The sequence below is a fragment of the Leiobunum rupestre genome, chromosome 7, assembly GCF_980474605.1.
Source record: "Leiobunum rupestre chromosome 7, qqLeiRupe1.1.hap1, whole genome shotgun sequence".
NCBI classification, from domain to species: domain Eukaryota; kingdom Metazoa; phylum Arthropoda; class Arachnida; order Opiliones; family Sclerosomatidae; genus Leiobunum; species Leiobunum rupestre.
In genome coordinates this window covers 36,253,849-36,398,027 of record NC_143390.1, presented here as the reverse complement: position 1 = coordinate 36,398,027, position 144,179 = coordinate 36,253,849, and the positions used below count along the sequence as shown (strand labels likewise).

At 37.4% G+C, this 144,179-nt stretch overlaps 4 protein-coding genes and 1 non-coding gene across 9 annotated transcripts; 2 read left to right on the top strand and 3 right to left on the bottom strand.

Moving 5' to 3' along the window:
* Positions 1 to 16,095: 16,095 nt before the first annotated feature.
* LOC149936129 (uncharacterized) lies at positions 16,096 to 23,019 on the bottom strand. The gene is made up of 3 exons (XM_090153632.1): positions 22,713 to 23,019; positions 21,841 to 22,289; positions 16,096 to 16,403 (listed from the first exon to the last, which is right to left on the bottom strand). The coding sequence occupies exons 1-3, from the start codon at positions 23,017 to 23,019 to the stop codon at positions 16,173 to 16,175; spliced, it is 987 nt and encodes a 328-aa protein (XP_090009758.1). The 3' UTR covers positions 16,096 to 16,172.
* A 1,134-nt stretch (positions 23,020 to 24,153) lies between these two features.
* On the top strand, positions 24,154 to 24,227 carry TRNAI-AAU (transfer RNA isoleucine (anticodon AAU)). Its single transcript has one exon. It is a non-coding gene; the product is annotated as a tRNA-Ile (tRNA).
* A 5,619-nt stretch (positions 24,228 to 29,846) lies between these two features.
* LOC149936127 (uncharacterized) lies at positions 29,847 to 39,865 on the top strand. 5 transcript variants are annotated; one of them, XM_090181561.1, is made up of 8 exons: positions 29,847 to 30,029; positions 33,328 to 33,524; positions 33,612 to 33,929; positions 35,483 to 35,715; positions 35,782 to 36,131; positions 36,242 to 36,487; positions 37,088 to 37,408; positions 39,341 to 39,865. In XM_090181561.1, exons 1-8 carry the CDS (start codon positions 29,960 to 29,962, stop codon positions 39,481 to 39,483), a joined length of 1,878 nt encoding a protein of 625 aa, XP_090037687.1. In that variant the 5' UTR covers positions 29,847 to 29,959; the 3' UTR covers positions 39,484 to 39,865. The 5 variants fall into 5 exon arrangements, with proteins under 5 accessions (XP_090037687.1, XP_090037691.1, XP_090037690.1 ...); XM_090181565.1 differs by lacking the exon at positions 29,847 to 30,029 and adding an exon at positions 32,454 to 32,474; XM_090181564.1 differs by lacking the exon at positions 29,847 to 30,029 and adding an exon at positions 32,671 to 32,747.
* A 6,358-nt stretch (positions 39,866 to 46,223) lies between these two features.
* LOC149936126 (uncharacterized) lies at positions 46,224 to 50,068 on the bottom strand. The gene is made up of 4 exons (XM_090153103.1): positions 49,831 to 50,068; positions 49,536 to 49,714; positions 47,274 to 47,499; positions 46,224 to 47,195 (listed from the first exon to the last, which is right to left on the bottom strand). The coding sequence occupies exons 1-4, from the start codon at positions 49,930 to 49,932 to the stop codon at positions 47,004 to 47,006; spliced, it is 699 nt and encodes a 232-aa protein (XP_090009229.1). The 5' UTR covers positions 49,933 to 50,068; the 3' UTR covers positions 46,224 to 47,003.
* A 1,188-nt stretch (positions 50,069 to 51,256) lies between these two features.
* LOC149936125 (neuroglobin-like) lies at positions 51,257 to 108,006 on the bottom strand. The gene is made up of 5 exons (XM_090153967.1): positions 107,755 to 108,006; positions 66,943 to 67,137; positions 62,371 to 62,586; positions 61,602 to 61,833; positions 51,257 to 52,609 (listed from the first exon to the last, which is right to left on the bottom strand). The coding sequence occupies exons 3-5, from the start codon at positions 62,559 to 62,561 to the stop codon at positions 52,430 to 52,432; spliced, it is 603 nt and encodes a 200-aa protein (XP_090010093.1). The 5' UTR covers positions 62,562 to 62,586; positions 66,943 to 67,137; positions 107,755 to 108,006; the 3' UTR covers positions 51,257 to 52,429.
* Positions 108,007 to 144,179: the final 36,173 nt, after the last annotated feature.

Below are 144,179 nucleotides of genomic sequence, written 5' to 3'. Positions count from 1 at the left end.
GCAGCAGCGACCGTTTAAACCATGCCTCTATCGTTTAAACCTACGCAGCTTATTCGACTATTGAAAATTTTCACCAGTAATAAATTTGAGAAAAACACTTGAGCGAAGCGACTGTATGAAAGATCATAAATAAAGTGTTTACAAAATTTGAGACGAAAGAGTGGAAGTTAGTCATTTAATGAAATTGCCCATCTCGGCAAATGTTTTTGAAAGGATTAAATAGTAATAAATGATCTAGCAGGTTAAATTTAATTAAAATATTAAAACTTATTAATTATTAAAAACAATTTTCAGATCAATGTTCGGTTCCTTATTTAAAAGGTATTAAAATGCTAATTTAAATTTCGGAAACAAAATGGACTATTTGTAATTACATTTTGTGCCATTTTTCGAGGGGGTGATCGATCGCTATCCGTAATCGGTGTACAACCCGGTAGCTTTCAGTGTACTAAAGTGATTACGTAATCAATTACAGAATTAGCACTACCAAAGGCTGTACTCGCTGTAATCGGTGTACAGAATTTGGGGAAGTGGTTAGCCCCTCGCCATTTTTAACGTTTTCTGGATTCAAGGTGATATATCTCGAAAACGCTTAACTTTAGAACCATAGTTCTTAGGACACTTTTTCTTCATCCCACCCAAAGAACACGACCTTTAATTATTAAATCTGTAAACTTGGCTAGGTATTTTGCAGATTATTCATGACTTTGTGTAAGCTGTTGCGTATCCAAATATTACTGCGGCTCTAGGCATATTTCTCATTGTTTCAAGCGAGATAACGGTTAGTAAGCTAAAAATAATCGAGCATTGTTCAAAATCAACTATAGGACAAGAATGAATTTATTCAAAGAATATAAAGCCCCAGCAATGGAAGGATTGATATTATTGGCCGCGTGTTTTGGCTGCGCTAGAAACTTCCGGCAAAGCAAATCAGAGTAGCCGGAAACGGTTATCGCAACCCGGTCTCTCTTTAAAAACGAGAGGCGCAAAAGTTCCACTAGACGGAGCTACACCTTCCATTCCTGGGGCTTTATATTCTTTGATTTATTAGGATGATATAGTCCAATTAATTTCTCGATATAAAAGAAAAAGAAATGCAATTAATATAAAAAATGCAAATCTACTTCTATAAAAATGGTCTATTAAATAATTATTATGTTGCATTTTTGAAATTATTTGATCCACAGGGAAGACCCTAATAAAGGGGGGGGGGAGTATGAAATGCTCGCACAGAGCCCAAGAAAACCTGGTTACGGCACTGAACCCGAGGAGCTCATAAGTTGTGAAACGAGTCTAGGTGACGTAATGGCGCTAGCTTCTCCGAGGTGGTACCTATAGTGTCTTGGTTAGCTATTAGAATATTATTTGGGTTTAAGCTTAGCTACAATAAAAGTAATTCTGATTATAAACTTTAGTCAATTTTAATAACGTCTTCTTAGTCCCGTGTTTTGATATCTCTTCCTCACCGTTCGTTCTTTATTCCCCGCGCGCGCTTATTCTCCCGCGCTCACGTGTCAATCTACATATTATTCTTCTATAATTTTATATGTGTTATAATAGGCTAGACCGAAATATAAGCTTTTAAATAAACAGAGAATGTTACATTCCTCCCTTTGCGAAACGAAATAGAAAAACAAAACAAATGATTAAAAAAAAGATTTAAAATTTTGCGAAACTGTTTAGTTCATGGTTGTAATCGTTCTGGCCTTCTTATGGTTTTACGTGGACGAAGATTATGTGGTCGAACATTTGAAGGGAGGCTTTGAGCCCGTAACTGGTTGTGAAATTCTCCCAAATTGGCTGGTTGTGCTGCTGGGGCTTTGACTATCTTCTCATGGTCATAGGGGTTGTTATAAATATCTCGAGGAATTTCTATTTCTGAACCTTTTTCTTGACCCTTAGGAAATGGTTTTAACAGAGAGCAATTTCTCTTTAAACGCTTTCCCTCCTTGTTTTGAATGGAAATACTGGATCCGTTGACCTCGATTACTGTCCAGGGCTTAGGGTCGTACAGCGGATCAAATTTATTGCGTTGAATTAACTTCGGTAGTACATTATCACCAATTTTTATTGCGTGGGTAGATGAGTGGTGGTGTTCATCGGAATAGCTTTTCATTTGTTCCTTCTTGGCGATATCTCTTTCACGCGCTTCTTTGTCGTGAGGTGAGGAGTGTACAATAGTTGGAAGTTTTGTCTGAATAGATCGATTAAGGAAAAGAAGTGCTGGAGATTTTCCTGTTGTAGGGTGAGTTGTGGCTCTAAAATTCATTAAGTAGTTTGGAAGAACGTCGTGCCAGTTCATACGTTCTAGAAGGGCGGCACGAATGGTTTTCGCGAGCATTGGCATTTGTCGTTCTACCAGGCCATTCGCCTGTGGCCATCGTGGGGTAATTTTATGATGATTGAATCCATATTCAGTCGCGAATTGTTTGAATTCACCGCCATTAAAGGGTGGTCCATTGTCAGTTTTGACATTCGTTGGGACGCCAAACATCGCGAAAATGTTGCGTAGCGCTTTAATATTAGGAGCAGACGAAGTAGTCGGAATTACCGCAATTATTGGATAGCGACTGTATTCGTCGGCCACGACTAATATGTATTCTCCAGTGGGTGTTGGGCCAAAATGGTCGATGGCAATGGAAATCCACGGGCCTTCTGGAAGAATAGTCATCTGTATCGGCTGGTGTTGAAAATGCGGAACTGTGGCTTGGCAAGCAATGCATGATCCTATGCGAGATTGTACTTTTTCGTTAATGCCTGGGAACCAGAGTTTGTCACGAATTGTTTGTTTTGTTCTCACTATGCCAGGGTGACCTTCGTGAGCGATCGTAATCACTTTTTCAATTAGAGATGTGGGTAGTATTATTCTGTCGCCCCGAAGGATTAGCCCGTTGTTTTCTGAAATTTCTCGGCGGATGTTCTTGTACGCATTCCAAGTTGATAAATCAGTTCCAGTGGCTTGATGAGTTTCCCAAATGCTTGAGTTTGAAATGGCGTCTTTGACTTTGATTAATAGCGAATCCCTATTAGTTTCAGTTACGACATCAGGAATTGATATTGCTCCAAATGGTGGAAAATTTAGCGCGTCCACGCTAGTCGTTGAAGATGTATTCACTGGATGCCTGGACAAATAGTCAGCGGGGTTACTCTTTCCTGGTTGGTAAGCAACGCGAAATTGGTAGTGTTGGAGTCTTAGTATCCAGCGTTGAATTCGATGTGAAGTAAGAGTGCGAGGGTTGTTGAATATAGCGACCAATGGATTGTGATCAGTTAGGATTGTAAATGATGAACCGTTAAGGTATAAGTCAAAATGTTCACAACCAAAAACAATACCCAACGCCTCGCGTTCTATTTGGGAGTAACGCTGCTCAGTTGTAGATAGAGCTTTACTGGCAAAAGCAATTACGTATTCTTGGCCATTACTATCATGTTGGGTGAGAATGGCTCCGACGCCAACCGGACTAGCATCGACTATCACCGTGGTGTGTTTTGATGGATCGTAAAATTTTAGAGACGAGCACCGCTTCATTGTTGCTTTTATGTCATCGAGAGCATGTTGGTGCGCGTATGTCCAAATAAATTCCGCGTCTTTTTTAAGCAGGCTACGTAAAGGATCGGTTAGGGTTGCAAAATTCGGTACAAACCGTGAACAGTAATTGGCCAGTCCTAGGAAACTGCGCATTTCCGATACGTTGCGAGGTGAGGGTAAAGATTGGATGGCTTCGATTTTCCTTGGATCAGGCTTTATGCCTTCGGCTCCAAAAATGTGACCAAAGAAAATTATTTCTAATTTTGCGAAGTCGCATTTGTCCCTGTTCAGAGTCAATCCAGAGTCCGACAAACTTGCCAATACTCGCTTCAGTTTGCGGTCATGATCCTCAGTATTAATTTCTCCAATGATTATATCGTCACTAGTGTTTATTGTGTTTGGAATTCCTCGAACTATTCCTTCGATTGCCTTTTGAAAAATTTCCGCGGCTGAATTTATGCCGAACGCCAATCTTGTGTAGCGATATGGACCCATATGCGTGGAAAATGTAGTTATTTCACGCGACTCTTCGTCCAATTCAAGTTGGTGATAGCCTTTTTTGAGGTCTAGTCTAGAAAAGACGGTCATGCCATTCATGGTGTATATGAGGTCGTCCATTTTTGGAGAAGTATGTTGCTCTCGCTTGATCGCGGTGTTTGGAATGCGCATGTCGACGCACGCTCTAATCTCAGGAATTGGGTTTGTTTCATCTTTACTGGACTCGTTGTCTCTTGGTGTGGTATAAAAATTCAATTTCTTGGGTACGATGACCAATGGAGACAGCCATGTTGTTGGTCCAAACGCTTTTTCAACTACGCCTAAGCGTACAAGTTCGTCAATCTCACGTTTGACTTGGTCACGAAGGTGAAATGGTATACGCTGGTGATAGATGGCGACTGGTGGTATAGTTAAATCAATATGGAGGTGAGCCTTAAAATTTTTCATTTTTCCAATTCCACTGAATAAGTGACTATATTCATTGATGATGGATTTCCAGTTGCTTTCTTTTGGGTTTGTTAGTGATGGCGATAGTTGCGAAATGTTTGGTAGTAAGTTTAAACTTTCAAGAGTTGAGACACCAACAATGTTGTAAGCTGATTTATCAGGGTGTAACACGTGAAAAGTTGCTAAGGACGACTTTATTTTGTACTTAATTTCTGATGAAAATTTCCCAAGAAGGGGAAGTGGATCCTTTGATGCAAAAGGGTATACTTTAAGGTCGGATGGTACGAGCGAGGGTTGAGGGTTCAGTGTTTGGTAAGTGGAGTAATCCATTATATTCACGCAGGCTCCAGTGTCGATGAGCGCTTCCATGGTTGTTCCTCCCACATCGAAAATTTGGATTAGTTTGTTTCTGTTAACAGACGGTAACGGAGGTATGAGAGGACTGCAGTGGTTATCGGAATTCGAACACTGTGTAAGTGTACAAAATTGAGTTGGAGGTGATGAATGTTCCAAGTTATCGTCAATGTGGTTGAAATCGTCTTCAACTATAGCGGCGGTAGTTTGTTGAACCATTTCAGTACGTTTCGTCTTGCAAAACGTTTCAAAATGACCATACCTTCCACACCAACTGCATTGTGCTTCCCTGGCTGGGCATCCAAATGGACCCCGTTGATGCGGAAAATGACCCCCGCAGTTGTAGCAATGTTTGTTAAATCGAGGCTGGCGAAACCGGTTAAATGGACCAGTCTGGGAGAGGATGTCCTGTCGGTGGTAATGTCTTTGAATTTGAGGAGCATCGATTGTCTGTCGTTGGTTGTGGTTAAATTGACTTCGGCTTTGTTGGTTTTGATTGGGCTGTTGTTGGTTTTGTTGCGGCTGATGTTGGCTTTGTTGGTTTTGTTGCGGCTGATGTTGGCTTTGTTGGTTTTGTTGGCTAGTGGTTGGCTGATAGTGGCTGTGGTGAGTCGTAGCACCAGTATTTCGAATTGCAACAACGGATGTGTGGGATTTGCCAGAGGAAACGTCGTTTTCGATTTTGGACGCTTGGTTTTCGGCTTGCTCATATGATCGGGCTGTCGCTAAAAGTTCATCCAAAGTCATTGCTGGGTCACGAAGGGCGATTCTTCGAAGATGGCGTGATGTACATGTTTGAATAATATGGCGTAATATTTCCGTATCAGGGTCGGTGAACCCGCAAGTCTTAGATAATGAACGCAAACGGGTCTGGTATTCATCAATAGATTCAAACTCACGTGGATTAGTGCCTCGAAATTTGAAAACCTCGTAGGTAGTGTTACGACGTGGCAAGAAATGGTCATTAAGTGATTGAACAGCAAGGTCATATTCATCAAGCGCCGCTGCGTTTGGGTTCTGTTGTTGTGGGGGTTGCGGCGGAACTGGTAAAGTGTCATATATGTCTTGCACTTCTTCACCGGCGTGCAGAAGGAGAAGAGATTTTTTTCTGGCAGGGGCGTTGATGTCGTACGCTACAAGGAAAGTGTTGAATCGCTTTAACCACTTTTCCCATCTGGAGGCAATATCGTCTCTATTTTCCTGGACAGAGAACGGCGGTAGCGTAATCGGTTGAAAAGCCATAGTCGACAAAGGCGGAGATCCTTTTTTAAAAACAGATTTGAAAATGGCAGCGGTGAATGCACGAGAAGCGGCTTGATACACACGTGATGGAAAAAGAAAATCTTGACCAAGGCGTTAGGCTTTCGATGATGGAATTGTGACCGAAAAATATATTTACGTATCCAAATGCGAAAACCGCGGTGGGTTGCGAAGTATCTCCGTCGCCAATATAGTGTCTTGGTTAGCTATTAGAATATTATTTGGGTTTAAGCTTAGCTACAATAAAAGTAATTCTGATTATAAACTTTAGTCAATTTTAATAACGTCTTCTTAGTCCCGTGTTTTGATATCTCCTCTTGACCGTTTGTTCTTCATTTTCCGCGCGCGCTTATTCTCCCGCGCTCACGTGTCAATCTACATATTATTCTTCTATAATTTTATATGTGTTATAATAGGCTAGACCGAAATATAAGCTTTTAAATAAACAGAGAATGTTACAGTACCTATGATCTAGCGTCTGCTATAGTTAAATTAAAAAGTCGTAAGAACGTTTTTTCTTAAATAAAAATCAAAATATAAGCAAATGATGCAAGAATTATATTAAAATGCAAGTATCATTATTTATAAAGTCGCTACCTATCTACTTTTCAATGGCGAACCAACCGGACGTAGTCAGGGCTGGACATAAGGCACTAGTCACGGCATTTGACTAATAAAATAAATGCACTAGTCAATTTGACAAGTGAAAAATTAACCTAAATATTCAAAAGTAAGGGCGAATATGGAGTTATCATAAATTCATCATTCATCAATCCCATTTTATTTAAAAAAAAATGTGATCGTCCAAAGTTATGTAACTAGAGTGATAATAAATTCCTATTTGAATTCTGACGGGTAAAGCAAAATGATGGCTGTCCTTCTGGTTTTTATACCCCCATTTTACCCCCATTAGTCATTGACTACTAAAATAAATTAAGATAGGAAGCTCACTAGTCAGGCTGACTATTAAAAACGTATCCTTAGGTCCAACCGTGGGCGTAATGATAGTTTTCGGTCGCGAATAACCTCGTTTTCGTCATTGTCCGCAAATATTATAATCTGGTCAAATATTATCTGGAATTTGAGGTATTTTTATCAATTTGTACGAGGCGGTTCGTATCTTTACGGGGGTTACTATTCTGGCTGGTTCGGAGGATTATCGGGGTGCTAGTTTTCGAGCGGGGTGGTCGCCTTTCATCTGGCCACGGCGTCAACTCTTGGGTGGGCAATCCATCCCCTCCCCGAGCCGCTCTCCTTTGATCTTCTTTGTCGGCGAAATCTATATTTCTCGGCCTCGTCGGCGGCGGCACCCTTTGGAAGCGGCATATCGGTGCTTGACCATGATCCCTTTTTGACCTTTGTCCACTCGAATTCGCCCCAATCTCGGACCTCCCTGCTCTCTGTCAAAACAATCCGCCCTCCGGAGTAGACGACGGCCGTTTAAAAGGGGTTGTCAAACCCTTCCTCGACCAATATACGTATTTCGATGCATGGCACCAGAAGTTCATCAAGATAGGAAAAGGGTCTAACGGTCTGTTGCTTGTTTTGTGTAAATAATGGGCTGTGAATAAAATTAAGTGTCAATTTGACATAATTGTGATTTGGACCGGCTGAAAATTAGAAATATGATAAATATGGCATGTCTGATTCCCTGTACGATACTGATGAGCCCGAAATTGAGAGAAACCGATCTACCGTTGGAAATTCTGGCTATTTTATATACCATTCAATTCGTTTTATCATTCTTTACATTGCAGAAGGAATCCATACTTCTACTTGGAATAGCTTATCCGGGCGTATCGCGTATGGTAAGATCACTCTGACGGCTTTGGCCCCGCCTACGAGAGAAAAATCCCCTCTGCGCGCGCTCCCCGCCTCTCACGTTGTTGTTTGTTAAGTTAACATAGTGACGTCCAAAAAACCGTCTGCCACATTGAGACGAAAATCTGCCACGATAAGCATTCCGAGTAGAGGTACGGATTCCTGTTTGCAGTCTATTAGTGCTAACTTAACTTATGATTGACACCGAATTGTTTAGTTTCTGTCCCGTTGGATTGTGGGTAGTCTACTGATAGAATGATTATCTAGGGCGTAATTGTCATGTTAACCTGTTTATTATATTAATATTTAGCTTAATTATCGTTTGCCCCTCCCATTTATTGTCGCCATTGAACGATAGCAGAAGTAAATGAACGAAAGTTATCGAAATAACGCTCAGAATCCTCATGAAAATGAAAAGCTAATTTCCATCTCCGTCTTTTGATGCGATAAATTGCAATAAGGAATTGTGGATATAGAAATTTCTATGTATAAAAAATGGTTTCCTAAAAACTAAAACCCTTTTTTTTTCGGTCTAGGAGCGTTCAAAATTTCAAATTCGAGGTCAAAATGTAACTTCACAAGGAAAACGCCTCAAACATGGGGAGTATAGCAGTCTGATAACTTCGGTTCATTTACTTTTAACGATAGTTAAAGGTTAAGGGTAGATTTCTGATTAAATTTAAGCTCCACAGTACTTGCAACAGATTTCGCTTCCAACTCAACAATCGAAAATTATGATTAGAAGTATACATACTCTCAAAAATGGAACTTGTATAGATATAGCGCGTAAAATCGAGTTGTCGAACTTGTCGTACATACGGAGTCTGGTTGGTTTTGGACTTTCGAATTCATTTTATTTTTTATTGATTTGAAAGACGAAATTTGTAAACGTCGTCGTCAAAGTTCGGTTGTTTAATCCGTCGCGGCCTCCTTTTGTGGCACCCCTGCGACATAATCTAAATCCCCGCCAACAAAAATAAGGTGCAAAAAATCACTATAGCCCGCGGTTAATCTTCGGGGTTGCGCTTTTCGCGGGGTTTATCTCAATCTCCGATGATCGAGGTTTGGCCAATGTTGAAATCCTTTAATAGGAAAATATATAGCGCGTGGAATATAAAATCGAGTAAGGGATCGAAGATTGAGTCCCGAGCAGATGTCCTCATTAACATTTCAATGGGAATTCCTTTAATATTAAACTCTACTGGGCGATGTAAAAAATATTGAATGGTGGTTGGTGGCCGGTCGCTCTCTTTTTTGGCTCTTTTGGCTGCCCCCTTCTATTTGACGCCGCTGTTGGCCCACCAAGAAGATGCTAATCCTACAGCCGGAAGCTTTAGTTTCCGAGACCACGAACGAACGGGAGAGACTTCTAACAGGATCATTCCGATTCACTAAATAGAATTAGGCTTAGAACATTTTTTCCTCTTCATCTTCCAAACCGCGAGGGTCCGCGCCACGATGGACCTTTTTGTCATCGCTTCTCCCACAGAGTCCCACTTCGGTTCGCTCTTCTATAGTCATAGCCCATATAAACTGCACCCCATTCCTACCCTTTAACGCACGCTGTCTACTCACGTTTAATTGGAATTTCGTACGAAAACCTTACCACCCAAACTATTTTTAAGGAGTTACCCAAATTTCTGTTAGTTATTTTCTTCGAAATTAAATATTTAAAAGTATTGTAGTATTTTTGTAGTACAACAGAACGAACCGAAAGCTTAGAAAATATTTGGAAATAGGACTAAGGACTGACCATGATGCAGTGCTTCCACTTGGACAATCTCATTATCCCTCTGTCGGTTCTAATAAATCCCTTTTTATCCCTTTCACAATTTTTTTAACGAAAACAATAATATTTATAATTTTTAGGCCTTATATAAAGAAAAAAACTCTTAAAAATATTTTAAAATCTATGACACACTTCCGAATCCCAGTTTATTTCATTATTGGATTCCAATAAAGGGTCGATGCGCGGTATTTGAAGTACTAAACCAAAATATTTCTAGCGAAAATTAGGAAAATTCCCAAAATCCTTAATATTCTAAAAATCCCTCAATTTTCTCTTTTTCCCTCTCTTTCAAAAATGAAATCTCTTTTAGGTCGGAAAATCCCTAAAAGGGATAAAATCCCTCAAAGTGGAAGCAATGCCATGATGACGCAACGCTCGTTCGCGTACACCCAATTCTTGGTAATGACATTGTCCACAAATTACGTATAGACGCTAACAATATTAGCAACTAGAACCGTGTCCCGAAGGATCTAAACCCACTGTTACCCCAGCATCTCCCGCTGACACGAAGCAGATTGAGTAGAGTGCATTGCTTGCTTTGGCCAACGTGTAGTTACGTGTAAGTTCCGCGGAATTGGGCAAATAAGCTTAGCTTAACCAATCGGAAAAGTGTCTTTGAGGGAGAACGTATTCGCGGGGAGCTCCGTGTTTGTCCCCTGGCGGGAAATGGCTAAATCTAAGCCGCAGAGATTATCCGGGCGTAAAACGGAAAGCTCCTCGCAAAATGAAAATGCTTCCCTTTCCTATCCCTTTTAAACGGAATTAATTCGCCGCAGCTGCGGACGTCTTTAGCGCCATATTCCTCAACGAGGCGGAAGGCGGGGAGTTTCGCCGAACGCCGCCGCAACGTGGTCCGACCACCATTATGCGTCCCGGTTTCCTCCGCGGGAAGTATTTAAGAATACCGATTGTGCTTTTAAACGTTCCTCGTTCAATGTCTTATTCGGGTTTGGACTGAATATCCGACCTCCGATAATCGGATAGTTCGTCGCGAGGCGGCGGGAGGGTCTGGTTTAGGGTTCCGCCCTTACGTTAACTAACGGGTAACGTCGGTGTTCGTATAGTTAAGCAGATCAATGTCACGAACAAGCCGTTGCAATGGTGCCCCGCTATAAATTCGAGCTTAAGAACGCCAATCTACGTTGAAAGTATCGGGCATTTTCTGGACATTTGCTAAGCCTAACTACTTTGAGCTCTTCACGTTTCTGAACCTCGCTATTGTATCGCGACGAAATATGTCTTTTGTGGTCAGATTATCATGTTGATGAGCCCGCCGTTTTCGCCCTTTTTACCACAAAAGACAGATTAGAACTGGCCCGTCTTCCCTTTCAGTCGGGATATGAATGTTTTGTAGTTCGCCAAATCATAATTCCCCCCATACTACTCGCTTCCCAGAATGTCCCTAGTCTTGACTCAATTCTCAAATTTTAAACTGGAACATCAGAGGATAACTTGGTAGGAATCACCCTATTCAGATCTAAAATATTAAGTTCAGATGTGTTTATGTGTTAGTTAGGTATAACCATGCCATATAAAAATAAATGTATTAGTTAGGTATAACCATGTCATATAAAAATAAATGTATTAGTTAGGTATAACCATGTCATATAAAAATAAATGTATTAGTTAGGTATAACCATGTCATATAAAAATAAATGTATTAGTTAGGTATAACCATGTAAAAATAAATGTATTAGTTAGGTATAACCATGCCATATAAAAATAAATGTATTAGTTAGGTATAACCATGCCATATAAAAATAAATGTATTAGTTAGGTATAACCATGCCATATAAAAATAAATGTATTAGTTAGGCATAACCATGCCATATAAAAAATAAATGTATTAGTTAGGTATAACCATGCCATATAAAAATAAATGTATTAGTTAGGTATAACCATGTAAAAATAAATGTATTAGTTAGGTATAACCATGTAAAAATAAATGTATTAGTTATGTATAACCATGTAAAAATAAATGTATTAGTTATGTATAACCATGTAAAAATAAATGTATTAGTTAGGTATAACCATGTAAAAATAAATGTATTAGTTATGTATATAACCATGTAAAAATAAATGTATTAGCTATTTATAACCATGTACAAATAAATGTACGAGTTATGTATAACCATGTAAATTTAAATGTATTAGTTTGGTGTAACCATGTGAAGATTAGTCAGGTGTAAACACGTGAAGTTATATGTATTAGTTAGGTTAGGCTGTTTTAAACTAGGACCAATACACCACGACGGTGAGCACCGACACCAAAACATGGTATTCGCCTATTACGTGGATTTTTTGCGACATTGTCTTGGCATTTTGGCCCAAATTAGGGTTGCCATTTAGAACCAAAGGAACCGGAACCCAACCCAAGAAATTGGAACCGAAGTCACTTCGGTTCTGATTCCATGTAGAACTGAACCGTAACCTAAGGAGAACCGAACCGAATACTTTTCAAAAATATTTGTATCACATTCGTTATTAATAAACCGTTTAATGGAGAAATTACTCAATTTAATTTTGTCTAAACTACTGGTTTTAATTTCGTTGCGTGTTCTACGTTACTTCCATATATGTTGAAATGGAGAAATAAGCAAAAATAGCTGCGCGAGGTAGTTTAACTTTTAGTTTGATGTAGTTTATAGTTTGGTCTCCAATTTTTAATTCTGTTCGCGGTTTGGTTCAGTTCGGTCCCTACTACTTTATAGTTCAGTTCCGGTTCCCATTGGTCTTGATCGGTTCGGTTCCGGTTCCGCTTAGCCGGTTCCCGGCAACCCTAGCCCCCAAAAAACCAGAATTTAGGCCTAATATGCCTACTTTATTTTTGCGTCACGGCGTTATAGGCCTTACGCTTTTTCCATTGGCTGCTATATGTTTTCCATATTTGCATCCATGTAGTTTCGTCTCTTCGCGGTAGGTAGCGCGATAATAAAGAGATGATTATTAATTAAATTTTGGGTACGTTCAGTAACTTGCAACAAATTCAACGGTTTAAGATTTAGAAACCGGTTTTTTACTGTACGATTTTTTAAACTTCCGGTATGACGTTACGCTGCTCAACCGATTGAAACCATTTCAATCGTCTGGGCGAGCCGGTTTATTTGCAGCGTGACGTCACAACGTTAAGGAAAGTAATGGCGTTTAACCGATTGCGTGAATACAGAAAAGCGTTCAGTAGCTCTTGACGTAACGCTGCAAACGATATGCAACGTTTCAGAACCGCTGCAGGTTCGATTACTCTTACTGAAAGCAGCCAAAATCTTAACAGAACACTGCATGGGTTCGTCTACGACTAAATGTCATTTGAATACTCTTTATCTTGATATTCCTGATACCTCTAAATGGAGTAAATAAATAAATTCATTGTAACTATCAATAACTAAAGAAATTATACCTAACATATCATGTGCTAGTTATTATTAGATAACGTATATTCCGTCTGATAATTTTATACTTTTTTTTAAACTACTCCGAGGTATTAAAACTAAAACTATTCGCCAGTTTCTGCACTCTTCTTTCGTGATTTTAACGAGATTTCAACGAGATTTCATCATTATATCCGTTTTTCATTTAACAATACCCGAAAAATAAGAACGTGAAATATCAGCTTTGAAATAAATAATAATGATATAATCACTGTTAAAACAGTTAAATCATAATTTATCATTTCTTCAACTAAAATTTCAATCGGAAGATTTTAATCGGGATTTAATGTATTTATTAATCGGGAATTAAAATTTTATTAGATATTATAAATTTTAACAGATATTTTAGATTTTATTAGACATTATAAATTTTATTAGATATTTTAAATTTTATTTGATATTTTAAATTTTATTTGATATTTTAAATTTTATTTAATATTTTAAATTTTATTTGATATTTTAAATTTTATTTGATATTTTAAATTTTATTTGATATTTTAAATTTTATTTGATATTTTAAATTTTATTAAATAATAGCTGGGGGAAAAGCGGCAGTGACGAAACTTCAAACTCCAGTATTTCCCTGGGAAAAAAAGGATATTTGTATAACCAAGGAAAACGCGGCAGTGACGAAACTTCAAACTCCAGTATTTCCCTGGGAAAAAAAAAGATTTTTGTATAACCAAGGAAATAGCGCCAGTGACGAAACTTCAAACTCCGGTATTTCCCAGGGAAATATGGATATTTGTGTAACCAAGGAAAAAGCGCCAGTGACGAAACTTCAAACTCCGGTATTTCCCTGGGAAATATGCCTATTTGTATAACCAAGGAAAAAGCACCTGTGACGAAACTCAGACACATTCAACACGAAAATAGAACCCTGCAATAGCTGTCTCCACGCATGGCACCGTATCCAATATAACCAACTGGTTAATGACCATATAAACCAATTATACGGTCTAGTGTCTATAGAAGAAGGCTTTTAAAACAAATTGCAATAATTTAATCTTTTTTCGTGTGTATGCCAAAATAATTAAGAAACCCGGTCTAAGACCAAAGTGAAGTATCTTGTACATAGCAGATATACCTAATTATTAAATTAATTCAATTATTTAAAGTTGTTTTGCCGACCGTAACCGTCGAAAACCACAGTCAGGGTAACATGAGATATGGTCGACCTAAGTTGAAAACTGTAGATTCCTATAGCTGACAAACATATACATGTATTCAAACAAACACTCATATTTATATATTAGATTTTAAAATTTATGCATTTTTTAATATTATATAATTTTTCTTAATATTTTATGAAATTTTTTAATATTTCATGAATTTTTTTTAATATTTTATGAATTTTTTTAATATTTTATGAATTTTTTTAATATTTTATGAAATTTTTTAATATTTTATGAACTTTTTTAATATTTTATGAATATTTTAAATTTTATGAAGTTTTATTAAATTTTTAAATTTTATTAAATGTTTTAAATATATTAGATGTTTTAAATTTTATGAATTTTTTAAATTTATTAGGTATTTTAAATTTTATAAACTTTTTAATTTATTAGATATTTTAAATTTTATGAATTCTTTTAAATTTATTAGATATTTTAAATTTTATGAATTTTTTAAAATTTATTAGGTATTTTAAATTTCATGAATTTTTTAAATTTATTTGATATTTTAAATTTTATGATTTTTTTTAATTTATTAGATATTTTAAAATTTATGAATTCTTTTAAATTTATTAGATATTTTAAATTTTATGAATTTTTTAAAATTTATTAGGTATTTTAAATTTCATGAATTTTTTAAAATTTATTAGGTATTTTAAATTTCATGAATTTTTTAAATTTATTAGATATTTTAAATTTCATGAATTTTTTAAATTTATTAGATATTTTAAATTTTAATCAGTTATTTCGGCGTTTAAACAGTAGACCTTATTTGCCCGAACTGAGATAATACGAGATAAACAGAAACTCGAACCAATAAAATTGAAAATTCCATAAACAAGTATTGATATCTTTGCGCAATTAGAGTAAAGGGCTTATGGCTAAGAGCAAGTAAAGGGCACCCGAGTAGCTATCGATATCGCGTCATTTCCTATCGATGGATATGATATTTTCACTGCGATGAAAAACGTGACCTTGAGGATCCCACTAGTTGTCCCAAAAAACTTAATTATACTTAATATAATTGGTTTAACTGAAATCGTAGATATATGGTCAAGCGCTAACCAAAAATAAAACGTTCAATGAAGTATGTATATTTCAAGTCGTATAAATGGATAAATCGTCGAAAATATTCAAATGTTCAACTTTTAGGATACCGATGTTAAATATTTCCTATCAGATGACGTTTATTTACCCTTCTGGTCAGAGTTCAAGAGATGTTTATAATGAGATAAGTATCAATTTAAAGGGAGTTTGAACTTCTTTATGGTTAATCAATGAATTTCACATTTTATCCAGCAGGTTTAACAAAAGCTAGGTATGGTTGACATTATAGTTACTTTAAAAACAAGTCGCATTGCGTGTTAGCAGTCGATTTTTCGAATTATTTTCTACTCCATTTATTCTTTATAAATGAAATAATATCGTTATAATATCTATTATTTTAAAAGCTTGAAAACTGGTATTTATAATCTCGATTTAATCCGTGTAATTGTGATACCACCTTTTTCATAATTTGGTAGTGTCCCAGTTGTCATGAAATATGCCTAGTATAATAGTATTACAATGTGGTCTTTAGGTTGCGTAATTTAAATATTAAAATAAAACAAATTAATGAAATTCGGATTCCCAAGTCTCCTTTGAAAAGAATCGGGATGAATGCGTGTATATTACGAGAAATTAGAGCTAAAGTAATTATATTTGACTGTACAAATAATTTAATTACAAATATTACATAAAAAACGACAACATTCCATCAATTTTAAATATACAATAATATCGATGATACCGTAGTTTTGTGCAACGTTCGATTTACGGCGTAAAATTGTGACGATATAAGGTTCATTTCGACCCCAATTACTCGGGTTAATTTAAACGTTTAGCGGGGAAGTGGATCCCCGTCTATTGTCTATGGGCGCGCAGGACGGGTGACCTCCGATTGTCCTTGAAGAGAGCGGACTCGGCTTGTGATTGGTCGTTTTATCTCGAGCGGAAGATGATTGGACGCGTTGTTGCGTTTGGGCCAGTCTTTGGAGTCTTTGTCGCTCGTGGAACTCTCGCTGTTGCTTCCTCCACTTGGCGCGTCTGTTCTTGAACCAAACCTGCCAGAAATAAGATTACATTTAATGATACTGAGGCGAGGGACACGTGCTGCTGAAGTTTAATTAAAATTAAAATGAGATTTGGGAACGAAGAGCGTTCGTCTCTTCTTTCAGGCGGCGGAAAAATCGGCGCTCCGTGTCAAGTTGACAACGTCACGCGCGGCTTCGAGTGGCCCGCGCCGAAATTCGGATCCTTTGTTAACGAGTGATGGAGATCCACTCGACAGTCAGGTGGTCCCGAAGTCAACACCGACACCGTTTTATATATCAACCGCATACCCAAAATGGTTTTTATAAAATCTCATAGGTCTAAAGTTCCTTTCAGTCCCGAAGCCAAGGAGTAGGAACACAACGTCTATTCTTTGGGCAGTAAAAGGTATTAACGCTTTGTAAAGGTCGTCTTCAGTGTTTGCATTAGTATAACCAGAAGTTTATACGACAGAAGTATCCCTATACGGCAGGATAACGGTGCTTTTTCAAAATTATTTTTGATAGAAATACAGCGTTACAAGCTATCCTGTGGCGGTCTCAGGCACTTTTGGTTAGGCTTTTGGACATCTTAGAAAGGTTTTGAAGTGCCATTTATTTCTTGAAACTAGCAAAATTAGGCAATTCATCCTAGAACTTTTAATTTCTGTGCTTCCATTATTTAATTTCGGTAGACTTTTAAGGAATTTGAATGTGAACTCTCAAAGAACTTCTCTAAATTTACTTTTTTTGCATTATTGGTACGATTTAGGGGTACCTTTTAAATTTTCAAGGTATAGGCCCTGGGGGGAACTGGCCTATACTTTACATAAGCCAGGGTCACACTTAAGCAGTTTATGTCGGTTTGAATGCGAGTTTTGACCACCTTCGATAATTCTTCGTTCACAAACTTGTGCGAAATCGCTTCACCCCGATTCGCTTATAGCCAAGGCTTAACGTCATTTCGAATTATGACCATAATTTTTAAAATACTAAAATATATCCTAAAACAATTAGTTAATCACGTTTACTATACATACAGTAATATTATTTGACATTATTTAGAATTTTATCCCCATTATTTTTGAAAATACGAGCAATTTTACTTCCCCACCTTGTCGTTTTGAAAGCGATTCTAAGCGAACCGACTTGGACGAGTTGCTTCCCGAACCTCGAACCAACACGAAGCGATTTCTCGCGCTGGTTTTGAAAACTAGTTATCTAAAACGAAGCGATTTTAGGGGTAAGTGTGAACCTGGCTATAGTTAAGTGGATTCTTTACGAGGTAAATTTTGGGTCGTGTTGAGGTGGATTTTTAGTAAATTTAATTCCATTGAAAAGTGTTTTGAGCTGTGCGAAGATATTTCTATGGCCTAGGCAAATAGTTTGGATGTCGTTATGACCTAGACCATTGACGATAAATTAGTTTGGATGTCGTTATGACCTAGACCATTGACGAGAGATTAGTTTGGATGTCGCACGTACTTGAAGCCATTTTAATATTTAACTCTTACAGTTTTTAACTAGTCAAAAAATCGCACAGTCTTACAACACTTCCCTATTGACAATTACAACTAAACAGAAAAGACATTAGCGATTACAAAAATAACTTTTAAGCTAACGTACGTCTCGCTATAAAGGAAATGCAATTGTAGACTATAATAATGATTGTAAAATAAAAATAAATATATATTTTAGCTTAAATAACCGGGGGAATCAGAAATAACGGCAGTGGGCCATTACTAACGTCAAAAGTAACATAATACCCCTAAGTATGACACTTGTAGCTTTTCTCATTCATTTTTTCTCACTACATCCTTTCTTCACCAAAAATAAATTAGTAAAACGACTATCAATTCTGTAGTCCGGAAGTTTAACACTCTTTGTGATTATAATTTTTCGATTATTCATAAAAAAGGAGTCAGAGTTCAAATTCAGCCAATCATCAACAAATTTTGTCTGCGGCGTAATAATCAACAAATTTTGTCTGCGGCGTAATAATAATGTTGCCTACGAGAACGCGGCGTAAGTCAGTATCGATGGTTTATCAGATAATTTTATCCAGTAATTAGAACTTTATTACTTTTAATATGATGAGTTAGTTTAAACCAAAATAAATCAAAGCAATATAATTTAACTTCGGTATATAAAAAACTGTTAAATGGGGAACTGGTTTTTCCATGTATTCTAAATGTCAAAGCCTTAATATAAACGAGGCGGTAGTTTCAACACCAAGTTCAAACGATAAAATTGGCCTTAAAACAAGCTAACAGTGTAAAACAGCTATTTAGCTTAATTTTTTATCTTTTTAACATCTTTTGTATTTAGTTTTTAAGATTGATAAACATCATAAACAACATAATGAGATTGGCTTATAGCTTCTCAATGTACTGCACTAGTAATCCACAATATTCGAGTTGTTTGTGAATTTCTAATTTAACACCGATCGCCTAATAAAAAAGATTTAATATTGGTGGATAAATTACACACAATTTCTTGAATTGCTTCAGCTAGGTTAGGCTAATACCCAAGGCACCACCTTAGGCCTAAGTCATCAAGCGACTTTTAAAGCCATTAATCCAGGTGGCCGGGTTAAAGTTTCAATTACGAAAACGAAATTAGTGCGGCTAAATAAGGTGGCCTTCAAAACCGCGGGTCAAATTCCCTGAATATCGCGTTACAGGATTTGGGTTAGATTTGTTATAGCCCTCCTACCGAGTGATGCTATTTCAAAAAATTTTGGCGTGACTGTGAAGAAAAGATGTAGTATTTTTTTTCCAAAGTCATACTTAGAGGTATTATGCGACATTTATGCTAACGTTAATTATATCACACTACGTGGACCAAATAAAATTAGCAGAGGGCCCGTGTTTACCCATCACAGGCTTAGATGAATACTTATCACTTATTACAGGTGTCAAATATAGTGATAATATGGCAAAAAGTGGCAAATAATGTTTTTTTAAATCCCAAAAAAAGTCTATAAAAAAATTCAAGTAGTCAAATATATTGCCCGAGTTGTCAGATTGTGGATTAAAAAAATAGATTATTCGCGACCGAAAACTATCGCTACGCCCCCGTTGGTTCGCCATTGAAACCTAAGTAGGTAGCGGCTAAAGCAGACGCTATTAGTTTTTCCTCATCTTTATTCCTAAATTTGACTTTATGAATAATGATACTTGCATTTTAATATAATTTTTGCATCGTTCGCTTATATTTTGATAAGTTTATTTAAGAAAATATGTTCTTATGACTTTTTAAATTGTCCGTAGCAGACGCTAGATCTTAGGCGCAACCACGGAGAAGATATCGCCACTACGCCACCTACACTCGTTTCGGTCGCGAATAGACTTATTTAGGATACATTTTGTTAACGGTTTACCTTATTGACTCTTGGTGGTATCAAAGAAGGTCAACTATAGCTTTCGGCACTCAGTTTCAACGTATTGAAATCCCTCTAAGGAGCAAAAAATCGCTTCTTGCAACGGTGACAAAGTTGTAATTAAACCCAAGCCGTTACGCCACCTATACTCTTTTCGGTCGCAAATAGCCTAATCTAGATATTTATTTCTGGTTATATTTTAACGAAATAACGATTTTTCTGCAACCGTCTTGGTCGAGGAGTCGGACACTTGCTATTATTTTGTACGGGATTTCGGAATTTCGTAGAGATTTTGGCGATTTTATCATTACTTTTTGAAGTGATTTTGGGATTTCAATGTTAATTTACCATAGAGAGAGTTAATAGATTTTACGATTCTAGACAAAGTGTACGGGATTTTGGTAAATGTTCGACCCCTCGGTCTTGGTAGTCTGCGACATTGTGTTTGACTTCCTCACCCGCTATTTCTTTAGGGGAAATTACTGGTTATGTATTATTTACATCATTTTAATTCAATAATTTATTATTAGCCACTATTTGCCATATTTATAATTTATAATTATAATTCTTCTTCCCACTAAAAAAAGTGCCAAGCTGGTTTCTTCCATGACGTAAAACTATTTGCATAGCTCGCCAAGTCTTTCTTAGGAGATGACGAAATCGGGGTCTGTTTTGGTCAGGGTGACGTCATCCGAAATAGGAAAAAGGCGTATGGCTTCGCCCTATAAAAGCTTAATTCTCAATTCAAAGCTTCGGTGGTAGTCGCGATTTCGGGAAAAAATCTGGAAGCCAAATAAACGCATTTAGTATTTGCGGATAAAAAGAGCCCGATGCAGTATTGAACTAACTAATAACCCCCGTACGCTCGGACAAATCCCCCATTTTTACGGCCGTTAGAAAGCTTTCTTTATTATTTCCAATATACGAGGGCGAGCCGAGTGAAGACCTAAAAGTAGCCCAAGTATTAAACCGATTAATATTTTTCTCTCAAACCCGCCGCTAAACTATATACGGTTGAGTTTGAGATTAGTTTCTAGCGCCACGTAAGGTAAAACGGAGGGTGAAGTTTGGCTTTTACTTACGTACGTAGGGAATTTGCCGATGTAACCCGAAACCGACGGAACCGTAGGATTTACGCCCGTAATAAACCCAAGCACGACGAAATTTTAGCGAGAGGAATTAGCCGGATTTGGGGATATTAACTTCAATCGCGTTTTAATCAGCGTCAAACGCCTCGAACTGGCTAATCTCTCTGGCTCTGTCTTTGGCAGGATGGAAAAGAGAGGATTGCGCTATTTGGGCGGCTTCTCTCGCGGCTTTGGCCGCAAGAATCGGATTTTGTTCACCCTCCCGTAATAGGATTGGGCCCAACGACACCAAATCCCTTTTTGTTTTGCAACGTAAAACAACACCAATCTCTCCCAGTATGAGAAGTACGGTGGTGATATTACGAAATGGCGCCTTATCCTTCTTAGTTTTTAAGATTTATTTTTAAAATAGCTACTTGGAGCTTTTTTTGGGATGCTACTTAAAGCTTGGACGAATAATTACTGGACTCGAAACCTAAGCAAAATCCCCGGTTGCACAATTTGCATCGCCCGTCAGCGCTCCTACCGAGAGAATCGCGAAATATTTATATCCAAATACAAGACACGCGCGTAAAAATATCAGATAACCCGCATTCCGTCGTCTGCTCTGCTGTTTTTAATAGAAGTGAGTCTGTTGGAATTTTAATGGGCTTTAGATTACTCAGTAATAATTGTATTGGAATAAAAATGAACAGGTTTTTGCATATATAGTTTGTGTGAAGGTTTAAATAGATTATAAATTTAAAAATGCCTATTCAAAATGGAAATAAAGGTGTAAGCTTTGACGACAGTGACGAGCTAAGAACGCTAGGTCTAACGTCGTCCGCTAATATTGGATAGAAATCTTTAGAATACTTAACACTACGGTGCTACAAGCGGCGCTGCCGTAAAAGCACCAAGCGCGCCATTTGGTTTCGAGTCCAGTAATTATTCGTCCAAGCTTAAAGTATATAATGGCAACCAAACCTTGGTAAACATTCAACGAAATTTGTTTACGTACCTCGACTCTTTCCTCCTTGAGGTCAACCTTGAGGGCCAAATCCTCCCTCAATTGAATGTCCGGATAATGCGTGCGCTCGAAGGCGTCTTCTAATTGCTCCAACTGTTCCTCGCTGAAGATGGTCCGATGTCGTCTCTTGCGGCGCCCGTGCAGAGCCAAAATGTGATGATGACTCGGGAAAGGATGTCCCATCGGATAACCCAAGTGTGCCGCGTGAACCCCGTAATGGTGGCTGCCCGGGAAGGGAGTGCCTTGCAAGTCCGGGTGGTGATGGTAGAAATGCGGTGGCGGCGTGCCGTGCTGAGCCAACAAGGACTGATGGCTGTAATGGTGATGAGGTCCTCCCAAGAACCTGGCGCCGTGACTAGACGTGACAAAAGCGTGCGCTTGCGGAGGAACGTTGTGACTTAAAACTGTGACTGGATGGGACATCGCTCCTCGAAGTCCTCCTGCAATAATTCAACAACGTTTCATTCATGTATACAACGTTTTAACGAGACACTCACGCGCTGTTTTGGGTTTTTCTTAATGAAAATTACTATCGTTATTAATCTCCGATTCATTATCAAGACGCCTTCCCATTAAATTGGAATTTCCATTCTGTCAAAACTGACATTTTATCTATAGTTATCGAATGACGAATGTTTCGTAAAAGACACGTTCATTTTTGGACTGTGAAGCCATGTATCAAATTACAGAACATCCCATCCGTATCTTTCCCAAGAAACGCGCGTATTATCTTGGATCTTTGAGACTGCCTGTCGCCTTCGAGGTTTTGGAAATCATTATAGGTTCTTGGTAACATATAAAACTGTCGCAACTGAGATATGTTTACCACAAAAAATGACAGATACAAAAGCAGCGTCTCTTACCGAAAAGTCCCGCGATAGTGTGCTGTTGAGCGCTTCTTTGCAGCGACGGTGCGTTCGTTGGTGTCCATGTGGTGCAAACGGGCACCATCGTGTGGTTTTGGGACTGCAGTATGGGCTCCACGCTGTCTTTAATCGAACGTAAGGATCCCTGAGTCCCTGAGAGGATACTTTCGATGGAGAAACTTCGATGAGTCTGCCTGACTGGTCCCGCGGTCGTATCCGCGTCTTGGGTGCTGTTGGTGTTGTTGGCGTTGGAACGGGTCATTGAGGAGTCCCTCTCCACGAACATTTTGGCCACGACTGCCATCGTTGACGATTTGACAACTCCCAAATATTGAAAATTAGGACCTTACCCTCCGAAATTGAAAAAAAATAAAAAAACAGGTCCGAGAAATCGGCAATTCTTGGAAAAGATCTGATCCGATCCTAATTAAAACAAATTTGAAACTCGCTTGGGAATAACTATCTACTGATCTCTCTTCGTAAGAACGCCGATAACGGGCGAACGGTTTTGCCAACTTCCATCACGATCCAGTAACGTGCAAAAACCACACTCGTAAACAGCTTCGCGTCAGATCCTGCTCGAAGTCTTTCTGGTCCCATTTTCGCGTGTCCCTCTCCGGGTCCACTCCCCCCTTTTCGCGAGCAAACCCCTGCAACGTACTATTTTCATTATGCCTTGAAGGCTTATTTAAGCCTTAAACTTTCTTAGCCGATTTAGTGGGCCAGCAAACCGATTACAGGGCCTGCGATTGAGTTGTCGGGGTGGAGCTTTCGCGTAGGGGCGAGTATGATCCCTATTCTTCTCCAGGATGACGCGAAACTACTGTCGTAGCTCTGACTACCTTCTTCCTCCCTTCGGCGTTGGTGGCGGGTGACCCTTTCTGGTATTCTAGCACCTTTATCCATTCTTTAGGATTTCGCTGCCCCGTTTTATCCGATGTTATAGGCCGGCACTAGTAGTGTTTGATCCTTCTGTCGCTCCGATCCGCGGTGAAAGCCATCCGATTAGAAGCCCCTCCCCCTTTATTTTGTCAATCGGCCAATTGGAGTCGGCCGTTCGACGACAATAGATTGGGCGGGATTATTATTTTGTCCCCTGCTTGTATTGTTGTGGCTTCCTTCGCGGACTTTCAATTTTTCTCTGTTCCCCTCTTCCAATTCTCGCTGTTTTTTTTGCGTTTCGCAAAAATGCTTCAAAATTGAGATAAAATTAATTTTGTCAAAATACATTAACAATCTTCTTGTTTTAAAATTTACTTTTTTAGGGCGATTGAATCGCTGTTTATTTATATATTTATAGCGTTGGTTTTTGGAATACCGCTTTTAAAATTTTCGCGGTAGTACGTCATTGACGCTCAACACCAATCGCCTTTAAACCTATACTTCCAAACATGACGGCCGTGCCTATTTAATAAGAATTTGAGTCTCTGAAAATCGTGGCCCATTAGCTCAGTTGGTTAGAGCGTCGTGCTAATAACGCGAAGGTCGTGGGTTCGATCCCCCCATGGGCCAGAAGCATTTTTTTTATTAATTTTTTTAAAAACTTTTTATTTAAACGATAGATGAAATAATTTAGGGCAATTTTCCGTATATTTCTCATTATTTTTTATTTATAAAACTGCTTATAAATTTGTTAAAAATATTATGTAGTTTATGAGACTATAATACGCCATCTGTCGTTTAAATTGGGTTACAGTTTATAAGTTCGTTTAAATTATATAAATTAATTTAAGGAACGTTATTTATTATAAACTATGATTTGTTTTAGTAAATAACAATATTTTATTACAATTGCACACTAAATAGCATTCATTTAGTTCTTTGGTTGTGCTCCAGATGGCAGTAGCTTTGTTAAAAAAAACATTGATTTTCCTTTCTATTCGTTTTAAATTATTACACGTTTTATTTTTTAAAACACAACGTTAGAAATTGGTGTTCCTTTTTATTCTTGCTCTATGATCACAAAATTATACTGCAAACGCGTATAAATCGAGATCTCAAAACCTAAGGTTTAAATAATTCCAAAACAATAGTTGATATTTATACATTTCATTGTTCCGAGTTATCTTTATCCATTAAAAAAATATTTATTCGTGCACGACGTCCTGAATTATATATAATCTTTCTGGTTCAACCCACAAAAAAAAAACATTTACTGAAAATTATAGAGTTGAGATTAAAATAGTCAAAATCTTTTTTTGGACCTTTTATTTTAATTTTGGAAGCGTATAAAATTCCAGGTTCTAGTGCATTGTCTACTAATATCATAAGTAACATAATATATAAGTAACACTTAGGTAAATGTTTTTTTTCCTGGTAGCTTTTTGGTGAACTGGTATTGTCTTCGCCTGTCTATTTTGCGATTTAACGTCAAAGGTCTTTCATGAAAAAGCAGGTAGTAAGAAAGAAAAAATAAGTGTAATAAAATGTTATGTTACTTATGCTGTGATTCAATATTCGATTATTTGAACTCATTGTCTGAATCAAGGTGGAAAATATATATATTTATTAATTTAATTTATTTATTAACCTAAATAATAGTCTTTAAAATTTTCCTATAGCTAAATTTCGGCATTATTACTCATTTTAATAAGCGCTAAATCTCTTTTAAGGAAATTAATTTTTGGAAATAATAGTTCTATTGATTCGAGATGATAGTGGAAATATTCCTCAGAGATAATATCATGGCTATTGCACTTTGCAATGATAATATTACGCGCTGGTGACTTTCGCGTTGACGCTTGATACGTACGTGTCAGGATTAAGGTCAGTTCAAAAGTAACATAATAGCATGAAGTATGACAAATAAACAAAAATTATCACCGAACTGATTTTCAGTGAAGGTTTAATTCAGTACAGCCTAGTGTCTGAATAGTAGATGTTAGAGAGACCGACCGACATTTTTAGTATACATTTAATAAATTCCGTAGCCCATATGAATGTTTTACTATTTAAAGAGTTGGAAAATCAAAGTCGTTCAAAAATATCTCTAAAAACCCTGAAAATACCAATCTTAGTTAAAATAGATAAATATTAATCAGCTAGGCTAATACCCAAGGCACCACCTTAGGCCTAAGTCATCAAGCGACTTTTAAAGCCATTAATTCAGGTGGCGGGGTTACAAAGCGTAGGAGGGTGGTGGCAAGCCCTTCATGCCAGGCGAGCCAACAGCTCCCAACTCTAAAACTATTACCGTTAACCTTAACCTCAACAAATTGTAAATTGTAACTAGAATCTGACCATCAAGGACGATAATATACAACTCAGTTCGGTTGCGAGTTCACGTCGGAGTCGAGCTATAGAATGTCAGTGTAAGTAAATAAGAATTAAAACAATGTTAAGTGTCATACTTATGGTCATTATGTTACTTCTCATAATTTTGTTACTTATGGTAGCCTTGAGAAAATCATCTGTAATGTAATGTTCGTAAATTGTTATGTAATTCATAATGTCTTTACGATCATGATTGTGGTCGATGTTAAACCAACTTGCAGAAACGAACGCGGACTTTCTCGTCACTTAAAGGCCGACTACATAAATATTCGGTTTACTCTGTCTTTCACTGAAAGTCGGCGGACTGCAATACACGTGTGCCATGCAGTCAGCCGACTTCCAGTGAAATTCAGAGTAAACCGAATATTTATGTAGTCGGCCTTTAAAGGGTCACAGAATCATTTGAAAAATTTGGGACGAATTTCAGGTATCTCCTCCTATTCCGTCACTTGACTCGGGCATATCGTCCAGCTTCCGAAAACACGTAATTTTGTGGCCCTTTAAGCTTAGTCGGATTTTCAATTTTGCGTCTAAAAGGTTTATTTGTATGCGAATGAGCCACTTTTGGATATCACCCCCTTTTTCTGCCCCCTTCTACAACAGACTAATGCAAGGCATCAAAGAGACTACGTTCGCATAACAAAAATGAGAGTTTAAGACGAGTTTCACTTACAAATTTTTAAACTTTATTACTTAATTTCCTTTCTTAGTTTTGTGTAAAAAGTATCACTGTACATTTATAGCTTACGCAACTTTTATATTCGTTTAAATTTGAAAGCGTAACTGCCCTTTCGTCTTTAATATAACTAATTGTATTTTTAGCATTGAATCAAATTACACAACACAAGGAGGTATCATTATATATATAATTAAAATTTCCCTGATTTAAAACCTACATTATATCATAATTCTTACTGTTTGGACTGTTAATTTTTGTGCTTTGCGTAAGAATTAAATCAATAAATTATGAAGAGGAAACGCTATTATTCGTAAATTGTAGTTTAATACGTTTTCGAGTGGTTATATTAAAGGCTGCTGACACAGAAGCGCGTCTATACCCGAGAGTAATACAGTAACAGAAACGGCTTATTGAAACAAATGGTATTTAAAGTGCATTTAAATATTAATAGTATTTCTATTCATTTAATATTAATTACTATATTAGTATAATTAATCTTTCAACGTGCCAAAGTTCGCGCGACGCTCCCTGGTGGCGGTGACGTTTCTTTATTGTGCCAAACCTCTTGTATTTAAAATATGGACGTAGCAGAAGCTCGTAGAAGGACTGTAGGAGGAATTCTCCTAAATCACCTTCTAAAATTACTATTAGGTGAGCGACAATGGTCGCGTAACAAAGTCTATATCTTTGACTTTATCGCGGTCTTATGTAATTGTAAAATCTGGACTATATAACGCAGAGTTGATCGCCAACATGAAATTTCATCAGTACAATTAAAAAATATTTAAATAAGGGAATCAGACTTACGGTTGAGCCCGTTTTGTTTCATTTGCTTGTAACATCAGAAGTTAATAATCAATGGCATCTCTAGCAACAGGCGGAGGAAGGCTGCTGCCTACTTGAGTATTAGCAGGGGCTTCCAAACGTTTAAAATAAGGGGCTTCCAAAAGTTTAAAATAAGGGACCTCCAAAAGTTTAAAATAAGGGACCTCCAAAAGTTTAAAATAAGGGACCTCCAAAAGTTTCAAATAAGGGACCTCTAAAACTTTCAAATAAGGGGCCTTTGAAACTTTCAAAAGTTCCAAATAAGGGGCCTCTAAAACTTTCAAATCAGGGGCCTCTAAAACTTTCAAATAAGGGGCCTCTAAAACTTTCAAATAAGGGGCCTCCAACTGGAAAATGAAGGCTCTTCAAACTACATAAACTAGTCAAGCAAATAATAAAACTTGTTACGGTTAAGTGATTGAAACCTAGATAGGTATCGGCTAAAGCAGACGTTATTAGTTTTTCCTCATCGTTATTCGTAAATTTGACTTTAAAAATAATGATACTTGCATTTTAATATAATTTTGCATCGTTCGCTTACATTTTGATAAGTTTATTTAAGAAAATACGTTCTTATGACTTTTTAATTTGTCGGTAGCAGACGCTAGATCGTAGGTGCTACCTCCTAGAAGCTAGCGCCGTTACGCCACCTAGACTCGTTTCGGTTGCGAATAATATATCTATTACGACAGAGAACAATCCATCTAGTCTTAGAAATGATAAGTGTAACTTCGCAAGCTCGAAGGGAGTATGAACTATGAACTAAATGAAAACATCGTCTGCTAGCACGCGCTACGACTGGTAGCCTCCCTTATTTCTGTTAAACCTAGTGGCCGAAATATGAACTTCGTTGATTCACCAGAAATATGTAGGTTTGTAATCCCTTTAAACAACTAAAACTGTCACCAACTTTCGAGAAAGATAGGTACAATTTAGGAAGGTCCATCACCGCATCCAGGTGGCGTTTCGCACATTGCTGATTTGGCGCATTGAAGAATTAGCCTTTTCAGTGTACATAGAGCCACTTTGCGGCCAAAAGGCCCTCCAATAAAACATCTTCGAGGAAATCGCCAAGAAGTAATATTTCCGAAAGCTAATAGACGCTTAAATAATAATACCTGTTTTAGCGATTTGCTTAGAAGTAGTAATACCAAAAGCGACATAAGACCCAAAAGCGACATAAGACCCAAAAGTATGTCAACTTTACTTTTGCACCCTTTGAAATATTTACTGACAGCTAGGAGCAACAAACACAGCACCCACACAAGGAGAACGCAACCCGTCAAAAGTCGTGGATTTTCTGGTGTACAGTTTTCATTGGTTAGACGCTTTAGCACCTGCTGCCGTCGGAAGGGGAAAATTGGGAAATTGTCTTCCCCCCTTTCCTTAAAACGTTCGTACACAACACTGCATTAGCGTGTTTATTGCTCCAAGCTGACAGCTAGTCTCACAATAGACTAAATAGCCTACAAGTTGGAATAGTACTAGCAACTTTATATTTAGTCTATGGTCTGTCGCTATTTTCTCTCTTCGATTTACACGTCCGTAGATATACGTTCTAATACGCCTCACTATGCGGCGCTGAAGTGGATAATTTCCAATTTTGATGACGTAATTTTACCCACTCTCAAAAATTAAACATTATACGGTACTGACATACTTTTTGGTCTTATGTCACTTTTGGTAATACAGAGAGCCAGGACATGCTTGTAAAAGCGTTATATTTGAATATAGCAGAGCTCGTTCAATTTCGCACGCGCCTCCTGAAAGTATACGCGCGCGCTATCAACTTTAGCCTTACAAATTAACTAACATAAACACGTGACTATTTTATTCAGTGACTGGCGCGCCGGCGCGTAGGGGAGGAAAGATAAAGAGAGCGTCATTTATTTCCAGCTAGGAGCCACAAACACAACACCCCACACAAGGAGAACGCAACCCGTCAAAAGTCGTGGATTTTCTTGCGTACATTTTTCATTGGCTAGACGCTTTAGCGCCTGCTGCCGTCGGAAGGGGAAAATTCGGAAATTGTCCTACGTTCATCGTAAAGGCTCGTGACGCTCGTCCAATGAGATTCGTACACACCCTTCATTAGCGTGTTTAAAGGCTAGCTGCGTTCTCCTTGTGTTTGTTGCTTCTAGTTCCCACCCATTCAATAATATTTATCCCTCTTCGGCGGGCAATCTCACTCCTGGAATTTGAAAAACTTCATATAAAATAGACCCCGCTAAATAGAGTGTATTACAAATCCAGTTTGTCGAAGGTCATATTTCTACCTTTGTATCCCATTCAAACCAATAAACTCCTCAATAAAAAATACAACATTAAAAAGGTTCGTAGTCAAATCTAAGAATCCGTTGGATTAATTTAACTGAAATTCAGCTAAGCGTTTTTATCGTAGTGCAACCTCGCCTCGCGTTCGATTATATCGTTGTAGAGTCTTATTAAGTTATTATAAACAATAATAATGCATTTTACTCAACATTTGGTATTAATGACGAAGGAAAATTTGCCTTCGATGGATAACGACAAAGATGGTAAGAATTTTATTTAATCATATGATAAAGCCTATCGTAGTTTGTGTTGCGCAAATAATATTGTAATAAACTGGAGCGGTGTTATAGGCGGAGACCCGTATACCAAAATTTTAACACGCAAGATAATAATAATAATTATGATAATAATAATAATTATACCTATGAAATGTCATAATGTTATTATTGTATAGCCTCACCATGAAATAAAAGATGTCATAAAAAATAATTATGATAATAATAATAATTATGATATTAAAAATAATTGAATGGAATTGAAACAGTTTTTAATTCCTGCAAAGTAACATGTTTTTTAACACTTAACAACTTTACAGGGTTTTGTTTTTCGTTTTAAAAAGGAGGAAAAAATTACAATAATTTATATTATACAAATTTGCTTATACAGTACTATTTTTTATGTTATGAAATTCTAATAATTTTCAAGGTTTACAGTCATTTTTCTTTTAAATTATACAATCCTTTTAATTTAAGGTTTTAATTTTAAGTTCTACAGTCCTATTTTTAATATTTTCAATAATTTTTTCAATAATTTTAATATGCCCTCCGTTTTAGTCTAAAAGCACCCGAAAATATTTAGGTATACAAAATTCAATGAAATATCTGGAGCAAAAATAAACTCGCGTTATACAATTGTTTAAAATTCACCTACTATTGAACAGTTTATATATATATATATATATATATATTTCTTTTTTATATCAAAATATTACTTTCTAATGTGTTTCACAATAAAGTTGTGATAATAATAATGCTTATGATGACAGTAATAATTATGATGATAGTAATAATAATAATCAGGCCAAGGACCGTCTAGGCTCGGCCAATTAGAAGACCCTTTGCGCCGGCCTGAGGGTCTTCTAAATGTATTCGAGGAACCGAGGATCGTACGCCGTTGATCGAAAAAGCATCCTCCTTGGTTTCTATTTGGGGTTTTTTATTCACTTCGTGTGTCAACTTTTCTTCTAACAAATGTGTTTTTACCCGTTAAATAAATTTCGTTTTGCATTCTTTTTATTTATTTGGAAGACTTATGTATTTTGGCACACGATTTTGCGACCCTATGTTCAACTGTAGCCTCAGCGTCAGACCGCGGAAGTTTTCAGACACTTGTTTGATCTTGGCCCAAGGTACCACCTTAATTAGGCCTAAGTCATCAAGCGACTTTTAAAACCTTTAAGGAAAGTCCTTCTTGCCACGCGAGCCTACAGCTCTCTACAATAACTATTACCATTAACCTCAACAAGTTTTTATGGAAAGGGGAAACCGAAGAGCTTGTGGGAAAACCCCTCTAACCAGTGGGGAAGAGAGCTTGCAAACCCACTAGAAAATAGACACTTGTATGAAACCGATTTAGTATTTTTTTTACGAAGTATCAATACATATAGACTGGATGTTCCTTGTAAAAGTTGGTTTTCAAAACGAAAAAATCTCGGCCCCGGAAGGTGAGAGCGTCGACGCGAAAACTTCGTGTTAGGCCTAACGGAGATTTTTTGCGTCGACGCGAAAAGATTGTGTTAAGCATAACGGAGATATTTCACATTGCATATCTTTCATCACGCCGCCGGACGCGATAAATTTACGATAATTTATTTCCGTTGCCGGGTAAAAAAATAAACAAATTGCAACTTTTGACTCGTGCTACTAGTTTCTTTCTTATAACCGGCAACAATGAATTCGTACAAAAAAAAAAACAATTTCCTTATTTCAAATCATAACTTATTAACTTTTACAATACCCTAATAGACTCTTACACAAAAACTCTTTCACCGCTAATTAACCCTCTCGGTAATTGAGAGGACCAAAACCATGCTTTTTTAAAATCGTTCCAATTATGGCGACTAATTAACCGTGAAAAATAAAACTAAACAAGTGTTACCTTGTTACTTTCGTAATTATTTGACTCTTAAATCTTACTAACTTCCATTATTAATTTCAACTTCAGAGCTTAAGGTTAATATAATCACCGGTATAACGCAATAATACAATAGCTCAAAAAGTCTTCACTTACAAGTTAATTAATTAGTAATTGTTCGTGTAGAATCTAATTAATTTACTAATAACTAAAAATACCCTATACCATATGCTGACGCACATTTTATAGCGTTACTATAGTTTTTTAATTAGGCAAGATTCGAACTTCGTTTACCTTGTTTGTTTTGGGGTTTCTATAACTTCCGCTAGATGGCGATATAGTTCTAACCCTTGATATAATTTTCCGCGGCAATTGCGAATATCTAGTTTTTTATACTCGTTAAATTATAGCATTAATAGCAGTAGTTGACTGGGTTTATTAATTGATCCTAAATTTGTTACTAATGTTATAAAAAAATTACAAAAAATAAACTAATCTTTATAAAACCCATCGATGAAAATACCCGGGTTGAACCCGCCTGAGTAAAACCCACTAAAACCGATACCCACCAGCGGGTTTGTACTCCACACAGTTTCGTTTTGAATATGAATAAACCCATTAATTTTTTACGAAGACTTAATATTTTTTAGTCCATATTTTTAAATAAGTTCGAGCAGAGTATATAAAAAATGTGGATAAATGAAGCTAACTTATTGCGTTAAGCAAAAAAACAAATAAACAAAATATGCTAGCATCTGTAGATAAAGTATCAGGTTTCGACTGGTACCCGGCTAACCTGTAGCACCCGAAATTCCCACCTTTACTCGGGGTTTCCAAGCATTGATAATGTAAGGGTTAGATTACAAGGGTATTGTTAAGGGTTTTTTTTTATTAAAAGTCCAAATTTCTGGCCCAAGTTTCTTCTGGCTTTACCACTTTCACCACGCAATCCTTTCTCGTAAGCGATTGTAGAGCATCCGCAGTGGTCAGGTATCTATATTTCCTTGGTGTAAATCCGGACCACTAGGGAGGGGGGGGGGGAACCGAGTTAGGAGGCAGTGAAATCGGGGCCAGCTTAAGAAGGAAAACTTTTCTATTTGAAAATTTATTTGAAAAACGAAAGTTGTCCCGTTAGTTTCGATCGGATCGAGCTCTCTGTCCGGCACAATTCTTTTTAACATTTATTTGCACGCTGTCGCTTTTATTACGGGTAGAGTCGAGATACGGGTCCTTTTCGCTCGAATGGTCACGGCTATTTCTGCGTTGGAAGGTCTTATAATCTTGAACCGTGTTTAAAAATCGAGGATTTATTAAAAGGCGAGAGATAGAAGATAAAGTGGTTACGGACGGTTGATATCGAAACCATTTTTTGTATTTTAATTTTTTTTTTTGCCAAAGTAAGATGGAGTACTAATATTATAATTTCAGAAATAGCAATGAGTATCCCTGTCCCAGGGCCGATTTACGGGGCATTTCCTCATTCACCAGGATGGACCTTACCAGTCTCCCGTTCCAGTATGCCTAAAATTGTGAAATCCAGAATAGCGGACAGCGAAGTACCCGACGTCACTTTTTCGGAATATGTCTACGGCAATGTTCAAAAGCACGGAGATCAACCATATCTGGTGAGACCTAGTTTATTAATTAACTACTTAATTGTTAATTACTTAGTAGTCAAATTCCAACTTCATCTTGTCTACTTTTGCAACCAGACCGACGCCGATACGGGTCGTGTTTTCACGTACCAGGAAGTGGCCGATTTGAGTCGGAGAGTGGCCAGCGCCTTGATTCGATCACCAGACTTCGCCAGCGGCAAAGTGGCTTGCATTTTTAGTAGCAACTGTCCCGAGTACTTGATCTCGTTGTTGGGTATTTCCGCCTCCGGAATGGTTCCCGCTCTGATCAACCCTAACTTGACCGCCGACGAGTGCAAGCGTCACTTGGCCGACACAGCCGCCGAAATTCTGTTCGTCAGTTTGGACACCGAAGAACGGGCCTTGGAGGCCATCAAAAGCCTTCCTGACGTTAGGGTAAGCGAGATTTTTTATTTCACATCCGTTGTAACGACCTTACGTCGTCCAGAAGCTAATTATTTCTTAAGAGATAAGTAACCCTTTACTACATTGAAACTCAACGTGTATCTTCACCGGCATATTTTTAGGTAAAAATGTGTAAAATTTCCCGCCAAGTCGCGGATGTCAAACGATGTAAAATGTAAAAATTTACGTACTTAAGAGATATTTACTTACTAAAACCATATGTAACATAATTACTCATAAGTATGCCTCTGTATAATATTTCCATTGAACAAAATTCAATGAGACCTTGTTTCACGCGGAACATACATTGCTTATAATCCTTGCGCTATTGAAAAGGTTACCATGGAAATGAAATCATGTGATCGCGAGGCACGAACTAAACTTGACAAGGGCAAAGTCAGAAACGCGCGAGGAATTCTCACTAACTTCCGTTTCCCATCAGTAAAGTTGATGACGCGAATTTCGTCACGGAGTTGTAAGTGACGTAATTTACGTCATATCCCGTGAACAAGGTTTCCTTAACGAAAATGCTTTTATGGCATACTTATGAGTGATTATGTTACATATGCTAAAACTATTACATTGGGGAAATGTGGGTTTTCTATAAGTTAGTATAATCATAAGTCTATAATATTGTTCTATAAGTTTGTCACTTTTTGGGAATATTTTACTGAGAGCTAGTAACTGAGTGACGTCATCACAAAAAGAAAATCTCCCCAAGTGAGGCGCTGTCAAGGGCTACGTGTGACGCGTTAGCAAGCGGACGCAAAACTGCGACGAAGCCCGTAATGTAGTCTGTCTTGTGAATAGCTCCCAGTGAAACCTTTGCGTGTGAAGAATATAAAGTGTCACACTTAGGTAACAATATTATACACTTATGGTATAATGTATTTTTCCCGCACTATTTTCTTCCTAAAAATAATTTAAAAAAAAAATCAATGGAAGCCTGCGTAGGTTCTACTTTTAAAGCGAATTTATACTCTTGCTAATACGAAAATAATTGTATTTTAAAAACAAAAGATGTATTATTGGTTTATTTAAATTCGAGAGTAGGTTAAATGTCTTAATATCGGTTAAGAATTTCTTAAGACGGATGTTTCCTTTTAAAATTCGGATGTACTGACGGAAGTTTCCTCCTACGATGTTAGAGAATAGTTAAAGGATAATATGAAGAAATAACAGGTTTCAATTGGGATATTATACTTCCTCCCTTTATTTTAGTCTTAAGTAGGTACAGCCAGAAATATTGAAATTCCCGTTAATGTTAGATTACATAAAACCTGACTCGATTACGACACAAAGAATGCTGATTTGCCGTTTAATCTTGCTACTTGAGAACCTAATGTGGGTTAAGTTCAATCGCTTAGGAAATTGAAATAAATCTCCTCTGAATTCAATAACTAGTGTTGAATAAGCGGTACGAAACGCGCTTCAATGTAACGTAGGTTTGCATAATTGGGGTCACTAGCTTAATTTAAAAAAAAACTAGTTCCTTTTCTGTCGAGGTTAATTTTTTAATTTATAGTCGATTTTTATCTTCCTAGCGCGTGTATACCTTCGAGGACGAAGATGGCAACCAGAGCGAGAACGCAACCAGTTTTAGTTCTCTGTTAAAAGACGATGGCTCTTGTCTGACGAAACTGCCCACCGCCTCCGACTACGAGGACAATTTGGTCGACGTCACGGCCATGATGCTCTTCTCCAGCGGAACATCCGGTTTGCCTAAATGCGTTCTGCTGACGCATAGAACAATCGTAGCTAATCTGCGCAATTCCCAGTAAGTTTAAAATCTTAGCACCGCCATTGCTATCTACTATGGTAATTAATCTAATGACGACCTTAGACATCCTGAAATGGCTTTATATCTGCCGGGATACGTCGTCATGTGCGTGTTACCATTGGCGCACGCTTACGCCACATTGGCTCTGGCGATTCCTTGTCTTATCCGCGGAATCCAAGTCGTTCTTCTTCGGAAATACACGTTCGAAGGCGCCTTGAAAGCCATTGACCAGTACAAGGTGACGTGCTATCCCATCGTACCTCCCATCGCCCTCCGTATGCTGCAAGACTACGACAAAACCCTCTCGTACGATCTTTCGAGTTTAGAAGACTTCATTTGCGCCGCCGCCCCAATCGCCGCCGAATTCGAAGAAGCCCTCAAGAAAAAATTCCAAATTCGAAGGTTTAGACAGCGTGAGTACCGTATCCATATGCGATTCAAATTCAAATATTTTATTGTCAATAATTTAGATTTTCTCATCTTCACTAAGATCATTTCGAAATCTTTTAAACCACTTTTTCAGTTTATGGAATGACCGAAAATTCTCCGCTAGTGTCGGCCAGTCCCATGAACTACCACAAATCGGGCAGTGTTGGACGCCTGTTCCCTGGCAACGACATGATGATTGCGGATTTGGAGAGCGACATCATGTTGGGACCTTACGAACGAGGGGAAGTCTGGATACGCGGCCCTCATGTCTTCAAAGGCTACTTGAACAACGAGAAAGCTACCAAAGAGATGATCACTGAGAGTGGATGGATGAGGACTGGTATGGTTTTCACTTTTTTTCGAGAGTTTATGTCGCTGTGACCAAACAATGTCAATTTCATAGGTGTAAGTGTGGGCGTAAGGTTATAATTATTTCACATACGTGTATTGGTTCCGTATCTTGAACGTCTTAAATTTTGTATTTATAATTTTATGTTTTTGATAAATTGAAGACTTAAGTCTAATAATAATTAGCCTAAGTCATCTAACGATTTTTCAAGCCATTAATACTATGCGTAGGAAGGTGGTAGCAAGCCCTTCATGCCACGCGAACCAACAGCCCCTACACTCACTATTACCGGTAACCTCAACAAGCTTTTATGGAAAGGGGAAACCGAGGAGCTCGGGGAAAACCCCTTAAACCAGTGGGGCGAGAACTGGCCAACTCAACGCGGAAGGAGTTGTTCCGAGTTTTCACTCAGTGCCACAAACTGGGATCGAACCCGGCTCCTCTTGCTGCGAGGCGAAAGTGCTAACCACTCCCCCTCCACGCGCAGCTATCGATAATTATTTCGACTGTCACACTTATGGAAGATAACTATAGACTTAGGGTGTTGGGGTAACGTGGATTATATTTTGACTAGTTGTTTTGGTTTTTAAGGAGATATCGGCTATTACGACGACGAGGAGTTCTTGTTTTTGGTGGACCGCAAGAAAGAGATAATCCGATACAAGTGCTCTCAAGTGGCCCCCGCCGAGTTGGAGGCCCTGCTCTTGGGCCATCCGGACATCGAGGACGCCGCGGTCGTAGGGATCCCGGACCCTCTGGCCGGCGAGTTGCCGAGAGCGTACGTGGTTAGAGCCAACAAGAAAAACAGTCCCTGCAAAACGTCCTCCAGTGAAGACTCCATCGAGTCGTCGGACGAGTATGATTTCAATCGAAGCATAGAAACTGAAGAGGACGTATGCAAATTTGTCGAAGGTAGGTGCTAAAGAAACACTTTTAAGTCATAAGATATTTCCTTATTTATAGAATGGACACTCGGATTAGTGTTATTGTCAAGATTTTCTAGTCTAATACATCCACTAAACTTGAAAAGTTCTTTTTCATTTAATAGCCAAGGCTTAACTTTCATTTTTTGCGTCTAAGTAGATTCCCGTCTTTTTAGAATAGTGCTCCCATTTTTAGTAGATACATCAATACTGACTTATTGTTGTAGGTTTTTCTATGACGCATCACTAGCTGAAAGTGAGGCATTTACGTTTGAATTTACTAATTAATATTTTAAAACAATTTATGTAATCGCACGCCTTTTATCTTTAGAAACTGTTATAGAAAGCTAAAATATTCCCTATATTTACATATGAATCTACTTATTTTTTAATATAAAATTTATTAGACAATATTTAAATTCTTGCGTAATCCGTCGATTTGAATATTGAATAATTTTCATTCATATAATCTTCTTAAAAAGAAACCATTGGTTAGTATAAATAAAGATAATTCCGAAACAAACGCTTGCAAGGTCCCCGAGATATAACCTAAATTATAAACGGCGGCAACGCCTATCAAAATGTATGCAAAAATTTAACACGGTCTCTTCAGTTTTTGCGCAACAACGTTTTTAGAAACCGTCTAGGTCTTATGAGAAGATAATAATATTTTACGAAATAAGTATCCATTTAGGCCTAAAAAAATGAAACTTTTACCTTCTCAAGCTCGACTCAAATTGGAATAGTAATAATAATTAGGGAAAATAAATAGACCTTTCCATAAAATGTAAGAGGGGGAAGGAAAAAGTCTGTTTTTTGCAAGGATGATTTAGATCAACGTTATATATATTTATCCTTGTTTTTACCATTGAGTTGGGAATATTAATCTAGAGATTCAATCAAATCTGCTCCCCACGAAACAAGTTTTTGGAAATTACGAATGTGTCGTCTCCTCTAAAATGACGAGAAAACTTCATCATATGACCCGTGGCGCCATCCATTATTTTTGAATTTTTTTTTTGCCGAAAAACCCGTCTTATTTGAATGAACCATTCAGAGATAGACGGCGCCACGGGTAGAATGATAAAGTTTTCTCGTCATTTGGGAGCAGACGGCAGTATTCTTATTTTTAAAAACTTCGTTTCGCGAAATACTGAAATCCGACGTTTTGATTGGACCTCTAGATTAATATTCGCAACTCAATGGTTTTACTCTCGCTCGACTCTTGCGCTCGGTATGTCGTCTGCTACCGAGTGTAAGTATTTACAAAACACGGTGGATTAAAATTAATAAAATTATATCAAATGTTTAAAGTATAAAAGTATTTCGTTTACTTAACTAGTCATAAAAGGAGAGGAGTAAAATATTTAAAATAACGAAAAATTAGTTCGCTTTCGATGATTTTTAACAGTTTATAGCCTTGTGAACTAAGGCTTACATTTCAGTTTGAAATCCAAAGTCACTAAGCCTTTCCCGAGTTCCGTGTAAAATGTTTGGGGGAATCTTAACGAAAAATGCAAACAAAAAGTACAGCCAACTTTTTGTTTAGTTTTAGCGAAATTGGTGGTGGGTGAAGTAGAAAAAAACAGTGAACGCACGTAGAAATATTTTATGGAAAGGCCTATTTTCCCTATGTAACTAGCTGTATGGTGAATTTAACCCCGCAAAAATCAATTTGCAAAATCAGCGGGAGCCTGCTAAGGTACATGTTTCAAGCGATTAACATCCGTAGTATAGAGATCCGCGATACTTCGCGCATTTATACACTTCTGGTGTTACGTATCTTCGTCGAGAGTTCTTCGATGTAGAGGTGACTCATTGGTGCTAGCAAGCGTAACCGTTCGGAGGTCAATAATATTGATTGTGTCATTTCTTCCTCTCTCTCCATTGCGACCTTGTTTTTGGACCGCTCCGTCATAAGCCAACGCAGCCCCCTTCAAGCATCTTCGTGGAGGAGTCGAATTTGTGGACAGCATCCCGAAATCTCCCACCGGAAAGATTTTGCGCAGGGTACTTCGACAACGTTACTTATCCGACAATCGAAAGCTGGAGATGAAAATTTAGTAAAAAAGAAAGTGTGTATCCTGGTCATATCAACGCTTCCCCCTGCACGGATTCTTATGGTCGCCCTTTGACCTAGATGAATTTAGGCTTAACCCTAAAATCCTCTTATCGCAGTTATTTCGTTTATTTTTCCAATATCTACCGTATTAGTAGACTATTTTTTTAGGTAGTAATTAGTCTAGTCCGTTACTCCCACTTTTAAATTATAGTAAATTAACCATGGCCTTGATTTCGTGTTTACTATATCATCCCCTTTTTGGTTTTGACCTATCAAAGGTCATTTTATTTAATATTAAACCGAAAACTAACGGCTGATTTGTGTTACAAAAAATTAATATGTATTGGCTTAAGTTTTAATTATAATACACCATTTTTGTTTTATTATTTTTGTTCATTTTTTTTTGGAGATACGAAACGTAATCTAATACTTTTTTAGTTTTTGGACTTAATTATTGCGTCGTTGCCTAACAGTAAAATCCACGTAACGTTTTAGAGGGCATTTTGAAAAATGTATATTTAAATATTTTTGTAAGACTACGATACAGTGAAAACATGTTCCTTATAAAGACGCCGGGAATATTACTGATAAAAGGCTGATTTTTCGCCATTGCTAACCAAATTAAAAGAAATATATATTTAAATTCTTAGGCTAAAACCACTTAAGTCATGTTACGTTGTTTTTGCTTTCGGTCGATGCCATGTTATGTTAAAAATTTATTGTTTCTTAAAACGCGTCAGTATTTACGATAATATATTTAAAATATATGTTTATTAACAGGGAACTGTTTCTTTAGGCATGATACAGGTGCATTGACCCGTAACTATGGCGAAAGGGCTTAAATTTATTAAATTTCTCCCGAATTTTCAAATAACGACTGGTAATTTACCCAACAATCTTAATTTAATTTTGAAATTCCATTAGGCTATCCGAACAACGCGTTTTTGTTTTTCCTTTCGTACGGTAGGGGGCGATGTTGTCTTCGTTTTCACACCCCCGTCGCTCGTAATAGGAGTGATATATCGTCTGCAATTACCTAGGCCCTAAAAAAATAAACGCGTTATTTCTCGAAGGCGGAAGCGTTTTTGATGCTTCTAAAATAGTCCATTTTCCGGGTTCCTCGAAAAGTATGAAAAGAAAAACGTGTAATGTCTGTGTTTAAAGGTTAGTCGCTGTTATATTCCGTATTTTATGTTTTGGAAATTGGGTTTATTTTACTTTCCTACTGTACGAAGCGTGGGCTGAATATACATGGAAATGTTTGATTCGTATAAGCGGAAGTAGATAACGTAGCTCCAATCTTGTTCGTTTGAAACATACACTTTCGAAGGCTACTATAAAATGGCCGATATTCCTATTTCCCTCTAGCGGTGGTTTTTGAAAGCTTTTAAAGGGACAATAACGCTATTTTTTCGGGCTTTCCACGCGGTTTTCGTTTTTTTTTCTACTTAAAATTACATGGCAATACTGTTTTTAACGACAATGAAACAGGGTTGCCATACATTTTCGAGGAAAAATAAGTAAATTTGAAGGAAAACTGCTTGGCAACCCGGTTGAAATAGCGTCTGCTCAAGCATTGTTCCTTTATATTATCAGAACCAAAAGTGACATAATTACGAAAAGTGTGACAAGCCCTGTAATTTCGTATGCTAAAGGTTTATTATTTATTGTCGCCTTTCTGGATCTTTTTAAGTCTAAGGTATTATATCGTAGGTAGATGGCGATAGCATCTCCACAGAACGATTAAAAAACCAAAAATATACTAACTTTGGCCAGTGTTAGTTAGTTCCTCCGTTCCTCACTACGAGGCGTTATTTTTGGTTTTAATTTCCTTCCCTCCCCAAGGCATACTTTCCCTTCTCCCCTCCCAACTTATCTCCTAACATTTATTAAAGGGGAACGGTCAAGCTTTAACCGGCCCTATAGCCCGTTAAAAATCTATAATTTATGGCGAAAACCGCATAAAAAAATATTAAGTGGTTCATTTTTAATAAAATAAAGAAATTTCGGGAAATTGAAAAGCGCGCATCTGAAGCGACACCTGGTGAGAAATCGGTGAGACAGTAAAACAACATAAAAGCGCGCGCTGCTGAAGACGCGAAAGATTTGTTTTGCAAGCGCGGCGCGTTCCAGTTATACGAGACCTAAGCGTAAATTGCGTGATTTTAAAAGTTAGGATAGTTCGCAAATCGCTCACTAAGGTGCTGCTGGCGATGGCGATACACCTTAAGATGGCGGCGTAAATTCAAACCCAAATACTTAACGTTATTTTACGTTTCAACTTTTTAGGCTGAAAACTATTTTTTCAAGACAAAATAAGGTACGTGTAAGCATATTGAACGTCTTGTTGATCTTTTGATATGCAAATAAGGCAATATTTGGAAAAGCTTGGCCGTTCCCCTTAGCCCCTATAAGAAATAGGTCCGATTGACACACTATAGGTAATTATGTCACTTTTGGCAGAACATTTCACGACCGAAAACTATCAATACGCTCCCTAAATTGGTTCGCCATTGAAACCTAGATAGGTAGCGACATAAGCCTATCATAAGGTCCCCATAAGTAAAGGTCTACCATACGGGCCCATGGTAACTGTGTTGTCCTGTAGAGAAGAAAATTAAAGTACGACGATAGGGCAGTAACGACATCTTGTTTTTCAAAATTTTTACACCTAAAATATTCTCTTACTTGGCAGAGCAGCCACGCTCGGGTTGGTAAATGCCACACGAAACGCGTCTAATTCTCACATTTGAAAAACAAATGCCTTCAAGAACAAAACTCTTATTTCTAATAGACCCTTTTAGGTTCTGATGAATCAATTTGCAAAGATAAGTGTTAATTTTAAGTTTTAAAGCGATAAAATTGCGAATAAGCCTTGGTTACGGTGCTAAGGGCTCGCGTGGTTCTAGGTTTAACAAGATGTCCCGGACATTTAAGTACACACAATCCACCAGATGTATTAACTATATTTCAAATATTAAATTTATATTTGAACAAATTTCCAATCATTTTGTACTTTAACTTTTAAACCCAAGAGGAATTTTATCGAAAACGAATTTTTCGAGTTACCTGGTTTTGGAAATAAGGTAGCGAAACGCGTACGAGTTAGATGGCACCTGTATAGAGCTCGGCGGAACAGATAAATTAACCGCCAAAATTTAAATTATTCATAAAACTTTCGGTTAACTCTTTATTTATGAATATTATTCGCGGTTATAAAAATAATTAATATGCCAAAAAATAAGTTTTTATTCGGATAATTTTCGGCTAATAAAACTGATATTTCTTATCCAAACAACGAGCTCTACGCCTGTATCAAATTGGCACGAAATTCAAATATGTCAATAGTGCGTACGCGGGTTGTGGGGTCCCGTTAATTGGCCACAAATCTCACTTAAAATTAAAAATTCTTAATGTAACTGAAATCGTAGTTCAGAAATGATCAGTACCAACTAAAAATATAATATTCAAACAATTCACTCTTAATTTTAAAAAATACGTACATTTTAAGACGAAAATTTCCAAAAATCACTTAAATGGACAAATACCTCACTTCCCTAGCCCCGATCCTAAAAATTATGAAAATCCCGTCGAGGCTATAATTGTGTATACCGATTGAGATATCAATCACCTTTGTACCACCTAGGAGCAACAAACACAACACCCTACACAAAGAGAACGCAACCCGTCAAAAGTCGTGGATTTTCTTGTGTACGTTTTTCATTGGCTAGACGCTTTAGCGCCTGCTGCCGTCGGAAGGTTAAAATTCGGAAATTGTCTTCCCCCTGCCCGTAAAACGTTCAGCGTAAGGGCTCGTGACGCTCGTCCAATGAAATTCGTACACAACCCTTCGTTAGCGTGTTTAAAGGCTAGCTGCGATTCATAGGTACATCTAACGTACCGCGACCAATCGTGTGTACGGCTGCAGCGACGGCTACACAGTAGTCAGTAGGTGATCCACGGACTGTAAATTTTAGAGGACGAGTAAAGCGTTGCCTTCCCCTGTAGAATTTTGGTTTCCCCGTGCATCAATCACTTCGAAATAGAGAGAGAGAGAGTCCGTCAAGGTCATTTGTACCAGGCATAGAGCTAGTCCCCCCCCCCCCTCACGCACGTTATCTGGAAATCTGGCCGACTGAAATACAAGCGCTTTAGTTTATGACCTTGAGGGACTTCCGTCAGCCTGATCGGTGAACGGGGCGTAAAATAACTCGGGAATACCGGTCCTCTAAAATTTACAGTCATTTACACTAATACACACAAATCCCTAAGGATTGTGTGTAAAAAGGTTCGCGCACACCGTCTGCGCATTCATAATGCATTTCGCTAAATGTATTACAGAAATGCATAGTTGAGGACGTAGCCACTAGGAGGTGCAGATTTTGAATACCTACCTCTTAATAATGGGAAGATTATATTAGTTTTTACTCATCGTTATTCGAAAATTTGACTTTATAAATAATGAAACTTGCACTTTAATATAATTTTTGCATCGTTTGCTTATTCTTTGATGTTAATTTAAGAAAAAAACGTTCTTATGACTTTTTTAATTGTCTGTAGCCGACGCTAGATCCTAGGCGCAAACTCGGAGAAGCTAGCGCCGTTACGCCACCTACACTTGTTTCAGTCGCGAATAATATAGATCTTACGTGAGAACTATCCATTTAGGCCACTAAAATGAAACGACTCAAAATTTACCAAGTCTATTAATTCGCATAAAGGGAATATAACCTCGGGTATTTGGTGTGGAACACCAACGTTTGCAGATCTGGCCGCTCTTGACTTTGGCTTTAAAAATGATTGGCGCCACTGTGCAGGAAAAATTGAATGGGACTTCCATAAAGATTGTTTTGCAGGTTATATTCCCTTTAAAGATGTAAAATATTAACTTTACACTGCGTAGGTATATTTACGAATTCATAAGCCATATTTTCCTGATTCAAAAGTTTTTAGAAAATAAATGTATGGTAAAATTCGTGGGCTGCACTATTTTTTCTTCCCAAAGGTGCTTTGAAAATTCAATGGAAGCCTGCGTAGGAAATGTTTTAAGGAAATAACATAAGTATTCATCTACGTATCTACCTAATCGCGTAAGAGATATATACTTCTGAAATTAGTTATTAAGATGAAACATAAGTAAATTCAATTACTTAATCGTGAAAATGAAACGTTGTACTACAAGTCTATTATTATTTCGTTAAATTTGACACAATTTTGTCTCGGGTAGTTTTTGACTCCGCCTTACTAAAAGACGATTTTCTTCCTATGATGTCAATTCTCCTTGAATAGCATGAGCAACTTTTGTTTCCGTAAATAAATTTATCTTTATATTTCTCATTTTTTTAATTAAATTATGACATACTTAGGGATGCACCGATATATCGGCCTATTTTTCTATTATCGGTATCGGCCAATATCGGCTTAAGCGAAGCCGATATTGGCCGATACCGATATAAGAAAATAAATTTCAGGAAAACGTTTAAAAATAAGAAAATTCTCGATTAACTAACTAATGATAATATATCATTTGATTGGCCACGACAAGTACGCCAGACTTCCGAAGCTAGATCATACCTTTTTTAGACAGGGGGTTACGAGTGTAAACAAATACAAAATTTGTGATAGAAAATATGTATCACGTAAAATGAAAAGAAACATATTCGGATATGCTCTCGCAAACGTTTTTTTCATGAAAAAATTGAATAAAATGGTATGACAGTTCACTGAACTGTCTTTTACAATTATATTATCTAATTCCTATGGATGCACCGATAGGGAAACCCTAGAGCCGAAATTAAATATATTATGGTTAAATACACTTATAGTAGAAGTGTCTGAAATTAGCGTCGCACACTGAACGATTTCGGTTAATGATAGTTGGTCGTAGAGTGATTGCGAAATACGAAGGCACTTTCTCTCTTGGAAATTAATGCTATATTAGTTTGATGGCTATAAAAACGCGTTCAAGTCTCAAATTTGAAAATAACTTGTATAATCGTAAATTCAGTGCTCGGTCAATTGCTTTGTCAGTCATTAGCCCGATAATGATTTATATGGTAATTGGCGAAATAGATTATCATTAGAGAACTTAGCGTTGTGAAATTTGGAAGGTCATACTTATGCTTGTCCTATTACTTATGGTATTAGTAAATACATTATTGGTGCAGAGCTGTGATTCGAAAGATTATGGTGGAACTATGTTATTCACTATTTTTAAACAGGTGCAGGGTGACCAGGGAAAGGCTTTGAAAATTTTATAGGAAAAATAGGAATTTTAAAGTCGAATTAAAGGGAAATAAAGGAAACTAAATAGGCGAAATATAGGAAGGCATAGGACACTAAATAGGAAAATATAGGAAAAAATAATAATGCAATTATTGCATATATCTGTATACTTTGCCTAGAATCACCTAGAATATTGATATATTTTTTGTACACTGCTTTCTTGCTTTTACATATTGGATTACTAAGGGGATTTACAAAGCCCGTACATTTCAAGATTTAGTTCGAAGGTGGCAGTGTTAGAACTAGATGTTCTATGACACGTACAAAAAAAATTCTTTCATTTTCAAAAGACCGTGAAAATATAGGAAAATGGGTGAAAATAAAGGAATTTATAGGAAGGCTTTAAAAACATAGGAAAATATAGGAAGTCTGGTCACCCTGAACGCGGGTATTGGTTCTTTCACACTTCTTCGATAATTATTTTATAGACTTCTGGCATTAGTAAGATAACGTGGTATTACTTTAGTCCATGAAACGAGTGACATATTTAATTTTTATTTAAGTACAATAAAAACGTAAAAAATAGTTGATAGGGAACTCAAGTTGAGCCCCGTCAATTGTCCTTCAGATATCTGTTGGCACCAATATGATATATATAATATAGTCGATAAGTTTATAATATATCACTAATAATACCGTAGTTATGTAATAGCATATGTAACATAATTACTCATAAGTAAGCCTCTGTGTAACATTTCTATAGATAAAATTTCTAATGGGACCTGGTTTCACATACAATAAGTGGACCCAAAAATGCAATAATTCTTATACTCTACTTGGAATACTTTTCGCGGCAGATTTTAGTCTCAATGTTGCTGGCGGTTTTTTGACGTCACTATGTTAAATTAACAAACAACGTGAGAGGGGAGCACGCGTAGACGGGATTTTTTCTCACGTAGGCGGGGTCAAAGCCGTCAGAGTGATCTTACCATACGCTATACGGCAGGATAAGCATTTCAAGTAGAGGTATGGATTCCTGCCTTGCGCTATTGAGACGGTTACCATGGAAACGAAATCAAGTGATCGTGAGGCATGAGCTGAACTATATATTATTAAAGCTAAAAATTCGCGAGGAATTCTGGGAGCTTCACTATCTTCCGTTTCCCTACATTGAAGTTGATGACGCGTATTTCGTCACGGAGTTATAAGTGACGTCATATCCCGCAACAAGAAAGTGATTTAATGTCATACTTTATAAGTGATTATGTTACATATGGTAGTAGTAATAAATTAAATTTTAAGCGGTAGGGGTCAGTTCGGTCAAGTTTCGAGTGTCGGAAGTAGTTGATTCGACGTTGGAAGGGTCCGGGAAGGGCTGCGACCCGTTGATTGGAAACGAGGCCGACCTGGCTTTCCTGTTCCTCAGAATGCGAACAGTCAATGCAACCAAAGAACACATCCAGCAGATGAAATGTCCCCAATATGAAAACTATCAAAGAAAAATGGTAAATGCTACAGCGAGACCACGCATCAAGGTGGATGCTTGGTTAAAAGGTTTCGATGGTACCTCGGCAACTTTCAAGTAGTGGAGGACAAGTGACGAGTCCATTTTCAAGTTCATGAAACTGGACAAAGCAGCGGGGCAGGTGAGGACAGCCATCGTGGTCGTTTTCGCGAGAGTGAGGTCCCTGCAAGTGGCCGCTTCGCCTATCTGGACCACAGCTGCCGCCACGATGGTGAAGACGGAGACCATGGCGGCGATTAACAGAAAGGGCATCACCCATAAGGATCGTCTGCAAACAAAATATATTCATTTCTCAAAGGTAAACAGAGTCCGTAAGTACTATACCCAACCATTTTCAGTCTAAGTCATTTTGGGTAGTGGTAAAATTGGGTTTGACAACTGAATTTAATTGCCAATCTTATCCTAATTTTAAGATTTCGTATATACTTTTCTAAACCACTCTCCCCCTATTCGGCTTTCCGTTGCTACGCAACGCGTTTTGACATTTTTAATGTTTAGGCTTAGTTCCTCTTTTCGTTGAAACAGTCGCGAGCCAGATTTCCCGCACGGTACTGATGAGACCCAAATAGAACGAAACCGGTCTACCGTTGGAATTTCTGGCTATTTTAATAAATTTAATTTCGTTTTCCATTCGAAGATCTAATTGGTCAGAGTTTCGCGTCTTTATGTTTGATCAAAGCTTGTAAGTTTTTAAATTTCTTCAAATTTGTTTAGGGTTTAGTTTTTTTATCCCTTTTCATTATGGATTAATCTACTTATTCGCGCATATTATTGTCCTAATTTTGGTTAGTTAGAGAAAAGTTTGTAATAAACATATTTTTTGGGGAGAAGTAACTGCTACACATTCGTCGAAGGATAAGATCCTTTCCCAGAGATAACGCCATTAGAGGTTGATTTTAATTACCCAAGCCTTACCAGATGGCGCTTACGGTCTAAGAAATATAAAATTTTAAATTATCTAAAAACAGCGAAAAATATAATTTTTCGATTTACATTTTATGCTGAATTTTTTTCTAAGTAGATCTTTTTTTTTAATTTTATAGTGTTTTTTATACATCAGTATTAAAATATTTAAGTGGGCGCCATCTATATATAAATAAAAGCGTTTAAATCAAACCTCTAAGGGCTTCGTGCTCATTATTTACTTCTGCTCACGGTGTTTGATTAAATAACGGTTTATTTGATATAAATCGGATTTTTATTGTTTTTTTTTATTTCATTGATATTCAACGTTTTAAACGTCTTGACAAATTAATTAATAACGTGAGTACAGCGATTACATAAACTACAATCTAAATTAATTTGAATTAAATATAATAAATCCCTAGATTTTTGAGAACTACCAAAATTTAACTAAAATTAGGATATTATATTGGTAATTATGCGACTTTTGTCAAAAGCAATTTTACCACTACCCAAAATGTCTTAGTACTCAAATTTACAACAACCCAATTACGGCAGAATTTCTTACTATATAAGACCCTGAATTTAATTTGTATTTAAAGACTTAAACTACTCAAAATTACTTCTAGACTGAAAATGTTTGGGTAAGAGTCAATTTGAGAGAGAGAGAGCTACCCAAATATGGAATATCACCCACTAAAATAGAACCCGAATTTAATTTCTAATTTAAAACTAAATTTAAGTTGACAATGCTAGAGAACCAACTTTTGTAAAATAAATTAAAAGTATAATAGGTGATTTAAATCAATGATTCTTTTAAAAATCACATGATTTATATAACTAATTTAAAGGGGAACGGTCAAGCTTTAACCAGTTAGATAGCCCTATAGCCCATTAAAAATTAATATTTTCGGCGAAAACCGAATCAAATAATATTGAGTGGTTAATTTTTAATAAAATAAAGAATTTTCGGGGAATCGAAAAGCGCGCGTCTGCCGCGACACCTGGTGAGAAGTCGCTGAGACAGAAAAACAACGTAAAAACGCGCGCTGCTGAAGACGCGAAAAATTTGTTTGGCACGCGCGGCGCGTTCCAGTTATAAGAGACTTACGCCTGCATTGCGCGATTTTAAAAGTTAGGATAGTTCGCAAATCGCTCATACGGTGTTAGGGGCGCTGGCGGCAGCCCCTAAGATGGCGGCGAAAATTCAAACCCAAACACCTGGCGTTATTTTTCGTTTCAACTTTTTGGGCCAAAAGCTATTTTTTCAAGACAAAAAAAAGGTACGTGTTAATATATTGAACGTCTTGTGAATCTTTTGATACGGAAATAAGGCCATATTTGGAAAACCTTGGCCGTTCACCTTTAAATTAAATTGATGAATAATAATTTGAGTCCTACCCAACGTGCGGAGTCGTTGTGACAGCCACTCTAGCGGCGGCTCCGTAGTAGATCAGAAGTCCGAAGGCGTACAAGGATGTGGCAGCGGGCAAGTAAGCCACGAAGTCGCAAACGTGCGTTGGCCCCTCCGTGTCCGGATTGGCCGTCGCGAACAAGACGCATTTATCCTTAGCCGCACTCTGTGGAAACGCTACTCATTTATCACGGCGATAAAACAAATTCTCTTTGCAAGCCACCAAAAGCGAAAACAACCGCCGTGTATTGAAAATTTATGGCGGATGAAAACTATACCAACCTTAGCCAAGAAGAGATTGCTTAGCGCCGAAAGACCGCTGACCAGGGCGAGCAAGTGGATGAATGCCGTGGACAGCAACTGACAGTGGACGTAGATTCCCATTTTTTAATCCAGAGACTTAAATAACCCGTGCCATCGAGCCGGATACAGGACGGTGTTTCTTTTTCTTTATACGTTTCTCGAAAACGCCCCCTATATCTCGCGTTCAAATGATAAATTGTCGTCGTACGCCGATGAATAACATTCATATTCCAACGTTATCGACGCCGATGATAAGAAATATCTGAAATTCTAGCAGTGTACCTTTTGTTATAAGACGCGTTTGAATTAAACCCTTATCCAATTTACTTTCCAATCTGTGTAGTTCCCCCCTACCGTGTCTACGAGGAACTGTTTTCATTACTTAAAAACCATTTGTACTTTTTTCCCCGCGAATACTTCTTTTTATAAAGTAACGGGGCCTTCTTACGTCACAGTCTCTTTACTTTTAAAAGTCTACGAACACGCGCTACAGTAGGCAGAGGAATATAGGTTTTTCTATTACGCGTGCGATGACTATACTAACAAAGCTGTATCATGGACTAATTAATTAGTCCATGGCTGTATATTGTGACGTAACAAGTTGGGCGAGACCACTTTTTATATTTCAAAATCAACTATTCGTAAAAGTAATAGCGTCAGGCTGGCTGGCTGGCTGAAAAATGTCTCTCTAAATATTTGTAAAAGACAATTTGCAGCCAGCCAGCCTGACAGGGCTACGCTATTACTTTTACGAAATCGTTGGGAAAAAGTAAAAATGGTTTTTGAATTCCCTACGGGCTGTTCACAAAAATCGCCTCCCTCGAAAGACCCCCTAAATTACTCAACAAACAGTCAACCCCTCAATTAAAATTTATTTAATTATAAAAATAATTTTTTTTGCCTTTAGAAAAGAGAAAGTCAAGTACTTAATCGCTACTGTTTGTTAAAATAATAGACGCTAGCATAAACTCTATGTATGTCTTATTCAACTTGTTAAAAAGTTGAAAATTTTGGGTTCCACTTTGAAACTTTAAAATAATACGTAACATTTGAGTAACGTAATTTGTGAAAAGTTTTGCCAATTTGTAGACAGACTCTTCGAAAACACTCTACTAATTGGAAATATAACTAAGTAAATATTAACTCAAAGTAATTAAAAATATTGAAAATTTTAGGGAACGCATTAAGGTTAAAATATTGTTTTGCCATATTAGGAAACGTTAATATTAAATTTAAAACTGTAATTTCATTTTATAAATTTTAAGATATCAAATTATGTTTTCATTCACTAACTCCTTATCCAATTACATTCGCGACAAAGTCTTTGACAAAACAACGTGGATTTGTTTAGTTATAGTTTCATTTATTGAAGTTCTTAAAGAGTCAGAATAAAATGACGCCAAAATACAATCATTTTCCTTTTTTATTTTTCTTCCCAATTGGACAAAATATATTTCGCGCTTTTATGTGGCTACAGAACGGTTCTTTTAGTCGGCCAATCAAAAACGGTACTATCAGGGGGAAGAGCGCCACCTTGTTTTCTTTTAATACATTAATTTCCATTCAATTTGTGGTTTTTTTGTTAATTTTTCTTTTCAAGGGGATGGCACGATATCACTTTTTTTTAAATCCATTTAGAATTGTCTCTCCTATAGAACAACTTGGTTGTCTTGGAAACACTAAAATTTACCAACTATATTTAATATATATATATATATATTCTCTCAACAACACAACCATATTTAATTTATTTTTCTTTATATAATATAAATTGCACCGAAATGAAGGGATGGGGTTAATTAAATTTCGGACTAAACGCTATTTTTTTAAAATTTATATATAAAACGAAAAAAAAACAACAAATTCCATTGAATCAATATCAAATGATAACGTCGCAATTAGTAGGAAGTTTCGTTTTAAAATAGGAGGAACTTTCAGGGGATTACGTCACAGATTCGGGACACTCATTTCGCGCCGCCTAGTATTGATTTCACAAACTATCGCGCGGTTTGGTTTTTATCTCATAGGAAAACGATAGCTTTTTTTTTGTAAAACTATTAATTTCTTTCCACGATTTGATACACATCAGATATTAATTTAGCCTATTTTATACTTCTTTGTAGCGGTATATTTTTGCACTTTTTTTAAATTTAAATATTTGTTATGACGATTGTGACAGCAGCCTAAGATTAATCAGAAACTATGATTATTTTTTATATAGTCTTTGGATTTTTTTCTTCAATGACGTCATTGTTGCGTTCTCTGTTTGGCGTCTTCCATTTGTGGGGAATTAACATAGATGATAGACGTCGGGTATTTTGTTGTTGGGAGCGGCGACACAGACACGTCCCCCAAGCGGTTTCTACGTATAACATGTAGATCTACGATGACGTCACGGCAATATCGCTGACGTCACGCGACTCGGATAGCGCAATCTCGGTAGAAAAAACAGCATTGTTTGAAGCGCGTTTCTTTCGAAAATGGTGTCGTCACGCGCGGGGCCCGAAACGCTCAAAATGTTTTGCGGTCTTGTACAATAATTGCGGTTGTTGTCGACGTCGGAACGGTCTATTGTTCGCTACGACGCCGCCGTGTTGTTACTTTTGGAAGGTTGCTGAGGCTCACTCGCCTCGTCGTAACCCTGCGCCACAGTCTCTAATATGTATTTGATGGTCATTTGATAAATCGTGGCCATGTTATCCGTGTAGCGGTCACCTAAAGTCTCTTGGACGGCCGCTAGAAACGGATTCTCGATGCGCTGCGCAGCCACAAATTCGGACAGTTCGGAAGAAATGGAAGAAAAATGAAGGTTAATTTCTCAACAAGATAGGACTAACTAGCCACCTGATTATTAAAAAGGTGATAATCCACCAAACCACGTGTGTTGCTGTAAAACAATGTTAACACTCAATGGCGCACCCAGGGGGGGGGCAGCTTCCCTCCCCCAGGAAGAAGAAAATAAGCATATAACGTTTTTTGCTTATCATTACAAACTCTACCTAAAAATGTTTTGGGACTCATCGCCCCCCCCCCCCAGAAAAAATCCTAGGTGCGCCACTGTTAAAACGTCACAGTGAAGCCGGCAGTTAATTATTGCTTTGACGTGAACACGCTCAAAAAAGAACCATCGTCGACACCCTTTTGCCTATTCGCTTGCATGTCGGTGACGCGTTAATGTTGCTGTAACCATACGACTCCTCACTTTTTCTCCACGGCTAAATGTAGCAGCGGTTCCCAAAAGATTACGTCATTTTGTATATTTTCTGGCGGGTGTATGAAATTCGTGATTCGACGGCTAAGCTTAGCTTTTTACCGTGTTTTGCTTATATTAAAGTTAAGTTGGGTCTCTATACTCAGTTGCACGTTAAGAAAGGCAAAATATCTAGTACATTTTGCGGGAAGATACTAGCACAAATTTCTGGTAAATTGGCGGCGGAATTCAAATTTCGCCTATTTACTGTTGAATTCGCAAGGGTTCCTACCCGTGTTATATTAATCCATTTTGGAAATGTCTTTTGCCTAAATTTCAAAGTGATCAATAAATATTTAATGTATCTTATTATTTTTAAACTTTATTATAGGTCAATTTATGTATTACGCTCCTTAACAATCATAAAATCGCGCGTTTGTGTACGTCAACGTGGTGATCTCGGCATTACCTGTTCTATACTTACCCTGGAACACGCCAAAAGGAACTTTTTTTTAGTTAGTACCAAAAATATATTATTACAACCTATTTTAAATCTTATTTAAGTTAATTAATTAATTAATTATCACTTTAAAATACAACGTAATAGACTGTATTTTCCAAAATTATATAATGGGCGCAGGTATATTTAGAAATTCCACCGTAAACAGGCCAATTTAGAAATTCCCGCCGCCGACTTACTGGAAATTCGTCCGAGCCAAATGCACTAGATATTTTTCATTTCCTAACCCGTAACTGAGTATATACGAGCTATGGGCAAATTTAAATTGGAAAATATTGCCAAGTTAAGTCACTAGTCACAGCCCTATTAAACGAGCTATAATTTACCGCCATTGTCACCGAGTAACGCAAGAAGCAGCTTTGGCGCATTGAAGACTGCCATCTGGTTTCAATGCTTTTATAAAACAATTGGTTTGGCGAAGAGAGGGGGGGGGGGGGGGGCGTTGTGCCTAGCTATCACGCTGGGCAGCTGTTTAAACAATCGACCACAGACCGATTCAGAAAATACCTACAGGGAAACAAACATTTAGAGCCATTAGAAGTTTACTTTAAAGAGAATTCCCTAGAGGCAGGGTTATTTAACTTTAACAGGTTGGATTACGGAAGCTTACGAATGGCGCCCATAAGTCAGACTTCCTTTCCCCAAATTCCTCCTCTTTTATCGTCATTGTATAGGAGCGCCATCTAGGCTATTTACAACGAGTAAAAATAGCCTTTATTCTAAATAAATATTAACAGAAATCATTGATTTTTAAATTATAAATGTAAATACATTTTATTATAAACTGTTATCATAATTAGTCGACTCAACATTGTTTTCTTATTTTTTTTCCACGAGCTTCTATTTATCTACAAAAGAGGGCACGGTGGGAAGTCTGACTTCTTGCGCGGCACCCGTTTCTATTACTGGCATAGCGTCGTAATATAATTTACTAAAGTTGAATAACCCTGTTAAAGGTTTAATGGTAATGCTTTTATTTCTAAAGCCAGGGTCCCACTAGAGCTTAAAATCCAGCTTAGGTCGTTTGAATGTCAGTTTTGACCGCCGCGCCGACGATAATTTCTTGGTTCACACGTGCGAAATCGCTTCACCCCAGTTCGCTTATATTCATTTCAAATAGTTGATTTTATAAAATGTCTTTACGCTTGCCCAACTTGTTGAAATGTTGCCCTGGAATAGTTCAGCCAAAGCCTAAGAATGAGTTCATAAACTCTTTAGTGGGAGAGAAAACGGATCCACAGCTGAAGCGGGGGGGGGGGGGGGACATTTCAACAAGATGGCCAAGGTTATTTTATTAAAAGAACTATTATGACCAGAATTTTGAAAATACAATTTTTTTTCGCAAAACAATCATTTAATCATGTTTACTAAACATACTGTAATATTATTTGACATTAGTTAAAATTTTATTTGCGTTATATTTGAAAATATGACCAATTTTAATTCCCAGCCATGTAGTTTTGAAGCGATTCTAAGCGAACCGACCAAGACGATTTGCTACCCGAACCAACACGAAGTAATTTCTCACGCTGGTTTTGAAAACTAGTTATCTTAAACGAAGCGATTTTATTTGTAAGAACCTGGCTAAAGAGATGGCGCCAACGTCATTAGTTTGGATGAGAAAGGAATTAAGACTTACTGATTAATTACAAAAACCTACTTCTAACACTATTTTAAAGGATATTTTGTGTAAAAACATAAACCAAAGTTGAACTCAGGAAAACATAGGCACACTACGATTACTAATAAAAGTAAATTAATATTTTTCGCTATTTTTGTATAAATTAGAAATTTTAGCTTTCAGAGCGCTGGCGCCATCTTATAAGACTTCGGTTGTTTAAAAATCGACATCTAATGGCGTTACCCCTGTGAAAGAATCTTCTTTCTGGTCATATTGTGTTGAAGTGCATTTATAATCTTCAATTGCCTATTCCAAATATTATTTTATAATTCAATTTTTTTCGAAAAACGTTATAAATGCAACGTACGAAATGAAACTCTTTTTATTCCTTTGAAATTATTAATTTTTAACTTACATGTAAAATTGATGATATCACCGACCGATAATAAAGTCTTTATTGAGGATGAGGCTTTCATTAACTAAGGAAAATAACTAAAGGACGCTTAGAAAAACTACTTTAAGTGATTTAATATTTGAATTTAGCATAAATGAAGTGACCAAGTTGCCCCGACTGAAGTAGCTGAGATTCAATTATTTTCATAATAAAACTATTTTAATCCTGGAGTTAAAGCTTTCAATTTTCATTTTAAAACCTCTTTGATCACGGAGTACCAACTACCAACCAACGTGTAATAAGTTAAATCTTTACATATAGCTGTCAAAAATCAATTTACATAAATTCACCATTAAAATTACAAAGTGAAAGTATAATAGAATAAGCATTAGGATAAGTCGAAATTATCCATTTTCATAAAAACTTTGAATCATAACAAAATATTTGGAGTATATAATTTAAATTAATTATAAATAATATGCCTTTAAGATTTTTGAGTTCACTATACCCTTAAGATCTTTTGGATTAACAATACCTTCAAGATCTTTTGGGTTCACTATATACCTTTAAGATCTTTTGGGTTGACTATACCTTTAAGATCTTTTGGGTTCACTATTTAATTTCCATGATCACTATACCTTTAAGAAATTTCCATGATCACTATACCTTTAAGAAATTTCCATGATCACTATACCTTTAAGAAATTTCCATGATCACTATACCTTTAAGAAATTTCCTTGACCACTATACCTTTAAGAAATTTCCATGATCACTATACCTTTAAGAAATTTCCATGATCACTATACCTTTAAGAAATTTCCATGATCACTATACCTTTAAGAAATTTCCTTGACCACTATACATTTAAGAATATTTGGGGTCACTATAACCCTTAAGAACATTTGGGATCACAATAACCCTTAAGAATGTTTCGGGTCACTATAGCCCTTAAGAATATTTGGGGTCCCTATAGCCCTTAAGAATATTTGGGGTCCCTATAGCCCTTAAGAATATTTGGGGTCACTATAGCCCTGAAAAATATTTGGGGTCACTATAGCCCTTAAGAATATTTGGGATCACAATAACCCTTAAGAATGTTTCGGGTCACTATAGCCCTTAAGAATGGTCACTATAAACCTTAAGAATGGTCACTATAGCCCTTAAGAATGGTCACTATAGCCCTTAAGAATGGTCACTATAGCCCTTAAGAATGGACACTATAAACCTTAAGAATGGTCACTATAAACCTTAAGAATGGTCACTATAAACCTTAAGAATGGTCACTATAGCCCTTAAGAATGGAAACTATAAACCTTAAGAATGGACACTATAAACCTTAAGAATGGTCACTATAAACCTTAAGAATGGTCACTATAGCCCTTAAGAATGGACACTATAAACCTTAAGAATGGTCACTATAGCCCTTAAGAATGGACACTATAGCCCTTAAGAATGGACACTATAAACCTTAAGAAGGGTCACTATAGCCCTTAAGAAGGGTCACTATAGCCCTTAAGAATGGACACTATAAACCTTAAGAAGGGTCACTATAGCCCTTAAGAAGGGTCACTATAGCCCTTAAGAAGGGTCACTATAGCCCTTAAGAAGGGTCACTATAGCCCTTAAGAAGGGTCACTATAAACCTTAAGAAGGGTCACTATAGCCCTTAAGAAGGGTCACTATAGCCCTTAAGAAGGGTCACTATAGCCCTTAAGAAGGGTCACTATAAACCTTAAGAAGGGTCACTATAGCCCTTAAGAAGGGTCACTATAGCCCTTAAGAAGGGTCACTATAAACCTTAAGAAGGGTCACTATAGCCCTTAAGAAGGGTCACTATAGCCCTTAAGAAGGGTCACTATAGCCCTTAAGAAGGGTCACTATAGCCCTTAAGAAGGGTCACTATAGCCCTTAAGAAGGGTCACTATAGCCCTTAAGAAGGGTCACTATAGCCCTTAAGAAGGGTCACTATAGCCCTTAAGAAGGGTCACTATAAACCTTAAGAAGGGTCACTATAGCCCTTAAGAAGGGTCACTATAGCCCTTAAGAAGGGTCACTATAGCCCTTAAGAAGGGTCACTATAGCCCTTAAGAAGGGTCGCTATAGCCCTTAAGAAGGGTCGCTATAGCCCTTAAGAAGGGTCGCTATATCCCTTAAGAAGGGTCGCTATAGCCCTTAAGAAGGGTCGCTATATCCCTTAAGAAGGGTCACTATAGCCCTTAAGAAGGGTCACTATAGCCCTTAAGAAGGGTCACTATAGCCCTTAAGAAGGGTCACTATAGCCCTTAAGAAGGGTCACTATAGCCCTTAAGAAGGGTCACTATAAACCTTAAGAAGGGTCACTATAGCCCTTAAGAATTGTCACTATAGCCCTTAAGAAGGGTCACTATAAACCTTAAGAATTGTCACTATAGCCCTTAAGAAGGGTCACTATAAACCTTAAGAATTGTCACTATAGCCCTTAAGAAGGGTCACTATAGCCCTTAAGAAGGGTCGCTATAGCCCTTAAGAAGGGTCACTATAGCCCTTAAGAAGGGTCGCTATAGCCCTTAAGAAGGGTCGCTATAGCCCTTAAGAAGGGTCGCTATAGCCCTTAAGAAGGGTCGCTATAGCCCTTAAGAAGGGTCGCTATAGCCCTTAAGAAGGGTCGCTATAGCCCTTAAGAAGGGTCGCTATAGCCCTTAAGAAGGGTCGCTATAGCCCTTAAGAAGGGTCGCTATATCCCTTAAGAAGGGTCACTATAGCCCTTAAGAAGGGTCGCTATATCCCTTAAGAAGGGTCACTATAGCCCTTAAGAAGGGTCACTATAAACCTTAAGAAGGGTCACTATAGCCCTTAAGAAGGGTCACTATAGCCCTTAAGAAGGGTCACTATAAACCTTAAGAAGGGTCACTATAGCCCTTAAGAAGGGTCACTATAGCCCTTAAGAAGGGTCACTATAAACCTTAAGAAGGGTCACTATAGCCCTTAAGAAGGGTCACTATAGCCCTTTGGAAGGGTCACTATAGCCCTTAAGAAGGGTCACTATAGCCCTTTGGAAGGGTCACTATAGCCCTTTGGAAGGGTCACTATAGCCCTTTGGAAGGGTTACTATAGCCCTTTGGAAGGGTTACTATAGCCTTTAAAAAGGGTCACTATAGCCCTTTGGAAGGGTCACTATAGCCTTTAAAAAGGGTCACTATAGCCTTTAAAAAGGGTCACTATAGCCTTTAAAAAGGGTCACTATAGCCTTTAAAAAGGGTCACTATAGCCTTTAAAAAGGGTCACTATAGCCTTTAAAAAGGGTCACTATAGCCCTTAAGAAGGGTCACTATAGCCCTTAAGAAGGGTCACTATAGCCCTTAAGAAGGGTCACTATAGCCCTTAAGAAGGGTCACTATAGCCCTTTGGAAGGGTCACTATAGCCCTTTGGAAGGGTTACTATAGCCCTTTGGAAGGGTTACTATAGCCTTTAAAAAGGGTCACTATAGCCCTTTGGAAAGGTCACTATAGCCTTTAAAAAGGGTCACTATAGCCCTTTGGAAGGGTCACTATAGCCCTTTAAAAAGGGTCACTATAGCCTTTAAAAAGGGTCACTATAGCCTTTAAAAAGGGTCACTATAGCCCTTTGGAAGGGTCACTATAGCCTTTAAAAAGGGTCACTATAGCCTTTAAAAAGGGTCACTATAGCCCTTAAGAATATTTGGGGTCCCTATAGTTCTTAAGAATATTTCGCTTCACTATACCTTTAAAAATATTTGTGGTCACTATATCTTTAAGAATGTTTAAGTCTACTCTACCTTTAAAAATAATAATAATTCTACTCGCTATTGGGATCACTATACCTTTATTTATTTAAAACGTACCCTTCCATTCTAGAAATAAAAGCTTTTCTGGTCGGACTATTTCAGTTATCAATCTCCAAAGAATAGCCGTCTCATTTAGGAAAAATGCGTTGAATTTTTAAGTAAATTTTTGAGTCGATAGCTATGAGCTCACAAAGGTAAAATCAACGTGTTAGTTTACATTGAAAAATCAACGTTTTTTGTCTAATAATTATTCTTTGGTTACATATTGTTTTAAGCAGAATTAATGCAGAACTAATGACAATGATCTATATTGGTAAGGTAATTTGATTTTTGATTACGAAAATGTTTCTATTAAATTAATAATTTGGTCAAGGTCCTTTATTGCTCGTAGATCATTATTGTGTCAGACAATATATAGGGTGTATTCTCGTGACGTCATCGTCGCTGTAGTGGAAGGCTAGTGTCATCCACCTTTCCCCCATAACTATATACCTTAAAGCAATGGCCGCCATCTTCTCGTGAATACCACATATAGGGTGTCACGGTCAAGTGTTTCAAAAGTGCAAAGGCGTGTTCTATGGGTCCCAATGAGAAAAAAAATGTCTTAAAGTGCTTCGTTTCAGCAATATCTTGTATCAATTGTCAAACTTATCTTACTTCTAAAAGCGCACTTTTGACACTTGTTATAAATTTTATCATTTCTCTGATAAAAAACAACTGATCATTTCATGAAGATAAATTGATTCAGGGAATAATAACAAGTTTTTGGGGTTGATTTTTGAAAGCTCATGAATGTCTCTGAAATGAAGCATTTTAGAAACCATGTTCACAGACATTTTTAACTCATTTAACCCATAGAACACACCCTTGAATTTTTAACATACTTATCCATAACACACTGTATATAAACTAACTCTGATCTAATATTATTTCGGAGGAATCACTTCATCTAGCGGATTATATACTTCCGGCGGAAGCTGAAAAATCCCTGCCTTTACCAGTATTAACGGTGATTTTCAAGTCAAAGCATTCTTGCTCGTCTAGTAATTGAAAATTACGCATTTTAAATGTTATTCTCTCAAAGCCTTTAATGTTAAATTTACTCGGATATTATTTAGATGCGTGAATAAAATTAAGTATTAGGCCTATATGCATTATACGAAAGCCAGTTGAACTCATTAGAAGGGACAGATACTAAAATAGTTATGGAATTACTTGGATTTTAATAAACCAAATCTGCGTGAACAATGGTTGCACCCTGATATTCATGGATAAGGTACAGGCTGATCTGATAACGTAAAAACAATAGAGGGGGTCAAAAAACTATTATAGTCAAAGCCTCGAAATTTGAACAAAATATTTCCGAATTCCGAAACTCCGCGTGCCTACGCAATCATGGTACATAATATTTGTTATATTAAAATTATATGTGGTTAGTATTAACCATGGGCCAAGAATCTAAAGGGAAGAATCTGTTTAGGCTTTAAAAAGCACACGTGAATACTGGGAATAGGAAAATCACGGCTAATTTTTGTTCAATTTGGACAAAATGGCGCCTTTGTTGTCGGTTAAATGATTAGGCTTAGTAAGTTTTCGACCTTTTATTTTTGAAATTGGGCCTTTAAAAGTTTAAGTAATGGTAATTAACCATTGTGTTAAGTAAAAATAACCAGTAAGCCGCGTATGACTGAGGTTTTTTAATCAAATTCATTGGAATCCATTTCATTTCTAACCTTAAAAAATTTATGAGCTAAGCCTAACCTAACTTTCTCGCACGTACTGTCTCCTAAGCCCCAATTCGCAGTGATAGTTGAACAGAATTCTTGAGGCGCTTCAAAGCGGCTGATACATCCGGTGATATATCTAAAACCGCTCATCTCCTGAATATAAAACTACTCAAGGATGTTGCTCATGATATTTGGAGGCAGTGTTTGTAATTTAGTCAAAATCTTTTAGGTCGGTTTCGATATATCACCGGATGTGTGATTGTTCCCATTTTCCCATTGAAAATATAAGGAAAATGCGAAAATTACTTGGACCTGTATCTCTTGAAAACACATTTTGTCAAATCCAAAACTTTGCATTAATTCTTACATTGATATATTAAGCACCTGCACAAAATTTAACCAAAATCGTTAGGAGGGGATTTTCCCATGTTAATCCGCCCATGTCCTTTGGTGTCACAAATAACGCGTTAAATTGAACGTTTATTATTAGGTGAAAAAAGTGAAAGCACTGACCCAGAAGTATTCCTTTTTGAAGCCGGGCACCCTCCGGTGCATTTTTCCGACTTGCTTGAGGTAGTCGATGAAGTAGTCGACATTGTCCAGCGAACTGATGCTCTCGTCCAGCGTGTTCATGACGACGTTGGCGTGTTCGGCCAACTCCATGCTCTCCCGCTGCGCTTCCTGCGACTTCAACTCCTGGAACTTCTCGAACAGTTCCAACAACTCTTCATTCTCCTTGAATAACCTAAGGACGGGTTGACAGGGCGTCAGTACGTGTCAGGTATCAGTCGCTTTTCTTCGTTACGGCGCTACTCGTTCGAAGTTCTATCTAAAGATCGATCGTTAATTAGAGCGCGGGTGATCGGTATTCGTAATTAACGCTCGGAGAACCGTTTCCCGGTCGAGTCTCGGGAGTCGTTGCTATCTGCCTTCTTTCCGAGAGTTTGACGAGCGATTAGGCCTATATTGGGGGAGATATAGTCGTCGAGAGGCGAATGGCGTAGTCCTATCAATTTAAGGGTAATTATTGTGGTTCACGGACTCTCTTTGCGTTTCCTATTGATTTGGCCGGCAGCCAAAACGCCTCTTCATCTGGCCGTCGCTGGATGTTGTAAACACCGGAGTGCGCCTTCAAATTGATTACTCTTCGGAGTACAGCCCGTTCGCGCTTTACGGACGTTAGATTTAGGTTTAGTACGAGCCTATCGTACAGAGCCGATCTCTACTTCCTATAATAGTCATTGGGATTCGAGAAAGGGCACGAATAGTAAATAGTAAATACCTGACGAACATATCGACACCCGTGGGCTCCATGGCCCGAGCGATACCCTTCCACGATTTGGTGATGCTGAACTTCTGTCGGGCGTTGAGGGGAAGTCTGGGGTCGGTGGCGGCGGGGGCCGGGGGCTCGGTCAAGGCGGCGCTGTTGGAGGCGGCCCCGTTCTTCTTATTCTTCGAATGTCCTTTGCCCATCCTCTCGTTTCGTCCGTTAGTTCTTCTGCAATTCGAAGTCGGAATTAAAAACGCGCCGTTCAATATTGGCCGATCGCCGATAATGATTTGTCGGGTGCACTTCCGTCTCGAAGCGCCACCGACGAGTGGTCGCGAACCACCCGAGACATTCTCTATCTCTCTGTCTCTCAATCCGCGTGCGCGACTCGGAGTGGCGAGCCTGGTGGAAGGGAAGTCTTGTCTTACGCGCTTCGAGGAGGCTCTCGTTGTGATAGTTCAGCCAGTGTACGCTGGAGAAACGCCAAGCAGCGGATATTACCGTTTATAGAAATTTTTAATTTCCCGCGTATCTACCGCTTCTTCTGGCCTAGACAATCTGCCGGCAGATTGTACGCGTATATATTAGACAGAGGAAATTTCACCCTTCTTAGTTTCTCGCTAAACCCTCGATTTATGTTTGTATAATAATGTTATAAAGTGAGACGAAATTAAGATGGAAAAATGTCGTAATTTCCGCGACATTTATTGTAAAATATTACGGGTTTTTCATTAAAATGATTAATTAGAATAACGTAAGATTGTAAAATATTACGGGTTTTTCATTAAAATGATTAATTAGAATAACGTAAGATTGTAAAATATTACGGGTTTTTCATTAAAATGATTAATTAAAATAACGTAAGATTGTAAAATATTACGGGTTTTTCATTAAAATGATTAATTAGAATAACGTAAGATTGTAAAATATTACGGGTTTTTCATTAAAATGATTAATTAGAATAACGTAAGATTGTAAAATATTACGGGTTTTTTTGACGCAACAAATTCATAATCAGAAATTCTTAGTAATAATTAACTGTACTTTCTGGAAAATACTATTATAAAATGTTTAACTTGATGCATTTTAAAATAATCTGAATCTGGCAACACTGCTGTCTTTTTTGGCCGGTTAAGTAATTTTCGGTGGGCAACCTCAGTGGCGTCACTAGGCTGTTTTAGGCGGCGCTTGAGCCACCTGTAACATTTCTGAAGCGCCACCTAAAAGTTCCGTAAAGCGCCTCCCTAAATTCAGAATTTTTTCAATTCACTTGGCGAAAATTTTCTTTGAAATGCTTCCTTAAAAATGCTCATCAAAAACTTCATTTTTCCTAGTCAGCCTCGATGTTTCAACTTTCCAAACCCTTTTGGGAGAGCCCCCCTCCCCCATATCACTTAATGGGACGCCCCTGACCAGTGCTTATCGCTTAAGCGCCGCCAGTTTTGAAATCCTGGTGACGCCACTGGGCAACCTTGATCATACCGTGTGCGCCACCGAAATTGTTTCTTACGCTCATCGATGGCTTTTTCAACCGTTATTTCGAAATATCAACTAAAGACGGTAGCTTTCATCGTCAATTTAGCTTAATTTTCTTGAAAACCGAATTAAATAGAGAAATTTACAATTTTTAACGGGCAAAGACGACTTTAAAGGGGTAAAATTCATCCGAGGTAACGAGGTGATGGCGTTATTTTTTAGTAGATGGCGCTCTGATAGCAACTAGACGTCATAAATTTGATTTTCAACGATTTGTTGAAAGTTTTCAGTTTTTAGTGGGGAACGGTTTTGTCGAGATTTAAAATACAAAATTCTCTTCCCTGATTGGATAGGTAAAATTGTATTATAGTGCCATCTATGGCGGAGAGTGTTAACTACTGTTAAAATTAATTGTTTATTTAAATTACAAAAATTATATATTTTTTATAAGAATTTAAAGTACTATAATTTAGTAATTAATTAATAACTTTTTAAAAAAGTTTATTTTTCATAAACTTTATAGTGTCGCCATCTACCTCAAGCATTAATAAATGGGAAGGTACCTCGGGTGGATTTCGCCCCCTTTTTGCATATTTCCCTGTAGGCAATATGTGAATGCGTCTATTGGGGTTCAAAATTTAGCTTAAGACCGTTTTCTGAGCTTAATCTAGCTATAACCCCTTCAAATTTAGTACGATATCCAAATATTTTACACGCACTAATTATATAGTCGAAGTACCGTTTGCCACTGCGAAACTTAACTCAGTATTCTGCAATTCGACAGAAAAATTTAACAAATTAAATATATCGCCCAGTAATGGACTCTCATTTTTTTAAAAAGAGGCTAAAGCGAGGGGTCGGACACTTGCCATTATTTTGTACGGGATTTCGTGATTTCGTAGAGATTTTGGCGATTTTATCATTACTTTTTGAAGTGATTTTGGGATTTCCATGTTAATTTACCATAGAGATAGTTGAAAGATTTGCGATTTTAGACAAAGTGTACGGGATTTTGGTAAATGTCCGACCCCTCGGGCTAAAGCCTATGTTTTGAAATAATACGAATGTAAATTATAGTTAATAGTTTTTAAATTCCTCGGTGCTTTATCTAAATTTTCAATTAATGCTTGTATAAGCCAATTTATTCTTTTCTTTATTTTGTTCTTTTTATTTTTTGTTATTTTTCCTATAACTAATTTACATCAAAAACTCGGCCTAAAAGTTGGCCTTCTAATCCTGTACCAGACATCTTGAAGATTCCAATAAATTATTATTATTATTAAAATTATTGTTTGTAATACAATAGGTTGTTAATTAATATTTTCGTTGTTTTTGTTAATTTTTGTCGCGGAATCTGTTTCTGACAGTTTGTTCGGCTGAAGATGGCTTCACTCCGACTATCTCTCTGTGAAGCGGAGTCTAGACTGTTTGAGAGACGTCTGGAGCCGGCCCAGCTCATCGAACACTTTGGGGCCAAGTTCATCCCGTAAATCACTCGCCTTTGAGGCCATTGTTCTAACTGTTGCTGGTCGGGACGCTAATTATTCTTCAAGGACCCCGGCTCGTTGACCAATTTAGGCGCGAGACAATATTTAACGTCCTAAGCTTAAGCAGGCGGGTGAGCGCACCTTTAAACAATTCCTGTCAAGCCCAACCATCCTGTACTCCTGTTTTACTTGTCTTTTCATTGTCCGAGATCATTTCCGTGTACTTACGTTAAGTCTAAGCGAGGGTCTGACATTCAAGTACAATTTCCAGAAAATATGTTTAAGAACTCTTGAATGCAACTTGAAAATAATTAAATCCAATCATAGCCCAAATCTCCACGTCTAGGCTAATAATCTAAAAAACGCTATATAAATATTCCTAAAAGAAATGCTTCAAATTGAAAAATACTGTCGACAAATTATTTTTAAGTTAACACCAAAATGTTTTATTTCCACTTTAAAAAATGGTTATTATTTCTGTTGTTGTATATTTTTGGGTTATATTATAAAGTTTATACTTCAGTTTTCACTATTTTTTAAATTTTACGTAACCCAAAAACGCAATAAATTTTGTATTTTAAAAATGAAAACATGGATAATTTTAACGGGGGGTTTTGGTAACTAAACAGTAAAATGTACAAATATTTACCAAAAGAAATGTTTTTGTGAAATAATGCTTTTAATTGGCGTCACTTATTTTTTTTGTAATATTGTTGGTGGTTCAAGAATCTCTAAATACCTTTATCCAGTAATATATCATTACTGGTTTTATCCTCAAGCAACCCCCTTCAAAATGATATGACTGATAACGTTTTATCCGCTTCTGATGCAAGATAAGATCTCTAAAGGTGGCTGATTTTGACCTGTTCCCTACGCTACCAGCTTACGATATACATTTTTCAACACACTACTATAGAGCACGTCATACAACGTCACCCATGTTTTTTCCTATAGAATAAAAATTTGCGGCGAATATGGCAACTAAAAGTATCATGATTTATAACGATTATTGAATTATTAACGTTATACAGGGTGTTTCTAAGGTGAAGAAATTTTTTAAGGAGTTGTAGGGGGTGAGTTGAGAAGTATGCCTGTTTTTTCCCCCTTTTCCTACGATGAGTTAAAAGAGCGCCAGAGCTTCAAAGTGTGGCCTACAAGCCCCTGGAAGTAGGCTGCAACAAGCAGGGTATTAAATACTGTTTAAGTTTACTTTTTTACGCTGGTTACCTCGATTGGTTTACAAAGTCCTTTTTTACCTATCACATGAACCCAAACCTTAATGTTCGCGTTTCCCTGCTGCTTGTTGCAGCCTACCTCCAGGGGCTAGTAGGCCACACTTTGAAGCTCTCTGGCGTTCTTTTAACTCATCGTAGGAAAATGGGGAAAAAACAGGCATACTGCTCAACTCTTACAACTTCTTAACATTTTTACATTACCTTTTGAAACACCCTGTATACTAGAATCTCCTAAACATTTCAAATAAACGTACGAGACGAAATGTAACCTGACAGTACGGTAAAAGGCAAGACGCCACCTTCCTTTCATCTTAGCGACACCTTACAGAATCAATACTGATATATCATAAATTTAAAAAGAGTAAAAAACAAGACGAATATCTCACCGTCAATATTGTCGGTCTGGCGAGTGAAAAATATTTTAATTCAGGACATGTAGATGGCGCCTTCGGTCTTGCGGCTTCGCCTGGGCCGGCCGCCTCATCGCTTGGGCCCACCGATCCCTTTCTGGCACTTCTCCCGCCGATCTTTTGTCCGACTTCCGGGATGTCGTTCTTGCTTCGATTTCTGGAGCGAGGATTCTGAGATACACAGAGAGAAAAATTTGATAGCGTTAAGTTGAAGCCTGGCACTCTCGATCCCCCCAGCGCGGTTTTTAAAAGTGATTAATCGAGCAGCCGACGAATTTAATATGAAAATGCCAAAAGCGGTTTACGCCACCAGAGGGCGGTGGCACCGTCTCTCGTCCTTAATAATAATTGCTCTTAGCAGCTTTACCGAGCAAAATAAAGGCGTAGATTGGGAAGCCCCCCGTCTAGGCGTTTGTTGACGATCCCTCGCGCGAAACACGCCGACTTTACCCGTCCTCCCTACTTTGGCCGAACTGTTAAGCCATTAACCTAAGGATCAATTTTTAGCAGACTGATTTTTATTCCGGTGAGCCGAAAAAGTTCGACGCCTGGGTTTATATAGAGTGTTTAGCTAAGCGTTTTTCATTTCGGCTTAGAAGAATTTTTCGGTGCATTGTTTAATATTGATTTTTAAATTATCCTTCTGGGAGGATTGATAAAAAATGCCCCAAAGGAAGGTCGATTGAAGAAAAGGCTTTCTTGGCGATTTCCATTTTTTAAGGATCAGGTCCGGGGGGTTTACGAGACTTCCATCATTTTTAACATCTGAGGTTTTTCGTCCCCCCCCCCCTCTTCCGCAAACTAATCTCAAAAAAAGAAAAGTTTAGCGTCAATTTTAATTGATTTTAAAATTGTGGGGAATAAATTTAACGTTTGTCAATAATTTTACCGTTTTGTCAATTTATAATACGTTTAAAGTTGTGTTCTTTTTCGGTTAAAAATGTATAGTGGTTTTCTACCCATTTTCTGGGGCTTAGTGACCTAGCGACTGCTAATAAATAAATAAATATTTATCGAAGACATCCCTTTAAAAGCAGGGGTTAAACAGAGTATCTCAGTTACAGATGGATAATTAATTATGGAAAAAATAATTACGTGTATAAAAAGGTTTTTAAATTCAAAAAGAACGAAGCATTTTATAACACTCTTTTTGGAGTTGTCCAATCTGAAAGAGGTCCAATGAAATAGAATTTCCTTTACAAAGGTCAGGTTAGACCAGTTTATAAATGTCAAAGGTTGTTGCATCACCTTCCGCGAATCCCGAGAGGGCATCTGAGCCGACAATCGAGGCAAATATCACGGGTGAAGATATACCTAGCAGGCGTAAACCGCAATATTAGGAAATTACGTATGTGTACACTTGGAATGTCTAAGCGAGATCTCTGTGTGGCCTTGATGATTGTGATAGAAACGGGCAGGGCTCTAACAACGCCTATCACGTAATGGGCGGGGCTTACACAATGACAATCGCGTAATGGGCGGGGCTTACACAACGCCTATCGCGTAAGGGGCGGGGCTTAAACAAAGCCTATCGCGTAAGGGGCGGGGCTTAAACAAAGCCTATCACGTAATGGGCGGGGCTTAAACAAAGCCTATCGCGTAATGGGCGGTGCTATTTTAAAAAAACCTATACCCCGCCCATTTCTATGAGAATCACCAGGGCCACTTTGCTCTCTCTTAGACATTCCAAGTGTATGCGTATATAATTTCCTGGTAATACTCCAACGTAATATTATCAAATGATTGGTTAATTTAATCGTGTCATAATTTCGTAACGCAAAACGGAAGTAAACACGAATTCGAATAAATCGTATATTAGATTTCGCGACAACAGCGCCTCCCTTTGTGCTTGTGACATACTACCCTGGCAAGTTTCAGAAGCGTTCACCCCTTTAGATCCAAAATATCTTCACTTCTTTATGGGAAAGCATCGAGGATTTCTGGAAACGGTTTCTAGATAAAGACATCCTTTGGTGACGACTTCCCCCCATGGGTTACATTTTTATCGCCCGAAAATTTTCTTTAAATATGATCTCTAAAAATATCTTGCCGGAGTGCAGAGATAGTTTTAAAATATACATTAAGAGAAAAAAAATGAAAAAAATTGAATGTATATAAAAAAACGTTGCGCTTTCTCCATTAAGACGCGTCTTCGAGACGACTTAAGCTCCAAAATAATGTTACAGGAACCAATTCGCGGACGAAAAAACGCTTTTAAAGTTTCGGAATTTTTTTGTGGAACTTTCGATGATCATAATATTTGTTATTTTCTTTAAGGCGTGCGTTATGATTTATTTTATGTATTATATAAATGCCAGGATAAAAATTCTAAACATTCTGCCCAAAATATCGTATTTATCGGATAAAATATATTTCAGATATTTTCAAATTGACTTAAAACAAAAAAAGTTGAAATTGGCTTTAACATTCTTAAATGGTTGTAACAAATTTTACGTTTTTTAAATATTTTATAAATCACTCTCAAAAAATATTTAAAATAAATATTAATGAATGAATTTTCCGAATTGCAAAATATTTTCCGCAAATCAGAAAAATAAAAAATTTAAACATAAATTATTTTTTGAGGGTTTTTAATTTTTTTAAACTTTTTACCGATATAAAACGTCTAATTACAGTAAACATACTACAAAACATTAATAGTGTTACATTGTTAATCAGTTTAAAGCTAGTCTTGATGTTTAGATTTACTTCTAGATTCGAAAAAGTGAGGTGAAAATGCCGTTTTATTTAAAATTGCAAACAATATTAGACTAATCATGGACTTACAACATTAAACTTTTTTGTTTCAGAAATGTAACGTAATATTATGTATTTCTTCTAAAACATATTTTGAAAGATGAATACTTCTGTCTTAAGATATATTTTACATACTTCTGGTATTTGTAAACAGCAGTTCGTCCATTTCTAAAGAAAGTTTAATCTAAAAAAAACGTCGCTTTAAAAACCAAAAAAAAAAAATAATCCGAACCAAGTTTGGGAAAAGTTTCGGTCCAATGGCAAAATGAGAAATAATAAATACTAAATTTCACTATGGATGGAGTTCTCTGTTTGAAAACTGCTTTGGGTGTCCGCAGTATAAACTTCAACCAGAAGCCAAGCTGAGGGGCGGGGGGAAGAACTGACGCTCGTAAATCATATTTATGACTTCTAATGCGATCTTTTGCGCGCCCCCCTTTGCCATCCTTCGTGGAATCCGTCTAATGTTTGAACACGTCCGTGTGTTTTATGGGATGTTATCCAGAACTTACGACCCCTCTTCCATATATATCACTGGGCCACGTTGATATAAATACTATATCAGCGCGCCCAGCCAGTATATATGCTGGAATAGAGATAGTTCAGATTTTTAGATTTAATTGAACGGCTAAAATATCGTTATCTAAGAATAAAAGTATGTTAACTTGAGAAAACAATTTTTGATAAAATTATTATCATGATACCCTGAAGATATTCTCCACCTACACGGACAAAAGGATCAAAATTACAGGAGGAAAGATAGCGAGGCGTGGTTTTTCTTCCTGGAATCATGAAGCAAACAGGTTGATGAGCACATATTATCTTTTATCGTTATGATGAAACAACGGATTCTTTTAATTAAAAATGTATTGTTGTTGAAAATCTACTGCTTTTTTTAATTTATTAATCTATTGCCGATTTCATTTTATAACTGCGTCATAAGTGTCAGGGTCTACAAGTCATTTTTTCACAAATTGTAAAAATTCTAATATGAAACAAATAAAGGTAATAACAATATAATATTGGCGATTTTATTTTAGAAAAATCTACGATATTTTTAATCTGCGGCCAATACGGTTACTAAACAGAACAGGTGTGTCGATTTTGGATGTACCAGCCCAAAAGCAACCAAAAATACAGGGTGGAAGCCTCAGCCGTGGTCCAGCCTCGGTACTTCTCCTAGTACACCAGAGTTTTGCGGGTGGAACACTTCTACAGGCGCTGCTTCGGCCATTTAACCCGTTATTTAATTATCGGTTAACTAATTTTGGTAAGAACAAAGTTACGCACTTGGTTTCCACGATAGCAGACGACGATTTAAAACTGAAAATTAAAATAAAGATCTAGTAACATCCAGCTAGAATTTGTAGAAATTCTAGCTGGATAATTAAATAACGGATTAAGTAGCTGAGGCAGCGCCTGTAGAAATGTTCCACCCGCAGCACTCTGTTGTACTAGGAGAAGTACCGAGGCTGGACCACGGCTGAGGCTTTCACCCTGTGTATAATTTGGTGGTAGCCCGCAAACCAACACTCATGTTTAGCCCCTTGAGGGGAGGGGGTTTAATGGCTTAAATTAGGCATTTTATTTTTCACCAACCAGGATAATCTGTTTTAGTTTTTGTCGGCGTGAGGGATCGGGTGCGCGGTTCCTCTCCACGCGATGACCTCGGGAAATCGTTTTCTTCTTCCGTTGGAAGTAACTCTCAGCCCAAATCAAACGCGATAAAGCGTCGGCGAAGGGGGCGAGTGCCCACGCATCGACGCCCTAAAGGCAGCTGGATTATTACGAAGAGCAGCCAGAAATAGAGCTTCTCTTCTGGAATCTTTTTTCTATTTAATATTCCCCCGGGGTCACATTCTCACGCGGAAACCTCTTACACGCTCTCAGCCTCTTCCGTCCCTTCTACCGCTACGCGACAGCCAAAAATTCACAGAGAAAACTTTGCGGGGGGAAAAGATACCTTTATTGCTATACTTCCATTTTGGCTTTTGCCCTTTCCAAAGTTTGCGTTCCATTTTTCACGGATCGGGGTCAGTCCGATGATTGGGAGAGAGTTACGCTTTCCAGGGAACGTTTATCAGGGACGACTGTGGACAAATAGTTGGGAGAAAGACATCCTTTTCCGAGTAGAGTCTTACTAATTGACTATTTTGCTAGTTATCTAAACCAGCGGCCTCTGCCCCCCCCCCCACAAATATTTTTACTACAAAATATGGTTTTTTGGAAATAGTCCCAATTTTTTTTGCTATGGAACCCTAAATTATCCACCTAATTTTGCCGGAACCCCTGCTCATTTTTTTACTTATTTTAAAAGACTCTTGACACAAACAAAGATGGAACCCCTGTGGAACAATTTTTGGGAACCGCTGATCTAAACGTTAACGGCCGTTAAGTGTTATTCGATTTAGTAGGAATTTTCTGGTTAGAACAATGGATGATACCAAGAAAGTTTCAAAAATATATCCTACGAGAAAAGGATCCATCTAGGCTTTTAAAATGAAACTTGTACCCTCGCAGGGTTGTCCGTTGACCATGAATTTCCCCGCGAAAATTAGATATTTACCTATTGATAAACCATAATTTTCTTATTATTAGAAGATTAATGTATATCGGCAGGAATCCATACCTCTACTTGGAATGCTTATCGCGGCAGATTTTCGTCTCAATTTGGTTGATGGTTTTTTTGACGTCCCTATGTTAAATTAACAAACAACAACGTGAGATGGGAGCGCGCGCAAAGGGGATTTTCTCTATCGTAGGCGGGGCCAAAGCCGTCAGAGTGATCTTACCATACGCGATACGCCAGTATAAGCATTCCAAGTAGAGGTATGGATTCCTGATAACGATCATTGTGCGAAACTATTTTGTCTTCCCAAAATGTTTTTTGAAACTTTTACGGGATACATTTTCCCAAGGCACCACCTTAGGCCTTTTTCGAAGGTGGCCGGGTTATACTGTGTAGGAGGGTGGTGGCAAGGCTTCCTAGCTTTCTACTCTAACAGGAAAAGCCTTTATAACGCAGGAGTAGTTCGGAGGATCGAATCAAGCTCCTCTTGCTGCGAGGCGAAAGTGCTAACCACTCCGCCAAGAACTAATTAACGCTAGGAAGAACTTGGGAACGTAACATTGAGCTACGCTGTTATGCTGTTATACCGATTCCCTGCCCCATTTCAAGCTCCATCTTGCTTTTAAGTCTACACCGCCATCACTTGTGCGAAATACAAAACATTTTTCATAAATAAAAATGCCCGGGAAAGTAGATGAACCAACGTTTCTATTGAACGCGAATTTAGTTCAAAAGTTAATTGATACAGCGATAGTTAACTCGGGTTTAACTGATTTAAATTCGGGAAGCTACGCTATTGTTATAACCAGGAAAGAACATTAATTCTTTCCCAAAATTACTCAGGATCCAAGGCTTAGTGTAACACCAGCAAACAGTAAGGAATCCTTAATCAAATGTATCCTTACTAAGGATACATTTGATTAAAAATAAAGTATTTTGTAACCTTACAATTTTCCCACAAACACTCCACTAACTTTTCAAAATATGATATTGCAATAATTGCACAAATATTTACAGAAGAAGCGCTTTGCCTTGGTTGGAATACGGTATTCTTTAAAGCTGACATTATTATCGTCTTTAAATACTTTTCCTCATTTAAAAACTTTTCTAATTGATTTAAATTTGATTTTGCGATATTTTTTTCCAATAAAAGTAAATTACTGCGAATAATCTCGTAAGATTTGTTACAACTGTTCTTCGAGACAGTTGCCATATTTAAAAACTATAACTTGCTCAATAGAGGGCGGCAGCTGAGTATATTAAATCTTAAAAAAAAATTGGTAGAAGTACATGGAATGAAGAACTGGGCTGGTTCCATGTTCTTCCTAGCGTTAATTAGTTCTTGACTCCGCCACTCCACTGCAAAGGTACGTGACGAGCAACACCGTATGCCATGCTGGTAAGTTAGATGAATCGTAATGATTGTCAGTACCATTTCGTATAACCATCCGAATGTAGTAACTATTAATTTCATCACGTATTACGACATTTTATGACAATTAGCGACAATCGTTCGATGGAAAGGGTCGCTAATATTTCGTCGCGTGACCCGCAAACATTCCAAGTCAAATCTATTTGATTTTTCGTCGTAATTTATTGGAGCATTATATCTTCGAGGCGCGATAATCAGCGAATAAAGTATGAGCGCGTTGCCAAAGGTTGGGATGCCCTCGTTCTCAAGAGCAACGGATATTATCTTCGGCAACATCTGTTTAATGGCAGAATTAATTCGCCACCTCATTTGACAGTTCGCTCCTTAAGAATGAGACACCGACTTCACCCTCCTGCCGTCTCGAATATGAGTTCGGTTTGGTTTCCGACTCGCGTTTATTATGGGTGAGTGGTCGTCCCAGCCTCGCGACGAATTCATCACCTATTTCTCTAAGTCTCCGCGACGGCGAAAGCCCGGTTTGCTGTAGGAGACGGGAGGAACTAGCGCGAGCCGAAGAGAGACGTCTACATGAAGCTCTCTTCGGTCCGCGCTCGCGGTAGACGGACGAACTCGTTGGACGAAGATTTCAACGCCCATTGCTCGCGTAATGCTTTCTTCTACTCTATTACCGGAAACAATTTATTACCCGGCACGGATTCATCCCAGCCCAGTTTCGCCAGCCAAGCAAGAAGGGCGAGACATTGATTTTGTAGTAGGTCGTCTTTGAAAGGGGCTTGAGAAAGTGAGAGCCTCGCTGATTTGCTATTGTTTCACTCCGGGATTTCGTCTGGATTTCCAAAATGCCACATTATTAATAGATGGTTCCTGGCTCGAGAAAAAGGCCGCTTCAACGCGATTTATTTCGTTGGATCAAGTTCAACTCGGGTTCTTGTTGGACTGAATAGAGTGCTTTGTATAGCTGTAAACTTGGCTTACCTAAAGTTCTCGAAACACGCTTCACCCAAAGGGGTTTTGTTTTTGTAAAATAAGCCTATCCAAACTTTTGTCGAGGCAGATTTTATGTCGTTTGCTAAATAGTTGTTCAGCGATTAATCGGATTATATGGAAAAGTTCTCCCGCACTCTCTCAAAAAAGTAGTTCACAAACGAATCTAGATGACTTTCATCTGGTATGACAGGAATGAGTAGGCTAGTTAGTAGAAAATCTTTTGTACATATGATTTTGTAACATTTTTCTGTGAACTCTATTGATTTTTCACAAATATTCAAAAGTTTCCCCTGATTACTCTTGATTTAAAATAATAATAATAATAATCAGCTAGGCTAATACCCAAAGGCACCACCTTAGGCCTAAGTCATCAAGCAACTTTTAAAGCCTTTAATTCAGGTGGCCGGGTTACAATGCGTAACACAACTTTCTCGTGGTTTCTAAGTTTTGCTTTGATTTTTACTGATTTTATAGACATTTCTGTGATTTTCTGTGAATTCTAATGTTTGTTGTACCTGATGACTTGACTACAACAAAATTCATGTAGTATTTTCACGAAAGCTCCAAAATCAAATCCGATATGAATTTTTGGTTAAATCTAGGAAAGAAATCAAGCAATCCAGGAAAAATCTAGGAAACAAATCAAAAAACTAGGAAACAAATAAAAAAATCTAGGTAACAAATCAAAACGTTTTAGGAAAAATAAGAAATCTAGAAAATACAAGAAATTGGAAAAATCCCGGATTTCCTAATTCAGTACATATTTTTAGAAGACAACTTTCCGGAAAGTATTTTTTTAATTTTGAAGTTCACTTGGAAATTTAGAAATTCAATCTAAAAGCAACGCCGATATATATATATATATAGATATATATATTTAAATTTGGTTGAGATTAATGCCCACTCCTTCAAACGATAACTTTTATTTAAGCCTAGTCTGAAGAGGGTATTACTGATTTACTTCGTAATCTTTCAAGTCTAAAAATTTATTTTTTTATTATTTCAATAGCATTTGAATTGTAAGAAAATAAAATATAACTCCGGGAAGAGTGGATATATGTTTAAAATACGGCGGTATTAAATTGAAGAAATACAGTCAAATAATATTATATAATATATTTAAATTATACGACATAATTTAAACTATGTCAAACGCTCTATCCTCGACGGTAATAAAAAATAAAGTTTAAATACCATAAAATACTGAATAGGATAAGCTTAAGCCTATATATTGCCGATTTAAAGGTTTTTCTTTTCGACTATGAAAGTTAGAAAACCTACTTTGCAATAGGAACGTGCTTATTTCGAGGTAGGGGCCATACCCTCCCCTTTTATGTAAGGGCCAGGGCCATTAAGGGGGGAATAAAACTGGTCCTGCTCGGCCAATTGCCGAATCCCCCCAACGCTACTAAATTATGTCATTAAAAACGTCTTTAACGCTTATTGCTATCCCAAGACACGCTCGTTTTTACACCCCACGATAGGGAATCCTCCCGAGGCAGCCATTGCCGCGATATCATTGTCCAAAGCGGTTATGGCGACGCCTATGGGGTATTTCGAAAACGTTCCGCTATAAATTTTGTATTAAAATCGGCCGCAAACACAGTCAGACAGCCATAAAAAAAGCGTTCAATTATTTCGGACATCTTAGTTCGCCAATTATTACCACTAGGTGATGTGATATCCGGACTCCGTTGCCAAGGTTTCAACTTTCAAAAGAAAAAAATATGGCGTTGCAAATTGCAAACGGTTAGAACAAATTTACGATGTAGTTTACAAAATATTAAGCTGCTCTAAAGTTGTTTTAATTAGTAGAATTTAAGAATAAGAAATAAATAATTTGTTGTTTTGTCTCATTGGAAAACGTTAAGCCTAACATTTTGGAAACCTCTTTATTAGGTCCAGATGAGAGGGCTATCTTTCGTGACTCAGAAACAAAGAAACCTGAATGAATACCTATTGCTGGGAGGCGTGCACGGGCCTTTATAATAACGTAGGCAACGGTTTTAGGTATTTTCATCCGTATAAAATATTTTTTAAATTTAAATTGAGCGTACCTAACGATAAAAGGAAACTTGAAGTTAAAAATGTGAATTGTTTTTGAAAAGAAGCGAGGTGCCGAGAAAGAAGAAGAAAAATCGGTAATTTAATAAAAAGATGAAGGATTTTCCCCCCGTTACGTAATTGCGCCTCTGGTGGGCTACGAGCGAACCACCTTTATGTAGAAAAGAAATTAGGGCTAGAGCTCTGAAGTTGAGTTTCCGCCTGAAATCGTTCCTTCCTATCTGTTTTTCACTCTGTTATCCTCACACTCCGACGTCATCCGATACTCCTAGCCTACCCCACCCTTACGCAGACCTCACCTATTCTCCCGCCTTCCAGTATGATCGTCAGGTGAAAGGACGGTCGAGAACAAACCGGGAGATCTTCCCACGTCGGCTCCGCGGGAAATTGATTCAAGCATTGAATCTTCCCCATCAAGATCTCTCTACTCCCTACACTCTCTCCGTCTACTCCCTACACTCTCTCTCGCTCTCGCTCTCGCGCCGTCTTTTTGGAATCTTCCAGAGTCGGCAATCCCGTTGCTATGACGACCCGGCCTCCGGGATGATTTTCCAAGGGCTATTTTTCCACCTACGAAGCCGCGGGCGGAGAGCGTTAGTCAGTTGGCAGTGGAGCGAATAGAAGGGATGGAGGGTAAAGTCTCGCGACTTCCGCGTCAGCTGAGCCGGGTTCCCTTTTCATTCCGGGCGCGCCTATTCACGATTCCATCCCGCGGAATGCGGGTCGCGAAATAATGTCTTCATCGCGCATAAATAGGCAACCACACGCGGATTTTGCCCCCCCCCCCACTACGCACACCTCTATACACTTGTAGATCTCTCGCCACCCGCGCAACGGGGGGGGGGCTGCTTTTTCGAAGGGGGAGGAAGTGGGGTTTTAAACCGCCGTTTGGCGAGCCGTGATATGCCCTCCTCAATACGGCAATTTATTCGATACTGGGGTGGAATCTATTCGACAGGGTACAATCTGTACCTTTCCGAGTCCACGTCACATCGCGGGTTAACTTTAGTCCGGTTTTGCTCTACCTGCTGAAACGGTGATATATATTTTATTTCGTTTTATTTTTTAGTCACTGGGAAATCTGTGTTATTTCACTTTCTAGGCCGCCGGATGAGTAGCTTTTCCGCAACCCTCCATTTCTTTTTCCATCGTTTCACTCTCTTTTGAAAATTCGAAGTGAAGTTTTCTATTTTGTCCGGCGAATTTTTCTCTCTGCCTTCCCCCCCTACCTTCCCCTCTGGGAAAATGGCGGCTCGTGATTTTGTAAGAGAAAGCCCGGGGCTTTTAAAAGTGGCAGCGAATTCAATAAGGCGAAACTTCCCCGTTGCCGCCTTCTGCCGCGAACTGAATACAAATTGTCGCGAACGCCGAAACTATACTCTCTATATATAGACCGAGGTGACATTTGCGTGGGAAACGCCTTTGCAAACGTATGGGTATTTCTACATTTATTTCGAGGTATTTGCAAAGGGGACCCTATCCCATTTTCTGCAAGTTCGATAATATCAGAAGTGTATATTACGTTTCTTACTAGTGTCTACTTTCGGTGTTAAATATGGAAATCGTACTTTCGAACACTCAAGACTTCCCCTCTTTTACTCCGCTTAGGGATGTAAAATATCCAACTTATTTATAAATAGAATTTGAACTTTGTAATAGGCTTTGTTGGTTTCAAACGAAAATGGCACGCAGCGCCTCTCGTGGCGAGATCGCGCGTAACTTTTTTAAAAGTTTTTCCCGCCCCATTGAAATTAATGTAAAGTTGGCGATAATTGAACGTTAATTAACCTACCAAATTATATAAGAAATATTCCACTGATAATTTTTCCCGTTTATATGAACTTAAATGCAATAAAAATTTTCTTGAAAAATCGTTTATCGCTTTATAAAATTCAAAAATAATATTTTTAACGTGCCATGTAGATAGCTGCTCGTCTAGGTAAAGTTTGCGTTGTCAACCCGCGTATTAGAAAGCAAAATGAGATTTTAGAAAGTAGGTTGTAATTCGGAACGATATTAATTATTTCGGCGAATTTTGTCATCAGTGAATTATAAATATGACTTGAAATAAGTTTCAAGGTTTATTTAAAAGCTAGTTTCATAACTTTTCATCCATTGGTTCGTTCAGAATTATTCTTTAAAGTAGACGAAAATTTGAAGGCGGTGAATCTTGCCCAGTCTTAAGCCTCGGTTTAATCTACCGCGTAATTTGAAACGGAAAAACCCGAGTACTATCGTTAAATGATGGCGAACGCTAATTGTAATACGAAACAAATAACGAAATAGTGGGATTTTTGGCGTTAAATGGACTTAGAACCTATTTTAGAGAATCTACGAATAGAAAAGGTCAAGCTCTTTTGGTAGGCAATCGTATATTTAACGTTCGGGAAACAGTTAATGAAGACAGTTCAGTAGTTCAAGGGCAATGCATACGAGAGACGTCGGTGAATAAAAAGGTCTACGATATAACAATTAATGAAAGTAATTTAAATTTAATTGTCATATAATTTCTATAAAGTATTACTCTAGGTTGTTAAAGTTAGAAGTATTTAAAATTCATCGGGAATCACCGCTCTCTCCCTAGATGTATATCTAGGCATAAGCATGAACTTTGAGCCCGCCTATTTCGAAAATAAAACGATAAAATATATCTTTAAGGCTTTTTTGGGGTTTCTTTAAATTCATTTATTATGGAAAAATGTTAATCAAATATTTTTTCTAAAGACGATTTGTTAATTTACTTAAAATCATCGCTACATTTACATTACCGGCAACGGAATTATTTTTAACCAAGTTACGCGCGATCTCACCCCTAGAGGCACTGCGCGTCAAACGCTCGTACTGTATAGCATAAGCCTATCATAAGGTCCCAATAAGCAAAGGTCTAGGCCAAATTTTTGACGGTATTAAAAATCTGCACCTCCTAGTGGCTACGTTCTCAACTATAAATTTCTGGAAAAAATTTCGCTAAATGCATTATGAATCCGCACAAGCCGTGCGTGAACGTTTTTAAACTTAGAACCACGCGGGAGAAATCTAAGCCGCGAGCCCTTAGCACCTTATCCAAGGCTTATTCGCAATTTAATCGCTTTAAAACTTAAAATTAACACTTATCTTTGCCAAATTATTCATCAGAACCTAAAACTGGCTATTAGAAATAAGATTTAGACGGGTTTCGTGTGGCATTTATCAACCCGAGCGTGGCTGCTCTGCCAAGTAAGATAATATTTTAGATGTAGAAATTTTGAAAAAGAACATGTCGCTACCTTGGATTAACAAAAGTAGTGCCTACCTGGATATATCACTTGGAAAAAACCTGACACCCAAATGACTTTTGCGAAAGTAGCGCCGCTTCGGCGAAATTAACGGAGAATTTCCGAAACTCCCGTAACACGTAGCCTTCTACTAGGCAGAACCCGTAACAAACACTTAGGAAATGCACGCGGAACGCTAGAGTGATATATCCAGGTAGACACTACTATTGTGAATCCAAGTCGCTACTGCCCTATCGTCGTACGTTAATTTTCTTCTCTCCAGGACTGCGCCGTTACCATGAGTCGCTATGGTAGACCTTTACTTATGATAGACTTATGGTAATAGCTATGAAAACTCATTTTTTAAAATCAGCGTGAGCCAGTGGAAGTAAATTGACTTATTTCTAACCGTCTGGGGACCAAATTGACTAATTTGCTGAAGTGCTGAATTTATGGACCGGCAAATTAGTCAATTTGGTCCAGACGGTTACAAATTAGTCAATTTTGTCCAGACGGTTACAAATTAGTCAATTTGGTCCAGACGGTTACAAATTATTCAATTTGGTCCAGACGGTTACAAATTAGTCAATTTGGTCCAGACGGTTACAAATTAGTCAATTTTGTCCAGACGGTTACAAATTAGTCAATTTGGTCCAGACGGTTACAAATTAGTCAATTTGGTCCAGACGGTTACAAATTAGTCAATTTGGTCCAGACGGTTACAAATTAGTCAATTTGGTCCAGACGGTTACAAATTAGTCAATTTGGTCCAGACGGTTACAAATTAGTCAATTTGGTCCAGACGGTTACAAATTAGTCAATTTGGTCCAGACGGTTACAAATTAGTCAATTTGGTCCAGACGGTTACAAATTAGTCAATTTGGTCCAGACGGTTACAAATTAGTCAATTTGGTCCAGACGGTTACAAATTAGTCAATTTGGTCCAGACGGTTACAAATTAGTCAATTTTGTCCAGACGGTTTATAAGATAGTAAGGTTAGAAGAAACCACCTATGGACTGTGAGAAGGAAGATAAAATACGCGAAAAAGTAGATTAGTCCATAATTAAAAGGGAGATAGTAGTTTCTATGTAGGAGGAATCCTTCAAAATTCAGCGGTCCAGACGTCCAGAAATTCAGCAAATTAGTCAATCATACTATATGGAGATAAATATTTGGTTTTATTTTCACTCATACACCTGAGAAGCCATTTTCGCGATAATTTACAAAGCCAAATCAATCGTTTACATTCAGACAATTTGTGAAAGGTTGCTACCGGTTAGTGAAGATTGTCACGCATCTGTACATTATTAAATCTAACACCGCTGACAACAATAGAACCGAAAACAATCGATTTCCTATCTTGATTTTCTAGTCACGACATTGAATGAGATCATCGGCTTAGACAATTCAATCAGACGAAAATATTTTTTGTTGAATCATGAACCAATAGATCGATTTGCAATTTTTAACGGGTAAAGACGACTTTAAAGGGGTAAAATTTATCCGAGGTAACGAGGTGACGGCGTTATTTGTTAGTAGATGGCGCTCTGATAGCAACATGACGTAAAAAATTTGATTTTCAACGATTGGTTGAAAGTTTTCAGTTTTTAGTGGAGAACGGTTTTGTCGATATTTAAAATACAAAATTCTCTTCCCTGATTGAATAGTTTAAAATTGTATTATAGTGCCATCTATGGCGGAGATGTTAGCTACTGTTAAAATTAATTGTTAATTTAAATTACAAAAATTATATCTTTTTAATAAGAATTTAAAGTTTCTATAATTTAGTAATTAATTAATAACTTTTAAAAAAAGTTTATTTTTCATAAACTTTATACCTCAAACATTATTAAATAGGAAGGTACCTCGGGTGGATTTCTCCCCCTTTTTGCATATTTCCCTGTAGGCAATATGTGAATACGTCTATAAACTATTAATAATAATAATCAGCTAGGCTAATACCCATAATAATAATCAGCTAGGCTAATACCCGAGGTTCCACCTTAGGCCCAATTCATCTAGCGACTTTTAATGCCTTTAATTCGATGGCCGGCTTGCAACACGTAAAAGGATGGTGGCAAGCCCTTCATGCCACGCGGGCCAACAGCTCTCTACACTTACTACTACCGTTAACCTCTCTACTCCCTACACTCTTTTTATGGAAAGAGGATACCGAAGAACTCGGGGAAACCCCTTGAACCAGTATAGAGAGAACCAGGGGCGTAGGAACGTTCTAGAAGTTCGAAGGGGCAAAGAGAAACGAAAAGGGGTCTGGAGAATGGTTTTGAATTTTTAATGGAGTGTAGCTTCTCCGAATGCATGTGTACTGCTTACTACTATGTAAATTGGCGGGACAAGACTGAAATTTAAACACAGTTGAGGTTCTATAAACTGTATATGCTTTTAAAATGATAATTTGAGCCTTTTGAAGATTTCAACTGACCAAAACGTTGGAGGGGGCAATAACATTAGTTGCCCCTCCCAGAAAAATTCTAGGGAGGGTCATTGCCCCCCCTGCCCCTCCCGGTTCCTACGCCCCTGAAACCTACTACCACTCTATTCTAGCTGCTTCGCGTCAAGTGAAAAAGTGCTTTAAGAATTCCGATAAACATCACAACTTGTCGTGGTGGGAAAACGACTGCAGCGACACCAAGTTTGTACAAAATGAACTAAGCATTTTTTCTCCGATTCCCCGTATTCACGCTAGGGCTTAAGCTGAGTTTCCAAAGGAGCTTGAAATACCAAAAAGGGGAACTTCTGCAGAAGTGAGTAGTAAATCTCAATATTTATATGAAATTTCCTATAAGAATTTCAGCTTTAGACCCTTTGCAGTGGCGTAGCTGATGGTCCGCAGGGCCCGCGGTGCAGGGGGGCCTCGAGCTTCGGGGGGGGGGGGGCGCTAACCATAAAACAATTAAAATGGGGGGCCTCATAGAGATTTTTGCGGGGGGGCCTCTGAGTTCTCAGCTACCCCACTGACCCTTTGTCGATGGTTCTGCACCTTTAGACTTTATTTATAAAATATCAGCCATGATATTTATGGTGGCTTATAGGTGGGCAGTATATTTTATTTGTACCTATTTACAGCGAGAAAAGTACAATTTTTAAATGGCCAACCAGGTGGTCGAATTTTCAATATTGGGGAATATTAATTCAAAATTGAGATATCGGTATTTCATTGTTTACAAAAGTTTAATCATTTTGCCGATAAATGAGCAGCTTTTTATTTATAATCTGACTTACAAACTAAAAAAGTTGAAAACCGCCTAGCAGAAGTAATAAATAAAATAATAAAAATCAACTAGGCTAATACCAAAGGCGTCATCTAAGGCCCAAGTCATCTAACGACTCTTAATGCCATTATTTCCAAAATCTCGCTCTTCCAAAGCTCAAAGAAGAGAAAAACATTATCGCGACCTTATCAACTTGTTGAATATTTAGTGATTTAGTTTTTGTTTGAATGGCCTTGTAAAAGTAGATGACGCGGTTTGTCCGACTTGCAAGATATAAATGGCGAGAAGTTCGTCACTTTTCCACGTCAGCAGTTTGTCTCTAGCCACAAAGAAGCTTACACCACTCAATAAACACTTCGTTGGATTTTCGAATAACGATAGACCGATACACATTTGACAAAAGTTAAGATCATTTCACGGAGGTAGCGCCATTAGAGGGATAATTTTAAATAAACAAAGTCTTACCAGATGGCAGTACTATTCTGAATCGTAAAATTTTTAAATTATTTGTAAACCGCGAAAAATAAGGTATATTAAACTTATTATTTACCATGGTGAATGTTAGTAGAAATTATTTTTAATTCCGAGAAAACGGCATGCTATTAGAAGATAAAACTTTATTTTAAACCAGACGTTTCGAGCCGAGGCTCTTCTTCAGTCGTTCGTTAGTTTTAATTTGATTTAAAATTCTACCACGCGCCATATTCAAGTTCTAATATCACGTGAGCAGAATATAATATATAATATTTTCATGTTCGTTTCATGCTGGTTTTGTTCCGAGTTGAGCCTTTGTTACATAGTTTGTAAATAAAACATCGCTTAAAATAAATAAGTATTTATTCCCTTCCAAACAAACATAATAAATTGGAGCCATCTATTATAAATAAAACCACCATGACAGAACTTTTGCATGAATTATGTTATAGGATTTCCATTTTTCTGAGAGAAAACCGATGATATTTTACGGGGATATCATTTATTTTGGATTTATTTCCAATATGTTAAATCCTTTAAATAAATTAAAAACTTTAATATTGCGCAAAATTGAAGACGTACCGAAACTTTGACGGTTTTTGAATTTTTTTTTAAAACTATTTGGCGCAATTTGAAAGTTCCTAATTTATAAAGTTGGTGATGTAAAATCCTATTTTGTTTAATAAATGTTTCGGGAATATTAATCTCATTATTTTTCAAATTATCTCATTTTCCCGTGGGACAGTAGCCTCTAATCGTCCAAATTTCGATTCCCTTAGAAACTACAAACGTAAAAATCGTGTTGTTAACACAGTCGTATTCTTCAACAAATTGTCTCCTCCGACTAAAAAAGGATGCTTTCCAATCTCCGTAGAATGAAATCGATGCTCTTCCGCGAGGGGGGGTCTTGTTTAAAAGGACCCCGCCCCCCGAAAAGCACGGTCCTTTTCCCTCCCTGCTCTTCTAAATTTGATCAGCTTTCTCGTGTACGGGAGTGTACCCTAAAAACAATCAATAGTGAAATCGATTACGTGGCCCAAAATCGATTGCTTGTTGTTGCCGACATTGAAGATCGCGCTTTTTCAAGTTAGTGATAGCCGAAGTATATAAAACACCTGAGACGATAGAAGTGTCCGTTTTGGATGGAAAAATGAAACGCGTACATTCGATGGGCGCTAATTACCGGCATCATGTCAAGATTATCTTAGGTTCCCGTTTTAATACTTTTATTTTTGCATGATGCATTAACTATAATTCTTTCGAAAGTAAGTGTTACTTTTTTTTTCTTTTGAAAGTGTTATTTTTTTCTTTTGTAAGTGTTATTTTTTTTCTTTTGTAAGTGTTATTTTTTTTTGGAAGTGTTATTTTTTCCTTTTGGAAGTGTTATTTTTTTTCTTTTGTAAGTGTTATTTTTTCCTTTTGGAAGTGTTATTTTTTTCTTTTGTAAGTGTTATTTTTTTCTTTTGGAAGTGTTACATTTTTACTAAGCCTTTTCCAGTTCCTAAGACAAGTGCTAATTTAAAAAAATGACAATAGAAAACTACATTATGATTTATATGCCCGTGACCGAAATAAACTGAAATTAGCCTTGCTCGAATAAGACGTGTATAAAATTCGTTACATAAGTGTGACACTTCTTATTCGTCACATACAAAAGTTTTACTGAGAGCTATTCACAAGACAGTCTGCATTACGGGCTTCGTCGCCGTTTTGCGTCCGCTTGCTCCCAGATCACACGTAACCTTTGACAGCGACTCGCTAGGGGGAGATTTTCTTCTTGCGATGACGTCACTTCGTTACTATCCCTCAGTATAATATTCTCCAAAGTTACAAAATTATGGAATAATATTATAGACTTATGGTCATACTTATGTCGTTTATGTTACCTACATTATTATTATTATAATAAAGCGGTATGTTTACTTATACATAAATCTATTGTACGTTTCGAGCGAGTAGCATTAGCAGTATCTCCTCTCTCATAAGCAAAAGGAGCCGGGTTCGATCGCAACAACTCCTTCCGCGTTGAGGTTGCAAGCTATCTCCCTTCTGGTTAAAGGGGTTTTATTCCAAGCTCTTCGGTTTCCCCTTACCATAAAAACTTGTTGAGGCTAACGGTAATATTGAGTGTAGGGAGCTGTTGGCTCGCGTGGTATGAAAGGCATTGTAACCCGGCCACCCGAATTGATGGCTTCAAAAGTCGCTTGATGACTTAGGCCTAAGATGATGCCTTGGATATTAGCCTAGCTGATTATTATTATTATTATTATATTTATTATTTACTTGTGGTAATAGTAAAAATCAACGATTCAGGATAGTTTGAAAAGTTCAGTGAGATTCCTATTAGGTGTTAAATCCGGTGATAAGTAGCTTTTTGAATAATGGCGAGCCTTGGGTACTTGAATTAGTAACGCGTTTAACTGCGACCTGCAGCCAGATTACAAGCCTTAATGGACCGGTCGAAGGAAGTCAGCCATTTCTTTTATTTCCGGTACCATTTATAGTCGGAGATACATTCGAGGTATTTGCCGCTCTCTTTATCTCGCTCTCCGCGCGTTGATAAAGCTTTTGGCTCGAGAATAACAAAGCGTAGACTTGACTCGTCTCTTACGGTTTGTCTAAACTATCAGTTGAGGTACGCGACAACGGAATATTCTTCCGGAATTCAATAATAAGCTCTCTCGGCTTGATCAACTCTTTATTGGCAGCCACCTTTGTAGAAGACCGGGGACCCCGATGGTAGTCCGGATAAAGGCTAGCGGAGGGGTACGGTCTGCTCGTTTCGTTATCAGTCGAGGATGTCCGGTGCGGAGAATCGCGTGGCGTAGAAAGAATAGCGGCTTATTTTTACCGGCTTGTAGTCTTGATGAGTCGGAAGCGGCTTTCTTGAAACCGGAAGTAGTCGCTTCCTGTCATCTACGCGGAAGGGGAATTTCCATCCCGTTAGAAGCGGAACTTGGGGGGTTAGGTAAGGTTCGCCGTTTACCTGTTCGTCCCTCTGGCGGCGCAGAATGGAAAAAGTAACGGGATGCCCCTAAGACTATAAAAGAGAAAGCACGCGTTTTTTTACATAATGTTATTCTAAAATATGGGGATTTTCATATCCATTTTCCCCCATTTTCTAGGGCCCCCGTTTTTATACTTACCCTTCCCTCAATGCTCTTCTGTTTTTTCCCCCAAAGGCTGTCGCCTTGAAAATTTGACGGAAATATGGAATAAGGAAATTCGGAGGATTTTTCTTTCATTCTAATATATCGCGTAAAGTTGACGTTTTCTGGCACCCGGATTCCTTTTTATCTCCATTTCTCCGATTCACCTCGTCCTCGTTGTCAAAAGATACAAATTAAATTATTCCTAGAGGGATAATACAGGATTTTGTGGCTGGAGTGTTTAGGGTTTTTGAAATATTTCCCGGTTGCCAATTTAGAATAAAAAAAAAACCTTATCTTGTTCCAGTTGATCAAAAATAGACGTGCGCCTATAGAAGTGTTCTAACCGCAATACACCAGTGCTCAGGGTGAAGCCGCATCCCCAATTTCTACATTGTTTCTCAAGGAATATATACAGAATTTTGAGCTTGGGACGTTTTGGGTTTTTGAAATATTTCCCGGTTGCCAATTGATTATCGGACCAAAACCTTGTTACAATAGATGAAAAATAGACGTGCGCTTGTAGAAGTGTTCCAACCGCAATGAATGAATGAATGAATGTTTATTCACCTTTCCATTACATGGATCCCTTTCGTAACAGGGAGGAGTCTAATAATTAGATTCTCATGTACATTAAAGCAGAAAAATATTTACATTATTTACAATTGTACATTGACATATGTATACACATAGAATTTAAATTAGCTTCAAAACCAAATGTTAATTTTTTTATTTGGGTATTAAGCGTTCGTTTGCCCAATTAACTAGGATTTGTTTAGTTTGACGTATGGCGTCCCAGTTTAACGGCTCACAAAAACCAAGATAGGTCGCAATCTCTGTAATCTCATCAGATCTGTGGTTAACAAAACCTGGACATTTTTCGAGAATATGGGGAATATCTTCGACCTCGAAGCCGCAGATGGGACACGCAGGGTCGTCGCCGAAGACTCGTGAACGGCGCGAGGCAGTCGGCAGGGCACCCGTACGAGCCAAGAAAAACAAATGGCTTCCACGGTCATTGTTGTAGAAAGATTCGAAAGCGGGAGTTTCTTTGATTGAATAAACGGCGAGACTGGGATGCTTAGAAACGTCCGTCAGCCATTTTTGCTTCGAGTTTTCAAGCACCGCTTTTTCCACCACATTACGCCATTCACGGTAATACCTCAATGATCAGGGTGAAGCCGCTTCTCTAATTTCTACATGGCTTTCTCTTTGAGCGTGAACCGCTTTTGTTGACCAGGTTTCTAAGAACTGTAAGGTTTTCTAACCGAGATTTTTCTCCAAATATTTCAAATTAATAATTATCGTAATATTCTGTTGATCAAACTAAACTAAGCTAAATGATAAATTAATATTAAATATTTTTATTAATATAAATGTACATATTTTGAAGTAATGTGTTATTTTTAAAGGCCTGGGTTTTCTTCTGCCTGTCACCCTTTAAATTTTCTTTCCTTCCAAACAAATACCCTGGTGGTAGGCCAACGTGTTCCGCTGTTGGCCTACCACCAGGGTATTTGTTTGCCAGGAAGTAAATTTAAAGGGTGACAGGCAGAAGAAAACCTAGGCCTTTAAGAATAACAAATAATTTCCTTATCCCATTAACTCGTGAAATCTTAGAAATATTTCGTGGAGCGTGTGAAAACAAAAGCAACTTATTTTATGAACTGCTCATCAACAAAGTTTGGATCAAAATAATCCTTTGATATACTACCAACTAGTGACTATGAAACCGATTTGATAAGCGCCTCTGATAATTCAAAACTCCTGTCAAAGGCTTAAGACCAGAAGACTGTTGTATTGATCTTACGTAATTTAGACTTATTTAGTTTTCCGCTTCAATGGGAAAGAAAATTGAGGGGGATACGGCATTATTATTTGGGAATCGATTTTGGCTATTTTTTGTTTTCCTTATTCGGGTCTTATTCTTCTTCGTGCGATTCAATTCTTTTCCATCCGCGGGGAATTACAAATCGGGCAACAAGTTTAATTGGAATCGGAAAATTTAATCTTAAGCTCCCGATTTTCGCGGTTCCACCAATTTCCAATTGTCTGCCAATCCGGCTCTTCATTCCAAAAGCGTAACGACAGTTTTTTGCAATTTACTTTTACATTTTTTTTTATCCTTTTAAGACTAAGCGATGATTTGAAACGAATGTTTTTTTCCGAATGAAATGATTTTCCGTTCGGCTTTAAAAAGTCCGAATTTGGATTTAATTTTGTTTTAGGTATATACATAAGTCTATAATACAGGGCTCCCAGCGATCCTATAATTAATATATTTCTATAATTCTGAAATGATCCTATAATCAATATATTTTCTATAATTCTGAAGTGATCCTATAATTAATATATTTTCTATAATTCTGAAATTATCCTATAATTAACTTTTCTATTTAATTTGTCCTTGAAAACCGGAATATTCCCTGAAAATTGGAAGCAAGCCGTTATCTCCCCGGTCTTCAAGAAGGGTTTTAAAGGGGATCCAGAGAATTATCGCCCTGTCTCGGTTTTATGCTCCCTCGCTATGGTGTTTGACTATGTCATGCACTCTCATCTTTATAACTGGTTTAAACGCTTTATTCCGGATACCCAACATGGCTTTGTCAAAGGTCGTTCGGTTGAGACTAACCTTTTGGATTTTGTGAATTACGTGGACCCAATCGTAACTAATCGGGGACAGGTGGACACCATTTACATTGATCTGTCCAAAGCTTTTGACCGTGTTTCGCACCGTCGCCTGATTCAAAAACTCTCGGCCTATGGACTTTCTGGGGTGTTACTTGATTGGTGTAAGGACTACCTTAAGGATCGTCTCAACTTTATAAAATGTAATGGTGAAATTTCGTCATCTTCTTATCCAGTTGCGTGCGGTGTCCCCCAGGGGTCGTCCCTTGGTCCATTACTGTTCAACATTTATATCGCCGATATATCGACCGAAATTGAGTATAGCAAACTATTACAATTAGCAGACGACCATAAGCTGATTAAAAATATCCAATTTCAATCTGACTGTGGAAAACTTCAGCTTGACCTTAATAAAATTAACTCTTGGTTCCTAATTAATAATTTACCAATTAATGAAAATAAAACGGTCGTTTTAACGTATACAAGAAAAATAAATAAGGTCCAATTTAATTATGAAATCAACGGACAAAGTTTACTACGCGATAATGTAACTAAAGACTTGGGACTTTACTTTGATGGTAAACTCAATTTTACAACCCATGTGGAAAAAGCACTTTTAAAAAGCCAAAAAAATTTAGGTATAAATTTTAGATTATCTCGACAAATAAATTCTGGTGCCTGCTTTTTAACCCTTTTTAAATCTTAAGTTATGTCAGCTATTTTATACTGTTCGGTAATTTATAGCAGTACCTGTAATTCTAATATCTCCAAATTGGAAAGAGTCGTTAAAAAATTTAATTATCTCCATACGGAATATTTTACAAAGAACCGGAAAAACGTTTTAATCGACTCGATCAAAAAAAGTTTTATCAAAAATGACATAAAATGGTTAAACAGAATAATCACCCAAAAGCTTAACTGTGGTGATATCTTAAATCTTCTGAATTTTAATTGTGGCAAGCGAATTTCTAGAAAAAATCATCTCTTTTATTACAATTCAGTTACTCCTACCGCAATGAAACGCATGATTACTAACTATAATAACTACGGGTTCGAAAATGACATATTTTGCATAAATAAGTTGTTCAATAAAATGGTAAAAATATCTGACTTTAAGCAGTTTTAATTTAGTTTATATATTTAGTTATTTATTTTTAGCTTTTGTTTCTTTTTGTCTGTATAAATTACTGAATATTTTTTCTATTAAATAGTGTCTAAAACGACGTTGCAATAACATATAAAATAATTTTAAATTAATCAAATGTTTTGTAATGAAGTATTGTATTTTATATTTTTTTAAATATATTTTTGGTTTTGTAATACATTGACACATTGTGTAACAACCCGTTGGTTCTTGTAACTGTTTTGTTGCACATTAAACTCGATTCTATTCTATTCTATTCTATTCTATATTTTCTATAATTCTGAAATGATCCTATAATTAATATATTTTCTATAATTCTGAAATGATCCTATAATTAATATATTTTCTATAGTTCTGAAATGATATTATAATTAATATATTTTCTATAATTCTGAAATGATCCTATAATTAATATATTTTCTATAGTTCTGAAATGATATTATAATTAATATATTTTCTATAATTCTGAAATGATCCTATAATTCTGAAATGATCCTATAATTAATATATTTTCTATAATTATGAAATTATCCTATAAAATCCTTTAATTCTGAAATGATCCTATAAATTCCTTTAATTCTGAAATGATCCTATAAATTCCATTAATTCTGAAATGATCCTATAAATTCCTTTCATTCTGAAATGATCCTATAAATTCCTTTAATTCTGAAATGATCCTATAAATTCCTTTAATTCTGAAATGATCCTATAAATTCCTTTCATTCTGAAATGATCCTATAAATTCCTTTCATTCTGAAATGATCCTATAAATTCCTTTAATTCTGAAATGATTCTATAAATACTTATAAATTCATTTTCTATCCTATAAATACTTATAATTCATTTTCTATTCTATAAATACTTATAATTCATTTTCTACCCTATATTTACAATATTTTTAACATATTCCCTTAAAACCCAACTGATAAAATTTTAAAAGATTTACACACCAATAAGAATTTAAAAAAAATATATTAATTTGTCATTTTTCTCGCAAAACAATGACCCTCGCGAAAATTGAAATCATGAAAGCGCAGCTTTGAAAACAATTTTAATTTTTTTCTCATCTGTCTTACATGGTTATGATTCCTTTTAGATACACGTAATAAAACTTGCGTATTTATATATTTTCACCCTACAGAACTCCTTAAAATTGGTAATTTAATCCTTTAATTATACTATAATTTTGAAATTTGTATCCGACTATTTCTATATATTTTCCCTGATAACATTTTCCATAAATGTTTATTGACAGAATGACGTCATCATGATGATAAAATGCCCCCCTAACGAGACGGTATCGAAGCATTGAAGTCTAACGAATAAGAAATATCACACTTTAAGGCCTAGGATTTCTTCTGGTGGTAGGCCAACGTGTTCTGCGGTTGGCCTACCACCAGGATATTTGCGCGGTGGGAAGAAAACTTAAAGGAAAACTGGCAGAAGAAATCCTAGGCCTTTAACGATTATAATTATGGAAAGGTACTATTCTAGTGGACGTCAGAAATTAAATTAAGCCGGCTAAAAGCCACTCGAAGTCCACGGGAGAAAGGCTGAATACCCACATACGCTAGTCTCGTTAATTGTATTATATTTTTAGGTGCAAAATGAAATATAAATTTCGCTGTCGGTAATTTCTCTCTGAAGTGCAGCAAGCCGCCTATTTTCTAAATTCAATAGGTTGATAATACAATAGGAAGACACCGCGATTCCGCTCCCGAAACTAATTAAGGTTTCTAAAAAAGGGGGGATTTTTTTACTGTCGTTCATTATTCTTCCAGTCTTCCCACGCGTTTTCCGTCACCGAGTCTGAGTGGTTCATAAAATTCCTTTGATTTGACTCTTTTAAAAAAATTTATCGCTCAATTTTTTTGAACCCACTTCCTTTTTACTTAGTCTTCTTCGGGAAAGAATATAATTATTATATTCCCGGAAAGAAGTTAACTTGATTTCTTCATTGGGATATTTCTTTTTACCCCACGCACGTCCATTTTTTTTTTCACTTTTATCTTCCCCTTCATTATTTTATTTTAGCGGCTAAATTAAATTTTAAGTGTGTTTACTATCTGATTTTTTTCTCTATTCTCGGAAGAAATTTTTCCTAATAAAATATTTCGCTTTCCAACCTACCTTTTTTAACGAAATTAAAATATATTTTAATAATGTCGATATAACATTTTTAAATCACGTGAAATTTGTTTTATACAAGCGGGAACTAGGTGTACACTTTTTACACTAAATCCAGCTATTTATATATATTCCGGTGATGAGGTAGGTGATTCGGAGTCCACTTTTTATATTCTGGTGATGAAGAGCTATTGGTATAGGGCAGGAGATTCAAATTCGAATACAAATTCAAAAAGTTATTTATTTTCCGTTGTTGCACATGAAGGAGTAGACTTTTTACTCGGCCTCAAAAATAAAAGACTAAAGAAGAGTAATCAGATTTGGTTGTCTATAAAAATAGGTTTGTTAGCGTAAAAGTAAATTTTGAAGCTGCTCTTTTGGTGCTGTCCGGGCTAGGTGGACGCTGGCGTAGGGCACTATGATGATAGGCCTCCGGTGGTATGGTCTCTGTTACTAGGTACACCGGGCTATAAATTCTGACACACTGCTCTACTCTACCTCGAAATTTCAGAATCAAGTTTGAAAAATCTTTAAAATTCGTAGCAGAAGAATTAATATTAATAATAATAATAATCATCATCAGCTAAGCTAATACCCAAGGCACCACCCTAGGCCTAAGTCATCCAGCGACTTTTATTGCCTTTAATTCAGGTCCACCGTTGTAAATTTGGGGGCCAAGTATGGATATGCGTGTAATATCAAAGAATTAGCTTTTTTAGCTTACATAGATCCACGTGATAATTTCATTAACTGCTGGATTTTCGCTCCCTAAGCAGATAAGAAATCAAAAAGCGTCTGCTTATCAAACAAAAATCCAGCAGTTTATCTCGTATAATTTTATGTGTGTGTATTTTAGACTGTGTGCGGAATAAGTGTGGCGTGTGATTACCACACTTGTGAAGATACGTGTGGCGTGTTACCACACTTGTGAGGGTACGTGTGGCGTGTGATTACCACACTTGTGAAGATACGTGTGGCGTGTTACCACACTTGTGAGGGTACGTGTGGCGTGTGATTACCACACTTGTGAGGATACGTGTGGCGTGTGATTACCACACTTGTGAGGATACGTGTGGCGTGTGATTACCACATTTGTGAGGATACGCGTGGCGTGTGATTACCACATTTGTGAGGATACGTGTGGCGTGTGATTACCACATTTGTGAGGATACGTGTGGCGTGTGATTACCACATTTGTGAGGATACGCGTGGCGTGTGATTACCACATTTGTGAGGATACGCGTGGCGTGTGATTACCACATTTGTGAGGATACGCGTGGCGTGTGATTACCACATTTGTGAGGATACGTGTGGCGTGTGATTACCACATTTGTGAGGATACGTGTGGCGTGTGATTACCACATTTGTGAGGATACGCGTGGCGTGTGATTACCACATTTGTGAGGATACGCGTGGCGTGTGATTACCACATTTGTGAGGATACGCGTGGCGTGTGATTACCACATTTGTGAGGATACGTGTGGCGTGTGATTACCACATTTGTGAGGATACGTGTGGCGTGTGATTACCACATTTGTGAGGATACGTGTGGCGTATGGTTACTACCCTTGTGGGGATTTAATCTTTCTTTTAAATTAATATGAAATATATTACTTGAACCAATAGCGTCGAAGCTTACTCGATTGTCTTGGTCTAAATAGGTATTTTCCACGGGAATTTAAAGACTCAAATTTGAACTGGAAACGAGTAATACTAAATTGGTGAATAATCGGCCTGGTAACCGAAGAGGAATTCGAACTTGAAAAGGAATTAAAATCTAATGAACGCGACATTCCCAAAAGCGAATTAAAGTTGATAAGCTCCTTTACGTAACGGAATCGCGCGTTTAAATGAGACAATCGAGGACATCGAGTACAGGCCCGTTTTAAAATCGGGAGAATAGCGGATCAAAGAATCTTCCGGCAGACGGTAGAATTAGGCGACAACGCCAGGGCGAGCCGACCCGAATTCTCCCGCTGGATTTTAGTCCAAAAGTCGAGCGTTTCTGGAGCCCGTAAGTGGATTTACCTTGGTGCGACGATAATCACCCCATTTTATCTCTCTCCCTCGACGTTGTTGGGCGCTTCTTAGTCGGAGAGGGTGTGTGTGTGAAGATGGGATTTGAGGTCGGCGCGTCTCTCGCGCTTAGCGCCGAAAGGTCACCGGGGTCGTCGCTGGGAATTTTTCCTCCGAGTATCCATCCACTTCAGCGTTATTAGACTAAACAGACGGCTTTATTGGGGCTGAAATCGCCGCTGGATACTAGCCCCTGGAGAAGTTGCCTCGTAAAAAGCTTGTTAGGTCATTTCAGCTAGGTACCCGGCTCTCCGAAAAGCTATAAATGCTCGTCTACTTGACTCGATACGCGAGCTCTACTAAACAGCTAAATTATGATGATTTATTGGTCATTGATTAGAAAAACACATCTCCTACAAAATGTAATACTATACAGGGTGTTTCAAAAGATGCCGTATCTTATTGATCTTTCATATAAATTCAAATTTTGCTGGTAGGGTCGGCATTTTTACCTACCTTTTAATATAGGCGTATACAGGATGTTTCAAAAGGTATAGCAAAAATTTTAAGAAGTTGTAGGGGGTGAGTTGAGAAGTATGACGCTTTTTCCCCATTTTCCTACAATGAGTTAAAAGAGCTTCAAAGTGTGGCCTACTAGCCCCTGGAAGTAGGCTGCAACAAGCGAGAACCAAGCAGCAGAGAAATATGAACATAAGGTTTGGGTTAGTGTGATAGGTAAAAAAGGACTTTGTATATAAATCGATTTATTCAGCGTACAAAAGTAAACTTAGACAGTATTTAAAATCCCGGCTGCTTGGTTTTGCGCTTGTTGCAGCTTACTTCCAGGGGCTAGTAGGCCACACTTTGAAGCTCTCTGGCGCTCTTTTCACTCATTGTTGGAAAATGGGAAAAAAAACAGGCATACTTCTCAACTCACCCTCGACAACTCCTTAAAATTTTTCATAACCCTTTCAAACACCCTGTATAAATATATATCGTTATAAAAATACAGTTTTGCTTATAGTATTTTTGCAATGGCAATGGAAAATTGTTATAAGCCCCTCAAAATATTACAATAATAGGGAAATTTCGTTAAATATTCTAAAAAAGAAAGTACAATGTGATAAAGATGTTTGTTTTTATTTTGGGATAGATAATATATTTCGCCCAAAATCTCCTTCACATTTTTGTATCACATTTTGAAACACCCTGTATAACCCTGTGGGCCTTTGAGTTTATTTGTACAGTCGCGAGACAGGAGCCATTAAAATTAAACTACTTAAATTTGTTTACTTTAAAGAGAAATGTTTTGCATAACCATGTCTTAGCCAACGAACTTCTCATAAGAAAAATTAACATGGGTTTTTGTCCCAAGAATGGACAGGACTCAGATGTACAATATTTGAAAATACATAATTGCTTTACGCCTATATTAAAAGATGGGTAAAAATGTCGACCCACCCTACGAAATTTGAATTTATATGGAGACGAATTTCCTGAATTGCGCAGTTTCGTGTTTTCGGTTTAAAATCGTCTTTGTTTCAGACGACTTGTAACGAAATAGCCGTATCTTATTGATCTTTCATATAAATTCAAATTTTGCTGGTTGGTTTCAAAAGGTAAAGCAAAAATGTTAAGGAGTTGTAGGTGGTGAGTTGAGAAGTATGCCTGTTTTTTCCCCATTTTCCTACAATGAGTTAAAAGAACTTCAAAGTGTGACCTACTAGCCCCTGGAAGTAGGCTGCAACAAGCGCGAAACCAAGCAGCAGGGGCTTTGTTTAAGTTTACTTTTTTTACGCTGGTTACCTCGATTTCTTTACAAAGTCCCTTTTTACCTATCACATTCGCATTTCCCTGCTGCTTGGTCTTGCGCTTGTTGCAGCCTACTTCCAAGAGCTAGTAGGCCACACTTTGAAGCTCTCTGGCGCTCTTTTAACTCATCGTAGGAAAATGGGGGAAAAACAGGCATACTTCTCAACTTACCCCCCCCCCCCTACAACTCCTTAAAAATTTTGCATCACATTTGAAACACCCTGTATTAAAACTAACGAACGACTGAAGAAGAGCCTCGGCTCGAAACGTCTTGTATAAAATAAGTTTTATCTTCTAATACCATGCCGTTTTCTCTGAATTAAACATAATTTCTACCCTGTATAGCGTTGTAATAGCTAAACAAAATGATTATACTTTTATAATTAATTAATTAATTAAATGAATATATAACTTGGAAACAATGAACGTGATATTTTCCGTCCAAGTTTAGTGTCCAAAACAGTTTAAAAGAACGACTGTAAAACTGAAACTCAGGATTTATTCGATTTATTATGTAAATTAGTACGTGAGTGAAGTGGGATTTTTGGTTATTTAGGCTTATTTAAGACGTTTGATATTTTGTGTAAAAGGCAGGTAGCCTAGGACTCACGGCCATTACCGTCGTAAACGTTTTGGGAATACAGTGTCGTCTAGATTAATATCGCGCGAAGGAGACCTTGTTTAACCCCATCAGCGGAAGCAGCCCCGAAGAAAAAGCGTCTTCCCTCGGCTACGAGGCCCCTTTTAGCATCGGGCCCAAAAACGTACAAGGGCCGTTCCTTTACGGGAATAAAGCTACCCCCTTTCATCCTCATCGTTGGGTCATTCTGGACTCGGAACCTACTTTAATGGAAAGTAGTTGTAGGAGCGACGAAGAGCCGCGAGATGAGTGCTAAGAAGCGAATGCTCCATGGCCCCCGCCACCCTCTTATAAAAGAAGCGACTTTACACACCGGTTTCCTCTCCCACACCATCCTACCACGTTTACGTTATCTGGTCGGGAATTGACTTGGCGTACACCTTTATCGAAAGGTGTTTGCGAATGGACGCGTTTCCGCCAACTGTTATCGGAATTCCAGCCCACAAATACAATGACGCTTCAAAAGCAGATTTAGAAGTAAATCGAACAACGTCTGACTCTTAAAGGATTTTGTTTTCCAGTAAAAGGCCGCGATATTTCCTTTCTTTCTGAGGTATAATTTCTCATTTATTCGCTAGTCGAGCCGTCTTCGAGGCTGGGCCGCCTTTCGACAGCTTGAACGGAGAAAAAACCAGAGAATCATCCATTTGAATTACACGAAAGATACGCTTTCTCGATTTCAAGCTGTCGAATTGATCGAAATTGGGGATGGAGAAAACTCTTCTCTATCAACGCTGCGAATCACGACTCGCCTTTTTAAAAACGGGGGTTGCTGCAGTTACAAATATCCCCGGACAGGTTATCATTTCATAGAACACGCGGCGTAGTTGCGTTTTTAACAAATCCATAGTGTTGACGCTTTTTGTACCTATAGTGGCGATAATATTAAAATGGTTTTCTCCCCGAGTTCTTCGGTTTTCCCTTTTCGTAGGTACCGAGTGACGATAATATTAAAATTGTTTTCCCCGAGCTCTTCGGTTTTCCCTTTTCGTAGGTACCGAGTGACGATAATATTAAAATCGTTTTCCCCGAGTTCTTCGGTTTTCCCTTTTCGTAGGTACCGAGTGACGATAATATTAAAATTGTTTTCCCCGAGTTCTTCGGTTTTCCCTTTTCGTAGGTACCGAGTGACGATAATATTAAAATCGTTTTCCCCCAAGTTCTTCGGTTTCCCCTTTTCGTAAGTGTAGAGTGACGATAATATTAAAATGGTATTCCCACCGAGTTCTTCGGTTTCACCTTTTCGTAAGTATAGAGTGACGATAATATTAAAATGGTATTCCCACCGAGTTCTTAGGTTTCACCTTTTCGTAAGTATAGAGTGACGATAATATTAAAATGGTTTTCCCACCGAGTTCTTCGGTTTTCCCTTTTCGTAGGTACCGAGTGACGATAATATTAAAATGGTTTTCCCCCGAGTTCTTCGGTTTCCCCTTTTCGTAGGTACCGAGTGACGATAATATTAAAATCGTTTTCCCCCAAGTTCTTCGGTTTCCCCTTTTCGTAAGTGTAGAGTGACGATAATATTAAAATGGTATTCCCACCGAGTTCTTCGATTTCACCTTTTCGTAAGTATAGAGTGACGATAATATTAAAATGGTTTTCCCACCGAGTTCTTAGGTTTGAACTTTTCGTAGGTACCGAGTGACGATAATATTAAAATGGTTTTCCCACCGAGTTCTTAGGTTTCAACTTTTCGTAAGTATAGAGTGACGATAATATTAAAATGGTTTCCCCCTTTCCAAAAAAAATTGTTATTGAGGTTAACGGTAATTGTGAGCGTTAAGAGCTGTTGGCTCGTGTGGCATGAAGGGCTTGTCACCACCCTCCTACGTAGTATAACCCGGCCAACTGTTTAAAGGCATTAAAAGTCGCTAGCTGACTTAGGCCTAGGGTGGTGCCCAGGGTATTATTATTATTATTGAAAGCTCTTTATTTAAAGAAGTAAAGAGTTAAAAAAAAGCATATTTGCAAATTATTATAATTTTATTATTATTTTTATGATACTTCCCAAACTTCTGATAATTTTAAAATTATTTTATTATTAAATTACCACCAAAATTTAAAATTTATTGTAATAGTTTTTCTTTGAGTGTGCTATAACAATATAGACCCCTCTCGTTTTGAAGGGGAGCTTATTTATCTCGTAAGCAACGCTACTTTACAGACAGTGAATTAGCCCCCCTCTTATAAAGTAAAGTAATTTTAAAGAAAATGGCGCGCGCTATTTTTAGATCAACAAGGGATGAAAACTACTTTTCACTCTACGCTTTTCTTTTTAGGCTGGCGTTGAAAATGAGTTTTTCGTGTTATATGGTTATCGTATATCGGTAGCCTCCTTTTGGAAAAGAATTGATAGTCGATGACATCCCCCGACCAGCCCCACCCGTTATACACCGAGTTCTTTTACCAAAGCCCCTCCATTCCCTCTTCCCTGTCGCACTCCTTCCTTTCGCTTTCCCGCTGCACAGTCGTACATCAAAAAGTAGTAAAAAAAAATATATGAAATAAAAAATCTCTAACCAGCTAGAATTTTTTCGTTGGTCTGCGATTTTCTCTTTGGATTTCAATCCTTTATAACTATATAAAAATAACATAAGTGTATAATATTGTTACATAAGTGTGACACTTCCTATGCTACACTAGACAGACTGCATTACGGGCTTCTTCGCCGTTTCGCGTCCGCTTGCTAACGCGTCACACGTAGCCTTTGACAGCGCCACGCTAGGGGGAGATTTTCTTCGTTACTAGCTCTCGGTTAAATATTCTCTTAAGTCACAAACTTATGGAACAATTTTATAGACTTTTGGAAATACGAATGCGGTTAGTTTTGATACTGGGGGCGTCTAAACGTATTGTTGACTAGGATTTTTTTTTCCTTTTAATTTAGTGATTTTTCATATTATTTGGTCAATTTGTTTTTTGGGCTGCGGTGATATCTTTCGCTAATGACTAGGATTGAGACGAGGGTACCCCCTATTCGTCTTTTCATTTTTAGAACGCCACATCTTATTTCTATTTTCACACGCCATTTTTTAAAAGTTTCTGTCGTTAAAAATGTGACTATCCTCAAGTTGCGGTTTGAAATATTTAAAGTGTCCTCAGATGATTTTTTATAATTTTATTCTAACGTTTTTGAATAGATGAAACCTTTTATTAAAACTTCACTTAGAAATAATCTTAACCGTGGTTTTAAGCGTGTAAAAATCCAATGACTGTGGTATTTGATTTACCGTCGAATAAAAATAATTAACGTAAATTAGTTTATCTTATTTATTTGAATATTTTTTGTGAATAGGCAATCAATGACGAGAATGATAAACATTTAACTATTTTAAACACGTAATATCAGAAGTACATAATATGTCTGTTACGAGAGAAGTATTTATCTACATATCCCAGGGTTGACTAGTTTAATACACACTGGTTTAAGCCAAGATGGTTTTTTAATCCTTCACTCTAAATTATTCCCAATTATTTGTACATTTTCTTAACAAAACACCACGAAACTAAAACTAAAACGTCATCTTGGCCAAAATAATTGTACATAATCGATACTAAAACTAAAACGTCGTTTTTGGTAAAACTTTTGTAACATTGAAAACCGAAAAAATCTACAACTCATTTTAAAGCGATGCTATAGTTGAATAATGGCTAATAATAATCGACTAGGCACAGATCAAGTATCTAAACTTGTGTGTTAGTTAAAAGCCTTTAACAAAGATGTTAAAGAGAGTCAAAGAAGTGTAATCCCTTTAAGTATAGTCCCAGAAAATTTAAAAGCAATTTTTTTTTTAATCTGTGCATATCATTTTGGTACTTTAATTTTTTACTCAAATGAAATTAAAGTTAATTAAGAAGAGTATGTATAGATAAAAAGAATTAACACATTGCGGGAAAAAAAACAGTTTAAATGTGATATAAAACTGTGTTTTAAAAAAAAATCCGGTTAAATCCATAAAATCTGGTTTAAACGGTTATTTTGGTTTTCTTAAAAAAAAAAACAGTTTTTTCTTCAACCCTGACATATTCTGCTAAACCTCTGATAATTGTTATATTTCTGTATATCATAACGTGTTTGAAAAAGTTACAATTCAATTTTCTTAAATGAATTTAAAAATATGTTTAACAAAAACCATTCAGTACAGATTCGGGGACGTTCAGCTTAACGTCTGATTGTTTGGTTGATTGATGCTTAAACGTTTTTCATACTAAGCTAACTACATTTTAAATCAATTGAAAATTTAGTTAAAACGACTAAAAATGGAGTTTAATCAATCAAAAATTCATTTAAATGGACTAAAAATTGAGTTAAATCGCCTAATTTTTTTTAAATTGACTAAAAATTTATTAAAATCGACCACAATTGATTTAAATCGATTAATCATTGATTTAAATCGACTAATATTTGAGTTAAATTGACGAAAAAGTGAGTTAAATCCGAGGGGTTTGACATACGTATCCCGTACGCACTAGAGAAAAATTATTTTAGAAATATTGTAATTGACTTGGACGAAAATTTAAAAATCAGTCTAAAAAACCAGTAATCAACAAAAATTTTGTTTTGATTTCTGAAATTACTTTCATAATCAAAATCATGTACGCAAAATTTGCAAATGTTGGACCACTCGGTTTTTATTGACTAAAATTGAGTTAAATTAAGAAAGAATTGAGTTAAATCAATTAAAAATTGAGTTAAATCGATTAAAAATTGAGTTAAATCGATTAAAAATTGAGTTAAATCGATTTAAAATTGAGTTAAATTAACAAAAAATTGAGTTAAATCGATTAAAAATTTAGTTAAATAGATTTAAAATTGAGATAAATTGATTAAAAATTGAGTTAAATCGAGTAAAAATTGAGTTAAATTATCTAAAAATTGAGTTAAATCGATTAAAAATTGAGTTAAATTATCTAAAAATTGAGTTAAATCGATTAAAAATTGATAACAATTTTATACTTAATTTTTCACCTACAAATAAAGTAGGTTATATTACTCTGCATAATAAATAATGAACATGTTTTTGATGTATCAACACATTTTACATTTCTGCCATTACGTAAAGCTGTTTTACGTTATGCTAGAAATGGTCAAAGGGAGATTTTGGCATACGGCTCTGCGGTGCTGTTTAGTTTTGTTTATACCGAGAGTAAAGCGTAAATCTGTAAGAAAATGTTTACTATAAACAAGTTCTCCGCTGGGATTTTTAGGGTTTAATTCCACGACTGTCTAAAGGCTTAGTTTGTTTATACGCGGTTGCCTCGTCAATATCCACACACGATTAGTCTTTCGTCGCCCCTGGCGGTTTGGCAAAGTACGCATCTCGCTAAAAGAATGGAAAGTGTAAGTCTGGAATATTGGCGGAATAATAATTAGGCTTATTTATTTAGGCGGGGGAGAACGTCCTGGGAATGCAATCCCGGCACACGCTCCATGTCTACGTGTAGAATCGACGCCGGATAATCAAATTCCTTCCCAGTAATTAAACGGGAGTGGAATACGCCTTGGGCACTCCTACTTCAGCCCATTAAGCCACGAATGTTTCCCCAAAGTAACGTAGTGCGATGTTACGATATTGTTTTTTAATATTACAAGCCACCTTTGGCCGTGCACTTTCACCCCAGTCTATAATATTGTTTAATTATAGTTTGCCCAATGACATCCGGGGAAATGCCTCTCTGCTATCTCAATTTCGTTCTCTAGTCTCTGAATTTTTATTTTCTCAATGGAGTCTTCAAAATTCTTAGTTTAATTATTATTTTAATTATTATTTTTTTAATTTTTAATTTTAATTTATTTCAATTGTTTTAACTTATATTTATGTCTATTTGTGTTGTGTATCATCCTGGTAACCACCCTTTAAAGGCTTTGCCTCCGTGGTTACCTGCAAATGTTTTACGAAATAAATATTATTATTATTATTATTATTATTAATTATTATTATATTGAAAACAATACTTTACCAAAAAACCTGCTGTGTCCAAGCCCAAAACAAGCTGAGATAATAACTTAATAAACGCTGTGATAATTTAACCTTATTTGGCCTTACCCCCAAATAGATATAAAGGGGAAAGTAGCTACTGTTTTCGATGCTGTCATAGCTGGTGGTAGTGCCGAATGTCGATTTCTCCTCAACGACAATTTGTAAATAACTAATAAGTATTTGTTCCCTCTATCTAGCCATGACAGTACCTTAATTCGATAGCAATATCATTTGGGCAATCCTATAAAATTTAAACTGCTATTAATATTAATTACAGAATAATTATAATACTGAAAATTCGTTGTCACAATATCCGTTGATATTAATCATATTGGGCATTTAATTTCTTGGAAACCGTTTGGGAAAAAATTTAACGTTTATCGAATGTTATTTTCTGAATAAAGGCGCGAAATATAATAAAGACTTAGCACATATTGGTGGTCAAAAACGTTTTCGTTTGCCATAGGAAATCGAATGGATAGTGCAACGTCTCCTTTTGGGAAATTTCATATCGCATATAGGTCTACATTACGCCCGATTTTGAACAAAATCGGAAATAAACTACTCGGGTACTCTCCTTGTCAGTGACTCGATAAAACATAACACTATGTTAGCGATCTCGGTCTGCTTAAGACGGAAGTAATTTAAAAAATTTCAACTTTGAATTCACTGGCTCACTCCATGGTTGAAATCCAATAAATAGCTATTCTCAATCACGGCTTTAATGCCAGAACGGCACTAGTTATTTAGCCGAAGTACCGCGTTATTTCAAATTAAAAAGGTCTAACTTAATTCTTGTAATATTTTGAACATTGGTGGCGTACCATTGTTTGTTGTAATGATTCACGGCCATCATCGTTGTATTTTCCCCAGCATGCACGAGTGGGGGAAGGAAAAACGTTTAATAATAATAATAATAATAATAAAGTAACATTCGAGCATGAGAGGTATTGGGAGCCACGCTAAAAATCTTCTCAAGGTGGATGCTATTTTCGCGTCACACTAGTGACGTGTTTTCTAATCCAATAAAAACAGGGCAGACCACCTTAAGATAGTTTTAAGACTTGTCTCAAGTGAAGAGATATTACCTCATGTTTTTTTCTAAATGCGAATTAATGATTAACTAGGCAAAATTTGTGTTCACAATTTGAAATTTTTCAGTAACTTCAATGAAGAAAGGAATCGGATTTTTCACAAGTAGAGTACCCGAGGTGTTTATTGCCGATTTTGTTCAAAGTCGGGCGTAATGTAGACTTATATAAGATATGAAATCTCCCAAAAGTAGACGTTGCACTACCCATTCGATTTGCCATGGCAACCGAAAATGTTTTGACCACTTAAAACGAAAAATCTCCATTAACGAAAATTTAAAAAAAAAATTGAAAATTACGAAATGGGTAATTTGGACCACATTTAGGTAAATTTCATTATGTTTGGGTAAATTAGAACACTTTTGGGGTAAAATAAGGAAAAAATCTTATTTTTGGTTTAAGTGGTTAAAAGCATTTTCGGTGGCCATGGCAAACCGAATGGGTAGTGCAACGTCTCCTTTTGGGAAATTTCATATCTCATAGAGGTCTACATTACGCCCGGCTTTAAACAAAATTGGCCATAAACACCTCGGGTACTCTCCTTGTCAGTCTTTAGTGCCCATATTTAAATATCCGAAATCATAGGTTAAAATTGCAAATTATCTAAACCCCGCGAAAAATATATAATTTTTTCGTGTTTCTTTTACGCAAAATTTCTCTCGATTTGAACTTTTGATTATAATTTTTAAATAAAACATACAATAGTGTTATAAGTAGTTATTGTAAGAAATCGGTAAATATTTACTCCCTTCTATTTTAAATAAAAGAATTAAACTCGAAACGTTTAATATTTTGAAACCGCTCCATAGAGTTATATTTTTAATGGCATTACTTTCAGGCAACGGTTTTGGAGCGACACTTAACGGGCGTTTTAGTTTTTAGGCTGGAGAATTTTCCAAAGCGCGTACCTCAATAACCACTAATCCGTTTCCATCATAACGCGAACACGTCACTTTCGGGAGAAAAAACACCTGTTCGGAGGCTCTTCACTCATTTATAAATTTATTAGGCATCCCTTCGCTCGTATCAAAACGGGTGTGTGCTCGGAAGGACAAGGGCGGTTGAGTTTACGTTGCGATGACAATTTAAGCCACTTTATCAGCCTCATTTCATTCGATTCGTGTCACGAGACAACGCGGAGTCCCGGCCCAAAAAAGAAAATATAAAATAGTGGATATGACCAAAAAAAAGTACAAAAGAAAAGGGAGAAAAAAAATAAATAGATATCGTATATTATTTTGTCGGTCGCTATTTTTCGGGGCATTTTTCCAAGGTCCATTGTTGTCTCGTTTAACGAGTTGTTTGCCGTTACAAATGACTCTTTAGCCGTAGCGTGCTGGCGGTAAATTTACGGGCTCCTTACACCATTCTATAATGTACAGGAGATGGGAGTTCTTAGCCGCTGTCGATGTGACATAATCTAATAGTGGTGGGAGTCCGTGGTGCTGTAATAGGCCATTACTTACTAATAGACTCTAAATACATTAACCTTTCCTTATAATTAAAGGGAAACCAAAACCCATATCCCCTTTCAACTCGCAGTCCTCTCAGTTGATATACACATACGGTGAAGAGAAAGTCCAAGGAGCCCGATGATAACGCGGTCTAATGAGTCTTGTATGAAATCGTTGACTGGTGTCTTTTGTTCCAGTTACGTCTTTTGAAATTTCTCCCCCCCCCCTCTCTCTCTCTCTCTCTCTCTCTCTCTCTCTCTCTCTTTCGCAAAGATCAACTTCTCTAATTCGCTCTTAAAGGTGGTCGTACAAAGGAGGCACTACTGGTTTCTGCTGATCCCGATGGCACGCGTGGCCCTCGAGCCAAAGACCTTGGAAGAGGGTGGAGGGTCTGGGAAGGGCGTCGTGTCTTCTTCGTGTGGCCGAGCCAGATTTTATTGCGTTTCTATTCTTGGAAACACCCGAGAATAAGACTGTATAATTTAGTGCAGGCGTATGTCCTTCCGTCTAATGCAACTATAGCCCGGAATCTGGAGTTTGCCGTTATCGCCCTTGCAATGTTATTTCTTTCTTTCTTCGTCCCTACAGACGTTCGTCAATTTTTTATACTTCGATATACGCCCAAACGTCCAGTTTAAATACGACCTTCGGGAATTTCTTCACCTTGAAAAGTTTTATTATTTTTGTAGGGAACGCCTGTAGAAGTGTTCCACACGCGATACTCGGGTGCGCTCGGAAAAGCCCACCTTTAATATTGACGAGATGCCTGTACGATTCGTAAATCGTACAGGCATCTCGTCAATATTAAAGGATTTTAATTAATAAAAATAATTTTTTATTTAATAGTACTTTTAAAATAGTTAATTTAATGTAAGCGAAAATTTTTACAAATTTCATTTCAAATGAAACGATTTGAAAAATTAAATATTTTATAGTAGTAATTTTAAGGCGATACGAATATGAAATAGAAAATTTGTACGCTAAACAAACTTTGTTTAAACAGAAACGATTCGAAAAATAATTTATACCGAAGCGTGTAACATTTTTTAACCTATATTTTCTCGTTTAAACTTACAATGCAAAATTAATAATATATATATTCGAACGTGACATCAGCTAAAAATCTATACCAGGCCACCCGAGTACGATATTATATTATTCTTATCCACATACACGAGACACAACAAAAGGAAATCGACTGTTTTGACGAAAAACTAAACGTCATTACGCCATTTTTTTTATCGAATTGCAATTTCCTCGTCTAGAATTGAGGGGAATCTTTGCAAATTTCGCGTACGTACGAAGCCTCGGCTAATTTAATTATATTCGTCCCTCGGTATCCACGGTGACCGACGAAGAATCTCTATGACGTCACCGTCTGACCCCCCCCCCGTCTATCCCCTCAACCCTTTACCGTCCATCAACACGGGGATATCAAGCATTTCACCCCCCAATCAATTTGGCCATATTCCAGCTAGCAGGCGTCAATCGCGGGAAACCGAAAAGTCTCTCTCATAGCATCCGAGTATTAATTAATTGACTCGATTAATTAGGAACGGCTAATTAGGTGGAATTAATAAACGTTTTTCCGCTTGTAAATTTCGCCCGATGTCCTTACGTTTAAAGACTAAAGTTCCGAATGGTCAAATTATGTTCAATCGAGTATTGAAGTGTATATCATATTCCCCCCCCCCCCCCCGTGGTCGGCCATCTTGGGATAGTGGGAAGCTGAATTGGAACCGTCGGAGAGGAGTGTGGCCGGCACCTCACCCAGCGGCTCCTTTGGTGAACGGAAAGGTGATGTTGACACCGACGACCCGAGAGCGGAACCTAGGCCTACTCCTTTTTAACCCTTAGGGTGCTCTCTCTCTCGCCTTTTAAGCGACGCTCCTTAACGATCTTTAGCCGCCGCGAGATGCTAAAACGTCGCGACTGATTTCACCCTCGGACGGAATTGCGCGCTAGACACGATTGGCGCGATTTTTACGTTGGAAAATGGGAGCTACTTACCCGAATCGAAGTCGGACGCGGCCGGTAGCGTGTATCCTTATTAAAGCGTTACGAGACGAAAAACAACGCGAGGAAGAAAACGCTGTAGGTTTCGGCGGTGGTCATGGTCGCTCCGGAAGACGGAAAGACGATGGCTGGGATTATTCTGAGGATAATTTTCGTTCTTAAGCGCGACTCGTCGGCGACTGTGGCGTCGACTGTGATGGGCCGAGAAGGGATCGAACGCTGTCGCGGAGCCGTTTGCCGAACGGATTCTCGCAGTGGCTGCGGATGCCGGGGGAAGGGGGATCGCGGACGATCATCGCCACCAGGGGCGCCGCTTCGCGTCCGTTTCCAACCCCACCTGCCGACGAGCCCGACCAATTTCTCCATTGCGCGCCGCCTTCCAGCCTACATTCTGTTGTTTCGCCTATCGATACTTTTGCAGTCCCGACTCCCAATCAATGCCCCTCGATTATTCCTAGTCAATATTAATCCGGCTTCTCCTTAGTCAAGTCCGTCCTCTAAACCGGGACGAGGGGGGGGGGGACCTGCAGGGGCCAGGGTCGACTGGCGTCCTACCGAAACCAAGCTTGTTGTATTGACTAACCTCCCCCCCCCCCCCCGCCGACGGGTCGTAAAATTTTAGTTTTCGATTGCTATTGTTTCTCTCGGGGGCGTAGGAAGGGATAGCGGTGGCCTAAATATTGACAAGCCTCTTAATGCCCCTCTATCGCGTCCTCCAATTCGAATTTCGGCCGGATATTTCGAGTCGAGGGGATCATTAATATCCAGCGCGTGGGTGGATTTTAAAATATAACTTTCCTATTTATATATTTAGACTATTTCGTCTATATTTAAATATATATTTATGAATAACTTAAATGTTAACTTACAGTCTTTTCCTTAAACCAAATGATGTCGAAATATTTATGTAAAAACTCTAAAATTATGTAAAAACTAACAAGGAGAGTACCCGAGGTATTTATTGCCGATTTTGCTCAAAGTCGGGCGTAATGCAGACCTATATGAGATATGAAATTTCCCAAAAGGAGACGTTGCACTACCCATTCGATTTGCTATGGCAACCGAAAATGTTTTTGATCACTTAAAACAATAAAATCTCCATTTAAAAAAGCATGGGATTTTCTCGGTTTCACAGGGTCCTATCTACGAAAATTTCATCAAGTTTGGGTAAATTGAAACATTTTTAGGGTAAATTTGTAACAAATTTTGGGTAAAATAAGGAAAAAATCTTATTTTGGTTGTAAGTGGTCAAAAACATTTTCGGTTGCCATGGCAAATCGAATGGGTAGTGCAACGTCTCCTTTTGGGAAATTTCATATCTCATATAGGTCTGCATTACGCCCGACTTTGAGCAAAATCGGCAATAAACACCTCGGGTACTCTCCTTGTCAGTGTTACTATTACCAATTTGGCGTATTATAAATTTATCCTTGGCAAAAGCAATTTTTTCCGAAATTTAATAATTCCTATATTTTTAGCTGGTAAAAAGGATATGCTGATAAATTATAGGCCAATTTCGTTAATCAGCAAGGTCTCAAAAAATTTAAAGAAATATATTAAACATCAATTAACATCTTTCCTGGAAACAAATCAAATTTTATCCAATACAAAAAGCTTTCAACGCTGTTTAAGTTATTTAGATAATCGATCCACTTTAGTTAATCATAATAATATCTTTAGTAATATATGCCCTTTGACTTTTTGGGAGGAACTTATAAAGTACATATGTAAGCATTGGAAATTACACAGAGAAATATTACCGTTAGACAGTTGTTCGCTAAATCTATATTGCTTTATACTTTTAATAATAGAAGAACGTTATTACCACAATAGGTTTATACTACACGTTTTATCTCGGAAGGAAATTTGATCACGGAAAGAGCGACCAAATCTATAGGCCAAAAACACGCCTTTTATTTTGTAACCGCAACCCCGCTCAAGTTTTCACTTATGTGGCCAGAAGGAATGTATTATATATATCAAAAACACTGTATTAACAATGAAAGGCATTAATAAATTAAATTAATAATAATAAAGCCGAATTCGAGGTTTAATTCAGTTCAATGGTGTGGTACAAGCTGATTAAATTAACGATGTAAAGTAGAATTATTAATTAATACAACGAACCGTTTCATATTTAGTTTAATTTAGTGTTGTAAGTCGGAAAATGACCATGGCCTTTTTTCGGACAATTTTCCGTATTTTTCCGAAAAAAAAATAAAAAAGTTTTCATTCAATGATTAGTCTAATAATATTGTTTGCAAATTTAAATAAAGCGGCATTTTCGCCTAATTTTAGCGAATCTAAAAGTAAAACTACACCTCTAGACTAGCTTAAACTGATTAACAATGTAACACTATTAATTTTTTGTAGTATGTTTACTGATATTAGACATTTTATATCGATAAAAAGTTTAATTTATTGTCTATTGAATAAAGTTGGTCGGATGAGTAGATCCAAAGTTCAATGAACGTTCTCCCCATTATCGTAACACGTAAGGTTACTTGTACTGCCCCGCTCGAAACAATATTTTGAACTACTTGTACTGCCCCGCTTGTAGCAATATGTTGAACTACTTGTTCTGCCCCACTTGTAGCAATATGTTGATCTACTTGTTCTGCCCCGCTTGTAGCAATATGTTGAGCTACTTGTACTGCCCCGCTTGTAGCAATATGTTGAACTACTTGTACTGCCCCACTTGTAGCAATATGTTGAACTACTTGTTCTGCCCAGCTTGTAGCAATATGTCGATCAACTTGTTCTGCCCCACTTGTAGCAATATGTTGAACTACTTGTACTGCCCCGCTCGTAGCAATATGTTGAACTACTTGTTCTGCCCCGCTCGTAGCAATATGTTGAACTACTTGTTCTGCCCCACTTGTAGCAATATGTTGATCTACTTGTTCTGCCCCGCTTGTAGCAATATGTTGAACTACTTGTACTGCCCCGCTCGTAGCAATATGTTGAACTACTTGTTCTGCCCCACTTGTAGCAATATGTTGATCTACTTGTTCTGCCCCGCTTGTAGCAATATGTTGAACTACTTGTTCTGCCCCACTTGTAGCAATATGTTGATCTACTTGTTCTGCCCCGCTTGTAGCAATATGTTGAACTACTTGTTCTGCCCCGCTTGTAGCAATATGTTGAACTACTTGTACTGCCCCGCTTGTAGCAGTATGTTGAACTACTTGTTCTGCCCAGCTTGTAGCAATATGTTGATCTACTTGTTCTGCCCCACTTGTTGCAATATGTTGATCTACTTGTTCTGCCCCACTTGTAGCAATATGTTGAGCTACTTGTACTGCCCCGCTCTAAACAATATGTTGAACTACTTGTACTGCCCCGCTCGTAGCAATATGTTGAACTACTTGTTCTGCCCCGCTTGTAGCAATATGTTGAGCTACTTGTACTGCCCCGCTTGTAGCAATATGTTGAGCTACTTGTACTACGCCGCTTGTAGCAATATGTTGAGCTACTTGTACTACGCCGCTTGTAGCAATATGTTGAACTACTTGTTCTGCCCCACTTGTAGCAATATGTTGATCTACTTGTTCTGCCCCGCTTGTAGCAATATGTTGAACTACTTGTTCTGCCCCGCTTGTAGCAATATGTTGAACTACTTGTACTGCCCCGCTTGTAGCAGTATGTTGAACTACTTGTTCTGCCCAGCTTGTAGCAATATGTTGATCTACTTGTTCTGCCCCACTTGTTGCAATATGTTGATCTACTTGTTCTGCCCCACTTGTAGCAATATGTTGAGCTACTTGTACTGCCCCGCTCTAAACAATATGTTGAACTACTTGTACTGCCCCGCTCGTAGCAATATGTTGAACTACTTGTTCTGCCCCGCTTGTAGCAATATGTTGAGCTACTTGTACTGCCCCGCTTGTAGCAATATGTTGAGCTACTTGTACTACGCCGCTTGTAGCAATATGTTGAGCTACTTGTACTGCCCGGCTCTAAACAATATGTTGAACTACTTGTACTGCCCCGCTCGTAGCAATATGTTGAACTACTTGTTCTGCGAATCACGCGTGATAAAAAAAACATGAGCTCGTGGCGCCGAGAAAAAGATTTTTAATTTTTATCATTTTAGCCTAATACTCCGCCTATCTATCGGAAACCAGATATTTTGGCTTAGCGGAAGTCTCACATATTTTAGACACTAGAGGGCTCTGTGCTGAGAAAACATCTTGATTACGCAATAACTATGAAAATCAGTTTGGTTGTAGATCTCGTTAATTGTCATACTTATTGTTGTTATGTTACTTATGATATTAGGATACACCGTAGATTTATCTACACGATTGTATACTAGTAAACCGCAATTCCAATCACTCCAGATAAACTTAAAGCGGTGAAAGGAGAGCCGCGTTAGGGTTCCGATTTCAACGCTAGGCAAAGACTCTCTCGTAAGTAAAATGCATCTATGGCGGCGGCTGCTATACCTCCACCGATAAAGGTCTAAATAGTTAATCCCAATTTCAATGGCTGGGTAAATATCCCAAATTCTGAAGAGACAAAGTCGCGAGCAAAGTTTAAACTCTCAGCGCCGTAACGTGGCGCTACGAGCGTACGCGTAGTGGCGGAGAGAGAGAAATCTAAGCGGGGTATTTACGGCACTCGCCAGCGCGCGCTTCGGCCGACGGTCGTATCGCGACCTCGACGCGTCGTCATGGAAACGGCTCTTCATCTCCAAAACGCCTCAGCGTCCGAGAGATGGGAGGGAGTGATCCATTCGGGGGCGCGCTGGGGGCGGGCCTCGAGGGGCGCGACCGACCTGATAAAAGCTGAGAGCAACTTTCTCAAATAAGACGCAAATCAGAACGGGCGTAAGCGCCAAAGAATTCACCTTCGAAGCCCCCTCACCTCTCCCCTCTTTTGGTGTGCACGTACAGGGTGAACACGATTAGGACCTGTCTGTGGTTTTTTTTCTAGACTGTGATGACCCTAGATGTTGGTCGAGTAATTTCTCCAGGGAATTGTCTCAATTGGGTAAAATGGAGGCTCAAACATTCAGCCCGGGGTTGTTGGAAATACCTGTAATTTAATAACCTTGAACGGCTACGAATTAGTACCAGTTGCTAAGTTAAAGAAAGCCCTAATCGGCAATTTATATTACGAATAAATTTACAAATACAACCATTGATTTTCATTACGATAGTAAAAATTGTACGATAACTTTAATAGTATTATTGTTGGTAAATATTTCCTCCAGGTGTCACCACGCGATCGCCAAGTAACGGTCAGATCGAAAGTTTCGTAAACATCTAATTTTTTTCAAGAAAAAGGGTTATTTAGCGAAGCGAGGCCAAAATGTACGAAATAATTTCGACACCAGCGACCTCTCACGCCAGAAAGAAACGTTCGTTTATTTTCCGGTTGCTGATAAGTATGTGGGTCAACCGATATTGGACATCAACTTTATAGAAACAAAAGCTTCCGATATGGTGAATACAAATCACCCTGTGTCCTTCCGCGAGAGGTGAAAAAGAAAGATGCCTCGTAATCGGGCCAAGCATTCATCGCCCCCAGAATGAGACCGGAAAGAACGGGCGCTGTATCATCCTTCGCGGTACTCGCACCAGACGATGGCTGCTACGAAAGAGGACTAAAGCCCACCTCGTTTCATCGGAATAAAAGCGTGTGTGTAATGTACTTAAGACTTAAAATATGAAGATGGCTTCGTCCAGATAAAAGACTTTCATATTCTTCAAAGACCCTTTTTTCATTCGGTTCTTCTTCTAACGGAGGCTTCTTAGTTAATTCCTTATTTTTTACCTTACTTTCCATTGTCCGTATATTGCATTCTTCCTTTTACAAGTTTGCCGACGCTCGTTACCTGAAAGTAGAGTTGTAAAGTTAGGGCCGCTTGACAAATACGGCTCGCCCGTCGCGACAAGCGCTGTCAGCCGAGTACTTTGGACTCTTTGTCAATTATAGCCGCTGGCTCCTCAATTTTCCCGCGCCACTCTTATTGCGGTATTATATCCGGTAATTTGTCACGAAAATATCGACTTTGGAATAGTTTATCGATTTGATTCGGCGGTGCGGAGGACGCGCTATTTCTTTTTACTTCCACTACGCCCCTGTCGGAAAAGGTAGATTTTATAGATTATCATTATCATTTTCTACCGAAAAATTTGCCCGTTTTACTAAGGACTTATTTTAGGTGGCGGTCGCTAGATGTCGCCCGTATCTCGTCTCTATGTATGTGCTTTATTATTATTTTTTCTTTGTATTAATTTTAACTCGAATGACGTCGATACGTCCCGGAATTAATAAGTTGGGAAGGCAAAGTTATCCGTAAAAAAAATACAAATATAAATATAAAACTTCCTTAATCGCAACCGAAATTCTCGTTGAAACCGTCGACATCCCACGTTCCGACGGATCATCTTACAACCTCGCGTATGGTCTGTCTTACGCCAACAGCTACCGTGTCTGTCCCACTTTCTAAACTAGGCGAATGTCTCCCCGATTCTAACGTTAAAGCCAAGGAACAACTTGTTCGGTGTTCCGTCAAGGAAATAGGTTTTAATTAAAAGAAACTAGATATTGGCCAACGTGGGGGAATGCTGCCAACGACGATGGAGGGGACACGTCAACATTGATAAAGTCTCTCTCTCCCTCTATAAAGACGTCTGCTGGCGGTGATGTTGAGGGTAGGCGGGGGGGAAGTCAACTTGTTCATTTGGTGGTTGGCACGCCGTAGATAAGTCGAATGAGGTCATCCTAACTCGCTCTATTAATACCATTGGTTTCACCTTCATCGCCGCCCGTCCGCCTAGGCTTTTATTTAACCAAAAAGAGGAAGAGGAATTTGTGGCACGCGCGTGAAGCCTCTTACCGGAAGTCCTCGCGCCTTTCATTTTAGAAGACATCCGGCTAATTCCCGCGTGACTGCGCGCGTATACCTCATAGTCATAAAACTTCCATTCCAGCGCCGAGTTCGTGTTAATCGTAGACTCGACACTGAAGATGGGCCATGGGAGAAGGTAAAAGCTGCGGTTGCGACGCGGGTAGACCGTCGTACGCGCCATCGGCTTGGGAATTCGAAACACGCGCCCTTCAGTTTTGGCTGGCGCTCTTATTACGCCGTGTACCCGACACGGTCCGCTCTGTCACCTCGCGCGATCAATCCGCCGATGCATTCCCGCAACCTTTCACTCGCTCGCTCCCTGACAGAAGTACTCGCGCTCATTCCTAGTTTCTCCGTGTGGTTGCATTGGTTCGCTGCAATTGGAAAGAAAACTGAAGAGCCACGCAGTTTTGTTTTCCTGGTTTTTTATTTTAAAAACCACAGGGACGCTTCTATACCTGTGTAGAATAATTTTCAAAATAGCAGACAGTTGTAATCTGAAGATATTATCGGAATGTAACAACTAATCTTCGGATTAGAATATAAAAGATAATCTTCAGATTAGAGGGTAGTAACTAATCTTCAGATAAGAGGGTAGTAATTAATCTTCAGATTAGAGGGTAGTAACTAATCTTCAGATAAGAGGGTAGTAATTAATCTTCAGATTAGAGGGTAGTAACTAATCTTCAGATAAGAGGGTAGTAATTAATCTTCAGATTAGAGGGTAGTAACTAATCTTCAGATTAGAGGGTAGTAACTAATCTTCAGATTAGAGGGTAGTAACTAATCTTCAGATTAGAGGGTAGTACTTAATCTTCGGACGGGAAGGTAATAACTAGTCTTCGGATTATAACTAATCTTTAGATTAGAAGGTAGTAACTAAATTTCAAATTACAATATAATAAATTATCTTCAGACTAGAAGGTAATAATATTCTGATTTGAAGGTAATAACTTTCAGATTGAAGGTAATAATCTTCAGATTTGAAGGTAATAATCTTCAGATTTGAAGGTAATAATCTTCAGATTTGAAGGTAATAATCTTCAGGTTTGAAGGTAATAATCTTCAGATTTGAAGGTAATAATCTTCAGATTTGAAGGTAATAATCTTCAGATTTGAAGGTAATAATCTTCAGATTTAAGGTAATAATCTTCAGATTAGAAGGTAATAATCATCAGATTAGAAGATAATCTTCAGATTTGAATGTAACTTTTAGGTTAGAAGGTAATAATCATCAGATTAGAATTTAATAATCTTCAGATTGGAACGTAATAATCTTCGGATTAGAAGGTGAAAGTTAATCTTCGGATCAAAAGGTAATAATCTTCAGATTAGAATGTGATAGATAATCTTCGGATTAGAAGGTAATAACTTTCAGATTAGAAGTTTATAGCTAATTTTCAGATTACCACGCACTAACAAATCTTCAGATTACCACGTACTAACTAATCTTCAAAATAGAAGCTAGTAACTTATCTTCAGATTACAACGTAATAACAAATCTTTAGATTAGAAGGTAATAACCAATCTTCAGATTCAAAGATAATAGGTAATCTTCAGATTGGAAGACAATAGATAATCTTCAAATTGGAAGATAAAAGGTAATCTTCAGATTGGAAGATAATAGGTAATCTTCAGATTGGATGATAATAGGTAATCTTCAAATTGGAAGATAAAAGGTAATCTTCAGATTAGAAGGTAATAAACAATCTTCAGATTGGAAGATAATAGGTAATCTTCAAATTGGAAGATAAAAGGTAATCTTCAAATTGGAAGATAAAAGGTAATCTTCAGATTGGAAGATAATAGGTAATCTTCAGATTGGATGATAATAGGTAATCTTCAAATTGGAAGATAAAAGGTAATCTTCAGATTGGAAGATAAAAGGTAATCTTCAGATTGGATGCTAATAGGTAATCTTCAAATTGGAAGATAAAAGGTAATCTTCAGATTGGAAGATAATAGGTAATCTTCAAATTGGAAGATAAAAGGTAATCTTCAGATTGGAAGATAATAGGTAATCTTCAGATTGGAAGATAATAGGTAATCTTCAGATTGGAAGATAAAGGGTAATCTTCAGATTGGAAGATAATAGGTAATCTTCAGATTGGAAGATAAAAGGTAATCTTCAGATTGGAAGATAAAAGGTAATCTTCAGATTGGAAGCTAATAGGTAATCTTCAGATTGGAAGCTAATAGGTAATCTTCAGATTGGAAGCTACTAGGTAATCTTCAGATTGGAAGATAATAGGTAATCTTCAGATTGGAAGATAATAGGTAATCGTCAGATTGGAAGATAATAGGTAATCTTCAGATTGGAAGATAATAGGTAATCTTCAGATTGGAAGATAATAGGTAATCTTCAGATTACATATCCAGCCTTTAGTATTTGACTTTGACATTGAGGATTATTTCATGAAATTCGTATAGCAAAATTAATGATTTAATAGATGGAATAACTAGTTAGAATCACCAGTCTAAGACCAATTTAGAATAGTTGTAATGTAAGGGCCACAGAAACTAATTCTATTTCTCATCGAAAACCAAAAAATGTAAAATAAAAAATACCAGTTATTTGAGTTCGAAATAATTCCATATTACTTCATCTTCGACTATTTCGTTATTCTAATTAAAGAGAAACTTCAAGTACACCGTTAAACCTTTTGACGTTAAAAGTCGTATTTTCCCAAATAAACCTTCTTCATGTGTTATAATGGTTGAATTTTTGTCGTAACATATTGCAAAAGGACTCTTAAAGATTCTACTTAAAGTGGACCTGAAAAAAACTTTAACTGTTGACAAAAGTAACATAATATTAAGTATGTCAATTAGAAAATAATATAAACGATTTTATTTGCAGATATATTTATTAATTATAGGTTCGTTCTCAGTACAGAGCCCTCTAGTGTCTAAATTTATCCAAGGCAAAATATACGATGACATACTACCGAATTCTAGTGTCGAATAAGGGTTCGGTCAGAAGTGTCATAGAATTATTTTTATTACGCTACTTTGAATTTCAAAAGAATTATTTTAAACTAAGTCATCAATTTCATACATAACCAAATATTTTTAGGGTCATCGGATTTTTTTTATATTGTATCTTAAAATTCCTTCTCGTAATATTTTATCATAGAAAACCTTTTTAAAGACGATTTGGGTCAAATATTTCCATAGTCGAAACATTTCGTTAGCGCGTAACGATGTGGTATTAGAAGTGGAATCTCAAATCCGGAGCTACGAGAATCATTAATTATAGAGAGCGATTGGAAGCAGAGTGAGAGCCTGGAGCCGAAGTATTTTTCTTTAACGTCAGCCGCTTTCTGTTGTCGCGGTTTTTGGCCGTTGGGGCATATACGACCACCCCATCTCGGGTTTTATTAATTCGGGGGAAAGGGTGGGATTTGAGCATCGTAGTTCATTTTAATGGCGTTATTACGCTGTTGCATCGGGTTCGTTATTTTCCCGGACACCGTCGCTACTAAATTAAGTAGCTGGTTTCCTTGGCTAGTGTAACGAGGACTTTATTCGGTAACACTTTCTCGTCACCCCGGGTCGACTGCGCGTAATCCCGGGATGTCCTCGAAATCCCTTTAAAGAAGAGGTAGCGCGTAGACTCGCGGGTAGCGGTTGAAAGTCTCGATTCGCGCGTAGAGACACCCCTGACTCTAAAACGTAACGGGGTGTTTTATTATAGCCGGAGTGCGCGGCTCGCAAAGTCATTCGTCATAAACGCGCGCGAGCCCGCTTCGGCCAAGGGACGCCCTTGATTTATGGCGCCATCTGTCGGCCCAACGCCAAATTACTTTTCCTGCCCGCCCCCGCTTTTATTCCGTTCACCTTCTCTTCCGTTGTACGCTAATAATAAACGCCCTCAACCTTCGCTCTTTCGGACAGAAGTAGCCCCTACGTTTTTATTAGGGCGTGACGTCACGATTGGTTCCCGAAGGAGTGACCCCTGCCGTACGTGCCAGATACTTCGAGAGCGTACGCGAAAAGAAGAACCACGACATGAGATCTTTCGCCTAGATTCGCTTTTCGCGTGCTTCCACGGATCCCTGGTGTGTCATATGACCGATAATTAAAATGGCCATTAAAAGATAAGCTTTCCATCACGGCTCCGTGAGATTTGCTTTGGATTTGACGATTTAGGCGGGGTTGCTATGGCTACACAGTTATTGCTGTTTTTTTTCCTTTGCCTTAGTTTCTGAAATTATAGGATTTAATATTTCAAACTATGACATTTATTAATCCCTATTAATGGAGTTTAAATTAATATTACTTATACCATATGTAACATATTATCTTTAAATATTACACTGAACGATTTCGGAAAACTCGTCACACCCTACTCTCTCAGTTGACAAAATTACTGGTGGGTTAGCGAAAAAGGTTTTAGGTATCAAATTCCACAAACCTACGCGAGGGGTCGGTCATTTGGGCAAATCCCGTACAAAATTTGGGAAAAAATCCACAAATCCAAAATCCAAGAATTTTGCTCCCATAGACTTTGTATGACAAATCCCGTACACAAAACAGGCAAATGTCCAACCCCTCGAACCTACGTGTATAAACGAAGGAGTTTTTTTATATTAGTCAACATTATGTTCCTAATTTATAAATATTTTGCTAAAATATACGTTATATTTACTGTTTATAAGCGTTTGAATAATCAACAAATCCTTGAATGATTCTTCAAAAAATTAATTTACCTTTACCTGATACTTTCAAAGCCTAGTAACAGTAACAGCTGGAGAAGAGGTTTAAGTTCTTAACTACGAAATGATGTATACTATCTTTCATGAAACACATTATCGTTCGAAAATAGTATCAGGAGAATATGAAGTGTCATACTTATTATTATGTTATTTATGATTATACTTTAAATTTGAATTTAAACCGGAATTTATATTTGAATTATTTATATTGCAAATATTTTAATTATTACTTTTTAAACTGAAATATATTAAAAAAAAACTGTTTAAAGGCCTAGGTTTTCTTCTGCCTGTCACCCTTTAAATTTACTTTCCTTCCAAACAAATACCCTGGTGGTAGGCCAACGTGTTCTACTGTTGGCCTACCACCAGGGTATTTGTTTGGCGGGAAGTAAACTTAACGGAGGACAATCAGAAGAAAACGTAGACCTTTAATCGCTCTGACAAATTGTATTGCTGTTCGAGCACTTCTACAGGGGTTAGTAGGTCAAAAATAGGACAAATTGTTGATCCCTAAATTAGACGATTTATGTAATATTAAGATTTAATTTATTTAATTTTTAAACGTATGTTTGTTGAAGCTGTATATATTAATAATACTAAAAAATAATTAATGAATTTGAATAAGGGGTTTGAAGATGCAAAATGTTGGGGGTTATAGAAAAGAAATATCTATTTAAAAAAAATTAATACATGTTCGGGCTTTTTATATTTTTATTGATTATATATATTTTTTATTGTATTTTTTCCTTGATGTATTTATATTTACAATCTTGGGGCGCTTAGCTCATTTAATAATAATAATAATCAGCTAGGCTAATACCCAAGGCACCACCCTAGGCCTAAGTCATCGAGTGACTTTTAAAGCCTTTTAATTCAGGTGGCCGGGTTACAATGCGTAGGAGGGTGGTGGCAAGCCCTGCAACCTAATTAAAATCGTTAAATCCACGCGTGTCTCTTCATTTTATAAAATAATTATTTAAATCTTTCCATGGATAAATTTAAAAGAAATTTTAATATTTAATTTATTCGTTGATTTAAGTGATATCGTAAACATATAAACACGTTTAGTCCCTTTAAATCATTCGTAATCCTTGCAGATTTCTGTAGCAGTAGGAATCGGTTTCATCCTCGTAACATTTTATATACTTTATAGGCGTTTTATTAATTTATTTTTTGGCCCTTTCGGGGTCAGAGTCGCGGTGATTTTTATTTCGGCACTAAAGAAACGATCTAGTTGATGTTGCCGAAAAACCGGGGCGGCAAGGGGGGGGGGATAAGGGAACAAATTTTTATATTATTTTTCTTTTTATCTCTTCGCACGCTGTATCGCGTCATAAAACCTGGCAAATATTTTTTGCCCAGTCTGTTTGATCGGTTACCATAGTGACCGCTAGAGGGCTTCCTAATAAATCTCCACTCGTTTTTTACTAGCGGCGGATCATCAAAAGTGGCCCGATGTTGGGAGTGAAATGGAGATTGGAAGGCTGTCGGGGGAGGGGGGAGGGGGGAGGCTTCGAAGCGAGGGTTCGTGACCGGAAGTGGCTGGACCAGAGAGAAAGCGTCCTTTCCCCTGCTCACACCCGTTTTTTTTAAGCAAACCAGTCTAAAAGAAGCCCGTAAAAGGCGCTTCTCTACGTATGATTTTTCGCGGCCGAAAACGTTTCCTCTTTTCGTCCCTAGATGGCGATAGCCCGCGTTATTTGGTAATTTATATTCTTCAATTTCCCCCGTTTTTCATTGTCTTTTAATTAATTTCGGCCGTTAGAACGTCGTTTTTATGGGTGCGTAAACCGTTAATTTGTGTTTATTTGGGTCAGTTTATCTTTGTTTACTTAATTGAAAGCCTAGCAAGTATGGCGCGTAATCTTTTCCTGGTTTCCGTACTAGTTCTATATTTCCAGCTTTGCAAACAAATAGGCATACTTTATTATTTATATCCTAGAGGCTTTACTTTTCCACAATTATCCGGAAATATGATTATGTTAAACAACCACGCATCCACGCATTTCTTGGAATAAATATATTCGTAATATGACTCGCTAGAAAACGACTTCCTTTGAAATGCATAAGTTTTAATTTGAAACGAACCGGATATTTCGACGAATCGCTTAATATTGGAATTCTTTGAATTTCAAACTAGCCTTAACTGTGAGAACCTTAAGCCAGGTTCACACTTACCCCTAAAATCGCTTAGTTTAAATAACTGGTTTTCAAAACCAACGTGAGAAATCGCTTCGTGTTGGTTCGGGAAGCAACTCGTCGAAGTCGGTTCGCTTAGAATCGCTTTCAAAACGACAAGGCGGGGAAGTAAAATTGCTCGGATTTTCCAAAATAATGGGAATAAAATTCTAAATAATGTCCAATAATATTACTGTATGTATAGTAAACATGATTAACTAATTGTTTTGGGATACATTTTAGTATTTTCAAAATTCTAGTCATAATTTGAAATGGCGTTAAGCCTTCGCTATAAGCGAACCGGGGTGAAGCGATTTCGCACTTGTGAACCAAGAATTATAGTCGGCGGTCAAAACTGGCATACAAACCGACCTAAACTTGGTTTTAGGCTCAAGTGTGAACGTGGCTTTAGATATCCAGTAATAATCAGGCTTCCAAGCGAGTAGGGCTCCTAAATGTTAATTTCAGGACATGTTTAAAGTTTAGAAAATCACAATTTTTAAGGGCAAGATCGTCTTAATTTTGGTGCTTGTTTTTTATTCTAAAATTATCGTGATAACGATTATGAAGGTCGAGACCACAATTATGAAGGTCAAGATCACAATTATGAAGGTCAAGATCACATTTTTGTAGGTCGAAATCACCCATTAGACCACTTCTGGTCTATGCTATTCGCACCCGAAAACTATCACTACGCCCCCTTTGGTTCGCCATTGCACGGCCAACTTCGATCACGCGTACGGCGCTTTAGCGGCCCCGTAAATCGCCTCGCATCTAATGTTAATTTGCGTGCATGAATAATCCTACTATCGCCAAAGGCGGGGAATACAAGCGAAATCGCTGAAAAATGTTTTTTCTTCGGTTTTCCACTTTCCTTTTTAGAAAAAACAAGGTATAGTATGTTAAATTATCTTTTCGCAATATATTTATGTATACTTCATAGTTTAAAAAAAATATTACCTTATAAATATTAAATTAAGAAAAAGAGACGCGTTTTTTACGCGAAGGCGCCATATTAGAATACATAGTTTTGAAGGCTGTAGAGGTGTTTAGAGCGTTTTGATGCGTAAATAATGTCTCTCTTAAACTTTATAAATCTTTAATAATAACAAATCTTTATTAATAGTATATATGTATAACAAATTCACGAGTTTATAACCGTTCTTAGGTAGTATTTTCAGTAAATCTAATTAGTTTTAAGAGTAAGAATTTTAAAACTAAATGATGCTTAGGTACATCTTTGGAACTAAGTAGGTAAAAGATAGAAATATTCATCACAATGCCTTCGTGTTGTGTACAATATTATACATCAAACCATGTAAATAGAAAAGACCTACCTTTTCACGAGTTTACTGGCGAAGAAAGCCTTAGAAGTTTATGGTTAAAAAACATTAGTCGGGATGATTTTGTACCAAAAGATACACAGATGGTCTGCAGCCTGCATTTCAAGGAGGATGATTTCTGTTCAGGTTTGTACCTTTATTATGGAAAACGTTTTCAGTCAGATAAAATTACAAACCGGCCCTTACTAAATATACAATATTATTCTGGGTTTAAAAAGATGAAAGCTTAAAACTTGTTGAAACCTAAAATTATCATTTATTGCGCTTATAATATATTTTAACTTAATATTATTTAATTAAAAATGTTATAATAATATATTTACCCTGAAGTTACATTGATACTTCTTTTCACGTTTTGTTTTATTCATTTATTTTCATGTGTTTCAAGTATAACGCAATAATACTATGTTGCTGGCAGCATCTTGAGAGTGTTCTTGGTTTATGTTTAACTCTTTTATAATTTATAAACACCATTAAAAAATAATAAACTTTAAAAAATATTATACTATTATTTAAATATTAACCTACTTTCGGTTCAATTAAATGGTTTTTAAAATTCATTTAAAAAAAGTTGTTTTAGTTGATTTTTCCTCTCTGACTAACGTTAAACTTTGGTCGTAGCGGAGCCCTGGCGGGAAAATATATACACGGTAAATTCAGGTGATTGGCGGGGCCGCTAAAGCGCGGTACACGCGATCGAAGTTGGCCGTGGCCATTGAAACCTAGATAGGTAGCGGCTAAAGCAGACGATATTAGTTTTTCCTCATCGTTATTCATAAATTTGACTTGATTAATAATGATACTTGCATTTTAATATAATTTTTGTATCGTTTACGTATATTTTGATAAGTTTATTTAATTAGAAACGTTTTTATGACTTTTTAATTTGTCCGTAGCAGACGCTAGATCATTGGCGCCACCTCGGAGGTGCTACCTAGACTCGTTTCGGTCGCGAATACTAAAAGATTCACTGTAATTTTAACCCTCAAAGGCTTACGATAATTTTTCAAGATCCCTACCAAATTTGGAAGGTAGGCCCAGGTCCGGATTAACCATTAGGCTGACTAGGCTGCAGCTAACTGTAAAATGGGTAATAAATTACTTCGATAAAATATTACTTCAGTTTGAACACCGGCAATAATTATAATTATCAGCTAGGCTAATACCCAAGGCCCCACCTTAGGCCCAAGTCATCTAACGAATTTTAATGCCTATAAACAGGTGGCCGCGTAACAATGCTCAGCCACGCGAGTCCACAGCTCCATACACTCACTATTACCGTTAACCTCTACAAGTTTTTATGGAAAGGGGAAACCGAAGAACTCGGGGGAAAAAACCTTTAAACAGTGAGGAGATAACTTGCAAACTCAACGCGAGAGAGGATTTAAGTTTTCACCCAGTGCCACAAGTTAGGATCAAACCCGGCTCCTCTGGCTACGAGTCGAAAGTGGTAACCACTCCGCCACCTAAATTTACTTAGCGTAGGGCGCCAAGACACCTTAATCCATCCCTGAGTAGGCTATATATGTATGGCCGACCAATTTTCGCCCTTGGTGCTAAAAGCCCGCTACACACATGATATGCGAAGCGAGTGACGCGACGCGAAATTAGAAAAAAAATCCTAGTTTCGCACACGCTTCGCTTGCTCGTGCGTGAACTTGGTTTTTGAAACTACGCATGCGCGCGCGGTCGTTGGCGAAGTATATATATTCTGGCTTTAGTTTTTCATTTCTTCTGATCATATTATGAAAATATTGTGATGTCTCAGTGTGGTTTTTTCCCCCATTACTAGCGAGACACCCTTAGTAATCCATCTTAGTCGCGCTGAAATAATAATCGAGAACCGCCTCAGATGTTGCGCGGAACTGAGCGAATAAGTTGTTCTTTATACTTATATGTTTTCTTTTACCCGGCGCTTGACCAAAACATACTTATCGTTCGCGGTGGTCAGTAACTTTTTCCGAAGCCGCGGATTAGGCGAGAAGGAGGGAGGGGTACTGGTTCCTAATTCGTCCGTCTCTCGGATTTGTTACTCGGCTTAACGGAGTTTTTGCCGCATTTGCGCCCGTGGCTCCATCTCTCGGCGACCGGAGTCAACCTCTTTCCCATTAGTAATGCCATTCGCCCCACGATCATCCGCCACTTCTCGACTAACCTATACGCGTAGGTACAGTCTTCAGGCCGTAATAGTTTCGATAATTCTCAGATTACCTCTATACACGCGTGGGCCCTCCGCGGGGTTCTTAGTAGGGGCTAACACGTCCCAAAGACAAACAGAAAAATTCAAAGAGTTCTTAAGGTTTAGCCAGAAATCTGCGAAAAACAAAGTCGGCTACGGCTTTACTGGCGCTAATCTTCGCGAGGAGTTACCTAAACCTAATCTCATTTTCGTCGATCTCTTCCCTTAGCGGACTCACCCAAAGCGAGAGAGTTCGCCTTTCCCGCATCGCTCCAGTTAATTTGACGCTAAGCGACATACGTTTCGAGCGAGAAAATCAAGTTAACTTGTTAGCGAGGTGGAAAGGCGGCGGATGCCTTGCCGGGAAATAGCGTTACGCGAGCGTCGACTAATGGCGTTTTCTCCGTCTACAAAAGTGGAATAATCAAGTAGCGGAGACGGTGGCGCCTCCCGGCGGTGGAGGATGGAATAACTGGCTGCCGGAAAACGGCCAGTTCGTGTTTCGATTAACGCTTACTCGACGATAACTCGATTAGTCGGCTACTTATAAAAATAATAAGGAAATAAAGAAGCCCTCTTCCCCCGCGGGGTTCACGGTGGTTTGACAGCGACCCCTTTTGACATTTTTTTTCAACTTTAGAGGATCATTTTTATTACCATTATCCAAGCCTGACGCGGCTCGTTTCTAAGAGGCTAGCTTTTATCGTAACCATTGCGCGGCTTCATCTAAAAATAATGGTCATCGTATAGAATTTATCTGTTTAGAATTTCTTTTTTTGTTCTTGTCACGTATGTTTTTCTTTTCTCGAAACCAGCTGTTCCAAGAAAAATTCTTATCCTTAGAAATAAAATTAAAAAATAAAAGATAGCTAGTTCTTAAAGGGGAACGGCCAAGCTTTTCCAAATATCGCCTTAATACTTACACGTACCTTATTTTGTCTTGAAAAAATAGTTTTTGGCCTAAGAAGTTGAAACGCAAAATAACGCCAAGTATTTGGGTTTGAATTTTCGCTGCCATCTTAAGGGGTATCGCCAGCGCCAGCAGCACCTTAGTGAGCGATTTGCGAACTACCCTAACTTTTAAAATCGCGCAATTTAGGCTTAGGTCTCGTTTAACTGGAACACGCCGCGCGTGCAAAACAAATTTTTCGCTTCTTCAGCCGCGCGCGCTTTTATGTTTATCTGTCTCACCGATTTCTCACCAGGTGTCGCAGCGGACGCGCGCTTTTCAATTTCCCGAAATTTCTTTATTTTATTAAAAATTAACCACTTTTATGCGGTTTTCGCCATAAATTTTAGTTTTTAACGGGCTATAGGGCTATCTAACTGGTTAAAGTTTGACCGTTCCCCTTTCAGAAACAATATTTTCTTGTATGACGCCATCTTGGTCTAGGAAATCTATACAGAAATTATTACCGTAACAGACGTATAAATAAATCCAGTTCAGCGATTTGCCTATAAAAGTAGCGAGTACAGAGAGCTAGGACATACTTGTAAAAGCGTTATATTTCAAAGCGCACTGCTTAATATTTCAATATTGAAGGGCTCGTTCAATTTCACTTTTCACTATGTTAACTTAAAAACAACTAAGTGAGAGAGGAGCGCGGGTAGAGGTGATTTTTACACACAATCCTAAGGATTTGTGTGTATCAGTCTCACGTACAGTGTAGCCATTGCCGCCGATGCCGCCGAAGTAACAAATAAGTGTAAATTTGTATATATGTGTGACCGTGGATATATTTTGGTTGTGATACCGGCGTTTCAGGTTGCTGTGAATAGCTCAAACAAACTTAGCACATTAGAAGGATTGTGTGTATTCTGACCGTCGTACGTCTTGTTTATCTCGTAGGCGGGTCCAAAGCTGTCAGAATTATCTTACCATACGCGATACGGCAGGATCAGCATTCCAAGTAGAGGTATGGATTCCTGATAAAACTAACATAAACACGTGACTATTTTATTCAGTGACTCGCGCATGCGCGTAGGGGAAGAAAGAAAAAGAGAGCGGAATTTACTAAAGCGCCTATTTCTTAAATCAAGAATTTATTTAATTTACAAAATTATTGCACGACGGATACTTCATGGTTCAATATTTTATTAAAATTAAAGGTTTACGCTAGCTTTCGGGTCGAAACCCCTCTTCAGGCGTTCTGTTTAGGTAAACAGAACGCCTGAAGAGGGGTTTCGACCCGAAAGCTAGCGTAAACCTTTAATTTTAATAAAATATTGAACCATGAAGTATCCGTCGTGCAATAATTTTGTAAATTTAGTATAGAACTTCCACCATGGTTATGAAATTAAATATTTATGAAGAATTTATTTATTTTTACTTACAAGGAGACTACCCGAGGTTTAACTCACCGATTTTGTTCAAACTCGGGGGTTAAGTAGGCCTTAATGAATCATGAAAATTCCCAAAGAGAAAAGTTTCAACGGGCATTAGTTTTGCGATGGCAACCGAATATGTTTTTGACAACACAAAATGGAAAATTCCTTACCGAAAAAAACATGGAATTTTGAAAATTTTATCGATTTAATTTTTTTCCCGTCTATTTTGATAAATTTTTCCTAGTTTTTTCCGGGTGATTTTAAGTTATTTCATAGTGAATTTTGGATTTTCATAGTGATTTTCCTGATTTCAAGTTATTTCAGAGTGATTTCACTACTAATTTCATGTGATTTCAGGGTCATTTCCAGAATTTTAAGTGATTTCAGGATGATTTCAGTGATTTCACTACTGATTTCATTTGATTTCAAGAATTTAGTGATTTCACTACCGACTTCATGTGATTTCAGTGATTTCAGGGTGAATTCAAGAATTTTAAGTGATTTCGCTACTGATTTCAAGGATTTCACTACTTATTACATATGATTTCAAGTGATTTCAGTTATTTCACTGCTGATTTCATGTGATTTCATTCTGTTTGTACACCTGATTTCAAGAGTGACTTACCCCTCGGTTTTGCATTTTAAATTTTTTTAATTTTTTGGAAAAATTTCCAAATTTTTCAAAATTCTATGTTGTTTTCGGTAAGGAATTTTCCATTTTGTGTTGTTAAAAACATTTTTAGTTGCAATGGCAAAACTAATGGCCGTTGAAACTTTTACTTTTTGGAATTTTCATGATTCATTAAGGCCTGGAATCCCCGAGTTTGAACCAAATCGGCAATTGAATTTTTTCGCGAATCTGATGGGAAATTGAAATGTATGATTACTCGTAACAAACAAACCTTTGAAGTTGTTTAAAAATAATTTTATTCTGTCAACACGATCCTTTTTAACTCAAGTTACGGTGAGTTAGCTAATAATTATTTATTTTTAGCCATATAACTTTACAAAATATAGATGGCGCTACCGCCTAATTATAAAGATGAATTTCGTACAGTCTTATCAGAACAGGTCCCGCGTAACCATGGCAACCGAAATAGTAATTGTAATTCTAGCAATATTATTCCCAATTCAATGGTTTTCACCTAAATATAAATAAATTATTACCTAAGCAGAATAAGCGAGTTGTTAATAACCACACCGCCATCTATCAGCTTTAAAAATAACTATTAGGATGGTACTGGTCACAACAAAGGGAAGCCTAAACTGACGTCATAGGTCACCGAGGTCACGCTAAGGTATGACGTCAAAGTACCATTCTCTTCTGCATTTTCGTTAAACTACGCATGTGTTAGATATTATTGAAACTCGCTTATTAAGAAAACGAAGACAAAATATAATTTTACGTGATAGTACAGTGAAGGGTCGATGTTCAGTTTCCAGTCGCAAATTTTAAAAATTACCATTTTACCTGATAGTAAAGTGAAGGGCTTAGAAAGGAGCGATTTTACCTTCGATTATTATCAGGCAACGCTGTATATACCATTCAATAGTACCTTGCGTCACACCCGCAAACGGGGGACATTTTTCTTCTAGAAAAAGGATAAAAATAAAAATAAAGTTTTCTGGGAAATTTCGTCGAAAACGTTTTCCGATATGTTTCTTATATTCTTGACCATTGAACGCCGCAGATACGGAAATTACTATATTTTGCGGAAAATGCCTTGTATGTTACGTTAAAAAACTAATTTTTTTTTCATATCGGGTTGAGTGCCTCCCTTTTGTTATTAGAAAGGTGTTTTTTATTCAAAAGTTCTCACGAAAGTTTGTCAAACAAACTTATAATCGAGGTTCGGAATTGGTAAGGATGACTAGGCCTAGATGATGAAAACGACTTCTACGTATGGAAGATATTTAAGGAATTCTTCCTTTACGGCAATGAATGATGTTCTTAATACTATTTAATAAAACTACTATTTCCAAACTTCTTAGTAGTATTTTAAAAAACTACTATTTTCAAACTTATTAGTAGTATTTTAAAAAACTACTATTTTCAAACTTATTAGTAGTATTTTAAAAACTACTATTTCAAATCTTATTAGTAGTATTTTAAAAAATTACTATTTCCAAACTTCTTAGTAGTTTTTAAAAAAAATACTATTTTCAAACTTATTAGTATTATTAAAAAAACTAATATTTCAAAACTTCTTAGTAGTATTTAAAAAACTAATATTTCCAAACTTCATAGTAATATTTAGAAAAACTACTATTTACAAAATTCTTATTAATATTTAGAAAAACTACTATTTACAAAATTCTAATTAATATTTAGAAAACCTACTATTTGCCTAATTCTAATTAATATTTATAAAAACTACTATTAGCAAAGTTCTAAGTACTATTTAACCAAAACTACTATTTGAAAAGTTCTAATTACTATTTAACAAAAAAATACTATTTACAAACTACAAAAATACCAGAGAATTTTGATACCAATTTTAATAATACGGGGGCTTTAAGCCGAAAACAATGGGAAAATGGAAGAAAAAATAAAGCCTAGCTTATTTTTCTAATTTCCGTTGTTTTATATCTTAGGCCAGAAGTTCATTAAGCTAGAAATATTCCCTTTTCAAGGGCGTTTCGTTCTGGCCCTGTTGGTTTGTGAGGAAAACGGGTCGGTTACGTTGGCCGCCTCCTAACGCCTTTTACAATTAACTCGACCCGAGGAAAACTTAGAAGTCATTGGTTAAATCATTAGTCTATAATATTGGTCCATAAGTTGGTAACTTTGGGGAATATTTTACAAAGAGCTAGTAACGGAGTGACGTCATCACAAGAAAAAGCTCCCCCTAGCGAGGCGCTGTCGTCTACGTGTGACGCGAACGGTAAAACATTTGCATGTGAAGAATAGGAAGTGTCACACTTATGTAACATATTATTCACTTATGGTTAAATGTATAGAGAATAATGTTTGTTTATTTTTTATTAGCTATCTTCAATTTATTTGGCTGCCATACATTTTCCAGGTGCCCATTTAGTTTCGCCGTTGCACGATAAGTAGAACAAAGTGGATTTTAGGGAATAGTTTAGTTTAGTTTCAGTAAAAGACCATCTTCTAACTTTCCCCCTAATTGGCGAAAAGGGGATCGCGGAATGAAATATTTTAAGTTGGCCGGTAACCAAATACACCTGTCTAGCCACATCAAGTTAAATACAATCCAATCTCAAGTTGTTAATTTTTAAAGGTGTGTATAAACCTTTGTACCTCCCAAAGTTGAGTGACGGCGTCTTTACGTGCGCTACCAAGGCTTAGACTTTTTCGCCTTGACGTCAAAAACTTCCTTTAAGCCTAACACGAGCTTTCCGCATCTATGGCAACAAATTAAACGGCAGTTGAATACCTCTATTTTAATGATATCCTGCCTACGCTATGAATTTGTATACGTCTTTTTATTATTTTTAATCTCTTACGTAAGCTTTATAAGCTCCCACGTCATTTATTTTCCCTTGAAAGAAACTTTATTCGCTGTAATATCATTTTAATACTTTTGCAATCTTTTAATTCCGTTTGATGTATATTTCAAATAAAAAATTTCAAAACATATTCATGCTCACCAATAATTCGGCTAACCCATGACAAAACCTAGTAAACGCCATTCAGGAAAATTCGAGAAAATTAAATTTTTTATTTTGATTTACGTTACTTCTTTTGGTAATAATAATAATAATCAGCTAGGCTAATACTCAACGACTTTTATTGCCTTTTAATTCAGGTAATGTTAGACTGGTATATCTCATCGATGAGGGGCAACAAACACAGCACCCCACCCGTCAAAAGTCGTGCATTCTCTGGCGTACATTTTTCATTGGTTAGACGCTTTAGCGCCTGCTGCCGTCGGAAGGGAAAAATTCGGAAATTGTCTTCCCCTTTCCGTAAAACGTTAAGCGTAAAGGCTCGTCCAATGAAATTTGTACACAACACTGCGTTAGCGTGTTTAAAGACTAGCTGCGTTCTCCTTGCGTTTGTTGCTCCTAAATTTACAGTAGGTGCCATATCGATATTTATATTTGAATTTAGAAATAATTCGAAAATTTAAAATTTGGCGTTTACTAGGTTTTGGTATAAGACAGAATTTAATTGGTTATTAATTAATTTATTTATTTATTTATTTATTTATTTATTTATTGAGATACCTAATAATGAAGGACTGCTCGCATATCTTTTAGCGAAAGTTCGTCTACTTTTGATTTATCATGACCTTCTTTAATTCATACTACCGCCATCTATGTTTACGGTTTATTATTAAAAAGCAGACGAACTTTCGTTACGAAGTAAGGGAGGCTGGTTCATAATTATGCTATTCACTTATACAGGGTGTTTTTAATTGCTCTGACTGGGCATTTGATTCAGAAACTGCAAGAGATAGAGTTGCGAAATTTTCAGAGTATTATTTCTAGTGTGGGGTCGCTTTAAATCCTTAATTTCAGAAAAATTGGAAATAATTTCGGGTTTTGGTAAAAAATATTTTTTTTTATCGGTAGGTGCTTGAAAAAACGTTTCAATGAGAAAGTTGTACAGTACCGTCGAAAATGTTCAAAGAAATTGGTTTCATTGGTAAGGAACACTTTTTCGCGAAGATATGAGCTGATGAAAAAACAAGCTGTCCATAGGCGCCAATAGCCTTCGCATTTTTGTACGTAAATGAAAGAAATGTCTAAAAGATTTAATTGAATAAACGTAAGAATTTTCCAAGTGCGGTTCTATGATACCCCCGTTTGCCGCGATACATGTTTGGGAACGATGAAGCATGTTTTGAAACGAGCGTCTGCAATGATTCGGTGACGCAAATCTTCGATGTTCTCAACGTGCGTCCCGTAAACTTGTGCTTTGATGAACCCCCACCAGAAAAAATCAATCGGAGTTAGGCCAGGAGACTTCGGAGGCCAACCCGACGCTGAGGGAACTCGTTAAGATTCTCCACTACACATCTAGGTACGTGGTGTGGTGCGCCGTCATGTTGGTACCACATCTGTCTGTAAACTTCCAGCGCAATATCTTCTAAAGCGTCTGCTATTTCGTTCTGCAAAAGCGCCAAGTAGCGTCGCCCATTAAGACGAGCTGGGAGGAAAATTGGGCCAATAACTCGATCCCCGAGCAAACCCGCCCAAACATTCAGTCGGAGTTGTTGTTGATGATGATGATGGTGACGAAAACCCCATTGAGGATTTTCGTCACACCACATGTGGGTGTTTTGATGGTTGAAAGGCCCATCTCTTCCAAACGACACTCGTCGGTCACCAGCATTTGATTGATGAATCAGACATGGTTATTAGCCAGTTGCAGAAATCAAATCTACGTTCCATATCTCCTTCGTGCAGAGCTTGGTGGAGGGTTGCTCGATATGGATGGAAGTTGTGATTGTGAAGAGTGGTCCACTCGTAGGTCGTCGATAATCCGAGATTGTCGCTTGCACCTCTGACGCTTACTCGAGGATACGCAACAAAATAGGCTAGAACGGTGTCTTCCTTGTTCATGTTTTGACGACCTGGTCCATGAAATCTGGGATTGGCGTCTGAAAATCACAAACAGCTCCAAGAACGGTGTTGTGGCTTGGTATTTTATCTGGATATCGAACGGTGAACAATTTACTAACCCTTTGCGCGTTACGGTTGGCTTCACCATAAAAGCACGCTTATCACGAGAATAATTTAGTGGCATGTTGATTAGACTCAATAAACGTTAGAGAATGGTTGAAAACAAAAAGATTTCACATTTAATACTAATTGAAAACTTGACCTTTGTGCGTAGTTGGCCTACTGATACGGTTTTTTGGCCTACCATAGGCCTAAATTGGCATTTTGGTAAATTACGTGTACTTTTTTTTAAGGAATTTAATCTTTTAACGTGATTTCTTTCATTTACGTACAAAAATGCGAAGGCTATTGGCCCCTATGGACAGCTTGTTTTGTTTTCATCAGCTCATATCTTCGTGAAAAAGTGTTCTTTTCCAATGAAACCAATTTCTTTGAACATTTTCGACAGCACTCTACAACTTTCTCATTGAAACGTTTTTTCTAGCACCTACCGGTGAAAAAATATTTTTTACAAAAACCCGAAATTGTTTCCGATTTTTCTAAAATTTAGGATTTAAAGCGATCCCACACTAGAAATAATACCCTGAAAATTTCGCAACTCTATCTCTTGCAGTTTCTGACAAAAATGCCCAGTTGGAGCAATTCAAAACACCCTGTATAAAATATCGCAGAAAATCAAGTGGGCGTTATAAATAATATATTTTTCAAGCCTACTTCGTAACTTTCTTGGAAAAGTTTTAAATTTATGAAACAAATATTTAATAATTAATGTAATTGGCGTGAACCTTTACAAATGATTTGTGCATTTTATATAAAGTGAATACAAATGGTTCACATTTTACCCATTTTTGAATTCAATATTGATTGAACTAAAATTTTCATTTACACTCAAGAAATCTACGAAATTTCTTAACAGAAGGTTTTAATTATAATTTTGATATAGAGGTTTTATTTTCTGAAATAGGTCAAATATGTACAAGTAATCACCAATTAACTATTTAAAATGAAATTTATTTTTAAATTTTTTAATGTGAAGCCCTACGAGAGTTCAGTAACGATTTGCGCCACGAGATGGGGTAAAGACTCTCTCAGCAACGCTCTGTATTGCCCAGAGAAAGGCTTAAAACGATTGTTTTAAATATTTCTATAAAATATGGGTCTTAATAGTAAATTTTCTTTGAACAAATTAAAACATCTGGTCGAAGCGTCGAAGACATATGTCGTAGCTAAGCCCCGCCTTGAAACGACCACCATAACATTAATTTGACGTCACTGATCACGAGGTAAATCGCCACACGATCCTGATAAATAATCACGTGACCGCCATGGGCGTTTTAACGTCATGGCCGACCTATACGCGTTACCATGGGAACGAAGACAAGCCGCACCCACGAGCAAAATACGAAATGTTTATTAAAACCATACATGAAAAATTGAAAATAAATTGAAACCATAACTACCTAGAAGGATATTAAAACATCTTCCAAATAAATTCGAGAATACAAATCGTAGATTTATTTCCAAAGAAAGAACTATTCTTGCAAAAACTAAACGACAGGAAAACATATTCAAAATGGCTTATGAAAATGACATTTAAAATTATATAATAATAATGTTTATTTTTTAACTTTCTGTATTTCAAAAGTAGACAAACAACTTAGATGAAGGGCCATCGAATTTGTAATTTTCCTTTTTCATTTCTTTGGTTTTGGGTACCTTTATTTACCTAATGAAACCTTTATCTGGTTTTATATGACCCTTAATTAAAATAATACCTGATACTGATGGCTTGAGCAATAATTAGTTGACTTAGCTCGATTTTTAATCATGGTAGTGGTGAGCGTATCGACAGGCAGGTCACTCCTCTTTCGGGTGCATACCTTATCGGATTTACTCTGATTAAATTTATTAAAACGTGTAAATTTTTAATCCAATTTAATCTGATTAAATTTATTAAATCGTGTAAATTTTTAATCCAATTTAATCTGATTAAATTTATTAAATCGTGTAAATTTTTAATCCGATTTAATCACAATTTAATTTCTTAATCTTGATTTAATCTTTTAGCCTTGATTTAATCACAAGTTAATCTGTTTAATCACGACCTAATCTTCTAATCGTGATTTAATCGACTTAATCGTGATTAAATCAGCCTAATCGTGATTTAATCGGCTTAGTAACTAATTCGATTTAATCATGATTTAATCATCTTAATCACGATTTAATCAATCAAGGGTGCAAACTTAATCATCGAAGTGAACTGCCCCTCGGAGCGTATAACCTAACCGAAATTAAATTGCATTATCGATTGACATTATATTAAACTCTTATCTAAACTATATAGCGTTCGTATATTGAACACCCATTTACGTGATTAAATTGTTCAATTTCCTCGCTTTATCAAAAGTAACTTTAATTTTAAGTATAAACTAAATGGTTTCGCGTGGTAAAGCCAGTGGGGACCAGTGGGGACCAGCTAACCGCTTCTGACCAGCGTGTCCTTACGGACATTACGTATTTAGCAGAAAATTGGAGCTAATAAAAGGTATTAGACGAGTAGGTAGTCTTAGCTCCTTCGTTTAAGGATTGGGGTCACGGATTGCCCGTTAAGACTTGGCCAGGTTTGTTAGTGAAAGTAAGAAATTTGTCTCCTCGCGTAGCTTCTTAGCCAGCATCGGGGAGGCTGAGAAAGGGGATTTCATCATTGATTCTTTCGCTTCAGTAGCGAAAGACCGCGTAGAAGCAGACCCAGGGAACAAAGTGAAGAAGCGTTCCAGTTTCTTTTTAATTCGTTAACACAAAAGGTTCCATGTTTTTTCCCCTCCTCTCTGCTTCGACTTTTTTTTTAAATTTAGCAGCTTCTTTTATTCCTTCGAAAAGTAAAAAACTTTTTAATTTTTTTCGCTTTTTTAATGTTTTTTAATTTGAACAATTCGATTCTACTTTCCCCCCGTCTTTGCGAGGCACGTGGAATAGAACATCAAAGAAGAACCTATAATTGGCCCGGTAATTAGTAAATGAAAGAGGCTCTATACCTGTGCAAGAGTGCCTTTTTATTAATTAAGGAGTAGTTAATTATATCGCATCGTTCCTCTGAAAGCCATACGATCTCCACTCTACTCTTTATACTTGCTTTTTTATGGCTATAGTAGAAAGAAGTAATTAAAAATCCGACAACTTCTACCGACTCTTTTTCAAAATCAATGTTTAATTATTTTATATACCTATTTTCAGGTTTTAAATGTGATTTAAGAGTTGATTATTTTTGCGGCAATAAATACTTACTATAAAACTGTGTGTATATATTTTTTCAACCTCTTTTAAGTTTTTATTTGATGAAAAACTACTGTAACTTAGGAGACGACCCGAGGTGTAACACACCGATTTTGTTCAAACTCGGGGGTTTGGTAGACCTTCATGTTACTTGAAAAAGTCTAAAGGGAAATGTCTCCATAGGCAACCGTTTGGCCATGGCAACACAAAATGGAAATTTTTCCATTTGAAAATAACATGGGAATCTGACCAATTTTAAGGGTACACCCCCCCCCCCTGTGAAAAATTTAAATTTTTGAAAATGCTAAAAATAGAATATATAAATAAAAAAATTATGAAAAAGTTCGAAATTGATTAAAAATTTTACAGATTGGTCAGATTCCCAGGTTAAATTCAATGGGAAAATTTCCATTTTGTTTTGTAAAAAACATTTTTGGTTGCCATGGCAAGACGGTTGCCTATGGAGACATTTCCCTTTAGGGTTTTTCAATTAACATGAAGGTCTACCAAACAACCTTGAATATCGAACTATATCATTACTCTTTCTACCTGGGGCTAAGATGGGCGGTGCCTCTCTGCGTTATACGTAATCCCTTGAGCCAATCAGGAGACAGGCGTTTGTCGTTGACTCTCCACAAAACGTTTCTGGGATTTCGGGATTTAACCCGCGAAGAAAATGACTCATGGTCAGGAACGTCATTTCTGGATTTTTCAGGAGGGGCAGAACTTGAGTTCCGGAAAACATTTTTTTAAAGGAAAAAAGAGTCACATTTAAAATGTTTTCAATTTTTAATCGAAATAATTATTGCATAATTGGTAGTTTTTATCAGGATAATAGACAGAACGAAACATTTTGCCAAGCTATTCCATGTACTTCCTCCGATTCTGAGTTGATATTAGAAAAATTCGTGAATTTTTTTAGCTCATCAAAATTCGCGTCTCTCAGAAAAATCCCTGTACTTTTACAAAATTACTTGATAATCATAAATAAAGAAATTTGTTATCAATATTCTTACCTATTTTCGTTCAATCAAAAAGATGTGTATAAAAATTTTATAACCTTAATTTCCCGTTAAGCCTTGGCACTGTAGGCTAGTCAAGTTTCAAAACGTTGCCCTTCGATATAAATTTTGAAAGGCGGCGCGTGACCAACGTCATAAGGTGGTTTTTTTCACCTGCGGAGGACAAAAAGTGTAAACTTTTTACCTTAAAACGTTTTATTCGCCAGCCCTGTTCTCGGGGTAAGATTTACCCTGTCCCGAATTTTGTTCGCTTGTTCCAGAGCTCTAAGGTTACACTTTTTACTCCTCCTCGAAAGGAAGTGTAGAGGGAGTAATCTAGCTTTGTCGTCTGCTTATATAGAAAATTCGTCCGCTTAAATTTCACCTAGCTAGCTGATTATGACGGTTTTAGAACCTCTTCACATGTAGCAATCTTTTAAGAACGAAAATCCGATGATTTAGGCCTAAGGTGGTGCCTTGCTGATTATTATTATTATTAAAAAAATGAGAAAAATGAGCACCTTATTGATGACCTCACCACCGGCCGCCATCTTAAAACGAAACTACGGCTGCTACGGCAAATAAATAACCTTTAACCTTTAACCCTTCTTACTTCAACTCGTTTTTTTCGTCAAGACAGAATTGGAGTAAAATGACGTCATAGGGCTACACTTTTTAACCTGCTCAAAAAACCCAGAACAGCCAAAAAAAAATCACGTTTAATAACAAAACCCCTCCCATCCTAGCGACTGAGGCTAGACTACCTAATGCAGTTAGATATTCATGGTAGGTTCAGTATCTCGTTGGTTCCCTTGCACTGACGTCTTCCTACGCGTTGCAGCCCACGCGGATGAAGTTACTCCTTCCCCTCGCCTCGTGCCGGGAGGGAAAACATGACCACGAAATCCGCTAATGGTCTCAACCAGGAATACATACTTCTACTTGGAATGCTTATCCTGCCGTATCGCGTATGGTAAGATCACTCTGACAGCTTTGGCCCCGCCTACGAGAGAGAAAATCCCCTTTGCGCGCGCTCCCATCTCACGTTGTTGTTTGTTAAAGTTAACATGGTGACGTCAAAAAAAAACCGTCAGCCAAATCGAGACGAAAATCTGCCGCGATAAGCATTCCGAGTAGAGGTATGAATTCCTGTCTCAACCTATTCTCCCGAAGTAGAAAGAAATACATCGTTGGTTTCATTGGTTAATTTCAGCTAGCTAGGGCCTCGGCAAAATTGGAGATAAAGTTTTCTCAAACATCAAAGTGTAGCGTTTAAAAAGGCTTGTGTTTGTCGAGTCTCAAATGAATCTAGCGCAGCCCTTCGACCGAGGCTTAACGGAAAAATAAGCTTTCGAAGAAAAGAAAACCCAATAAAAACAGGCGAGCCTCGAAACTGCACTCTGACGTTCTAGCTTTATACGTGACCCATTGCTAACAAAAGGCCATTCTTCGGCGCTAAGCCCTTCTAAAGTGGTGTTAGGTGATGAGAAAAAACGGTATCATTGATACCCCGCGTGTTTTTTCTTTCATCTTTTTGTTTGTCCATCTGTAATACTAGATAAGAAATAGATTATTTCCCGGCGAATACGAGCGAAGACTCAAAATTAAACCTAACCTTATTTATTAGGATCTTTTCTTAAATTGACCAAAGCGAATAAAAACGGCTTTTGCTAAGATATAAATTTGGAAGTTTTGAAGACGGTGTTCTAAATAGAGTATTTTACTTTCCTTGATTCTTTGTTTCCGATGAAAGCTTTATACGGGTCTTTGCCAGCGAATTAATAATTTAAAATATAGTGACTTTTCATTTATACACGTATATTTAGGTTAAAAATTAAATTGAAAATCTGAACTCGATTTAAACTTTTCATATTTGATAACCACTAGTCTTTCGAGGCAATGACTTTAGCTCGATTTTGAAAGAAAGTTGTTTTTCTTTCTTTCTAGTTAAATTTTGAAGACTACGATTCCTGGCAGATAATCTCCAATCGTCTTTCCTGGTAGAAAGGTGATAAAATTACACTGTTCACATATTATCTGTTAATACAATCCTGGTTATACATAAGTAACATAATAAAAAGAAGCATGTGTTTTAGTGCTAACTTTTTTCGACATTGACATTCTCAGATCCAACTTGAACTTGCAACCGAAATGAATTGTATATTATCATCCTGGGTAGTAGCAATATTATTATATTATTATATTACTATATTTATTATATTATTATATTATTATATTACTATATTTATTATATTATTATATTATTATATTACTATATTTATTATATTATTATATTATTATATTACTATATTTATTATATTATTATATTTATTATATTATTATATTATTATATTATTATATTATTATATTATTATATTATTATATTATTATATTATTATATTATTATATTATTATATTATTATATTATTATATTGTTATGTAATGCAATGCAATGTAATATAAATAGCGACTTATTGTTAGGTTAAAAATAAAATAGAAAATTTGAACTCCATCTGAACTTTTCGTCCTTAATATTAATAAGTAATTAGCCTCTCTTTAAAAGGCAATTAAATATGAAAGATACGGTTATATCGAATATAAACAAACCTTTAATATTAATTCGTATCAAGTGCAAACGCTGCTCGTAATTCAGTCCTCTCTCTCTCTCTCTCTCTCTCTAGCAATGTAATCATTGTTCAATTTGGTATCTCCCACTACGTATCATACTCTCTCCGTTGGGCTAATTATAGGGCAGTTTGGGGACGGATAAAGTCCTCCGCATTTGGCTGGAGGCCTCTGACGTATCACTTTGTAGGGATGTTGATAAACCGTTCTCGGGTAAACACTGTCGTAGATAGAGAGTCCCGCACCCTCCGGTCATCGTGTTCCCCCGAAAATTGAATTGGTTTTAAATTTAATCGCGTCGGTACTCGCGCCAGTAGCGTCTGCTAAGCGTTAGGCCAACCGAGGCTTAACGAGGTCCGCGTATCCTAAAGTATACTAAGGCACTCTCCTCTCCCGCCTGTTTGTTTGTTTGGCTTTGTAAAATTGTAATCTTCCTTATAAATTCCCTGCAACGGAGATGAGCTTCGGCTCCGTGTGAATTTACTCCCTCCGTTAATTGGCTTGTAGAGAAACTGTTTATATTTCTCAACAGACTCGACGAAGTTTTCAATTATGAACCTTTACAGAGCGCCCTTTGTCTTTTGTCTAAATTCGTTACAGCTCGTTTTCTTGACAAAATCAGTAGGCGTCTTGCCCTATCTGCCACGTTCATATTTTGTCTCGATAAGAATGTTGGCGTATTGTCTCCGAACCAGTGGTATGGGCACGCTACGATCGTTTTAGAGCGGCTCAGAATGAGCGAGGAATTTTCAAATAATTGAGATAAGTCGGTTAGGAGAAGAGCTATTAATTGATAATCCAAATATTAGATTGGTTAAGTGGAGTAGTGTCTCTTTCGGAGCGTTTTGGAGTCAGAATGGCTGATAAATTAAAAAAAAATAGAAGTTATTGAAGAGAAGAGCAATTAATTGAGCATAAAAATATTATATTAGTGAGCCCCTGCTTGGCCCCTGCTCTTGGTGGGCCCCTTGGCTTCAGCCTAGTCAGCCTTTTGAATAATGCGGCATTTAATGTCTCTTTCGGTAACAAAGTGAGCGCACCTTCACTTACAATTTTTAGTAATATATTGAGTGAGAGAAGAGCGGAGCTGTCTTCTTCACTCTCGAAAAACTGAGTGACTTGTAAGCTGAACGTTTCACTTAGAAATATATTGAGTGAGAGAAGAGTGCAGCTGTCTTTGTCACCCTCTGTAAAATGAGCTGCTTGTGAGCTGAGCGCTTCGCTTAGTAATATATTGAGTGAGAGAAGAGCGCAACTGTCTTTGTCACACTCAGTAAAATGAGATGCTTGTGAGCTGAATGCTCCACTTAGTAATAGATTGAGAGTGAGAGCAGCTGTCTTTGTCACACTCAGTAAAATGAGATGCTTGTGAGCTGAATGCTCCACTTAGTAATAGATTGAGAGTGAGAGCAGCTGTCTTTGTCACACTCAGTAAAATGAGATGCTTGTGAGCTGAGCGCTTCGCTTAGTAATAGATTGAGTGAGAGAAGAGCGCAACTGTCTTTGTCACCCTCTGTAAAATGAGCTGCTTGTGAGCTGAGCGCTTCGCTTAGTAATATATTGAGTGAAAGAAGAGCGCAACTGTCTTTGTCACACTCAGTAAAATAAGCTGCTTGTGAGCTGAGCGCTTCGCTTAGTAATATATTGAGTGAGAGAAGAGCGCAGCTGTCTTTGTCACCCTCTGTAAAATGAGCTGCTAGTGAGCTGAGCGCTTCGCTTAGTAATATATTGAGTGAGAGAAGAGCGCAACTGTCTTTGTCACACTCAGTAAAATAAGCTGCTTGTGAGCTGAGCGCTTCGCTTAGTAATATATTGAGTGAGAGAAGAGCGCAGCTGTCTTGGTCACACTCAGTAAAATGAGCTGCTTGTGAGCTGAGCGCTTCACTTAGTAATATATTGAGTGAGAGAAGAGCACAGCTGTCTTTGTCACACTCAGTAAAATGAGATGCTTGTGAGCTGAATGCTCCACTTAGTAATAGATTGAGAGTGAGAGCAGCTGTCTTTGTCACACTCAGTAAAATGAGATGCTTGTGAGCTGAATGCTCCACTTAGTAATAGATTGAGAGTGAGAGCAGCTGTCTTTGTCCCACTCAGTAAAATGAGATGCTTGTGAGCTGAATGCTCCACTTAGTAATAGATTGAGAGTGAGAAGAGCGCAGGTGTCTTTGTCACACTCAGTAAAACGAGCTGCTTGTGAGCTGAGCGCTTCACATAGTGAGAGAATAACAGGGCTGTCTTTTAAACGCTCGGCAAAATGGGCGGCTTGTGAGCTGAGAATCGATTTGGAAAAAATGCCCATCACCGCTTGCAGGCGAGTGTAATGGTTCGCGATTGAATGTCCGTTTATAATATTCCGCGATGCGATTCAGCGTTACTCTGTAGCGGATACGTGACTGGTGTTCTCGCTAATTATACGCTAATTTACATCGACGGAATAGTACGCTGCCGTATTATCCCGAGACGGCCAAATGTCTAACGAATCGTTCACCCTTTACTTAACTTATTACGTAGTCAGGTATTCTCGGAATGGGAATTAGCAGACGTCAGTTCCATTCCATCGTCCCGCCTTTGAGGTCACTGCCAGGTTAGATTACGGAGTTATGGGGATTAGATGATGGGCTCGCTTGCGCCAAGCTGTTTGGAATATTGCGACGCCAAATATAGGGGGCCCAAAATTAACCTGACAATTGCTATTCCTGATAGTATGGAGTTGCGCCTAAATGTTCACTGAATACTCCTCGAATATTTAAAAACTTATCATTAATGTTCAAATAACCACCTTAATGATTTTAATGTAGTTTTCTGGGTTAATAAGTTTGAGCTATGATACACGTTCGCTAGGATTTTCGCTGTTGAAAAAAATTAGAATTAGGAAAAACTCATTCTTTTCTAAATCAATAGGTGGTTTTATTTCGCTTGGTCCGGTATTTTGGAGTCGGGTAAGAAGAGTAAGGTTATGACGTCATTCTACTCCGATTCTGTGGTGGTGATAAGTTTGATTCGGAGTAAAAACGTTTTTCCAAAATGGCTGCCTGTGGCCTTTTTAGTAGATAAATTCTGGCTAGTAGACGACAAAATCCGATTTACTCCTTTACACCTCTTTTCCAGAAAGAATAAAAAGAGTAGACCTAATATTCCGGAACAAGCGAATAGTTTATGGGCTGGAGTAATTCTCATCCCCGGAACAGGCGAATAAAACGTTTTGGGGAAAAAAGAGTTCATATTTAGTCCGAGAACCACCAAAAAAAGATCGGTGGTCACATGATTTGGTTACTTTCTGTTGTATGGTTAAAGCTAGGAGCAACAAACACAAGGAGAAAGCAGCTAGCCTTTAAACACGCTAACGAAGGGTTGTGTACGAATTTCATTGGACGAGCGTCACGAGCCTTTACGCTGAACGTTTTACAGGCGGGGGGGGGAGACAATTTCCGAATTTTCCCCTTCCGACGGCAGCAGGCGCTAAAGCGTCTAGCCAATGAAAAATGTACACAAGAAAATCCATGACTTTTGACGGGTTGCGTTCTCCTTGTGTGGGGTGTTGTGTTTGTTGCTCCTAGGTTAAAGTATTTGAGCGCGCGCTTCTTTTTGAATTTTCAACGCGCGTGCAAAACCGTGCGAGCCACAATCTACTAACATATCAAGAGCGCGTGCCCAAAACTCTTTTGTGCGTGTATTTGTCGTTATTATATTTCAGAATCACATATTAAATATTTCATTACTTTTGAATTAATTATTTGTGGCAGAGGTTCTTCGCCAATATTTTTTCACCAATAATTTTCCATCCAAAACTATGTTAAGGGAGGTTGATATGAGCAAATAATTTTGCCACAAATAAATCCTCCTTAAAAATTATGTCCAGGAAGAGTTAATTTGGGGGGAAATAGGGTAATAATCAGCTAGGCTAATACCCAAGGCCCCACCTTAGGCCTAAGTCATCAAGCGACTTTTAAAGCCATTAATTCAGGTGGCCGGGTTAAAATGCCAAATTACTCAGAAAATCGTCCAAGTTAGAACAGAATCATACTAACTTTGATCAAAAAACCGTCCATAAAGGCCCAGGATTTCTTCTGCCTGTTTTCCTTTAAGTTTTCTTCCCGCCACGCAAATATCCTGGTGGTGGGCCAACCGCAGAACACGTTGGCCTACCACCAGGATATTTGCGCGGCGGGAAGTAAACTTAAAGGAAAATTATTAAATATTACCAAAGTTAAAGTTGTGACGTAGTAGCTACATTCAAACAAGAAGGCCACGTTAATTTATAAAAACACCTATTTCATAAAAGATTTTTAATTTCTATAACCGTTAAATGTCTAAAAA

What these genes read in the sequence shown, in the direction of transcription:
- LOC149936129 (XM_090153632.1), bottom strand. Translation starts at nt 23,019, where the DNA reads ATGGCAGTCGTGGCCAAAATGTTCGTGGAGAGGGACTCCTCAATGACC. An exon ending in CACTATCGCGGGACTTTTCG is followed by an intron (nt 22,290 to 22,712) that starts GTAAGAGACGCT and finishes GAATTATTGCAG; the next exon opens with GAGGACTTCGAGGAGCGATG. An exon ending in TCAAGGAGGAAAGAGTCGAG is followed by an intron (nt 16,404 to 21,840) that starts GTACGTAAACAA and finishes TATTTCTGGCAG; the next exon opens with GTTTGGTTCAAGAACAGACG.
- LOC149936127 (XM_090181561.1), top strand. Translation starts at nt 29,960, where the DNA reads ATGCATTTTACTCAACATTTGGTATTAATGACGAAGGAAAATTTGCCT. An exon ending in GCTAATCTGCGCAATTCCCA is followed by an intron (nt 35,716 to 35,781) that starts GTAAGTTTAAAA and finishes TGACGACCTTAG; the next exon opens with ACATCCTGAAATGGCTTTAT. An exon ending in GAGTGGATGGATGAGGACTG is followed by an intron (nt 36,488 to 37,087) that starts GTATGGTTTTCA and finishes TTGGTTTTTAAG; the next exon opens with GAGATATCGGCTATTACGAC.
- LOC149936126 (XM_090153103.1), bottom strand. Translation starts at nt 49,932, where the DNA reads ATGGGAATCTACGTCCACTGTCAGTTGCTGTCCACGGCATTCATCCAC. An exon ending in GCAATCTCTTCTTGGCTAAG is followed by an intron (nt 49,715 to 49,830) that starts GTTGGTATAGTT and finishes GCGTTTCCACAG; the next exon opens with AGTGCGGCTAAGGATAAATG. An exon ending in ACAACGACTCCGCACGTTGG is followed by an intron (nt 47,500 to 49,535) that starts GTAGGACTCAAA and finishes TTTTGTTTGCAG; the next exon opens with ACGATCCTTATGGGTGATGC.
- LOC149936125 (XM_090153967.1), bottom strand. Translation starts at nt 62,561, where the DNA reads ATGGGCAAAGGACATTCGAAGAATAAGAAGAACGGGGCCGCCTCCAAC. An exon ending in GGTGTCGATATGTTCGTCAG is followed by an intron (nt 61,834 to 62,370) that starts GTATTTACTATT and finishes ACCCGTCCTTAG; the next exon opens with GTTATTCAAGGAGAATGAAG. An exon ending in TCAAAAAGGAATACTTCTGG is followed by an intron (nt 52,610 to 61,601) that starts GTCAGTGCTTTC and finishes GTGGCTGCGCAG; the next exon opens with CGCATCGAGAATCCGTTTCT.